The sequence below is a fragment of the Procambarus clarkii genome, chromosome 14 (assembly GCF_040958095.1).
Source record: "Procambarus clarkii isolate CNS0578487 chromosome 14, FALCON_Pclarkii_2.0, whole genome shotgun sequence".
Lineage (NCBI taxonomy): Eukaryota > Metazoa > Arthropoda > Malacostraca > Decapoda > Cambaridae > Procambarus > Procambarus clarkii.
Window position 1 is genome coordinate 39,358,673 of NC_091163.1, and position 122,500 is coordinate 39,481,172.

The 122,500-nt window shown below is 48.6% G+C and overlaps 2 protein-coding genes across 5 annotated transcripts in view; one reads left to right on the plus strand and one right to left on the minus strand.

The window, feature by feature from the left end:
• The window catches only part of LOC123772691 (uncharacterized), a 47,885-nt gene extending 44,893 nt beyond the window's left edge, over positions 1-2,992 (minus strand). The window contains exons 1-2 of the mRNA XM_069324770.1: positions 2,658-2,992; positions 2,287-2,370 (exon numbers count right to left, since the gene is read on the minus strand). Of these exons, the coding sequence (XP_069180871.1) occupies positions 2,287-2,370; positions 2,658-2,992 (419 nt within the window). The remainder of the gene's footprint in view (positions 1-2,286; positions 2,371-2,657) is intronic.
• A 68,726-nt stretch (positions 2,993-71,718) lies between these two features.
• Stt3A (catalytic subunit 3A of the oligosaccharyltransferase complex) lies at positions 71,719-113,320 on the plus strand. Of its 4 annotated transcripts, none has more exons than XM_045762892.2 (13): positions 71,719-71,851; positions 74,114-74,228; positions 87,741-87,908; positions 90,349-90,509; positions 93,897-93,987; positions 94,285-94,391; positions 96,296-96,487; positions 96,817-97,209; positions 103,037-103,198; positions 103,558-103,746; positions 103,887-104,106; positions 108,737-108,925; positions 111,377-113,320. In XM_045762892.2, the coding sequence occupies exons 2-13, from the start codon at positions 74,120-74,122 to the stop codon at positions 111,520-111,522; spliced, it is 2,127 nt and encodes a 708-aa protein (XP_045618848.1). In that variant the 5' UTR covers positions 71,719-71,851; positions 74,114-74,119; the 3' UTR covers positions 111,523-113,320. The 4 variants fall into 4 exon arrangements, with proteins under 4 accessions (XP_045618848.1, XP_069180619.1, XP_045618858.1 ...); XM_069324518.1 differs by having other exon boundaries at positions 71,810-71,874; XM_045762902.2 differs by lacking the exon at positions 71,719-71,851 and adding an exon at positions 72,007-72,158.
• Positions 113,321-122,500: the final 9,180 nt, after the last annotated feature.

Sequence of the window (122,500 nt, forward strand, 5' to 3'; positions counted from 1 at the left end):
GGGGGGCCAGATTCACGCAGCCCGTCCTCCAAACAAAGACCCAAAAGTGATTCCATCCACCCGCCAAACCCCAGCTGTTTATGAATGAAAAGCGGTTTACATACGACTCACAACTGCTGACGTTCGAACATATCCGGAACAAGTGCTTCACTGACGAATTTTGTTCGAACCACAACGCTATAAATGCTTCACCCACGTACTACAAATACAAATAATCGCCAACAGAACCTAAACACCTAACCTAACCAGTGCCTATTTATACACAATATGCTAATATGTTATAATATTAATTTATATTTGCGAAAATTCCCGTTTTGAATGAACAGCATGTTAAAATTTATGAATGCGTCTGTGGGGTCGACCGCTGAATGTAATGGACTTGAGTCGAGGACGGGTTGATTCACGAAGCAGTTACTCAAGCACTTACGAACCTGTCCATCTTTTCTCAATCTTTGGCGGCTTTGTTTACAATTATTAAACAGTTAATGAGCTCCGAAGCACCAGGAGGCTGTTTATAACAATAACAACAGTTGATTGGCAAGTTTTCATGCTTGTAAACTGTATAATAAATGTAACCAAAGCCGTCAAAGATTGAGGAAAGATGTACACGTTTGTAAGTACTTGCGTAACTGCTTCGTGAATCTTACCCTGGCTTGTAAAGTGTGTGGAATGAGTGATCAAACACTTCATAACACTAGTGTGACATTCGTGGACATTTAGTTCTTGACTTAATAATGTGTTATAGAGCCGTGTGCTCTATCACTCGCACGGATCCTCCGGTCCTCTAAGTTCAAGTGTTAAAGACTATTAAGTACAAACATCTAGAGGAGAACTGTCAGTAGCCAAACAATGCTTCTTGTTATCACTTATACAATGTTTGTATGTGATGTAACTATATAACCTGAGCTTGTAAAAGCACCTTAATCACCTTCAGTGATTAAGTGCTTAATTGCACACTAGTTTCTTTATCAGCTATCTCACCCTGTCAGAGTAAAAGAGACAAATGTATGTGAATGCATGTGTGTGTATATATGTATGTATATATGTATGTGTACGTATATGTGTGTGTATGTATATGTATGTATATAAAGTATATATGGAAGCTGATCAGAATTACATTTCACCTTTGTAAATGCACATTAATGACACTGTAAAAGACACATCGAACACTTTATGTAGGGCATATGTAAATCTGTGTATCTATGTATTTACGTATGTAGGTTAGCTTAGCATTTTAAAAGCACCGAATCACCTTCTGTGGTTGAGTGTTCAATAAACCCTTGAACTATATGTTTAACACTTCTCTCACCCTGTCCATGGTGGACAGAAGAAAATGTATATATGCTGGTTAGCATTGTAAATGTCTGGCCACGTCTGTGGTAGAAAATAATAATAATAATAATAAAAATGGTTCTTGCGTCATTACTTGATATAGCTAAGTTAGAGGCAAGATGGTGGCAGCAGTTAAATAATAAGTTCTCTCTGTAGCAGTTCCTTGGAGAGTTTCCCCTTGTTTCCGGTTGTAAACATCTGTGGTGCACCATATCTCAGTTAGATTTAGATTTAGAATTATTATTCAGGTAAAGGTACTTACATTGAGGTACATACACAATGTTAGATTTAAAGATAATACATTCAATACCTTAAGCCACTAGTTCATATTACATTACGTCTAAATTATCAGTGTTTCATTAACTAGTAGACTCGTTTTAACTCAATAAACCCAAGAGCAGCCAGTAGGAAGTGTTACTCGGTATTAATCACTATCTCCTAAGGGTTAAGATGATCACGTGGTACGACCACTCACAGTACCAATATTATCACCAAACATCAATTAAAGAACTTTAGGGAAAGAACGTACACCACACAATACTATATTTAAGGGGAACCAGAAATTTAACTAACGCCCTTACGAGGAGGGCGGTTCACCTTGGACAGTCCAAGAACTCCTGACTTGGTCCTGTGAGAGGACAAAGTGGCCGTCGTCGGTAGTAGCAGTGTGTTAGCTGCTGGTTTATGCAGTGTCGTATGGACCAACGTGCCCGGGATTGGTCAGGAAGAGTTACGCGACGACAGTTGTGCGTCTGTTGGGAAGTGTTGCTAGCGAGTGACTAGAGACTTCTGCCAGGGTGATAGCTACCCCCTGTATGTGAGTGTTTGAGACCCCTGTCAGCGTGTGGCTGAAGCCCTCTGCCAGTGTGTATCTAGAGAGCGGAGGTGGAGTATTGGCACATCATGATGATACAGTGTGTGCGGACTGGTCCATGTTGAGGAAGGTGAACTCACCGGTGTTTACCATTAAGTGTGGACGACGTGTACTTGGAAAGTGGATTCACCGGGATTTGACGAACACCGCCGATGTATTGTGTCCTGAATGAAAGCAACACTTTGTACATATGTGCAGTAATACTTTAATATAATATATATAGTGGTGAAGGTGTAATTGTGTATTGTTTACCCCCCCCCCTTTATTCTTTGCACCACTACTCGCCACAGCCAGTTCTCGATAACTTACCACCAACTTGGGGTTGGATAAAGACGAAGAGGTTATAAGATACATTAACAGCAAGAACCCGGCTACTGGCCCAAAGTGGCCGAGACAGTACTCACTGGGTAGCTTGGGTGGGTGGTATCGGGTACACTGTAGCCACTCGAACCTGGAACCCGGGTCCGCGGGGCCGTGACAACCGTCCGTCGTGTCTTCCTGAGGGGAGACTGTGTCCCTCTGGTCGTCGTAGAGACGAGGGGAGGGCCCCTGGCCTAGACCCGCACCGTCAAGGGCTCCGGTCAGGGGGCTACCCGCACCGTCAAGGGCTCCGGCCAAGGGGCTACCCGCATCCTCAAGGGCTCCAGCCAGGGGGCTACCCGCACCTTCCAGCTGGTCGTCTCCGGCCCCCAGCAGGTCAGCAATGGTGAAGCTCCGGCGCATGCGCGGATGGTGTGGGCGCTGGAGGGGCAGGTGCGGCGAGGTCTGGTCACGCCCCTGGGTCATCCCGGGCATAGAGTCCCCGGAGCTCTGTAGAGAGAACCGTCATTAGAGCTGTGAGGAAGAGTAGTGTGTAGAGCAACATACTCATATTAACTCAGAAGAAGAAGAAGCGGAATTAACACTAGATACCTAGTACACGAGTACATGTGGTGATGCCAGCAACACCGCGAGGAGTGTTCATCAGTGTTCATCAGTGTTCATCAGTGTTCGTACTGGTTGTCTAGGCCAGAATCAGCCATACAAGATAAGCTGTAGTTGTGGTAATTTGTATTACTAGTACGTATTCTAATACTGTAGTGAATGTCTACGTATCAATAATTTCGAGTGATAGACTATATATATAAACCGTAAATCCTCAGAATGTGCAATGAAGCGATTTGTGGGAATTTGTTTGTTTGAATCAAATCAAATATTCATTTGTTTGTTTGATAAATAGAATTTTCATAGATTTTGAATTATTTTCATTTTGATTTAATTATTTTGTGTGACATTGCGTTGGAATTGAGCTGTGTTGTTTACCGTTGTTTATTTTTTTCTTTTATTTTTTTTTATTTCGTTTTTGTAACTGTTCTTATTTTTCAGTGATGGGAACATCAGATAATTTGGGAATACATTGGACGAGGGAGTGGGTAATGGTGGGGAGGACTGGGGGGCAGGGGAAGGTTGACGTGGCTCACCAACGAACACGTGTTGCTGAGCCACAGCAACGCGTGGCCGGGTACAGCTAGTAGAGGAATAAAATTGGCAGATAATATTAAGTCTGATCACCTCACCGACTTCGGTCTCCTTGTAGGTACAGACCACTACCATCGATTCATCACTAGCCCTACTAAATATCAGGGTATAACCATGTTAAACTCTGCAGGAGGTAAATTACTCTCAGGCCCAGTATCAAGCCTGAGGAGACCTATGGCTGCAGATAAACAATACCAGTAGAAATCTAAATTTGTCAGCTGATTATATTTCTCCAGTAGCATTATACTAAGGAGATTACAGCTGACTATACCAACAGAGGTTGATGTTAGTATCATCATTCAAAACTGAAGATGAGTTCATGAGGCCTCAGTGGCAAATCAGTGAACAGGAGCCTAAACAGCTACAAGTCACTGCGACCAATGTCACTAAACCCACTGCAGTCTCAGAACCATACTTTACTTTAATGATGAGCTATTCAATAATCTGAATCAATTAACTAGATTAAACCCCCAATTTGTCAGCCAAATAAACGCCAGCAAATAAGCATAAGGGAGCTTGACTGACTATATAAATCCGACGACTGATTTTGATACATTTATTATTTAATTGTGATGTATTCCATGGGCCTCATTGTTTATATATCAGTGACCAGTTACCTGAACAAACTTCAAGTTATATCTAATGTCACTGATCTCACTGCAGTCCCTGAATCATACTTGACTGTAGTACTTGATCACATTCAGTCTTCTGGGTTAAATAATATGTAATTAAGCTTGAATTTTAGCCTCACAAGAGTTAACAGGGAAATGAAATCGCATTAGACTTCCACCCCCTGCAACTCTAGTACGGGACATCCGTCCTGTACGAACTGATGCAGAAATGTTTCATTACTAACATCAAATTAATCTAATCCTTCTGAGGAGGAGTATCGGTGTTCGTCTGCTCTAAATATTGGACCTCGAACCGTGTTCGGCCCCTTGGGAATTATGTCGGAAAACCCCCATCATTTTTCCAACTTTCAAATTAACTCATAGAAGAAGAAGCGGAATTACCAGTAGTTACCTAGTACACGAGTACATGTGTTAATGCCAGCATCACCACGAGGAGTGTTCATCAGTGTTCATCAGTGTTCGTACTGGTTGTCTAGGCCAAAATCAGCCATACAATGTAAGCTGTAGTTGTGGTAATTTGAATTATTAATACGTAGTCTAATACTGTAGTGAATGTCTACCAATAAATAATTTCAATTGATACTCTATATCGCATTCCTCGTGGCACAGTGGTAAGACACATACACGCCTGGCGTTTTGCGAGTGCTTTGGCTTGGGTTCGAATCCTGGCCGGGGAGGATTGACCGGGGCGCCAATCTTTAACTGTAGCCTCTGTTCACCCAGCAGTGAATGTGTACCTGGTTGTTAAACTATTCGGCGGGGGGGTGGGGGGGGGGGTCGTATTCTGGGAAAAATAATGATTAAGGACGTGCCCAAAATGCTACACTTGCTGGTAACTTTACAAGAATGTAGAACTCTCATATATATATCACCTATAACCCCGCAGAATGTGTAAGGAAGCGATGTGCGGGATTTTCCAAACCATACAGTTCACTTTAAACATATTACTTTGCTATCGAAAAAATATAAACATAAAATATAAATTAGTATATAAATAAATAATTAGTATATAAATAAATATAAATCCCAAGACTCATTTCCCCACAGCGGTGTCACGAGGAGATATTTTCATTTCCTAAATATATTTAGGTGAGGGCTGAGTAAAGCTTTAAGGTGAGTGACTCAGAGATGAGTCAAAGGTAAATTCAGGTGCACCATTGCACTTCTCTTGAACGTATTAAAGGTCCACGGTGAATGTCCTGTATTGTAGAGTAATTAAACAGTTGGAGAGGATAGTTACAGCGCCCCGGCTGCTGTAACCATCGTTACATTCACTGTCAACCCATTAACCATCACCATTAATCACTATTAATCACCATTTACCGGGCTGGTCTTGGAACCTGGGGGGGGGGGGCTAACAAGGGATTGTGGTGTTAATTCAAAGTTTAACTCATGTTAAGGGAGCCGGTCGGCCTAGCGGACAGCACGCTGGACTTGTAATCCTGTGGTCCCGGGTTCGATCACGGGCGCCGGCGAGAAACAATGGGCAGAGTTTGTTTCACCCTATGGCCCTGTTACCTAGCAGTAAAATAGATACCTGGGTGTTAGTCAGCTGTCACGGGCTGCTTCCCGGGGGTGGAGGCCTGGTCGAGGACCGGGCCGCGGGGACACTAAAGCCCCGAAATTATCTCAAGATAACCTCAAGATAACGAGATCAGTGTTTTTGTGATCATTGTTGCATATATTAGCACTATATAAGCTTCCCTTCCTCAACATTGTTCTTCCTTACTTCTTATATTATTCTCTAACTATTTATAGTGATTAAGAAATACAATTGTTAACGGTGAGTCTCTCGACAACCACGACTGACTCGCCCCTCTAACAACCACGACTGACTCGCCCCTCTAACAACCACGACTGACTCGCCCCTCTAACATCCACGACTGACTCGCCCCTCTAACAACCACGACTGACTCGCCCCTCTAACAACCACGACTGACTCGCCCTCTAACAACCACGACTGACTCGCCCCTCTAACAACCACGACTGACTCGCCCCTCTAACAACCACGACTGACTCGCCCCTCTAACAACCACGACTGACTCGCCCCTCTAACAACCACGACTGACTCGCCCCTCTAACAACCACGACTGACTCGCCCCTCTAACAACCACGACTGACTCGCCCCTCTAACAACCACGACTGACTCGCCCCTCTAACAACCACGACTGACTCGCCCCTCTAACAACCACGACTGACTCGCCCCTCTAACATCCACGACTGACTCGCCCCTCTAACAACCACGACTGACTCGCCCCTCTAACAACCACGACTGACTCGCCCCTCTAACACCACGACTGACTCGCCCCTCTAACAACCACGACTGACTCGCCCCTCTAACTACCACGACTGACTCGCCCCTCTAACAACCACGACTGACTCGCCCCTCTAACAACCACGACTGACTCGCCCCTCTAACAACCACGACTGACTCGCCCCTCTAACAACCACGACTGACTCGCCCCTCTAACAACCACGACTGACTCGCCCCTCTAACAACCACGACTGACTCGCCCCTCTAACAACCACGACTGACTCGCCCCTCTAACAACCACGACTGACTCGCCCCTCTAACTACCACGACTGACTCGCCCCTCTAACAACCACGACTGACTCGCCCCTCTAACAACCACGACTGACTCGCCCCTCTAACAACCACGACTGACTCGCCCCTCTAACAACCACGACTGACTCGCCCCTCTAACAACCACGACTGACTCGCCCCTCTAACAACCACGACTGACTCGCCCCTCTAACAACCACGACTGACTCGCCCCTCTAACAACCACGACTGACTCGCCCCTCTAACAACCACGACTGACTCGCCCCTCTAACAACCACGACTGACTCGCCCCTCTAACAACCACGACTGACTCGCCCCTCTAACAACCACGACTGACTCGCCCCTCTAACAACCACGACTGACTCGCCCCTCTAACAACCACGACTGACTCGCCCCTCTAACAACCACGACTGACTCGCCCCTCTAACAACCACGACTGACTCGCCCCTCTAACAACCACGACTGACTCGCCCCTCTAACAACCACGACTGACTCGCCCCTCTAACAACCACGACTGACTCGCCCCTCTAACAACCACGACTGACTCGCCCCTCTAACTACCACGACTGACTCGCCCCTCTAACAACCACGACTGACTCGCCCCTCTAACAACCACGACTGACTCGCCCCTCTAACAACCACGACTGACTCGCCCCTCTAACAACCACGACTGACTCGCCCCTCTAACAACCACGACTGACTCGCCCCTCTAACAACCACGACTGACTCGCCCCTCTAACAACCACGACTGACTCGCCCCTCTAACAACCACGACTGACTCGCCCCCTCTAACAACCACGACTGACTCGCCCCTCTAACAACCACGACTGACTCGCCCCTCTAACAACCACGACTGACTCGCCCCTCTAACAACCACGACTGACTCGCCCCTCTAACAACCACGACTGACTCGCCCCTCTAACAACCACGACTGACTCGCCCCTCTAACAACCACGACTGACTCGCCCCTCTAACAACCACGACTGACTCGCCCCTCTAACAACCACGACTGACTCGCCCCTCTAACAACCACGACTGACTCGCCCCTCTAACAACCACGACTGACTCGCCCCTCTAACAACCACGACTGACTCGCCCCTCTAACAACCACGACTGACTCGCCCCTCTAACAACCACGACTGACTCGCCCCTCTAACATCCACGACTGACTCGCCCCTCTAACAACCACGACTGACTCGCCCCTCTAACATCCACGACTGACTCGCCCCTCTAACAACCACGACTGACTCGCCCCTCTAACAACCACGACTGACTCGCCCCTCTAACAACCACGACTGACTCGCCCCTCTAACAACCACGACTGACTCGCCCCTCTAACAACCACGACTGACTCGCCCCTCTAACTACCACGACTGACTCGCCCCTCTAACAACCACGACTGACTCGCCCCTCTAACATCCACGACTGACTCGCCCCTCTAACTACCACGACTGACTCGCCCCTCTAACTACCACGACTGACTCGCCCCTCTAACTACCACGACTGACTCGCCCCTCTAACTACCACGACTGACTCGCCCCTCTAACAACCACGACTGACTCGCCCCTCTAACATCCACGACTGACTCGCCCCTCTAACTACCACGACTGACTCGCCCCTCTAACTACCACGACTGACTCGCCCCTCTAACTACCACGACTGATTCGCCCCTCTAACAACCACGACTGACTCGCCCCTCTAACAACCACGACTGACTCGCCCCTCTAACAACCACGACTGACTCGCCCCTCTAACAACCACGACTGACTCGCCCCTCTAACTACCACGACTGACTCGCCCCTCTAACAACCACGACTGACTCGCCCCTCTAACAACCACGACTGACTCGCCCCTCTAACAACCACGACTGACTCGCCCCTCTAACAACCACGACTGACTCGCCCCTCTAACAACCACGACTGACTCGCCCCTCTAACAACCACGACTGACTCGCCCCTCTAACAACCACGACTGACTCGCCCCTCTAACATCCACGACTGACTCGCCCCTCTAACAACCACGACTGACTCGCCCCTCTAACAACCACGACTGACTCGCCCCTCTAACAACCACGACTGACTCGCCCCTCTAACAACCACGACTGACTCGCCCCTCTAACATCCACGACTGACTCGCCCCTCTAACAACCACGACTGACTCGCCCCTCTAACAACCACGACTGACTCGCCCCTCTAACAACCACGACTGACTCGCCCCTCTAACTACCACGACTGACTCGCCCCTCTAACAACCACGACTGACTCGCCCCTCTAACAACCACGACTGACTCGCCCCTCTAACAACCACGACTGACTCGCCCCTCTAACAACCACGACTGACTCGCCCCTCTAACAACCACGACTGACTCGCCCCTCTAACATCCACGACTGACTCGCCCCTCTAACAACCACGACTGACTCGCCCCTCTAACAACCACGACTGACTCGCCCCTCTAACAACCACGACTGACTCGCCCCTCTAACATCCACGACTGACTCGCCCCTCTAACAACCACGACTGACTCGCCCCTCTAACAACCACGACTGACTCGCCCCTCTAACTACCACGACTGACTCGCCCCTCTAACAACCACGACTGACTCGCCCCTCTAACAACCACGACTGACTCGCCCCTCTAACAACCACGACTGACTCGCCCCTCTAACAACCACGACTGACTCGCCCCTCTAACAACCACGACTGACTCGCCCCTCTAACAACCACGACTGACTCGCCCCTCTAACAACCACGACTGACTCGCCCCTCTAACATCCACGACTGACTCGCCCCTCTAACAACCACGACTGACTCGCCCCTCTAACAACCACGACTGACTCGCCCCTCTAACAACCACGACTGACTCGCCCCTCTAACAACCACGACTGACTCGCCCCTCTAACATCCACGACTGACTCGCCCCTCTAACAACCACGACTGACTCGCCCCTCTAACAACCACGACTGACTCGCCCCTCTAACAACCACGACTGACTCGCCCCTCTAACTACCACGACTGACTCGCCCCTCTAACAACCACGACTGACTCGCCCCTCTAACAACCACGACTGACTCGCCCCTCTAACAACCACGACTGACTCGCCCCTCTAACAACCACGACTGACTCGCCCCTCTAACTACCACGACTGACTCGCCGCTCTAACAACCACGACTGACTCGCCGCTCTAACAACCACGACTGACTCGCCGCTCTAACTACGGCCTCAATTGGCTATAATATATATAAATAAAAATGGAAATGTTCGTTTGTACATAACCGATAATCTCAGAAAGTTCTTCACCGATTGATTTGAAATTTTGACACAACGTTCCATTCGCATCCGAGCGGGTTTATATATATATATATATATATATATATATATATATATATATATATATATATATATATATATAGATGTCACGTCTGTGACGGGAAAAAACATTCTTTTTTGAAAAGTTTTGTTTTTCGGTGTTTTTCATGTGAAGGAAATCTTCGAAACCTCTTTACTCATTGCTTTGAAATTTTGACACAACGTCCCATTCGAATAGGCGCGTGTTTTTACATACCTACTATATACATGCCTCACCTCTAACAAGAAAAAAACATCCTATTTTTTGAAAAACAGCGCCATCTGTAGGACGTAAGACCAACACACGTTGTAATCTCCGAAAGTTCTTTACTGATTGCCTTCAAATTTTGACACAACGTCCCATTCGAATAGGCGCGTGTTTTTATATACCTACTATTTAGATGCCACACCTGTGACAGGTAAAATCATGTTTTTTTTTTTTAAACAGTGCCATCTGTTGCACGTAAGAGCAACACACGATGTACAAAATATGTTACGATTCCATTTCAATGTTTCCGATGCATGTATATTTCCGATGTATACATGCATGTATAACACACCGAGTCCCCCCCTCCCCCATAGGACCCCACAACAAACTGACTACCTTCTGGGTACTACTCACTGCCGGGGTATACAGTTTACTCAGCGGCAAGTTTACTCCAGGAAGAACAAGATGTACTACCGGCACCCTATATGAATTATCCCGGGACAGAATTATCCCGGGACAGAATTATCCCGGGACAGAATTATCCCGGGACAGAATTATCCCGGGACAGAATTATCCCGGGACAGAATTATCCCGGGACAGAATTATCCCGGGACAGAATTATCCCGGGACAGAATTATCCCGGGACAGAATTATCCCTGGACAGAATTATCCCGGGACAGAATTATCCCGGGACAGAATTATCCCGGGACAGAATTATCCCGGGACAGAATTATCCTCGGGTATAACAATGGATATCAATTGAATAAGTTTAGATTTAGAAAAGACCTGGATAAATACTGGTTCGGTAACATGGTTGTAGATCTATCGACCCAGCTACCCAGCAACACAATAGACATAACATAAGACTCAAGGCAACTTCAAAAGGCCCAATGGTGCCTCTGCAGTGGTCCAGACTTACTTAGGATCCCTTCATTGTTTCAAGCGCAGGTTAGACACGTATACGAATGAGTTTGGGTGGATATAAACGGGAGCTGCCTCGTACATGCCAATAGGCCTTCTGCAGTTACCTATATCATTATATATTATAATCCTATTTACTAAATTGATATATGATGAGAGACATACCTGTGTGGTGATGGGAGACATACCTGTGTGGTGATGAGAGACATACCTGTGTGGTGATGGGAGACATACCTGTGTGGTGATGAGAGACATACCTGTGTGGTGATGAGAGACATACCTGTGTGGTGATGAGAGACATACCTGTGTGGTGATGGGAGACATACCTGTGTGGTGATGAGAGACATACCTGTGTGGTGATGAGAGACATACCTGTGTGGTGATGGGAGACATACCTGTGTGGTGATGAGAGACATACCTGTGTGGTGATGAGAGACATACCTGTGTGGTGATGGGAGACATACCTGTGTGGTGATGGGAGACATACCTGTGTGGTGATGGGAGACATACCTGTGTGGTGATGGGAGACATACCTGTGTGGTGATGGGAGACATACCTGTGTGGTGATGGGAGACATACCTGTGTGGTGATGGGAGACATACCTGTGTGGTGATGGGAGACATACCTGTGTGGTGATGGGAGACATACCTGTGTGGTGATGGGAGACATACCTGTGTGGTGATGAGAGACATACCTGTGTGGTGATGGGAGACATACCTGTGTGGTGATGGGAGACATACCTGTGTGGTGATGGGAGACATACCTGTGTGGTGATGGGAGACATACCTGTGTGGTGATGGGAGACATACCTGTGTGGTGATGGGAGACATACCTGTGTGGTGATGGGAGACATACCTGTGTGGTGATGGGAGACATACCTGTGTGGTGATGGGAGACATACCTGTGTGGTGATGGGAGACATACCTGTGTGGTGATGGGAGACATACCTGTGTGGTGATGGGAGACATACCTGTGTGGTGATGAGAGACATACCTGTGTGGTGATGGGAGTGCGGAGTGCCTGTGGGAGTCGTGGGAGGGCGGCCAGCTGGGAGGTGTGGATGGCTGTTAGCATGGGAGGGAGGGACAGGTAGCCACCTGAACCGCCCATTGACAAGCCTATAAGGAGAGAGAGAACACATTCGTTAGCACACAAATATTTTTGACTATAGGCCTATAGCTCCTGGAACTAGAGCCATGTTTTCAACATTGTTCTTTGTTAACATGTTAAAATGTTGCTGATTCTAGGTATTGTTTAAACTAGCAATTGTACAGGTAATACTATAGAAGCTAAAGTTGTATAAAAAAAGTTGCAATTGATATTATTCTAGATAAGATGTCGTCACATTAGCATTTCGACTCATAAGTATAATCACTTGGCCATATATCGTATACTTTAAGTGTGTGTGTATACTTAAAGTATGCGTACTTTAAGTAAACTTTACGTATACTGTGTGTATTGAGACGGGATTCATCTGAAGTTCTCAAGTGCTCTTATTGACCATGGCTCATGGGTCTTAGGGAGCCGGTCGGCCGAGTGGACAGCACGCTGGACTAGTGATCCTGTGGTCCCGGGTTCGATCCCGGGCGCCGGCGAGAAACAATGGGCAGTGTTTCTTTCACCCTATGCCCCTGTTACCTAGCAGTAAAATAGGTACCTGGGTGTTAGTCAGCTGTCACGGGCTGCTTCCTGGGGGTGGAGGCCAGGTCGAGGACCGGGCCGCGGGGACACTAAAGCCCCGAAATATTCTCAAGATAACCCTCAAGATAACCCCCTCCTACTCAGCGTGATATAGTCGGTCCACGAGGACTCTGCAGGGGGACGGGTGTGTGGTGGGGGCCTGTCACAGGCGGGTTGAGAGCCAGGTCCTTTGCACTGTTCTAAGTAAGGTTGGCTATCGTTGCTATCCCCAGTCACTACCATGAACAGGTGTTTGTACATCTTGTGCTGGTGATAGCACCTGGTTTTTTATCTTTGTTATCTATGATATAGATAAGCTTTAAACTAAGCTTTAAGCTTTAAGCTAAACTACTCTATCCGTTTGAGATGTATTTTGTTGTCTCAATAAACGTACTTGAACTCTGGCTACGATATCTTGTTACGATAATCTGGCTACGATATCTTGTTACGATAAGCTGGCTACGATATCTTGTGATGATAGTCTGGCTACGATATTTTGTTACGATAAGCTGGCTACGATATCTTGTGATGATAGTCTGGCTACGATATCTTGTTACGATATCTTGTTACGATACGCTGGCTACGATATCGTGTTACGATATCTTGTTACGATATCCAGTGACGATAATCTGGCTACGCTGGGGTTGTAAACCAAGTCTACAACACGCGGTAAACTCCGTCTGGGTGTCGGAGCTGAAATGTGTATAATCATTGGGAAGTTTTGGAGACTGAATAGATTACCTCGAGGACCACCTGGCCAGTGGTTTACCTCGCTTCTTGGTGAGTATACACTGAGGGTGTACCAGGGTATACACTGAGGGTGTACCAGGGTATACACTGAGGGTGTACCAGGGTATACACTGAGGGTGTACCAGGGTATACACTGAGGGTGTACCAGAGTATACACTGAGGGTGTACCAGGGTATACACTGAGGGTGTACCAGGGTATACACTGCGGGTGTACCAGGGTATACACTGAGGGTGTACCAGGGTATACACTGAGGGTGTACCAGGGTATACACTGAGGGTGTACCAGGGTATACACTGAGGGTGTACCAGAGTATACACTGAGGGTGTACCAGGGTATACACTGAGGGTGTACCAGGGTATACACTGAGGGTGTACCAGGGTATACACTGAGGGTGTACCAGGGTATACACTGAGGGTGTACCAGGGTATACACTGAGGGTGTACCAGGGTATACACTGAGGGTGTACCAGGGTATACACTGAGGGTGTACCAGGGTATACACTGAGGGTGTACCAGGGTATACACTGAGGGTGTACCACGGTATACACTGAGGGTGTACCAGGGTATACACTGAGGGTGTACCAGGGTATACACTGAGGGTGTACCAGGGTATACACTGCGGGTGTACCACGGTATACACTGAGGGTATACCAGGGTATACACTGAGGGTGTACCAGGGTATACACTGAGGGTGTACCAGGGTATACACTGAGGGTGTACCAGGGTATACACTGAGGGTGTACCAGGGTATACACTGAGGGTGTACTAGGGTATACACTGAGGGTGTACCAGGGTATACACTGAGGGTATACCAGGGTCAGTATAAAGGGTGCCAGTGTACAAGGGGGGGGGAGGTGACCCTGCAGGTGTAGAGAGAGACCGGGCCCCCCAGTATAAGTGTTCCGAAGCCAACCATCATAGATCATTAGATCATTACTGCATAAACACTAAACTTTAGACCAAAACACTCCGTTAAAACCCTCGTTCACCTCCAACCAATTATTCAAATTACTTCGCGAGGGAGAGCTGAACGAAACGCTTCCCACAACAGCTCGACTTTTGCATAAATGGTCCATCGCCCTGTGGCGCGGCCATGGCCGGTCCTGCCCATAATATATGGCCCCCCAGACCGCTTGACAGACAGGTATCCGGAGCTCATCTATATCACTCAAAAAGTTAACAAAACATAAAGTTATTTCTTGGATATAAAGCACTTGTCAGAGGCGAGTCTGGGACTTTTATAAGTAATCTTTGATGGTGGAGACGGCAACACTTTTTAGTGTGGATGACCACACTTTACAACTTGGAATGTCACGAGTCTCTTTACAAAGGTCAAACGCCACACTCTAAAAGGTCGTTTGCGACTTATTCAACACTGCAACTCCGCCCGATTGAAAGAACTAGCAACTTCACTGAGAATTTTCCTCGTTGGCTCACTTCATAGACAATGAGAAATAATTCACACCAAACCTCACCACAGTCACAAACAATTGATAACATTAAGAGATATGACGAGACGTTTTGTCTGGTTATGGCTTAGTGGCTTGATGGTGGTGGTGGTGGGGGCTTGGTGGTGGTGGTGGCTTGGTGGTGGTGGTGGTGGCTTGGTGGTGGTGGTGGCTGGGTGGTGGTGGTAGTAGCTTGGTGGTGGTGTGGGCTTGGTGGTGGTAGTGGTGGTGGCTTAGTGGCTTGGTGGTGGTGGTGGTGGTGGCTTGGTGGTGGTGGTGGCTTGGTGGTGGTGGTGGTGGCTGGGTGGTGGTGGTGGGGGCTTGGTGGTGGTGGTAGTAGCTTGGTGGTGGTGGCTTAGTGGCTTGGTGGTGGCTTGGTGGTGGTGGTGGCTTGGTGGTGGTGGTGGCGGTGGTGGTGGTGGCTTGGTGGTGGTAGTGGCTTGGTGGTGGTGGTGGTGGCTTGGTGGTGGTGGTGGTGGCTTGGTGGTGGTGGTGGTGGTGGTGGTGGCTTGGTGGTGGTGGTGGTAATGTTGGCGTGGTGGTGGTGGTGGCTTGGTGGTGGTGGTAATGGTGGCTTGGTGGTGGTGGTGGTGGTGGTGGTGGCTTGGTGGTGGTGGTGGTGGTAGTGGTGGCGGTGGTGGCTTGGTGGTGGTGGTGGTGGTGGTGGTGGCTTGGTGGTGGTGGTGGTAATGTTGGCGTGGTGGTGGTGGTGGCTTGGTGGTGGTGGTAATGGTGGCTTGGTGGTGGTGGTGGTGGTGGTGGTGGCTTGGTGGTGGTGGTGGTGGTAGTGGTGGCGGTGGTGGCTTGGTGGTGGTGGTGGTTGTGGCTTGTTGGTGGTGGTGGCTTGGTGGTGGTTGTGGCTTGGTGGTGGTGGTGGCTTGGTGGTGGTAGTGATGGCTTGGTGGTGGTGGTGGTGGCTTGGTGGTGGTGGTGGTTTGGTGGTGGTAGTGGCTTGGTGGTGGTGGTGGCTTGGTGGTGGTAGTGGCTTGGTGGTGGTAGTGGCTTGGTGGTGGTGGTGGTAGTGGCTTGGTGGTGGTGGTGGCTTGGTGGTGGTAGTGGCTTGGTGGTAGTTGTGGTTTGGTGGTGGAGGTGGCTTGGTGGTGGTGGTGGCTTGGTGGTAGTAGTGGCTTGGTGGTGGTGGTGGCTTAGTGGTGGTGGTGGCTTGGTGGTGGTGGTGGCTTGGTGGTAGTATTAGGGGCTTACAGCTGTGGTTGTTTGGTAGCGACGACTTGTAAATGCTATTGCACCTATTGGCTTACACTGGCTTACTACTAACACTGGCTTACTACTAACACTGGCTTACTACTAACACTGGCTTACTACTCACACTGACTTACTACTAACACTGGCTTACTACTAACACTGGCTTACTACTAACACTGGCTTACTACTAACACTGGCTTACTACTCACACTGACTTACTACTAACACTGGCTTACTACTAACACTGGCTTACTACTAACACTGGCTTACTACTCACACTGACTTACTACTAACACTGGCTTACTACTAACACTGGCTTACTACTAACACTGGCTTACTACTAACACTGGCTTACTATTCACACTGGCTTACTACTGATACTGGCTTACTACTCACACTGGCTTACTACTCACACTGGCTTACTACTCAGACTGGCTTACTACTCAGACTGGCTTACTACTCACACTGGCTTACTACTCACACTGGCTTACTACTCACACTGGCTTACTACTCAGACTGGCTTACTACTCACACTGGCTTACTACTCATATTGGCTTACTACTCACACTGGCTTACTACTCACACTGGCTTACTACTGATATTGGCTTACTACTCACACTGGCTTACTACTGACACTGGCTTACTACTGACACTGGCTTACTACTGACACTGGCTTACTACTAACACTGGCTTACTACTCACACTGGCTTACTACTCACACTGGCTTACTACTAACACTGGCTTACTACTGACACTGGCTTACTACTGACACTGTCTTACTACTCACACTGGCTTACTACTGACACTGGCTTACTACTGACACTGGCTTACTACTAACACTGACTTACTACTGACACTGGCTTACTACTCACACTGGCTTACTACTCACACTGGCTTGCTACTCACACTGACTTGCTACTCACACTGGCTTATTACTACTCACACTGGCTTACTACTCACACTGGCTTACTACTCACACTGGCTTACTACTCAGACTGACTTACTACTCACACTGGCTTACTACTCACACTGGCTTACTACTACTCAGACTGGCTTACTACTCACACTGGCTTACTACTACTCAGACTGGCTTACTACTCAGACTGGCTTACTACTACTCACACTGGCTTACTACTACTCACACTGGCTTACTACTCACACTGGCTTACTACTCACACTGGCTTACTACTACTCACACTGGCTTACTACTCACACTGGCTTACTACTCACACTGGCTTACTACTACTCACACTGGCTTATCACTCACACTGGCTTACTACTACTCACACTGGCTTACTACTACTAACACTGGCTTACTACTACTCACACTGGCTTACTACTACTCACACTGGCTTACTACTCACACCGGCTTACTACTCACACTGGCTTACTACTACTCACACTGGCTTACTACTACTCACACTGGCTTACTACTACTCACACTGGCTTATTACTACTCACACTGGCTTACTACTCACACTGGCTTACTACTCACACTGGCTTACTACTCAGACTGACTTACTACTCACACTGGCTTACTACTCACACTGGCTTACTACTACTCAGACTGGCTTACTACTCACACTGGCTTACTACTACTCAGACTGGCTTACTACTCAGACTGGCTTACTACTACTCACACTGGCTTACTACTACTCACACTGGCTTACTACTCACACTGGCTTACTACTACTCACACTGGCTTACTACTCACACTGGCTTACTACTCACACTGGCTTACTACTACTCACACTGGCTTATCACTCACACTGGCTTACTACTACTCACACTGGCTTACTACTACTAACACTGGCTTACTACTACTCACACTGGCTTACTACTACTCACACTGGCTTACTACTCACACCGGCTTACTACTCACACTGGCTTACTACTACTCACACTGGCTTACTACTACTCACACTGGCTTACTACTACTCACACTGGCTTACTACTACTCACACTGGCTTACTACTACTCACACTGGCTTACTACTACTCACACTGGCTTACTACTCACACTGGCTTACTACTACTCACACTGGCTTACTACTCACACTGGCTTACTACTACTCACACTGGCTTACTACTACTCACACTGGCTTACTACTCACACTGGCTTACTACTACTCACACTGGCTTATCACTCACACTGGCTTACTACTACTCACACTGGCTTACTACTACTAACACTGGCTTACTACTACTCACACTGGCTTACTACTACTCACACTGGCTTACTACTCACACCGGCTTACTACTCACACTGGCTTACTACTACTCACACTGGCTTACTACTACTCACACTGGCTTACTACTACTCACACTGGCTTACTACTACTCACACTGGCTTACTAACCAAACAAACTGTTGGTCACATCAACGAAAAATTTCATGCTGATAAATATACAGAAGTTTAATACAAGAGATTTGTATTATATGAAGTATATATATATATATATATATATATATATATATATATATATATATATATATATATACATTACCTAGACTGCTTCTACATATATTAAATCTAGAACAATAATGTCAAAATAGTTAGAAATGTTAAAAAAAAGATAAGGAAAGCAAAAAGAAACTATGAAGTTCGTACAGCAGGGCAAGCAAAGGTATATCCTAAAGGGTTTCTTCAGTCGAACTAAGATTAGGGAAAGGATAAATCCATTAAAATCTGAGACAGGTCAGATAACTGATAATGATGAAGAGATGAGTAGCATTTTTAACAAATATTTTATCTCTGTATTTACTAAAGAAGAACTTAACAATATGCCTTCAGCCGAACAAGTCTATGTGGGTGGGGACGAGGACAGGTTGACGAGTTTAGCAGTTACCAGGGAGGATGTTCTTAAACAATTAGTAAAACTCAAACCAAACCAATCCCCAGGGCCGGATGAAGTGTTTGCCAGGGTGCTTAAAGAATGTAAAGAGGAGCTTTCCGAGCCACTGTCTACCATATTTAATACTCAATATTATATTAAATTATATGATAATAGAAAATTATATTAAACGTTATTCAAAATTATTTAAAAAATCAATATATTAATATTTATTATTTAATATTTAAGCCATTAGAGTCATGGAGGGTTGCTAACGTGGGACCAGTCATGGAGGGTTGCTAACGTGGGACCAGTCATGGAGGGTTGCTAACGTGGCGCCAGTCATGGAGGGTTGCTAACGTGGCGCCAGTCATGGAGGGTTGCTAACGTGGCGCCAGTCATGGAGGGTTGCTAACGTGGGACCAGTCATGGAGGGTTGCTAACGTGGCGCCAGTCATGGAGGGTTGCTAACGTGGCGCCAGTCATGGAGGGCTGCTAACGTGGGGCCAGTCATGGAGGGTTGCTAACGTGGCGCCAGTCATGGAGGGTTGCTAACGTGGCGCCAGTCATGGAGGGTTGCTAACGTGGGACCAGTCATGGAGGGTTGCTAACGTGGCGCCAGTCATGGAGGGTTGCTAACGTGGCGCCAGTCATGGAGGGTTGCTAACGTGGCGCCAGTCATGGAGGGTTGCTAACGTGGGACCAGTCATGGAGGGTTGCTAACGTGGCGCCAGTCATGGAGGGCTGCTAACGTGGCGCCAGTCATGGAGGGTTGCTAACGTGGCGCCAGTCATGGAGGGTTGCTAACGTGGCGCCAGTCATGGAGGGTTGCTAACGTGGGACCAGTCATGGAGGGTTGCTAACGTGGCGCCAGTCATGGAGGGTTGCTAACGTGGCGCCAGTCATGGAGGGTTGCTAACGTGGCGCCAGTCATGGAGGGTTGCTAACGTGGGACCAGTCATGGAGGGTTGCTAACGTGGCGCCAGTCATGGAGGGTTGCTAACGTGGCGCCAGTCATGGAGGGCTGCTAACGTGGGGCCAGTCATGGAGGGTTGCTAACGTGGCGCCAGTCATGGAGGGTTGCTAACGTGGCGCCAGTCATGGAGGGTTGCTAACGTGGGACCAGTCATGGAGGGTTGCTAACGTGGCGCCAGTCATGGAGGGTTGCTAACGTGGCGCCAGTCATGGAGGGTTGCTAACGTGGCGCCAGTCATGGAGGGTTGCTAACGTGGGACCAGTCATGGAGGGTTGCTAACGTGGCGCCAGTCATGGAGGGTTGCTAACGTGGCGCCAGTCATGGAGGGTTGCTAACGTGGCGCCAGTCATGGAGGGTTGCTAACGTGGCGCCAGTCATGGAGGGTTGCTAACGTGGGACCAGTCATGGAGGGTTCCTAACGTGGCGCCAGTCATGGAGGGTTGCTAACGTGGCGCCAGTCATGGAGGGTTGCTAACGTGGGGCCAGTCATGGAGGGTTGCTAACGTGGCGCCAGTCATGGAGGGTTGCTAACGTGGGGCCAGTCATGGAGGGTTGCTAACGTGGCGCCAGTCATGGAGGGTTGCTAACGTGGCGCCAGTCATGGAGGGTTGCTAACGTGGCGCCAGTCATGGAGGGTTGCTAACGTGGCGCCAGTCATGGAGGGTTGCTAACGTGGCGCCAGTCATGGAGGGTTGCTAACGTGGCGCCAGTCATGGAGGGCTGCTAACGTGGCGCCAGTCATGGAGGGTTGCTAACGTGGCGCCAGTCATGGAGGGCTGCTAACGTGGCGCCAGTCATGGAGGGTTGCTAACGTGGCGCCAGTCATGGAGGGCTGCTAACGTGGGGCCAGTCATGGAGGGTTGCTAACGTGGGGCCAGTCATGGAGGGCTGCTAACGTGGGGCCAGTCATGGAGGGCTGCTAACGTGGCGCCAGTCATGGAGGGCTGCTAACGTGGGGCCAGTCATGGAGGGTTGCTAACGTGGGGCCAGTCATGGAGGGCTGCTAACGTGGGGCCAGTCATGGAGGGCTGCTAACGTGGCGCCAGTCATGGAGGGTTGCTAACGTGGGGCCAGTCATGGAGGGCTGCTAACGTGGCGCCAGTCATGGAGGGCTGCTAACGTGGCGCCAGTCATGGAGGGTTGCTAACGTGGCGCCAGTCATGGAGGGTTGCTAACGTGGGGCGAGTCATGGAGGGCTGCTAACGTGGCGCCAGTCATGGAGGGCTGCTAACGTGGCGCCAGTCATGGAGGGTTGCTAACGTGGCGCCAGTCATGGAGGGCTGCTAACGTGGCGCCAGTCATGGAGGGTTGCTAACGTGGCGCCAGTCATGGAGGGTTGCTAACGTGGCGCCAGTCATGGAGGGCTGCTAACGTGGCGCCAGTCATGGAGGGTTGCTAACGTGGGACCAGTCATGGAGGGTTGCTAACGTGGCGCCAGTCATGGAGGGCTGCTAACGTGGCGCCAGTCATGGAGGGTTGCTAACGTGGGACCAGTCATGGAGGGTTGCTAACGTGGCGCCAGTCATGGAGGGTTGCTAACGTGGGGTCAGTCATGGAGGGTTGCTAACGTGGCGCCAGTCATGGAGGGTTGCTAACGTGGCGCCAGTCATGGAGGGTTGCTAACGTGGCGCCAGTCATGGAGGGCTGCTAACGTGGGGTCAGTCATGGAGGGTTGCTAACGTGGGGCCAGTCATGGAGGGTTGCTAACGTGGGGCCAGTCATGGAGGGTTGCTAACGTGGCGCCAGTCATGGAGGGTTGCTAACGTGGGGTCAGTCATGGAGGGTTGCTAACGTGGCGCCAGTCATGGAGGGTTGCTAACGTGGCGCCAGTCATGGAGGGTTGCTAACGTGGGGCCAGTCATGGAGGGTTGCTAACGTGGCGCCAGTCATGGAGGGTTGCTAACGTGGGGCCAGTCATGGAGGGTTGCTAACGTGGGGCCAGTCATGGAGGGTTGCTAACGTGGGGCCAGTCATGGAGGGTTGCTAACGTGGCGCCAGTCATGGAGGGTTGCTAACGTGGGGCCAGTCATGGAGGGTTGCTAACGTGGGGTCAGTCATGGAGGGTTGCTAACGTGGCGCCAGTCATGGAGGGTTGCTAACGTGGGGCCAGTCATGGAGGGTTGCTAACGTGGGGCCAGTCATGGAGGGTTGCTAACGTGGCGCCAGTCATGGAGGGTTGCTAACGTGGGGTCAGTCATGGAGGGTTGCTAACGTGGCGCCAGTCATGGAGGGTTGCTAACGTGGCGCCAGTCATGGAGGGTTGCTAACGTGGGGCCAGTCATGGAGGGTTGCTAACGTGGCGCCAGTCATGGAGGGTTGCTAACGTGGGGCCAGTCATGGAGGGTTGCTAACGTGGGGCCAGTCATGGAGGGTTGCTAACGTGGGGCCAGTCATGGAGGGTTGCTAACGTGGCGCCAGTCATGGAGGGTTGCTAACGTGGGGTCAGTCATGGAGGGTTGCTAACGTGGCGCCAGTCATGGAGGGTTGCTAACGTGGGACCAGTCATGGAGGGTTGCTAACGTGGCGCCAGTCATGGAGGGTTGCTAACGTGGGGTCAGTCATGGAGGGTTGCTAACGTGGCGCCAGTCATGGAGGGTTGCTAACGTGGGACCAGTCATGGAGGGTTGCTAACGTGGGACCAGTCATGGAGGGTTGCTAACGTGGGGCCAGTCATGGAGGGCTGCTAACGTGGGGCCAGTCATGGAGGGCTGCTAACGTGGGACCAGTCATGGAGGGCTGCTAACGTGGGGTCAGTCATGGAGGGCTGCTAACGTGGGGCCAGTCATGGAGGGTTGCTAACGTGGGACCAGTCATGGAGGGTTGCTAACGTGGGGCCAGTCATGGAGGGCTGCTAACGTGGGACCAGTCATGGAGGGCTGCTAACGTGGGACCAGTCATGGAGGGCTGCTAACGTGGGGCCACTTTAACTTCCAACTAACAAATGTGATACTAACCAAGTGACAACGTTTTGGTCCATCCCGGACCATTATCAGAATATATATAATGACTTGACAGCGGTCCAAGACTGTCCAAGACGGTCCGAGACGGACCGAGACGGACCGAGACGGACCGAGACGGACCGAGACGGACCGAGACGGACCGAGACGGTCCAAGACGGACCGAGACGCCGCTAATGACATAATTTTCAGATTACTGGGTTGGGCGTCAAATTTTGAGCCCCGTTATTGCGACAAATTACCAGTACGTGGAGCCAATTTTCAAGAATTAGATACATCACCTTCACATTGTGTGGAGACAAAGCCTAGATACTGGGTTATCCCTGACATACTAAAAACAGCAGAGATAGCACCACTTCATAAAGGAGGAAATAAGGCAGAGGCAAAAAATTACAGACCGATAGCACTAACATCGCACATTATAAAAATTTTTGAGTGCTAAGAAGTAAGATCACAAAATACATGGAATCACAGCATCTCCATAACCCCGGACAACATGGGTTCAGAACAGGGCGCTCTTGCCTGTCGCAGTTGCTGGACCACTATGATATGGCATTAGATGCTATGGAAGACAAACAAAACGCTGATGTAATTTACACATTTCGCAAAAGCTTTTGATAAATGTGACCATGGTGTTATTGCACATAAAATGCGTTCAAAAGGAATTACCGGAAAATAGGGAGATGGATCTACAATTTCCTGACTAACAGAACCCAATGTGTAATAGTCAACAAAATAAAATCCAGCCCATCAACCGTGAAGAGCTCAGTCCCCCAGGGTACTGTGCTTGCTCCAGTACAGTCCCCCAGGGTATTGTGCTTGCTCCAGTACAGTCCCCCAGGGTACTGTGCTTGCTCCAGTACAGTCCCCCAGGGTACTGTGCTTGCTCCAGTACAGTCCCCCAGGGTACTGTGCTTGCTCCAGTACAGTCCCCCAGGGTACTGTGCTTGCTCCAGTACTTTTTCTCATCCTCATATCGGACATAGACAAGAACACAACCTATAGCACTGTATCTTCCTTTGCAGATGACACTAGAATCTTCATGAGAGTAGACAACATAGAGGACACGGCGAACCTCCAGTCAGATGTAGATCAGGTCTTTTTATGGGCTACAGAAAATAATATGGTGTTTAACAAAGATAAGTTCCAGCTCATGCGCTATGGAAAAAATTAAAATATAAAAACGGAAACCACGTACAAAACTCAGGCAAATCATAACATAGAACGAAAAGGCAATGTAAAGGATCTGGGTGTACTCATGTCGGAAGACCTTACCTTTAAAGAACACAATAAAGTAGCCGTCACAACTGCAAGAAAAATGACAGGTTGGATAACAAGAACTTTTCACACTAGAGATGCTATACCGATGATGATACTTTTCAAAACGCTTGTGCTCTCTAGAGTGGAGTACTGCTGCACAATGACAGCCCCTTTCAAAGCTGGAGAAATTGCTGACCTAGAGAGCGTGCAGAGATCCTTTACTGCTAGAATCCACTCAGTAAAACATCTAAACTATTGGGACCGACTAAAGAGCCTAAATCTGTATTCTCTTGAGCGCAGGCGGGAGAGATACATAATAATCTATACGTGGAAAATATTAGAGGGGCTGGTCCCAAACCTGCACACAGAAATAACACCACATGAGACCAGAAGGCATGGCAGGATGTGCAGAATACCCCCCGTTGAAAACCAGAGGTGCAACAGGTACTCTGAGAGAGAACTCTTATCAACATCAGAGGCCCGAGACTGTTCAACACGCTTCCACTACACATAAGGGACATAACTGGCAGACCCCTCACAGTGTTCAAGAGAGAACTATCAACATCAGAGGCCCAAGACTGTTCAACACGCTTCCACTACACATAAGGGACATAACTGGCAGACCCCTCACAGTGTTCAAGAGAGAACTATCAACATCAGAGGCCCGAGACTGTTCAACACGCTTCCACTACACATAAGGGACATAACTGGCCGACCCCTCACAGTGTTCAAGAGAGAACTATGAACATCAGAGGCCCGAGACTGTTCAACACGCTTCCACTACACATAAGGGGCATAACTGGCCGACCCCTCACAGTGTTCAAGAGAGAACTATGAACATCAGAGGCCCGAGACTGTTCAACACGCTTCCACTACACATATGGGGCATAACTGGCCGACCCCTCACAGTGTTCAAGAGAGAACTATCAACATCAGAGGTCCACATCGGTTCATCACCCTTCTTCAATCTTGAGGTTATCTTGAGATGATTTCGGGGCTTAGTGTCCCCGCGGCCCGGTCCTCGACCAGGCCTCCACCTCCAGGAAGCAGTCCGTGACAGCTGTCTAAATCCCAGGTACCCATTTACTGCTATGCAACAAGGGCATAAGGGTGAAAGAAACACTTCCCATTTGTCTCCGCCTCTACCGGGGATCGAACCCGGAATATCAGGACTACGAATCCGAAGCGGCGCCCACTCAGCTGTCAGGCGCCTATACAAACCCTCTAACAATCATTACAAACATTGCTGGAACACAGCATCTTCAAGAAACATTTAGACAAGTCCTTGCAAGGAGTGACGGACCAACCAGGCCTGTGGGCCTGCGGGCCGCTGCAAGCAACAGCCTGGTGGACCAAACTCTCACAAGGCGAGGCTGGCGTCGGGCCGGGCTTGGGGAGTAGAAGAACTCCCAGAACCTTCCCCAGGTATGTTCCAGGTATAGAAACAACAGGGGCAGCATGGTAACAACAGGGGCAGCATGGTAACAACAGGGGCAGCATGGTAACAACAGAGGCAGCATGGTAACAACAGGGGCAGAATGGAAACAACAGAGGCAGCATGGTAACAACAGGGGCAGCATGGTAACAACAGAGGCAGATTGGTAACAACAGAGGCAGCATGGTGGGTAACAACAGAGGCAGCATAGTAACAACAGGGGCAGCATGGTAACAACAGGGGCAGCATGGTAGCAACAGAGGCAGCATAGTAACAACAGGGGCAGCATGGTAACAACAGGGGCAGCATGGTAACAACAGAGGCAGCATGGTAACAACAGAGGCAGCATGGTGGGTAACAACAGAGGCAGCATGGTAACAACAGGGGCAGCATGGTAACAACAGAGGCATGATGGTAACAACAGAGGCAGCATGGTAACAACAGGGGGCAGCATGGTAACAACAGAGGCAGCATGGTAACAACAGAGGCAGCATGGTAACAACAGGGGGCAGCATGGTAACAACAGAGGCAGCATGGTAACAACAGAGGCAGCATGGTAACAACAGAGGCAGCATGGTAACAACAGGGGCAGCATGGTAACAACAGGGGGCAGCATGGTAGCAACAGAGGCAGCATGGTAACAACAGAGGCAGCATGGTAACAAAAGGAGGCAGCATTTTAACAACAGAGGCAGCATGGTAACAACAGAGGCAGCATGGTAACAACAGAGGCAGCATGGTAACAACAGAGGCAGCATGGTAACAACAGGGGCAGCATGGTAACAACAGAGGCAGCATGGTAACAACAGAGGCAGCATGGTAACAACAGGGGCAGCATGGTAACAACAGAGGCAGCATGGTAACAACAGAGGCAGCATGGTAACAACAGGGGCAGCATGGTAACAACAGGGGCAGCATGGTAACAACAGAGGCAGCATGGTGGGTAACAACAGAGGCAGCATGGTAACAACAGAGGCAGCATGGTGGGTAACAACAGAGGCAGCATGGTAACAACAGAGGCAGCATGGTGGGTAACAACAGAGGCAGTATGGTAACAACAGGGGCAGTATGGTAACAACAGAGGCAGCATGGTAACAACAGAGGCAGCATGGTAACAACAGAGGCAGCATGGTAACAACAGAGGCAGCATGGTAACAACAGGGGCAGCATGGTAACAACAGAGGCAGCATGGTGGGTAACAACAGGGGCAGCATGGTGGGTAACAACAGAGGCAGCATGGTAACAACAGGGGCAGCATGGTGGGTAACAACAGAGGCAGCATGGTATCAACAGGGGCAGCATGGTAACAACAGGGGCAGCATGGTGGGTAACAACAGGGGCAGCATGGTAACAACAGAGGCAGCATGGTGGGTAACAACAGAGGCAGCATGGTAACAACAGGGGCAGCATGGTAACAACAGAGGCAGCATGGTGGGTAACAACAGAGGCAGCATGGTAACAACAGGGGCAGCATGGTAACAACAGAGGCAGCATGGTGGGTAACAACAGAGGCAGCATGGTAACAACAGGGGCAGCATGGTAACAACAGAGGCAGCATGGTGGGTAACAACAGAGGCAGCATGGTAACAACAGGGGCAGCATGGTAACAACAGAGGCAGCATGGTGGGTAACAACAGGGGCAGCATGGTGGGTAACAACAGAGGCAGCATGGTGGGTAACAACAGAGGCAGCATGGTGGGTAACAACAGAGGCAGCATGGTAACAACAGGGGCAGCATGGTAACAACAGAGGCAGCATGGTGGGTAACAACAGAGGCAGCATGGTAACAACAGGGGCAGCATGGTAACAACAGAGGCAGCATGGTGGGTAACAACAGGGGCAGCATGGTGGGTAACAACAGAGGCAGCATGGTGGGTAACAACAGAGGCAGCATGGTGGGTAACAACAGAGGCAGCATGGTAACAACAGGGGCAGCATGGTAACAACAGAGGCAGCATGGTGGGTAACAACAGAGGCAGCATGGTGGGTAACAACAGAGGCAGCATGGTAACAACAGGGGCAGCATGGTGGGTAACAACAGGGGCAGCATGGTAACAACAGAGGCAGCATGGTGGGTAACAACAGAGGCAGCATGGTAACAACAGGGGCAGCATGGTAACAACAGAGGCAGCATGGTGGGTAACAACAGAGGCAGCATGGTAACAACAGGGGCAGCATGGTAACAACAGAGGCAGCATGGTGGGTAACAACAGGGGCAGCATGGTGGGTAACAACAGAGGCAGCATGGTAACAACAGGGGCAGCATGGTGGGTAACAACAGAGGCAGCATGGTAACAACAGGGGCAGCATGGTAACAACAGGGGCAGCATGGTAACAACAGAGGCAGCATGGTAACAACAGAGGCAGCATGGTGGGTAACAACAGGGGCAGCATGGTAACAACAGAGGCAGCAAGGTGGGTAACAACAGGGGCAGCATGGTAACAACAGAGGCAGCATGGTAACAACAGAGGCAGCGTGGTAACAACAGAGGCAGCATGGTAACAACAGGGGCAGCATGGTGGGTAACAACAGAGGCAGCATGGTGGGTAACAACAGAGGCAGCATGGTAACAACAGGGGCAGCATGGTAACAACAGAGGCAGCATGGTGGGTAACAACAGGGGCAGCATGGTAACAACAGAGGCAGCACGGTGGGTAACAACAGGGGCAGCATGGTAACAACAGAGGCAGCATGGTAACAACAGGGGCAGCATGGTAACAACAGAGGCAGCATGGTAACAACAGAGGCAGCGTGGTAACAACAGAGGCAGCATGGTAACAACAGGGGCAGCATGGTAACAACAGGGGCAGCATGGTGGGTAACAACAGAGGCAGCATGGTAACAACAGAGGCAGCATGGCAACAACAGAGGCAGCATGGTAACAACAGAGGCAGCATGGTGGGTAACAACAGGGGCAGCATGGTAACAACAGGGGCAGCATGGTAACAACAGAGGCAGCATGGTAACAACAGGGGCAGCATGGTGGGTAACAACAGAGGCAGCATGGTAACAACAGGGGCAGCATGGTAACAACAGAGGCAGCATGGTGGGTAACAACAGAGGCAGCATGGTAACAACAGGGGCAGCATGGTAACAACAGAGGCAGCATGGTAACAACAGAGGCAGCATGGTAACAACAGAGGCAGCATGGTGGGTAACAACAGAGGCAGCATGGTAACAACAGGGGCAGCATGGTGGGTAACAACAGAGGCAGCATGGTAACAACAGGGGCAGCATGGTGGGTAACAACAGAGGCAGCATGGTAACAACAGAGGCAGCATGGTAACAACAGAGGCAGCATGGTGGGTAACAACAGGGGCAGCATGGTAACAACAGAGGCAGCATGGTAACAACAGAGGCAGCATGGTGGGTAACAACAGAGGCAGCATGGTAACAACAGGGGCAGCATGGTAACAACAGAGGCAGCATGGTGGGTAACAACAGAGGCAGCATGGTAACAACAGAGGCAGCATGGTAACAACAGAGGCAGCATGGTAACAACAGAGGCAGCATGGTAACAACAGAGGCAGCATGGTAACAACAGAGGCAGCATGGTAACAACAGAGGCAGCATGGTAACAACAGGGGCAGCATGGTAACAACAGAGGCAGCATGGTAACAACAGAGGCAGCATGGTAACAACAGGGGCAGCATGGTAACAACAGGGGCAGCATGGTAACAACAGAGGCAGCATGGTGGGTAACAACAGGGGCAGCATGGTAACAACAGGGGCAGCATGGTAACAACAGGGGCAGCATGGTAACAACAGAGGCAGCATGGTAACAACAGAGGCAGCATGGTAACAACAGGGGCAGCATGATAACAACAGAGGCAGCATGGTAACAACAGGGGCAGCATGATAACAACAGAGGCAGCATGGTGGGTAACAACAGGGGCAGCATGGTAACAACAGAGGCAGCATGATGGGTAACAACAGGGGCAGCATGGTAACAACAGAGGCAGCATGGTAACAACAGAGGCAGCATGGTAACAACAGAGGCAGCATGATAACAACAGAGGCAGCATGGTGGGTAACAACAGGGGCAGCATGGTAACAACAGAGGCAGCATGGTAACAACAGAGGCAGCATGGTAACAACAGGGGCAGCATGATAACAACAGAGGCAGCATGGTAACAACAGAGGCAGCATGGTGGGTAACAACAGGGGCAGCATGGTAACAACAGAGGCAGCATGGTAACAACAGAGGCAGCATGGTAACAACAGAGGCAGCATGGTGGGTAACAACAGGGGCAGCATGGTAACAACAGGGGCAGCATGATAACAACAGAGGCAGCATGGTAACAACAGAGGCAGCATGGTGGGTAACAACAGGGGCAGCATGGTAACAACAGAGGCAGCATGGTAACAACAGAGGCAGCATGGTAACAACAGAGGCAGCATGGTAACAACAGGGGCAGCATGGTAACAACAGAGGCAGCATGGTAACAACAGAGACAGCATGGTAACAACAGAGGCAGCATGGTAACAACAGAGGCAGCATGGTAACAACAGAGACAGCATGGTAACAACAGAGACAGCATGGTAACAACAGGGGCAGCATGGTAACAACAGGGGCAGCATGGTAACAACAGAGACAGCATGGTAACAACAGAGGCAGCATGGTAACAACAGAGGCAGCATGGTAACAACAGAGACAGCATGGTAACAACAGAGGCAGCATGGTAACAACAGGGGCAGCATGGTAACAACAGGGGCAGCATGGTAACAACAGAGGCAGCATGGTAACAACAGAGGCAGCATGGTAACAACAGAGGCAGCATGGTAACAACAGAGACAGCATGGTAACAACAGAGGCAGCATGGTAACAACAGGGGCAGCATGGTAACAACAGGGGCAGCATGGTAACAACAGAGACAGCATGGTAACAACAGGGGCAGCATGGTAACAACAGGGGCAGCATGGTAACAACAGGGGCAGCATGGTAACAACAGAGGCAGCATGGTAACAACAGGGGCAGCATGGTAACAACAGAGACAGCATGGTAACAACAGAGGCAGCATGGTAACAACAGGGGCAGCATGGTAACAACAGAGGCAGCATGGTAACAACAGAGACAGCATGGTAACAACAGAGGCAGCATGGTAACAACAGAGACAGCATGGTAACAACAGAGACAGCATGGTAACAACAGAGGCAGCATGGTGGGTAACAACAGGGGCAGCATGGTAACAACAGAGGCAGCATGGTAACAACAGAGGCAGCATGGTAACAACAGAGACAGCATGGTAACAACAGAGGCAGCATGGTGGGTAACAACAGAGGCAGCACGGTAACAACAGAGACAGCATGGTAACAACAGAGGCAGCATGGTGGGTAACAACAGGGGCAGCATGGTAACAACAGGGGCAGCATGGTGGGTAACAACAGAGGCAGCATGGTAACAACAGAGGCAGCATGGTGGGTAACAACAGAGGCAGCATGGTAACAACAGGGGCAGCATGATAACAACAGAGGCAGCATGGTGGGTAACAACAGGGGCAGCATGGTAACAACAGAGGCAGCATGGTGGGTAACAACAGAGGCAGCATGGTAACAACAGAGACAGCATGGTAACAACAGAGACAGCATGGTAACAACAGGGGCAGCATGGTAACAACAGAGGCAGCATGGTGGGTAACAACAGGGGCAGCATGGTAACAACAGAGGCAGCATGGTGGGTAACAACAGGGGCAGCATGGTAACAACAGAGGCAGCATGGTAACAACAGAGACAGCATGGTAACAACAGAGACAGCATGGTAACAACAGGGGCAGCATGGTAACAACAGAGGCAGCATGGTGGGTAACAACAGGGGCAGCATGGTAACAACAGAGGCAGCATGGTAACAACAGAGACAGCATGGTAACAACAGAGGCAGCATGGTAACAACAGGGGCAGCATGGTAACAACAGGGGCAGCATGGTAACAACAGGGGCAGCATGGTAACAACAGGGGCAGCATGGTAACAACAGAGGCAGCATGGTGGGTAACAACAGGGGCAGCATGGTAACAACAGAGGCAGCATGGTGGGTAACAACAGAGGCAGCATGGTAACAACAGAGGCAGCATGGTAACAACAGAGGCAGCATGGTAACAACAGAGGCAGCATGGTAACAACAGAGGCAGCATGGTAACAACAGGGGCAGCATGGTAACAACAGAGGCAGCATGGTAACAACAGAGGCAGCATGGTAACAACAGGGGCAGCATGGTAACAACAGAGGCAGCATGGTAACAACAGGGGCAGCATGGTAACAACAGGGGCAGCATGGTAACAACAGAGGTAGCATGGTAACAACAGGGGCAGCATGGTAACAACAGGGGCAGCATGGTAACAACAGAGGCAGCATGGTAACAACAGGGGCAGCATGAGGACAAGGAGCTGGGATATGAGGACCAGGAGCTGGAATATGAGGACAAGGAGCTGGGATATGAGGACAAGGAGCTGGGATATGAGGACAAGGAGCTGGGATATGAGGACAAGGAGCTGGGATATGAGGACAAGGAGCTGGGATATTAGAACAAGGAGCTGGGATATGAGGACAAGGAGCTGGGATATGAGGACAAGGAGCTGGGATATGAGGACAAGGAGCTGGGATATGAGGACAAGGAGCTGGGATATGAGGACAAGGAGCTGGGGTATGAGGACAAGGAGCTGGGATATGAGGACAAGGAGCTGGGATATGATGACAAGGAGCTGGGATATGAGAACAAGGAGCTGGGATATGAGGACAAGCAGCTGGGATATGAGGACAAGGAGCTGGGATATGAGGACAAGGAGCTGGGATATTAGAACAAGGAGCTGGGATATGAGGACAAGGAGCTGGGATATGAGGAGAAGGAGCTTGGATATGAGGACAAGGAGTTGGGATATGAGGACAAGGAGCTGGGATATGAGGACATGGAGCTGGGTTATGAGGACAAGGAACTGGGATATGAGGACAAGGAGCTGGGATATGAGGACAAGGAGCTGGGATATGAGGACAAGGAGCTGGGATATGAGGACAAGGAGCTGGGATATGAGGACATGGAGCTGGGTTATGAGGACAAGGAACTGGGATATGAGGACAAGGAGCTGGGATATGAGGACAAGGAGCTGGGATATGAGGACAAGGAGCTGGGATATGAGGACAAGGAGCTGAGATATGTGAACAAGGAGCTGGGATATGAGGACAATGAGCTGGGATGTGAGGACAATGAGCTGGGATATGTGAACAAGGAGCTGGGATATGAGGACAAGGAGCTGGGATATGAGGACAAGGAGCTGGGATGTGAGGACAATGAGCTGGGATATGAGGACAAGGAGCTGGGATATGAGGACAAGGAGCTGGGATATGAGGACAAAGCGAAGGAACAGTGCCCAACCACTTTCGCTTAGGGGGTACAGAACCCCGACCCTACTAATAGCGAGTCCGTCGTGTTCCCACCTGTTCTCTACCGTAAGTGCTCAAGATGAACCACATCACGAAGAACAACTTTTGGAAATAAATAAAGTTATTATTTATTGAAATGAAATTATTTCATTATATATTGAAATAAATTTATTTCAATAAATAATGAAATAAGTAACAGCTACTTGTAAAGCCAGAACAGTTACTTATGTAGGAAGGGAAGTTACTTATGTAGGAAGGAGAGTTACTTATGTAGGAAGGAGAGTTACTTATGTAGGAAGGAGAGTTACTTATGTAGGAAGGAGAGTTACTTATGTAGCAAGGAGAGTTACTTATGTAGCAAGGAGAGTTACTTATGTAGGAAGGAGAGTTACTTATGTAGGAAGGAAAGTTACTTATGTAGCAAGGAGAGTTACTTATGTAGGAAGGAGAGTTACTTATGTAGGAAGGAGAGTTACTTATGTAGGAAGGAGAGTTACTTATGTAGGAAGGAGAGTTACTTATGTAGGAAGGAGAGTTACTTATGTAGCAAGGAGAGTTACTTATGTAGGAAGGAGAGTTACTTATGTAGGAAGGAAAGTTACTTATGTAGCAAGGAGAGTTACTTATGTAGGAAGGAGAGTTACTTATGTAGGAAGGAGAGTTACTTATGTAGGAAGGAGAGTTACTTATGTAGGAAGGAGAGTTACTTATGTAGCAAGGAGAGTTAATTATGAAGGAAGGAAAGTTACTTACGTAGGAAGGAAAGTTACTTATGTAGGAAGGAGAGTTACTTATGTAGCAATTAGAGTTACTTATGTAGCAAGGAGAGTTAATTATGTAGGAAGGAAAGTTACTTACGTAGGAAGGAAAGTTACTTACGTAGGAAGGAAAGTTACTTACGTAGCAAGGAAAGTTACTTATGTAGGAAGGAAAGTTACTTATGTAGGAAGGAAAGTTACTTACGTAGGAAGGAAAGTTACTTACGTAGGAAGGAAAGTTACTTATGTAGGAAGGAAAGTTACTTATGTAGGACGGAGAGTTACTTATGAAGCAAGGAGAGTTACTTATGCAGCAAGGAGAGTTACTTATGAAGGAAGGAGAGTTACTTATGAAGGAAGGAAAGTTACTTATGAAGCAAGGAGAGTTACTTATGTAGGAAGGAGAGTTACTTAGGTAGCAAGGAGAGTTACTTATGTAGGAAGGAGAGTTACTTATGTAGGAAGGAGAGTTACTTATGTAGGAAGGAGAGTTACTTATGTAGGAAGAAGAGTTACTTATGCAGCAAGGAGAGTTACTTATGTAACAAGGAGAGTTACTTATGAAGCAAGGAGAGTTACTTATGAAGCAAGGAGAGTTACTTATGAAGCAAGGAGAGTTACTTATGCAGCAAGTAGAGTGACTGACCTCGGGCCTGGAGGACAGCGTGGTGAGAGAGGAGTGCCAGGTGCCAGGGGGGCATGATGGGGCAGTAGAGGGGGGGGCAGGGCACCATGCCCACCCCACTGCGTGGCGGTAGCGCAGTGGGCTGCGTCTCCTCCCCGCCACCACCACACTTCCCAGAGGTGAGCAGCGCCATTGTCCTCACTTTCCAACTTATATTTTCACTTATAAGGTAATCCCGTAAGTGTGGGGCCCGGTTACTGTGGTGTGTGAGGGCGGGTGAAGGTAGACCACTCAGCCACGGAGGCCAGTGTGGCTGTGTACTGTGATCCAAGATGATCTCCAGCATCCGCGGGAGATGACGGCCCGGGATGCTGACCCCTCCCCCCCCCCCTCCTTGCCACCAGCCCTCACCTGTAATTACCTACGAATTACTCTAATATCTATTGTTTACGGTACTTATAACCGCCTAATTGCTTCTACGTAACGGTCTAGTTATGGTAACTATCATTCCTTCACCTCGTAACTATTATATCATTATATTTAACAAATTAATAACAAAATTGTTTGTGGCAATAAGCAATAACTGCGGTGTTTGATCTTATCAACCAATCAGGGCGGGGTAAACCCAGACGCTCCGCCCATAACAACCAATCAACGTGCCTCCACTCCGCCCCAGCCAATAGCAGCTCAGGACGCGCCTTCGGCTCGTATTCTCGTTACACCATTGGCGGCTTAATAGTACATTCATCATCTGAGTGTCATCACCCCGTCATTGGCTCTGTTGAGAGGAGAATGGTGGCCTGGGAGGTGGTGCTGGTGGGCTCTTGGAGGAGGAGGTGGGTGTTGGAGGGGGATGGTGGGCTCTTGGAGGGGGTGGTGGGCTCTTGGAGGAGGAGGTGGGTGTTGGAGGGGGAGGTGGGTGTTGGAGGGTGGTGGTGGGCTCTTGGGGGTAGGTGGGTGTTGGAGGGGGGTGGTGGGTGTTGGAGGGTAGTGGTGGGCTCTTGGAGGGAGGTAGTGGGCTCTTGGAGGGGGAGGTGGGTGTTGGAGGGGGGTGGTGGGCTCTTGGGGGGGAGGTGGGTGTTGGAGGGGGGGTGGTGGGTGTTGGAGGGAGGTGGTGGGCTCTTGGAGGAGGAGGTGGGTGTTGGAGGGGGGTGGTGGGTGTTGGATGGAGGTAGTGGGCTCTTGGAGGGGGAGAGGTGGGTGTTGGAGGGAGGTGGTGGGTGTTGGAGGGGGGTGGTGGGCTCTTGGAGGGGGAGGTGGGTCTTGGAGGGGGGTCGTGGGCTCTTGGGGGGGAGGTGGGTCTTGGAGGGTAGTGGTGGGCTCTTGGAGGGGGAGGTGGGTCTTGGAGGGTAGTGGTGGGCTCTTGGAGGGGGCAGGTGGGTCTTGGAGGGTAGTGGTGGGCTCTTGGAGGGGGAGGTGGGTGTTGGAGGGGGAGTGGGCTCTTGGAGGGGGAGGTGGGTGTTGGAGGGGGGTGGAGGGAGGTGGTGGGCTCTTGGAGGGGGAGGTGGGTGTTGGAGGCGGGGAGGTGGGTGTTGGAAAGAGGTGGTGGGCTCTTGGAGGGGGATGTGGGTGTTGGAGGGAGGTAGTGGGCTCTTGGAGGGAGGTAGTGGGCTCTTGGAGGGAGGTAGTGAGCTCTTGGAGGGGGTAGTGGGTGTTGGAGGGGGGAAGGTGGGTGTTGGAGGGGGGGTAGTGGGCTCTTGGAGGGGGAGGTGGGAGTTGGAGGGAGGTGGTGGGCTCTTGGAGGAGGAGGTGGGTGAGGACGGAGGTGGTGGGCTCTTGGAGGGGGGAGGAGGGTGTTGGAGGGGGGGTGGTGGGTGTTGGAGGGGGTGGTGGGCTCTTGGAGGGGGAGGTGGGTGTTGGAGGGAGGTGGTGGGCTCGTGGAGGAGGAGGTGGGTGTTGGAGGGGGGGTGGTGGGTGTTGGAGGGAGGTGGTGGGCTCTTGGAGGGGGAGGTGGGTGTTGGAGGGGGAGGTGGGTGTTGGAGGGAGGTGGTGGGCTCTTGGAGGGGGAGGTGGGTGTTGGAGGGGGAGGTGGGTGTTGGAGGGGGAGGTGGGTGTTGGAGGGAGGTGGTGGGCTCTTGGAGGGGGAGGTGGGTGTTGGAGGGAGGTGGTGGGCTCTTAGAGGGGGAGGTAGGTGTTGGAGGGAGGTGGTGGGCTCATGGAGGAGGAGGTGGGTGTTGGAGGGGGGGTTGTGGGTGTTAGTGGGAGGTGGTGGGCTCTTGGAGGGGGAGGTGGGTGTTGGAGGGAGGTGGTGGGCTCTTGGAGGAGGAGGTGGGTGTTGGAGGGAGGTGGTGGGCTCTTGGAGGAGGAGGTGGGTGTTGGAGGGAGGTGGTGGGCTCTTGGAGGAGGAGGTGGGTGTTGGAGGGAGGTGGTGGGCTCTTGGAGGAGGAGGTGGGTGTTGGAGGGAGGTGGTGGGCTCTTGGAGGGGGAGGTGGGTGTTGGAGGGAGGTGGTGGGCTCTTGGAGGAGGAGGTGGGTGTTGGAGGGAGGTGGTGGGCTCTTGGAGGGGGTGGTGGGTGTTGGAGGGAGGTGGTAGGCTCTTGGAGAGGGAGGTGGGTGAGAACGGAGGTGGTGTGCTCTTGGAGGGAGAGGTGAAGTGTTGGAGAGGGTGGTGTTGTGTTGTAGGGGGGGGAGGTGGGTATTGGAGGGAGGTAGTGGGCTCTTGGAGGGGGAGGTGGGGTGTTGGAGGGGGGTAGTAGGCTCTTGAAGTGGGAGGTGGGGTGTTGGAGGGTGTTGGGGGAAGGTAGTGGGCTCTTGGAGGGGGAGGTGGGTGTTGGAAGGGGGTGGGGGTGTTGGAGGGGGAGGTGGGGCGGCGGAGGGGGTGTTGGAGGGAGGTAGTGGGCTCTTGGATCGGGAGGTGGGTGTTGGAGGGGGAGGTGGGTGTTGGAGGGAGATGGTGGGTTCTTGGAGGGGTGGTGGGTGTAGGAGGGGGTGGTGGGCTCTTGGAGGGGGAGGTGGGTGTTGGAAGGAGTGGTGGGCTCTTGGAGGGGGAGGTGGGTGTTGGAGGGAGGTGGTGGGCTCATGGAGGGGGAGGTGGGTGTTGGAGGGGGGGTTGTGGGTGTTAGTGGAAGGTGGTGGGCTCTTGGAGGGGGAGGTGGGTGTTGGAGGGAGGTGGTGGGCTCATGGAGGAGGAGGTGGGTGTTGAAGGTGGGGTTGTGGGTGTTAGTGGGAGGTGGTGGGCTCTTGGAGGGGGAGGTGGGTGTTGGAGGGAGGTGCTGGGCTCTTGGAGGGGGTGGTGGGTGTTGCAGGGAGGTGGTGGGCTCATGGAGGGGGAGGTGGGTGTTGGAGGGGGGGTTGTGGGTGTTATTGGGAGGTGGTGGGCTCATGGAGGAGGAGGTGGGTGTTGGAGGGGGGGTTGTGGGTGTTAGTGGGAGTGTTACGGCCCTCTCGGGACGCAACGGGGTTCTTACTCTCATGTAGTTAGAGGAAGATATATATCCGGCCCCAAGCCAGTAGAGGCTATCAAGGGATGCGATCCGTGACGCAAGTAACTTAAAGGGAGTAGGGAAAGAAAGGTAAGAACTTAATATAATATAATATAACCATCACCATTTAAATATATAAAAGTAAAACGTACACAATGGGGAGGGGTATTAACACTTTACAAAGGGGATCAACACTGTAGTCTTCTGCTGGAGACTATGGATCCTCGAAGCTAGGTGCTGAGTCCGCGGTGCTTTCTTCGTGGCCTCAAGACGTGTCCTCTGAGAACGCCGAGTCTACCCTGGCCACAGGTCAGCCACAACACAGGTCCACTGGGGGCACCGCCGTGGAGGCCGTCAACCACACGTCCAGCAGGTCTGCTGGCAGGTACTGAGCCACCAAGGCTGGTACGGCCACTCCACGAACGATAAAAGGGGTACGCCCTAGACAGGAGTCTCGTGTGATATCACCAATCACCCTCCTGTCCTCAATACCCCAGTGGATTATCGTCTCCAACCGTCGGTCCCGGGTAAATCCTTCCACTGCCACTCCACTGGCAGGCTTAACACACCACAGTGTTCTTCCGGGGGGACGACGTCACGACAGCTGCAGCAAACTTCACAGTATGGAGACTGGCTGCCTCGGGTAGACTGACTACACCTTCAACACAGTGGTCCCAGGCCGGCTCTGTAAGCAGACACGTCATTAATAACCGGGACACTAATACACCACACTCACAGGCTCAGATACAAACGCCCGACATATCCACTCCATAGATGGCGCTGTCGTCGGAGCACCACCTCACCAGAGGTCAGGAGCGGCGGTGTTGAGCGCTGAACCAGACTAGAAACTGGTCCTCGAGGCCAGTACACGCTGTCCTCACTAGGTGTCGTCGTTCGCTTGGAGAGGGTTTCGGGAGCTGACCCACAGATGGCGTGTTTGTCACTGCTCCCGGCCTGGACGCTGGATCCGGGTTCGTAACAGGGAGGTAGTGGGCTCTTGTAGGGGGAGGTGGGTGTTGGAGGGAGGTGGTGGGCTCTTGGAGGGGGAGGTGGGTGAGGACGGAGGTGGTGGGCTCTTGGAGGAGGAGGTGGGTGTTGGACGGGGGTGGTGAGTGTTGGATGGAGGTGGTGGGCTCTTGGAGGGGGAGAGGTGGGTGTTGGAGGGAGGTGGTGGGCTCTTGGAAGGGGAGGTGGGTGTTGGAGGGAGGTGGGTGTTGGAGGGAGAGGTGGGTGAGGACGGAGGTGGTGGGCTCTTGGAGGGAGGTAGTGGGCTCTTGGAGGGGGAGGTGGGTGTTGGAGGGAAATGGTGGGCTCTTGGAGGGGGAGGTGGGTGTTGGAGGAAGGTGGTAGGCTCTTGGAGGGAGAGGTGGGTGAGGACGGAGGTGGTGTGCTCTTGGAGGGAGAGGGAGGGAGAGATTATTTTGGAGGAAGAACTCAACCTTCATATCTGAACTCAAAACTTTTACCAATACCTTTCGTCCTCTTGACATTAAACTCGCGTTTCGACAAACTAACACACTTCGTAGCAATCTAGTTCCCACTGCTCCTCCTGCTTCTAATGCTGCTGGTGTCTACTCTAGTTCCCACTGCTCCTCCTGCTTCTAATGCTGCTGGTGTCTACTCTATTTCCTGTTCATCTTGTCCTCTCCAATACTTTGGCGAAACTGGCTGTACACTGAATGACAGACTTAAAGAACACAAGAGAAGTGTTAAGTCTGCAGACACTAACAATGCTCTCTTCTGCCATGTGAGGGATTCTAATCATCCCATTGATTGGTCTTCCTCCAAAATAATCTTTCCTGCCTCTACTCTACACAGACGCCGTCTTGTAGAATCGGCTCTTATTAACAATGTACCCAACATGAACTTGAGTCCTGGCTTTGTTGCTGTGGACTCTTCCCTTTCACAGTATATACTCAAATGCTCTAATCTTTCTAACAAACGTGACTTAACATAAGCTTTCCCCCTTCCATTTCTTTCTTTCTCTTTCCCTTTCTTTCCCTCTTCTCCCTTTTTCTGTTCATTGTCTCCTACGCTCCCTTGCTATCCTCTTCTTATTCCTATTACCATCTCCTTCGGTGGTTATAATAGGAGCTGCCTCGTATGGGCCAATAGGAGCTGCCTCGTATGGGCCAATAGGCCTGCTGCAGTTCCCATTACTACTTTCCCCTACACCTGACTTTCCTCCTCAGCTCTCTCTTGCCTATTTAACGCCTGTCCCTACCTGTCCTCATCACTGTCCCTACCTGTCCTCATCACTGTCCCTACCTGTCCTCATCACTGTCCCTACCTGTCCTCATCACTGTCCCTACCTGTCCTCATCACTGTCCCTACCTGTCCTCATCACAATCGACTTGAGAATGGTCCAGGACGGACCGAAACGTCGTCGTCTCTTCAATTTCTAGTGTGTGGTCTGGTCAAGATTAGGTAACTATAGGCAGGAAGGTAAGGTAACAATAGGCAGGAAGGTAAGGTAACTATAGGCAGGAAGGTAAGGTAACTATAGGCAGGAAGGTAAGGTAACTATAGGCAGGAAGGTAAGGTAACTATAGGCAGGAAGGTAAGGTAACTATAGGCAGGAAGGTAAGGTAACTATAGGCAGGAAGGTAAGGTAACTATAGGCAGGAAGGTAAGGTAACTATAGGCAGGAAGGTAAGGTAACTATAGGCAGGAAGGTAAGGTAACTATAGGGAGGAAGATAAGGTAACTATAGGCAGGAAGGTAAGGTAACTATAGGGAGGAAGGTAAGGTAACAATAGGCAGGAAGGTAAGGTAACTATAGGCAGGAAGGTAAGGTAACTATAGGCAGGAAGATAAGGTAACTATAGGCAGGAAGGTAAGGTAACTATAGGCAGGAAGGTAAGGTAACTATAGGCAGGAAGGTAAGGTAACTATAGGCAGGAAGGTAAGGTAACAATAGGCAGGAAGGTAAGGTAACTATAGGCAGGAAGGTAAGGTAACTATAGGCAGGAAGATAAGGTAACTATAGGCAGGAAGGTAAGGTAACTATAGGCAGGAAGGTAAGGTAACTATAGGCAGGAAGGTAAGGTAACTATAGGGAGGAAGATAAGGTAACTATAGGCAGGAAGATAAGGTAACTATAGGGAGGAAGATAAGGTAACTATAGGGAGGTAGGTAAGGTAACTATAGGGAGGAAGATAAGGTAACTATAGGCAGGAAGGTAAGGTAACTATAGGCAGGAAGATAAGGTAACTATAGGCAGGAAGATAAGGTAACTATAGGTAGGAAGATAAGGTAACTATAGGCAGGAAGATAAGGTAACTATAGGTAGGAAGATAAGGTAACTATAGGCAGGAAGATAAGGTAACTATAGGGAGGAAGATAAGGTAACTATAGGTAGGAAGGTAAGGTAACTATAGGCAGGAAGATAAGGTAACTATAGGGAGGTAGGTAAGGTAACTATAGGGAGGAAGATAAGGTAACTATAGGTAGGAAGATAAGGTAACTATAAGGAGTAACTATGACTCTCATAGTGGTGTCCTGAATTGGAGAAATCTAAATGAATATGACATATTGAGAGTGCACAGTGCACAGTTTACGCACAGTGGCTGTGTCAAGTGCTCAGCACCTCCCCGTGGTGCTCCTGGTGTCGCTGACGTTGACGTCTCCCCCTTACTGCCGCCCTAGGGGCCTAGGGCGGCCTTCAGGTGACCCGCAGTAAGGGCCCGGCTGTCCTGGACTGTCCGGGAAGGGCGTTCCCGAAGGTCGTCAGCCCCTGTCAAGGGTTTTCGGCCTTGACATTCATCAACTCTGAAATAGCCGTTGTGGTGACGTGTTGACACAGCTTAACCTGTGTCAAAGCTTGTATCATAAGAACAGGGGCCAGATTCACGAAAGCACTTGCGCAAATACTTACGAACGTGTACATCTTTCCTCAATCTTTGACGGCTTTGGTTACATTTATTAAACAGTTTACAAGCATGAAAACTTGCCAATCAACTGTTGTTATTATTATAAACAGCCTCCTGGTGCTTCGGAGCTCATTAACTGTTTAATAATTGCAAACAAAGGCGCCAAAGATTGAGAAAAGATGTACAGATTCGTAAGTGTTTGCGTAAGTGCTTTCGTGAATCTGGCCCCAGATCTCTGGCGGCGGCGCATGTCCTCTCCGGAGACTGGAGGGTTACACCCTCCGAGGTGGAGCCTGGTCGCCTCTTTGAGTTCTGGGGGAACCTCTTTTCCAGGTCCTCGCCGCCGGACCATCGGCCTATTGAGCGCGGCTCTGGTCCTGCCGTTCAGCAACTATTAGAGCCCATATCACCTATGGAGGTCCAGAGTGCTCTACGGACAAGCCTCTGCACCCGGTCCTGACGGGATAACTACGCGTCTCCTCAGGTCCATACCACTCAGGGTGCTCACTATAATGTTCAATCTGTGGCTAGCTAGCCGCTCCTTGCCAGGTCCTTTCCGTGCGTGCAAAACGGTGCTGATACCTAAGATACCTAGGCCAGAAACCCCCTCACACTATCGCCCCATTACCATGTCTTCATCGATAGTGCGGCTGTTCCATAAGATGGTGAACAGCCGAGTTTCTCAAGCGATCAGGATCGACGGGAGGCAGAAGGCGTTCATCCCTGTGGATCGATGCGCTGAAAACCTGGCGATCCTAGATGCTCTTCTGGCTGAGGCCCGCGCGCTGAAACATCCGGCGCACCTTGCGCTCCTCGACATGGAGAAGGCCTTTGATAGCGTCTCTCATGGGGCCATGGAGCGCAAGGGAATCCTAAGCCTCTTAGGGATTATATTATGTCAGGCTATGATGGCGCCTCGACTGTCATAACCAGCCAGAAGGAGAAATCGAGGGTAATCCCTGTGACTAGGGGAGTTAAACAGACCACCGTCGACCTCCGATCGAGGACCGGAGGTCCGGTCCTCGACCAGGCCTCTACCCCCAGGAAGAGCAGCCCGTGACAGCTGACTAACACCCACGTACCTATTTTACTGCTAGGTAACAGGGGCATAGGGTGAAAGAAACTCTGCCCATTATTTCTCGCCGGCACCTGGGATCGAACTCAGGACCACAGGATCACAAATCCAGCGTGCTGTCCGCTCGGCCGACCTCCTCGTCACGAAGAGTACACATTGAGTTCGAACTGGTGACCTCGTGAACACCGGGTCCGACCTCCCAGTCTGACCACGACGCTTCCTCACGAATGTGAGTACGGATGCACGAATTTTCCTCGTCAATCCGGCTACATAAGAACAAGCGTTTCAGCAGTGTGTTGAAGTCGGCTGACCCAACGGTCTGGGCAGCGGCCTTTCTACCGGCCATCCAAGATAAGATGCGTCGGTGGATCGGCCCGGCCCTGATTGGGGGCGAGCAGGTAACCAACAGAGCTGAGTGCTCTCGGACATGGCGGGAGCGGCTCTACCTCACGGCCGATGGTGCTGGAGTGAGGTCCTCGTGCCTGGGATGGATGTCGTCCGGCACCCGCCTCTTGAGCGGTGGTGAGTTCGCTCACACAGTCCAGGTGAGAGTTAACGCTTTGGCCACGCCGTCCAGGTGAGAGTTAACGCTTTGGCCACGCCGTCCAGGGCCGCTAGGGGACGCCCAGGTGCCAGCGGCATGTGTGTTACATGCAGGAAACCTGGCACCCTTGGGCACATCTCAGAAGCATGCCCGAGGACGCACGGAGCACGGGTGGTGCGTCATGACGATATCACCCGGTTCGTAGCTGGTCGGTTGAGACAGCGAGGGTACGAGGTGGTGAGGGAGGTGCGGACACCCGATGGTGGGACCTTATGAAGGCTGGACGTCATTGCTTGCAACAGTAACGAGGCCGTAATGTTAGACACCCAGGTCTCGGCTGACGGCTTCCCACTCTCCCGGCCACACCAGAGCAAGTGTGACCGGTACGGCACCCCCGAGATCCTTCAGTGGGTCAGGGACTACACCGGTGCCAATGCAGTTTCTGCCTCCTCAATCACCTTGAATTGGAGAGGCGGGTTCTGCAGCGAGAGTGCCCGTGTTCTTAACAGGTTGGGCTTGACCAATGAGGACTTTGAGATCTGTTCCGTCAAAGCGATAACCTGGACGTACGCGATCTATCGCATGTGGTCCAAGAGCACGGCAAGGGGTTGATAATGATCACCTCTGGACATGGGCATGGGTGGTCTTACCCTTGTGCCCTGAACACCCACGAAGCACCCAGGGTGAGTGGACTCCGGCGAGGGTGCCGGAGGTCATCTTGGGGTACCACATCCCCAGTGGCTGTTCTGGAGGTGGTGGGTGGCTTGACCGAGCCCGTGAGAGGGTAAGCTACGGCCAGAGGGACACATGCGTGCATGTTCCTTGCCTCTCCCGGGACTGGACTAGTTCAAGCCAGCCATGCCTCCCCCGTGACTTATTTCCCATGCGCACATGACTAGTAAAGGCTGGTCGTCTCACCTTGAGACGTAATTCATTCTCTTTGATGGCATGCCCCTGTTTTATTTTTCCTTGTGTTATATTTTAATATATATATTGTTTTTATATCTCCATATGTATTTTTTTCATTACATCGTAGGCCACATATAAGAATTTTAGTTTGTTTTTAGGTGTAATAGGTTTTATAGGGTTACTGCTGGGGGGCCTATGTGGCTCCATGACCCTGTGTTTGGGTCCCTGACCTCCTTGACTAGGTCAACACCCTTACCCCCCCCCCCGAAGAGGAAGGGGGAGCGAAGGAGACATTAAGGAAAATATCAGGAGTAATGTAAGGTAATTATCACCTATGAGGAAAGGTAATTATCAGCTGTGAGGTAAGGAAAATGTAGTTTAAGGTTAGGTTAGTTAGGCGAGACAACAGTGTGGGGGAGACAACAGTGTAGGGGAGACAACAGTGTAGGGGAGACAACAGTGTGGGAGAGACAACAGTGTGGGGGAGACAACAGTGTAGGGGAGACAACAGTGTAGGGGAGACAACAGTGTGGGGGAGACAACAGCGTAGGGGAGACAACAGTGTGGGGGAGACAACAGTGTAGGGGAGACAACAGTGTAGGGGAGACAACAGTGTAGCGGAGACAACAGTGTGGGGGAGACAACAGCGTAGGGGAGACAACAGTGTGGGGGAGACAACAGTGTGGGGGAGACAACAGCGTAGGGGAGACAACAGTGTGGGGGAGACAACAGCGTAGGGGAGACAACAGTGTTGGGGAGACAACAGTGTGGGGGAGACAACAGTGTAGGGGAGACAACAGTGTAGGGGAGACAACAGTGTGGGGGAGACAACAGTGTAGGGGAGACAACAGTGTGGGGGAGACAACAGTGTAGGGGAGACAACAGTGTAGGGGAGACAACAGTGTGGGGGAGACAACAGTGTAGGGGAGACAACAGTGTAGGGGAGACAACAGCGTAGGGGAGACAACAGCGTGGGGGAGACAACAGTGTAGGGGAGACAACAGTGTAGGGGAGACAACAGTGTAGGGGAGACAACAGTGTAGGGGAGACAACAGTGTAGGGGAGACAACAGTGTAGGGGAGACAACAGTGTGGGGGAGACAACAGTGTGGGGGAGACAACAGTGTGGGGGAGACAACAGGAGGGGAGACAACAGAGTGGGGGAGACAACAGTGTGGGGGAGACAACAGTGTGGGGGAGACAACAGTGTGGGGGAGACAACAGTGTTGGGGAGACAACAGTGTGGGGGAGACAACAGTGTGGGGGAGACAACAGTGTGGGAGAGACAACAGTGTGGGGGAGACAACAGTGTGGGGGAGACAACAGTGTGGGGGAGACAACAGTGTGGGGGAGACAACAGTGTGGGAGAGACAACAGTGTGGGAGAGACAACAGTGTGGGAGAGACAACAGTGTGGGGGAGACAACAGGAGGTGAGACAACAGTGTGGGGGAGACAACAGTGTGGGGGAGACAACAGTAGGGGAGACAACAGTAGGGGAGACAACAGTGTGGGGGAGACAACAGGAGGTGAGACAACAGTGTGGGGGAGACAACAGTGTGGGGGAGACAACAGGAGGGGAGACAACAGGAGGGGAGACAACAGTGTGGGGGAGACAACAGTGTGGGGAGACAACAGTGTGGGGAGACAACAGTGTAGGGGAGACAACAGTGTAGGGGAGACATCAGTGTGGGGGAGACAACAGTGTGGGGGAGACAACAGGAGGGGAGACAACAGAGTGGGGGAGACAACAGTGTGGTGGAGACAACAGTGTGGTGGAGACAACAGTGTGGGGGAGACAACAGTGTGGGGGAGACAACAGTGTGGGGGAGACAACAGTGTGGGGGAGACAACAGTGTTGGGGAGACAACAGTGTGGGAGAGACAACAGTGTGGGAGAGACAACAGTGTGGGGGAGACAACAGTGTGGGGGAGACAACAGTGTGGGGGAGACAACAGTGTGGGGGAGACAACAGTGTGGGGGAGACAACAGTGTGGGAGAGACAACAGTGTGGGAGAGACAACAGTGTGGGGGAGACAACAGTGTGGGGGAGACAACAGTGTGGGAGAGACAACAGTGTGGGGGAGACAACAGTGTGGGAGAGACAACAGTGTGGGGGAGACAACAGTGTGGGGGAGACAACAGTGTGGGGGAGACAACAGTGTGGGAGAGACAACAGTGTGGGGGAGACAACAGTGTGGGGGAGACAACAGTGTGGGGGAGACAACAGTAGGGGAGACAACAGTGTGGGGGAGACAACAGTGTGGGGGAGACAACAGGAGGGGAGACAACAGTGTGGGGGAGACAACAGGAGGTGAGACAACAGTGTGGGGGAGACAACAGTGTGGGGGAGACAACAGTGTGGGGGAGACAACAGTGTGGGGGAGACAAGTGTGGGGGAGACAACAGGAGGGGAGACAACAGTGTGGGGGAGACAACAGTAGGGGAGACAACAGGAGGGGAGACAACAGGAGGGGAGACAACAGTAGGGGAGACAACAGGAGGGGAGACAACAGTAGGGGAGACAACAGGAGGGGAGACAACAGTAGGGGAGACAACAGTGTGGGGGAGACAACAGAGAGGGGAGACAACAGGAGGGGAGACAACAGTGTGGGGAAGACAACAGGAGGGGAGACAACAGTAGGGGAGACAACAGTAGGGGAGACAACAGTGTGGGGGAGACAACAGAGAGGGGAGACAACAGGAGGGGAGACAACAGAGAGAGGAGACAACAGAGAGGGGAGACAACAGGAGGGGAGACAACAGAGAGGGGAGACAACAGGAGGGGAGACAACAGAGAGGGGAGACAACAGGAGGGGAGACAACAGGAGGGGAGACAACAGAGAGGGGAGACAACAGAGAGGGGAGACAACAGGAGGTGAGACAACAGAGAGGGGAGACAACAGAGAGTGGAGACAACAGAGAGGGGAGACAACAGAGAGGGGAGACAACAGAGAGGGGAGACAACAGAGAGGGGAGACAACAGGAGGTGAGACAACAGAGAGGGGAGACAACAGAGAGGTGAGACAACAGAGAGGGGAGACAACAGAGAGGGGAGACAAAAGAGAGGGGAGACAACAGTGAGGGGAGACAACAGAGAGGGGAGACAACAGAGAGGGGAGACAACAGAGAGGGGAGACAACAGAGAGAGGAGACAACAGTAGGGGAGACAACAGGAGGTGAGACAACAGGAGGGGAGACAACAGAGAGGGGAGACAACAGAGAGGGGAGACAACAGGAGGGGAGACAACAGGAGGGGAGACAACAGGAGGGGAGACAACAGGAGGGGAGACAACAGGAGGGGAGATAACAGAGAGGGGAGACAAAAGAGAGGGGAGACAACAGAGAGGGGAGACAACAGTAGGGGAGACAACAGGAGGTGAGACAACAGGACGGGAGACAACAGAGAGGGGAGACAACAGAGAGGGGAGACAACAGAGAGGGGAGACAACAGAGAGGGGAGACAACAGAGAGGTGAGACAACAGAGAGGGGAGACAACAGAGAGGGGAGACAACAGTGAGGGGAGACAACAGAGAGGGGAGACAACAGAGAGGGGAGACAACAGAGAGGGGAGACAACAGAGAGGGGAGACAACAGTAGGGGAGACAACAGGAGGTGAGACAACAGGAGGGGAGACAACAGGTGGGGAGACAACAGGAGGGGAGACAACAGAGAGGGGAGACAGCCCACTAGCACCCGAGGCACTGGGATAATTAGCATAAAGTTTCACACACACAAACTTTACTACCATCATCTCGTGTATATAATTATCCTCACCTAACAGTGCTCCTCTACCTGTGCTTTCTGTCCCACACTTAGCTCTTGGGCTCCGGTCTTACCTAGATTACTGATGTAAACTGCTCTAGATTGTCATGGTTATGTTCAGCCACAAGTGTTGCCGGGTGTTGGTGTGTACAGCCACAAGTGTTGCTGGGTGTTGGTGTGTACAGCCACGAGTGTTGCCTGGTGTTGGTGAGTACAGCCACAAGTGTTGCTGGGTGTTGGTGTGTTCAGCCACGAGTGTTGCCTGGTGTTGGTGAGTACAGCCACGAGTGTGGCCTGGTGTTGGTGTGTACAGCCACAAGTGTTGCTGGGTGTTGGTGTATACAGCCACGAGTGTTGCTGGGTGTTGGTGTGTTCAGCCACAAGTGTTGCTGGGTGTTGGTGTGTACAGCCACAAGTGTTGCTGGGTGTTGGTGTATACAGCCACAAGTGTTGCTGGGTGTTGGTGAGTACAGCCACGAGTGTTGCTGGGTGTTGGTGAGTACAGCCACAAGTGTTGCCTGGTGTTGGTGTGTACAGCCACAAGTGTTGCCTGGTGTTGGTGTGTTCAGCCACGAGTGTTGCTGGGTGTTGGTGTGTACAGCCACAAGTGTTGCTGGGTGTTGGTGTATACAGCCACGAGTGTTGCCTGGTGTTGGTGTATACAGCCACGAGTGTTGCTGGGTGTTGGTGTGTACCGCCACAAGTGTTGCTGGGTGTTGGTGTGTACAGCCACGAGTGTTGCCTGGTGTTGGTGTATACAGCCACGAGTGTTGCTGGGTGTTGGTGTGTACCGCCACAAGTGTTGCCTGGTGTTGGTGTGTACAGCCACGAGTGTTGCCTGGTGTTGGTGTATACAGCCACGAGTGTTGCTGGGTGTTGGTGTGTTCAGCCACAAGTGTTGCTGGGTGTTGGTGTGTACAGCCACAAGTGTTGCCGGGTGTTGGTGTGTACAGCCACGAGTGTTGCTGGGTGTTGGTGTGTTCAGCCACAAGTGTTGCTGGGTGTTGGTGTGTACAGCCACACGTGTTGCTGGGTGTTGGTGTGTACAGCCACGAGTGTTGCCGGGTGTTGGTGTGTTCAGCCACAAGTGTTGCTGGGTGTTGGTGAGTACAGCCACGAGTGTTGCCTGGTGTTGGTGTGAACAGCCACGAGTGTTGCCTGGTGTTGGTGTGTTCAGCCACGAGTGTTGCTGGGTGTTGGTGTGTACAGCCACAAGTGTTGCTGGGTGTTGGTGTGTTCAGCCACAAGTGTTGCTGGGTGTTGGTGTGTACAGCCACGAGTGTTGCCTGGTGTTGGTGTGTACAGCCACGAGTGTTGCTGGGTGTTGGTGTGTTCAGCCACAAGTGTTGCTGGGTGTTGGTGTGTTCAGCCACAAGTGTTGCTGGGTGTTGGTGTGTACAGCCACGAGTGTTGCCTGGTGTTGGTGTGTACAGCCACGAGTGTTGCTGGGTGTTGGTGTGTACAGCCACGAGTGTTGCTGGGTGTTGGTGTGTACATCCACGAGTGTGGCCAGGTGTTGGTGTGTACAGCCACGAGTGTTGCTGGGTGTTGGTGTGTACATCCACGAGTGTAGCCGGGTGTTGGTGTGTACATCCACGAGTGTGGCCGGGTGTTGGTGTGTACAGCCACAAGTGTGGCCGGGAGTTGGTGTGTACAGCCACGAGTGTTGCCTGGTGTTGGTGTGTACAGCCACGAGTGTAGCCGGGTGTTGGTGTGTACAGCCACGAGTGTTGCCTGGTGTTGGTGTATACAACCACGAGTGTAGCCGGGTGTTGGTGTGTACAGCCACGAGTGTGGCCGGGTGTTGGTGTGTACAGCCACGAGTGTGGCCGGGTGTTGGTGTGTACAGCCACGAGTGTTGCCTGGTGTTGGTGTATACAGCCACGAGTGTAGCCTGGTGTTGGTGTGTACATCCACGAGTGTGGCCGGGTGTTGGTGTGTACAGCCACGAGTGTGGCCGGGTGTTATTGTGTACAGCCACGAGTGTTGCCTGGTGTTGGTGTGTACAGCCACGAGTGTAGCCGGGTGTTGGTGTGTACAGCCACGAGTGTTGCTGGGTGTTGGTGTGTACAGCCACGAGTGTTGCCGGGTGTTGGTGTGTACAGCCACGAGTGTTGCCTGGTGTTGGTGTGTACAGCCACGAGTGTTGCCTGGTGTTGGTGTGTACAGCCACGAGTGTTGCTGGGTGTTGGTGTGTACAGCCACGAGTGTTGCTGGGTGTTGGTGTGTACAGCCACGAGTGTTGCTGGGTGTTGGTGTGTACAGCCACGAGTGTTGCTGGGTGTTGGTGTGTACAGCCACGAGTGTTGCCGGGTGTTGGTGTGTACAGCCACGAGTGTTGCCTGGTGTTGGTGTGTACAGCCACGAGTGTTGCCTGGTGATGGTGTGTACAGCCACGAGTGTTGCTGGGTGTTGGTGTGTACAGCCACGAGTGTTGCTGGGTGTTGGTGTGTACAGCCACGAGTGTTGCCGGGTGTTGGTGTGTACAGCCACGAGTGTTGCTGGGTGTTGGTGTGTACAGCCACGAGTGTAGCTGGGTGTTGGTGTGTACAGCCACGAGTGTTGCCTGGTGTTGGTGTGTACAGCCACGAGTGTTGTCTGGTGTTGGTGTGTACAGCCACGAGTGTTGCTGGGTGTTGGTGTGTACAGCCACGAGTGTTGCCTGGTGTTGGTGTATACAGCCACGAGTGTTGCTGGGTGTTGGTGTATACAGCCACGAGTGTTGCCTGATGTTGGTGTGTACAGCCACGAGTGTAGCCGGGTGTTGGTGTGTACAGCCACGAGTGTTGCCTGGTGTTGGTGTATACAGCCACGAGTGTTGCCTGGTGTTGGTGTGTACAACCACGAGTGTTGCCTGGTGTTGGTGTGTACAGCCACGAGTGTTGCCTGGTGTTGGTGTATACAGCCACGAGTGTTGCCTGGTGTTGGTGTGTACAGCCACGAGTGTGGCCGGGTGTTGGTGTGTACAGCCACGAGTGTTGCCTGGTGCTGGTGTGTACAGCCACGAGTGTTGCCGGGTGTTGGTGTGTACAGCCACGAGTGTTGCCTGGTGTTGGTGTGTACAGCCACGAGTGTTGCCTGGTGTTGGTGTGTACAGCCACGAGTGTTGCTGGGTGATGGTGTGTACAGCCACGAGTGTTGCCTGGTGTTGCTGTGTACAGCCACGAGTGTGGCCGGGTGTTGGTGTGTACAGCCACGAGTGTTGCCTGGTGTTGGTGTGTACAGCCACGAGTGTAGCCTGGTGTTGGTGTGTACAGCCACGAGTGTAGCCTGGTGTTGGTGTGTACAGCCACGAGTGTGGCCGGGTGTTGGTGTGTACAGCCACGAGTGTTGCTGGGTGTTGGTGTGTACAGCCACGAGTGTGGCCGGGTGTTGGTGTGTACAGCCACGAGTGTTGCCTGGTGTTGGTGTGTACAGCCACGAGTGTAGCCGGGTGTTGGTGTGTACAGCCACGAGTGTAGCCTGGTGTTGGTGTGTACAGCCACGAGTGTGGCCGGGTGTTGGTGTGTACAGCCACGAGTGTGGCCGGGTGTTGGTGTGTACAGCCACGAGTGTTGCCTGGTGTTGGTGTGTACAGCCACGAGTGTTGCCTGGTGTTGGTGTGTACAGCCACGAGTGTAGCCGGGTGTTGGTGTGTACAGCCACGAGTGTTGCCTGGTGTTGGTGTGTACAGCCACGAGTGTGGCCGGGTGTTGGTGTGTACAGCCACGAGTGTTGCTGGGTGTTGGTGTATACAGCCACGAGTGTGGCCGGGTGTTGGTGTGTACAGCCACGAGTGTTGCCTGGTGTTGGTGTGTACAGCCACGAGTGTAGCCTGGTGTTGGTGTGTACAGCCACGAGTGTTGCCTGGTGTTGGTGTGTACAGCCACGAGTGTTGCCTGGTGATGGTGTGTACAGCCACGAGTGTTGCCTGGTGATGGTGTGTACAGCCACGAGTGTTGCCTGGTGTTGGTGTGTACAGCCACGAGTGTTGCCTGGTGTTGATGTGTACAGCCACGAGTGTTGCCTGGTGATGGTGTGTACAGCCACGAGTGTTGCCTGGTGATGGTGTGTATAGCCACGAGTGTTGCCTGGTGTTGGTGTGTACAGCCACGAGTGTGGCCGGGTGTTGGTGTGTACAGCCACGAGTGTTGCCTGGTGTTGGTGTGTACAGCCACGAGTGTAGCCTGGTGTTGGTGTGTACAGCCACGAGTGTAGCCTGGTGTTGGTGTGTACAGCCACGAGTGTGGCCGGGTATTGGTGTGTACAGCCACGAGTGTTGCCTGGTGTTGGTGTGTACAGCCACGAGTGTAGCCTGGTGTTGGTGTGTACAGCCACGAGTGTAGCCTGGTGTTGGTGTGTACAGCCACGAGTGTGGCCGGGTATTGGTGTGTACAGCCACGAGTGTTGCTGGGTGTTGGTGTGTACAGCCACGAGTGTGGCCGGGTGTTGGTGTGTACAGCCACGAGTGTGGCCGGGTGTTGGTGTGTACAGCCACGAGTGTTGCCTGGTGTTGGTGTGTACAGCCACGAGTGTAGCCGGGTGTTGGTGTGTACAGCCACGAGTGTAGCCGGGTGTTGGTGTGTACAGCCACGAGTGTTGCCTGGTGTTGGTGTGTACAGCCACGAGTGTAGCCGGGTGTTGGTGTGTACAGCCACGAGTGTAGCCGGGTGTTGGTGTGTATAGCCACGAGTGTGGCCGGGTGCTGGTGTGTACTATAGCCCCACTGCCTAGTACCTCCAGATCGACCCAAACACTCGTCCAGTGTGCCAGCGTCAGTGGCCACCATAGCCGGTCCCAGGCTGGTCGTCACCTGCCCGCCCGGGCCACCACAAGACGGGAAGCTGCCATTAATGGCGGGTCAACTGCTATAGTTCGGCAGCCGGCTCCTAGATGGCGCCCAGGTCCCTCACAGAAGGGTCATACTTACCTATGATTTACACAAGCCTACATGGTTCCTTCTCAAGTGACGAGACATTGATTGACTGATGAGGCTGAAGTCACCCAAGAGGTGGCATGGGAATGAATAGCCCGGAGATCCCGTAAACATGTTTAGCTACTGACAATGAAGTGTCCATGTAGCACGGGCTATAGAGAGCCCCGTAAGTGAGTTAGGTTATACGTGATAACCTTGTTACTCTGATAATTGGGCCAGAGTTTTAAATGAAGGTGGGGTTTTCTCCTTTTTCCCGGTTTCTAACCCTCTTCTGTTTTAGTCGTGTTATAATAACATTATCTTGGTGGCGGATGTAGGTACAGAATGCTCACTAGTGAGTCCCAGTCTTTAACAACTTTTCTAATCATTGTAGTGACTGTGGAATGTGCATGTAATGCAGCTGTTGTCGTTGGGTTAATGTTGAGTTTGATGGTCAGGGCTTCAGTAGCTTCACATTCCAGTAAGTAGTGCAATAGTGGCGCCTCTGCTTCTGTTCCTCAGATATGACACTCTTTAACTATTGGGTTCATTACCTCCCAGCAGCACTTGTAACCAAGTCTGTGTATGGCTACTGTAATGTCTCTGGATATCTTTTTGTCCCGCTTGTAAGAGAAGTTCCCAGTGGCTTGTTCGTACCATATCGCAGTGGATCTTCCTTCCGCTACTTTGGCTCTGTGGCGACTTTTGATAGTTGAGAATATTTTCTTCTTGATTTGCTCCTTAATCTGTGAGAAACTTGGAGGTATTTGAACCTGTACAACAGGTAGAGCAGCGGCAGTTTTTGCTAGTGAGTCTGCCTTGCCATTACCATCTATGCCAATGTAACTTTATCCAATTGATCCAATGGATCAATTGGATAAAGTGTATTGTTGACTGTGTATTGATTATTCTTTTGAACCAATTTAGGGTGATTGACAGCCCTAGATTATGGGCATCTTTTCCTATATGTTGGATTTCTGTGAGGAGTTGTATATTATCTCAGTGCTGACTGGATAACAATGCCTGGAGCGAAGATTTAGAGTCGGTATGAATGATGACATCATGTAAATTATTCTCAATTGTATAGTTATTGCCTCCTTCAGGGCATATAATTCTGTTTACAATGTTGAGCACCCGCTATTCATGCTCCAGTAAGCTTCATGGTTGGTAGTGTAAACTGCTGCCCCAGCAGAACCTCTTTCTTGATCAACTGATCTGTCTGTGAAGATGTGGGTCGTTGATCTTGAGATGGTTTCCATTTGTTGCTCTATGACTTCCTTGAGCCTCTGCGGGTCACATGCTGATATTTTAACTGGTAATCCTTCAATGATTATCTTTAGACTCGAGTCTTCCCATGGAGGAGGCTGTCGAAAGTGTTGATATGGTCTATCTTCCCCTTTGTTTTTAATGGTCCATTTTAGGTCCACTTTCTCTAGAATCCTGACCAGATTATCGGTCTACGCAAACACTTACGAACCTGTACATCTTTTCTCAATTTTTGGCGGCTTTGTTTACAATTATTAAACAGTTAATGAGCTCCGAAGCACCAGGAGGCTGTTTATAACAATAACAACAGTTGATTGGCAAGTTTTCATGATTGTAAACTGTTTAATAAATGTAACCAAAGCCGTCAAAGATTGAGGAAAGATGTACAGGTTCGTAAGTGTTAGCGTAACTGCTTCGTGAATCTGGCCCCAGGTCTTGCTCTCACTCTGGTGGTGGGTAGAGTGTTCTCACTCTGGTGGTGGTGGGTAGAGTGTTCTCACTCTGGTGGTGCAGGGTAGAGTGTTCTCACTCTGGTGGAGGGTAGAGTGTTCTCACTCTGGTGGAGGGTAGAGTGTTCTCACTCTGGTGGTGGGTAGAGTGTTCTCACTCTGGTGGTGGAGGGTAGAGTGTTCTCACTCTGGTGGTGGGTAGAGTGTTCTCACTCTGGTGGAGGGTAGAGTGTTCTCACTCTGGTGGAGGGTAGAGTGTTCTCACTCTGGTGGTGGGTAGAGTGTTCTCACTCTGGTGGAGGGTAGAGTGTTCTCACTCTGGTGGTGGGTAGTGTTCTCACTCTGGTGGAGGGTAGAGTGTTCTCACTCTGGTGGAGGGTAGAGTGTTCTCACTCTGGTGGAGGGTAGAGTGAGAACACTCTGGTGGTGGGTAGAGTGTTCTCACTCTGGTGGAGGGTAGAGTGTTCTCACTCTGGTGGAGGGTAGAGTGTTCTCACTCTGGTGGAGGGTAGAGTGTTCTCACTCTGGTGGTGGAGGGTAGAGTGTTCTCACTCTGGTGGAGGGTAGAGTGTTCTCACTCTGGTGGAGGGTAGAGTGTTCTCACTCTGGTGGAGGGTAGAGTGTTCTCACTCTGGTGGTGGAGGGTAGAGTGTTCTCACTCTGGTGGTGGGTAGAGTGTTCTCACTCTGGTGGAGGGTAGAGTGTTCTCACTCTGGTGGTGGAGGGTAGAGTGTTCTCACTCTGGTGGTGATTTATTTTCTCTACCACAAACGTGGCCAGACATTTACAATGCTAACCAGCATATACACATTTTCTTCTGTCCACCATGGACAGGGTTAGAGATGTGTTAAACATATAGTTCAGTGATGTATTGAACAATCAACCACAGAAGGTGATTGTAGTGGTTTTAAAATGCTTATCTAACCTACAGACATAAATACACATTGTATAACAGATGTATTACCTATTGTATAGGTACAACACATTGTATAACAGATGTATTACATATTGTATAGGTACAATACATTGTATAACAGATGTATAACATATTGTATAGGTACAATACATTGTATAACAGATGTATTACATATTGTATAGGTACAATACATTGTATAACAGATGTATTACATATTGTATAGGTACAACACATTGTATAACAGATGTATTACATATTGTATAGGTACAACACATTGTATAACAGATGTATTACATATTGTATAGGTACAACACATTGTATAACAGATGTATTACATATTGTATAGGCACAATACATTGTATAACAGATGTATAACATAGTAAGTCTTGGCTACAAGTCCAATATATCATCAAGTGTTCCAGTACTCATATAGTAATTACACAGTTCAGCATACCTTAGCCCAGGAGGGCGAAAGTCAGTCAATATGGGACATTATACAATATAATGTTCAAGAGAGTGCATGTTTTCTCTTTCACAAAGTTGACACATTGTGTACTGAACACTTTCACACAGTTGACACATTGTGTATTGAACACTTTCACACAGTTGACACATTGTGTATTGAACACTTTCACTCAGTTGACACATTGTGTACTGAACACTTTCACTCAGTTGACACATTGTGTATTGAACACTTTCACTCAGTTGACACATTGTGTACTGAACACTTTCACAAAGTTGACACATTGTGTACTGAACACTTTCACACAGTTGACACATTGTGTATTGAACACTTTCACTCAGTTGACACATTGTGTACTGAACACTTTCACTCAGTTGACACATTGTGTACTGAACACTTTCACTCAGTTGACACATTGTCTATTGAACACTTTCACTCAGTTGACACATTGTGTACTGAACACTTTCACAAAGTTGACACATTGTGTACTGAACACTTCACAAAGTTGACACATTGTGTACTCGACATTTGGGTTTTGAGAAAGCTGCCAGATACGTCTATATCCCAGGCGTATTCTGGCCACTATAACATCACATTGCCGGGTTCTTGTTCTATTAGTCCCATATGTGAATGTCTCCTCACGATATCTATCATAATATTTAATGCTACAACTTTCAGGTCTTTGAGAATTTGTTAGGTCGGTGAGATCTTCATTAGATATTTGTTTAAGTATTCTCTTTGTCACTGCTAATGAAACACCCATATCAATTTCTACCACTGGTTTTCTGCAGGCTGACTTAGCAAGCATATCAACAGTGTCATGCCTTGAGATGCCAACATGTGATGGTATCCATAGGAATTTAATTTTAAATCTGTTTTCTTTAGGAGCTAAAACATTCATTCGAATATCACTGACTATTTTCTGGGTGTCACTACTATGTGCGTTCAGTGCCAGGAGTGCACTCTGCGAGTCACAGTATATAAGTCCACTGCCTTTGTCTTTTAGAAATTCAGTGGCAAGGTATATGCCTGCAAGTTCGGTTTGAGTTGTACTTGCCCAGTCATTGACGCGCTTCATTGCTGTATGTACGAGAGAAGATTGTTCAAATATATTACATGCACATCCGGTACATCGTCCACCTTCTTCTACAGAGCCGTCGGTATAGCACTGATACACATCGTTACCCATACCCTGAGTACTTTCAGTGATGCTTTTCAGTGTTAACTGTTGTAATAATGTAGAGTGCACACTAACTTTCTTGGGCGCATTTACAAAATCAACTGATAGATCCCAGTTATCCCATGGAGTAATTGGCTGATTAATCATTAGTTGAGTTGGGTACATATTTAATATTTTGATGGAGTTGGCTACCTTGTAGAACCAATATACATAATCAGATTTCGTTCTTCTTCTATAGACCTCAGGTGAGTGCAGCATATTAGAAAATTTAGCTTGAAACTTCATGTGTTGTCTAGATCTACTCAATGCCTTCACGCCGAAAACTGTGCTAATAGACAAAATTCTCTCACTTATGGTAGGTAATTTTAACTCTGCTCTCATGTTAACTATTCTCGTGGACTTTGGAGCCCCAAGGGTGAGACGCATAGCTTCATTTTGCAAGGTTTCAAGAGATTTCAGCTCTTTGTCAGTATACAGTGTGAGATGTAGAGCATTGTAGTCAATCACAGAGCGTATAAATGATACATAAAACATTCTAGCAAGTCTCACGTTAAGTCCATGATTGACACCAACAAGGACCCGCAAGGGCTTTAATCTCTCCCACAGTCTCCTCTTGAGAGAAGAAAGGTACCCAGGGTCGTTAATGGGGACACCAAGGTACCCAGGGTCGTTAATGGGGACACCAAGGTATCTGTAAGACTCGCAGTTCTCAAGTGCTCGCCCATCTATATGATAATTGGGTGGTGGAATACCACATGGAATGAGGGCACGAGTTTTCTGTACAGAGATAAGGAGGCCACATTCCTCAGCTCTAGTAGCAAAAGCGTCGAGCAGAACTGACATTCTAGGCTCGGTGGCAGCCTGTAAACATATATCATCAGCATAACAAATGACAGTGTCTTCATTATTAGTTGGAAGATCTTTAATAAGTTTATGCATCAGAACGTTGAACAACAAGGGGCTGAGGACCCCTCCTTGTGGAGTTCCCAGTTCAAAGTGCAACTTTGTGAAAGAGAAAACATGCACTCTCTTGAACATTATATTGTAGAATGTCCCATATTGACTGACTTTCGCCCTCCTGGGCTAAGGTATGCTGAACTGTGTAATTACTATATGAGTACTGGAACACTTGATGATATATTGGACTTATACCCAAGATTAACCATGTAATATATCTCTTATATAATGTATGTATGTGATGTAACTATATAACCTGAGCTTGTAAAAGCACCTTAATCACCTTCAGTGATTAAGTGCTTAATTGCACACTAGTTTCTTTATCAGCTATCTCACCCTGTCAGAGTAAATGAGACAAATGTATGTGAATGCATGTGTGTGTATATATGTATGTATATATGTATATATATATATATATATATATATATATATATATATATATATATATATATATATATATATATATATATATATATATATATATGTACATATATATATATATATATATATATATATATATATATATATATGTACATATATATATATATATATATATATATATATATATATATATATATATATATATATATATATATATATATATATATATATGTGTGTGTACTCACCTATTTGTACTCACCTATATGTGCTTGCAGGATCGAGCATTGACTCTTGGATCCCGCCTTTCTAGCTATCGGTTGTTAACAGCAATGACTCCTGTCCCATTTCCCTATCATACCTAGTTTTAAAAGTATGAATAGTATTTGCTTCCACAACCTGTTCCCCAAGTGCATTCCATTTTTCTACTACTCTCACGCTAAAAGAAAACTTCCTAACATCTCTGTGACTCATCTGAGTTTCCAGTTTCCACCCATGTCCCCTCGTTCTGTTATTATTACGTGTGAACATTTCATCTATTTCCACTTTGTCAATTCCCCTGAGTATTTTATATGTCCCTATCATATCTCCTCTCTCCCTTCTTTTCTCTAGTGTCGTAAGGTTCAGTTCCTTCAGCCGCTCTTCATATCCCATCCCTCGTAACTCTGGGACAAGCCTCGTCGCAAACCTCTGAACCTTCTCCAGTTTCTTTATGTGTTTCTTCAGGTGGGGGCTCCATGATGGCGCGGCATACTCTAAGACGGGTCTCACGTAGGCAGTGTAAAGCACCCTAAAAGCCCTGTGTGTGTGTGTGTGTGTGTGTGTGTGTGTGTGTGTGTGTGTGTGTGTGTGTGTGTGTGTGTGTGTGTGTGTGTGTGTGTGTGTGTGTGTGTGTGTGTGTGTGTGTGTGTGTGTGTGTGTGTGTGTGTGTGTGTGTGTGTGTGTGTGTGTGTGTGTGTGTGTGTGTGTGTGTGTGTGTGTGTGTGTGTGTGTGTGTGTGTGTGTGTGTGTGTGTGTGTGTGTGTGTGTGTGTACGTATATGTGTGTGTGTGTGTATATGTATGTGTGTAAAGTATATATGGAAGCTGATCAGAATTACATTTCACCTTTGTAAATGCACATTAATGACACTGTAAAAGACACATCTAACACTTTATGTAGGGCAGACGTAAATCTGTGTATCTATGTATTTACGTATGTAGGTTAGCTTAGCATTTTAAAAGCACCGAATCACCTTCTGTGGTTGAGTGTTCAATAAACCCTTGAACTATATGTTTAACACTTCTCTAACCCTGTCCATGGGGGACAGAAGAAAATGTATATATGCTGGTTAGCATTGTAAATGTCTGGCCACGTCTGTGGTAGAAAATACTAATAATAAAAAACATCACATTGTCCAATTCTTGTTCTACTAGTTCTTGTTCTACTAGTTCTTGTTCTACTAGTTCTTGCTCTACTAGTTCTTGTTCTACTATAGTTCTTGTTCTACTAGTTCTTGTTCTACTAGTTCTTGTTCTACTAGTTCTTGTTCTACTAGTTCTTGTTCTACTAGTTCTTGTTCTACTAGTTCTTGTTCTACTAGTTCTTGTTCTACTAGTTCTTGTTCTACTAGTTCTTGTTCTACTATAGTTCTTGTTCTACTAGTTCTTGTTCTACTAGTTTTTGTTCTACTAGTTCTTGTTCTACTAGTTCTTGTTCTACTAGTTCTTGTTCTACTAGTTCTTGTTCTACTAGTTCTTGTTCTACTAGTTCTTGTTCTACTAGTTCTTGTTCTACTAGTTCTTGTTCTACTAGTTCTTGCTCTACTAGTTCTTGTTCTACTAGTTCCTGTTCTACTAGTTCTTGTTCTACTATAGTTCTTGTTCTACTAGTTCTTGTTCTACTATAGTTCTTGTTCTACTAGTTCTTGTTCTACTAGTTCTTGTTCTACTATAGTTCTTGTTCTACTAGTTCTTGTTCTACTATAGTTCTTGTTCTACTAGTTCTTGTTCTACTATAGTTCTTGTTCTACTAGTTCTTGTTCTACTAGTTCTTGTTCTACTAGTTCTTGCTCTACTAGTTCCTGCTCTACTAGTTCTTGCTCTACTAGTTCCTGCTCTACTAGTTCCTGTCTTAGAGTCTTAGACAGGAAGGTCGTCGCCACCTTCCTCTTGGACAAGAAAATGGTCTTAATCTGGTAGTATTTATATATTTTTTTAAACTGGTAGATTCTCTCGACCAGTTTCTTAGACTGGTAGATTAATTATCTTCTCTAATGGCGTAGACTAGTAGATTATCTCTACCAACGTCGTAGACAGTTATTTCCTGTCTACTAGTGCCTTAGACTGGTAGATTATCTAGGCCAGTTTCTACCTGGTAGATCCTCTTAACAAATGTCTTAATCTAGTCTCTCAGACTGGTCGATTATCTTCACTAGTATCTCAGACTGGTAGATTATCTTCACTAGTATCTCAGACTGGTAGATTATCTTCACTAGTATCTCAGACTGGTAGATTATCTTCACTAGTATCTCACACTGGTAGATTATCTTAACCATCAGAGACTGGGTCTATGTTTTCTTCGTTAACTTCTTTGTACTTTGACTAACGGCGAAACTTTCATTAATAACGGTAGAACATAAATTAATAACGATGGAATTTAAATTGGTAACAGTAAAATTTATATTTCCAACGGTAAAATTTAATATGTTAACGGTAAAATTTAATATGTTAACGGTAAAATTTAAACTGCTCGTAATATTTCTGGACTCTGACATAATTCTGCGTCTCCTCCAATCGGGCTGTCAGCTCGTGTATGTTATTAGTGTATTTGTGAACGCCGCCATTACTGAGTTTCAACCAATAAAAAACAATCATTTTCCCGCCAACAAAGAGCCTGTCACCGCGCGTCAGGGCTGCCACTCTACCACCCGCCAGGCTTGCCATTTTATGCTCTATAATTATATATATTCCACAGCATAACAACAAAATTTTATATATAATACAATCATATATGGGTTAATTAGAGATATCTATATGAAATGGTATAGCGGTGATACGTAATAAGGAGAGGGATTAGAATGTTGATAGTGGGAGGGTTGGTACGTGAGGACGCTGCCTCCGGCCCTGTGTAACAAGGTGAAAAAACTTGTAGTTTCGGTTTACCTGGTAAAGAATACATATTTCACCTCTAAGTGGGCTGGATCCCATCATTAGGAGGAAGCTATTGTGCGGTCTACAGGCCATATAATGCTACACCAACACAGATCCATTTTTCTACCCTTTTTCTCGTTATCAACGATTTTCTTCGTCCCGGTTTAAAATTATTTATAACGAGGATCTGTGTTGTGGCCATTGTTAGTTCGGTAATTAGACAGTAATTGTTCCAAAGTGATACAAGATCATTAACGACTGCAAGAACTTGGACTTGTTTCTAAGATCGTAAACATCTCTCAATTCTCAACTTTGTCAGCGGGAAATATTTCTTAACCCACAAAGGTTGCAGCGGTAATCACCTCCCGGGAGTTAATTAGTTGATTAAAAGACTGCTAATGACTTGATGTTTGTTTGTGTGATTCGTCTTTGTTTTTAGCGTAGTCTGAGTGTTGATTGGTTTTCCCTCGTCCAATGAGGAGCGGTCATCTGGTGCACTCTGAGGGTCACCCACTTCTCTCACTGGATTTTACCTGAGGGGCTACCTGAGGAGGACAGAAAGCCGGCGGCTTGGCAAAGGCCCCCAATTAGTAATGATAATTTTTTCAACCAGGCTTATAAAGTTAACAGAGTTTTTGGCATCAACAACTTGGGCGGGTAGGCGGTTCCATGGGTTTATAACCCCTGTGGGTGAAGAAACCTCTCTTGTTCTCAGTCCAACATTGTGGCTTGTTGAGCTTGTCACTGGTGTTCCTTGTTTGTACTCACCTAGTTGTGCTTGCGGGGGTTGAGCTCTGGCTCTTTGGTCCCGCCTCTCAACTGTCAATCAACTGGTGTACAGGTTCCTGAGCCTACTGGGCTCTATCATATCTACATTATAAACTGTGTATGGAGTCAGCCTCCACCACATCACTGCCTAATGCATTCCACCTGTTAACTACTCCCACACTGAAAAAGTTCTTTCTAACGTCTCTGTGGCTCATGTGGGTACTCAGTCTCCACCTGTGTCCCCTTGTTCGCGTAACCCCCCCCCCCCATGTTAACCACTTTTTCTTTATCTACCCTGTCAATTCCTCTTAGAATTTTGTAGGTAGTAATCATGTCTCCCCGAGCTCTCGTGTCTTCCAGTGTCGTAAGGTGCATTTCTCGCAGCCTTTCCTCGTAACTCATGCCTCTTAGTTCTGGGACTAGTCTAGTGGCATACCTCTGAACTTTTTCCAGCTTCGTCTTGTGCTTGACAAGGTACGGGCTCCATGCTGGCGCCGCATACTCCAGGATTGGTCTTACAAATGTGGTATACAAGGTTTTGAATGATTCCTTACACAGGTTCCTGGACGCAGTTCTGATGTTAGCCAGCCTCGCATACGCCGCAGATGTTATTCTCTTTATGTGGGCTTCAAGAGACAGGTTTGGTGTGATATCAACTCCTAGATCTTTCTCTCTGTCCGTTTCATGACGGATTTCATCTTCCATTCGGTATCCTGTGTCTGGCCTCCTGTTTCTACTGCCTAGTTTCATTACATTACATTTACTCGGGTTGGACTTTAGTAGCCATTTGATGGACCATTCACTCAGTCTGTCTAGGTCATCTTGTAGCCTCCTACTATCGTCCTCAGTTTCAATCCTCCTCATAATTTTTGCATCATCGGCAAACATTGAGAGAAACGATTCTATACCCTCTGGGAGATCATTTACATATATCAGAAACAGTATAGGTCCAAGGACTGACCCCTGCGGGACTCCACTCGTAACGTCTCGCCAATCTGAGACCTCACCCCTCACACTGACTCGTTGTCTCCTGTTACTTAGGTACTCCTGTATCCACCGGAGTACCTTCCCTTTCACTCCAGCCTGCATCTCCAGCTTTTTCACTAGCCTCTTGTGTGGCACTGTATCAAAGGCTTTCTGACAATCCAAAAATATGCAGTCTGCCCACCCTTCTCTTTCTTGCCTTATTTTTGTTGCCTGGTCGTAGAATTCAAGTAACCCTGTGAGGCAGGACTTGCCATCCCTGAACCCATGTTGATGCTGTGTTACAAAGTTCCTTCGCTCCAGATGTTCCACTAGCTTTCTTCGCACAATCTTCTCCATCAGCTTGCATGGTATGCAGGTTAGGGACACTGGCCTGTAGTTCAGTGCCTCCTGTCTATCCCCCTTATTTATTTATTTATTTATTATTTATTTATTTATTTATTTATTTATTTATTTATTTATTTATTTATTTATTTATTTATTTATTTATTTATTTATTTATTTATTTATAAATATACATGAAGGTACATTGGGTTAGAGAGAATACATAGCATAGTATTTACAATCTTGTAAAGCCACTAGTACGCGCAGCGTTTCGGGCAGGTCCTTAATCTAACAGATAATTTTAAGTAGGTAAATTCTATCAGAATTAATAAAATGATAACAAATACATTGCAAGAAAAAAAATGAGATGAGAGAGATTAGTAAGTTTTTTAAGCACATTGGTATATTAGAGCTCTGATTGATTACATTGACAACTTGATTGGTAATTTAAACAAGATTAACAGACACCATACAGCAGATTGACAGCACATATAAGAAGACAGCAATGATCACGATGGTAAAGATGTTCAGATTGGGTACATAAAGATTGGGAGATTGGGTAGCAATAGATACAGTGCAATTTTAAAGCAAAAGGTTAAACTACTAGGAAGATGAAATTAGGTACTTTTTAGTATTGTCTTTGAATGACGCAAAAGTTGGACAGCTTTTCAATTCATTAGGGAGTGAGTTCCATAAACTGGGTCCCTTTACTTGCATAGAGTGTTTACACAAATTAAGTTTGACTCTGGGGATATCAAAGAGATATTTATTTCTGGTGTGGTGATAATGGGTCCTATTGCATCTGTCCAGGGAGAGTTTCAGAGCAGGATTTGCATTTAAGAACAGGGTTTTGTAAATGTAGTTGACACAAGAGAATTTGTGGAGTGAGATTATGTTTAGCATGTTAAGGGAGTTAAACAAGGGGGCTGAGTATTGTCTGAAAGCAGAATTTGTTATTATTCTGATAGCAGATTTTTGCTGGGTGATGATGGACTTGAGGTGGTTTGCAGTGGTTGAACCCCATGCACAGATACCATAATTAAGATAGGGATAGATTAGTGCATAATATAGAGAGATGAGAGCAGAGTTAGGTACATAATATCTGATTTTGGAGAGTATACCAACTGTTTTAGAGACTTTCTTAGTTATGTGTTGTATGTGGGTACTGAAGTTGAGTCTCTTGTCTAGGAATAGGCCAAGAAACTTACCATCATTTTTATTGCTAATGTTTACATTGTCTATCTGAAGCTGAATTGCATTTGTAGATTTGCTTCCAAATAGGATGTAGTAGGTCTTTTCTATGTTAAGTGTTAGTTTGTTGGTTGACATCCATAAGTGGACTTTTTTTAGTTCATTATTAACAACATTATTTAGTGTGTGTGGATTGAGGTTAGAGTAGATGAGGGTAGTATCATCAGCAAACAAAATAGGTTTCAGAATGTTAGAGACATTAGGCAGATCATTGATGTATATAAGAAATAGGAGAGGTCCGAAAATGCTGCCCTGTGGCACTCCAACGGTTATTGGTAGAGTGGGAGAGATTATATTATTGATGGCTACACATTGGTGTCTATCACTAAGACAGGATTGGATATAGTCCAGTGCATGACCTCGGATTCCATAATGATGGAGTTTACATAAGAGGTAATTGTGATTAACAGTGTCAAAGGCCTTTCTCAGGCCCTTCTTGTATATCGGGACTACGTTAGCAGTCTTCCAAATTTCTGGCAGTTCCCCTGTTACCAGTGATTTGTTATACACTATGGAGAGTGGCAGGCACAGTGCTTCTGCTCCTTCCTTTAGTATCCAAGGGGACATTCCATCTGGGCCTATAGCCTTTGTCACATCCAACTCTAGTAAACACTTCCTTACTTCCCCACTGGTAATCTCAAACTCTTCCAGTGGTTCCTGGTTAGCTATTCCCTCTCTTATCTCTGGAACTTCCCCTTGCTCTAATGTGAAGACATCCTGGAATTTCTTATTGAGTTCCTCGCACACTTCCTTGTCGTTTGTAGTGAATCTGTTACATTGTTGTTGTTGTAAATTTGTTAATATTGTGTTACATTGTGGCTTGTTGAGCTTGTCACTGTTGTTCCTTGTTTGTGTTACATTGTGGCTTGTTGAGCTTGTCACTGTTGTTCCTTGTTTGTGTTACATTGTGGCTTGTTGAGCTTGTCACTGTTGTTCCTTGTTTGTGTTACATTGTGGCTTGTTGAGCTTGTCACTGTTGTTCCTTGTTTGTGTTACATTGTGGCTTGTTGAGCTTGTCACTGTTGTTCCTTGTTTGTGTTACATTGTGGCTTGTTGAGCTTGTCACTGTTGTTCCTTGTTTGTGTTACATTGTGGCTTGTTGAGCTTGTCACTGTTGTTCCTTGTTTGTGTTACATTGTGGCTTGTTGAGCTTGTCACTGTTGTTCCTTGTTTGTGTTACATTGTGGCTTGTTGAGCTTGTCACTGTTGTTCCTTGTTTGTGTTACATTGTGGCTTGTTGAGCTTGTCACTGTTGTTCCTTGTTTGTGTTACATTGTGGCTTGTTGAGCTTGTCACTGTTGTTCCTTGTTTGTGTTACTTTGTGGCTTGTTGAGCTTGACACTGTTGTTCCTTGTTTGTGTTACATTGTGGCTTGTTGAGCTTGTCACTGTTGTTCCTTGTTTGTGTTACATTGTGGCTTGTTGAGCTTGTCACTGTTGTTCCTTGTTTGTGTTACATCTGACCTTCAGAAGTGGACCGGATCAACATCCTCCAAACTGTTCAGTATATAAGAAGTTACAATGAGGTCGGCCGTGTCATGCCTGGTGGGTAGTGTTGTCAGCCCTGTGGCCCTCAACCCGTCCTGGTGGGTAGTGTTGTCAGCCCTGCGGCCCTCAACCCGTCCTGGTGGGTAGTGTTGTCAGCCCTGTGGCCCTCAACCCGTCCTGGTGGGTAGTGTTGTCAGCCCTGCGGCCCTCAACCCGTCCTGGTGGGTAGTGTTGTCAGCCCTGCGGCCCTCAACCCGTCCTGGTGGGTAGTGTTGTTAGCCCTGCGGCCCTCAACCCGTCCTGGTGGGTAGTGTTGTCAGCCCTGCGGCCCTCAACCCGTCCTGGTGGGTAGTGTTGTCAGCCCTGCGGCCCTCAACCCGTCCTGGTGGGTAATGTTGTCAGCCCTGCGGCCCTCAACCCGTCCTGGTGGGTAGTGTTGTTAGCCCTGCGGCCCTCAACCCGTCCTGGTGGGTAGTATTGTTAGCCCTGCGGCCCTCAACCCGTCCTGGTGGGTAGTGTTGTCAGCCCTGCGGCCCTCAACCCGTCCTGGTGGGTAGTGTTGTCAGCCCTGCGGCCCTCAACCCGTCCTGGTGGGTAGTGTTGTCAGCCCTGCGGCCCTCAACCCGTCCTGGTGGGTAGTGTTGTCAGCCCTGCGGCCCTCAACCCGTCCTGGTGGGTAGTGTTGTCAGCCCTGCGGCCCTCAACCCGTCCTGGTGGGTAGTGTTGTCAGCCCTGCGGCCCTCAACCCGTCCTGGTGGGTAGTGTTGTCAGCCCTGCGGCCCTCAACCCGTCCTGGTGGGTAGTGTTGTTAGCCCTGCGGCCCTCAACCCGTCCTGGTGGGTAGTGTTGTCAGCCCTGCGGCCCTCAACCCGTCCTGGTGGGTAATGTTGTCAGCCCTGCGGCCCTCAACCCGTCCTGGTGGGTAGTGTTGTCAGCCCTGCGGCCCTCAACCCGTCCTGGTGGGTAGTGTTGTTAGCCCTGCGGCCCTCAACCCGTCCTGGTGGGTAGTGTTGTTAGCCCTGCGGCCCTCAACCCGTCCTGGTGGGTAATGTTGTCAGCCGTGCGGCCCTCAACCCGTCCTGGTGGGTAGTGTTGTCAGCCCTGCGGCCCTCAACCCGTCCTGGTGGGTAGTGTTGTTAGCCCTGCGGCCCTCAACCCGTCCTGGTGGGTAGTGTTGTTAGCCCTGCGGCCCTCAACCCGTCCTGGTGGGTAGTGTTGTTAGCCCTGCGGCCCTCAACCCGTCCTGGTGGGTAGTGTTGTTAGCCCTGCGGCCCTCAACCCGTCCTGGTGGGTAATGTTGTCAGCCCTGCGGCCCTCAACCCGTCCTGGTGGGTAGTGTTGTCAGCCCTGCGGCCCTCAACCCGTCCTGGTGGGTAGTGTTGTTAGCCCTGCGGCCCTCAACCCGTCCTGGTGGGTAGTGTTGTTAGCCCTGCGGCCCTCAACCCGTCCTGGTGGGTAGTGTTGTTAGCCCTGCGGCCCTCAACCCGTCCTGGTGGGTAGTGTTGTTAGCCCTGCGGCCCTCAACCCGTCCTGGTGGGTAGTGTTGTCAGCCCTGCGGCCCTCAACCCGTCCTGGTGGGTAGTATTGTCAGCCCTGCGGCCCTCAACCCGTCCTGGTGGGTAGTGTTGTCAGCCCTGCGGCCCTCAACCCGTCCTGGTGGGTAGTATTGTCAGCCCTGCGGCCCTCAACCCGTCCTGGTGGGTAGTGTTGTTAGCCCTGCGGCCCTCAACCCGTCCTGGTGGGTAGTGTTGTCAGCCCTGCGGCCCTCAACCCGTCCTGGTGTGAGAGGTGACTTAGCTCTGGAATTATTTTGTTGCCCGGTGTTGCACTTTCTCCAGAGCAACAATGTCCTCCTGAAGACGAAGTCTCTGTGATTGGATACAGTACTCCAAATGGGGAGCACCAGAGATTTATACAATTGAATGACTACCTTCTTTTCCTTGAAGTCAAATGCACGATTGATTATTGCAAGAGTTTGGTTAGCATTTTTTGTATTGCAGATGACAATTGTTGAGCAATTGTTGTACAAGTGACTTGAGAATGGTCCAGGACGGACCGAAACGTCGTCGTCCCTTCACCTTCTAGTGTGTGGTCTGGTAAACAAAAAATTGTTGAGCAAATTTCAGTGAATGATGGATGCTCACTGCAAGGTCCCCTTGCTTGTCAGTCAAGGAAGGTAGTGTTATTAATGTGGTAGTTGTGGCGTGGGTGGTTACGCCCCACATGCAGCGTCTCGCGTCTCTCTATATCACAACAACCTGCCAGTCTTGTGGCCGTGTGTTGGTCGCTTAGAGACAGGTTCCGCAGAACTAAGAGACTGCTGTCTCAGTATCCTCACCTCAGTTAATGGAGGTTTGGAGCAAGTATATGATATCTTGATATAGTTGCTACAGTTAGTATTATTAAAGGGCATTTGTCACTTATCTGACCATTCATATATGGACTTTATGTAGATTTTAGTTCAGTATTCAACTACTAGAGGGTGTAGCGAGTAGATTATCCCAATAATATACACGCTCCAAATGCTTTGTTAATATTCCTGTCAATCTTTGGAGATGAATGAGGTGAGGCGTTGCCCGGGCATATAAGCAGCAATAGCAAACATTAACCAGAGTCTACTTTCAAGTGTGGTCTAGAGCAGACACTTGCGAGATACTGTACCGACGCTCAGTGCGCTCAACTCACACCAACGTATCACCTGTGTACTTCTGTATATTCGACCAAATATATGTATAGTATCTTAGTGTCTGTGTTTATTTGTCACCATACTTTACGTAACAATAGAACCGTTACATTGGTGACCCAGTGAGTGAAAAAGAACACCTAGTCACAAACTAGATCTTCGTCATGGATTTATCTACCAGGTTTCCAGCATACAACGCAGATGATTCAGAATTTTGGTTCATGCAGATGGAGGCTATTTTCGACCTTCACGAAGTTTCGACGATACCCAGCCACGATGGACTACAACATGGACTCTCACTGGACCTCTACTGCTACTGTTTGCTGTGATGGAATACTGCCATTACCCTAGCCACAGCTATGATTTTCATCGTGTCCATCTCTGCATTTTCATCTACTACGGCTTGCTGCTCCACGATCGTTACTCACTCATCTGACAGCCTCATCAATGATTACATCATGTTGGATCTTCAGCTTGTCCTGCCGACTCTCCGTCGCTGCCAGGACACTGCTTGTCCTACGCCCACGAAAGCTGCTCTTTCGTCAGATTCATCTACACGTTCACTGCATTTTGATACTCGGCGACTCAAGCACTTTGCGCAGTACAGGACTTACAGCTTGCGTTTCCGACACTTCGTCGCCTTCAGGACAATTCAGCTCTAGATGTGATTACCTCGTTGTCCTAACTACGTGCCTACATTACCTCCTAATGTCCTGGTGCCCGAGCCCATCCGCCCCGGATCTAAATGCTCCACCAGCGACCCAAGGACGCAACAATTATGCACATTCTTCTCTCCTGCTACACCGAGCTTGTCCACACACTGCCTACATCTTTTAGTACCAGACTACAATTTCCACAGTCAACAATGTAGTACTCGGCGTGTACAGTCCTAATCAACCCAAGACGCTACAGCTTCGACACAGAGCAGACAGCAGACTACGACCGCATCGAGCCGCCACGCTCTCGCTCCCCGAGTTTAGACACTCACAATTCTCAATCGAGCCGCCACGCTCTCCCACATAGAGCTCCACGACTCCGGCCTCACTCAGCTCTCTGCTCTGCTCCAGGCTTCGTCTCAACGTCTGCGACACTGCTAAATCCAGAGACACATCCGCCGACTACGCAGTTCACTTTTCGACCACAGTTACCAGCAGCACCGCCTCCTACGACGACGGACGATCCTGTGCGACCTCCCACCCTACGACCCCAGTTAGATGACATCAGCGAAGAGGAGGAAGTTAACTTTGATGGTTATGTAACGCGAGCAGGGCGTACAATTCACCGACCAGCTAAGTTCCTTGATCAAGTATTTTTCCTTTCATCCCCTGGGAGGGGGAGTTCTGTAGCGAGTAGATTATCCCAATAATATACTCGCTCCAAATGCTTTGTTAATATTCCTGTCAATCTTTGGAGATGAATGAGGTGAGGCGTTGCCCGGGCATATAAGCAGCAATAGCAAACATTATCCAGAGTCTACTTTCAAGTGTGGTCTAGAGCAGACACTTGCGAGATACTGTACCGACGCTCAGTGCGCTCAACTCACACCAACGTATCACCTGTGTACTTCTGTATATTCGACCAAATATATGTATAGTATCTTAGTGTCTGTGTTTATTTGTCACCATACTTTACGTAACAATAGAACCGTTACAAGGGCGATCGAAGCCAGCCACTACCTTACTGACCAATCAGCAAATACACTTTATAGTTAGGTATATACTCTCAGTGTATATACACAGAGGAATGTGTATAGAGGGCCCAGTGAATATATATATAAACATGAAACAGCATATAAACCCATGGAATTATACATAAACCAATGGAACCGCCTACCCACCGAATCCGTAAATGCCAAACTGTTAAATTTTAAAATTTATCTGGAAAAGATCATCAAGACAAATGGAGGGGACCTTCGACAATCTGGCGGCTTCCTGTCCTCGTTGAGGTTCCTAGTGTTAGTGGCCCTCAGGTAAATTCAGGTAAATATCAGGCAGGAACCGCCTACCCGCCGAAGCCGTAAATGCCAAAATTGTGTTAACTTTTAAAGTACAGCTGGAAAAGTTTATGAGAACCAATGGGGGGGGGGACCTTCGACAAGCCACCGGCTTCCTGTTCTCGTCGAGGCCACTAGTATTAGTGGCCCTCGGGTAAATTGAAGTAAATATTAGGTGGGAACTGCCTACCCGCCAAAAGCGAAAATGCCAAAACTTTGTTAACTTTTAAAGTACAGGTGGCAAAAATCCTCAGGGCAAATAGGGGGAGCTTCGACAAGCCGTGGGCTTGCTGTCGTGGTGGAGGGCAGTGGTATTAGTGGCCTGAGGTAGTGTATAGTGAAGGTTGCGGGTGTCGGGCGTCACGTGTCAGGGCGGCCGGCCACGCACCGCTGTGTTGTCCCGCGTCAGCTGTCACCTCCCAGCTGACCCGCGCGCCGCCTACACCCACGCCAGGTCTTATTTACTGACTTTTCTATGTGTGTCCCCTAGTGATAACTGGCCCCAGTGCCACCTGGTGCCCTGTGAAGGTGCCAGGAGGCCGCCCAGGGCGGGTTAAGGGTGGTTTAGGGGCTGTAAAGGGTGTTGAGGGAGTTTGTTTACCAGGGAGAGGGAGGACGCCGGCCCTCGACCAATGGGCGCCCGACACCTGCACCCGGCTGGCTAATATTACACCAGCCACCTGTAGGAGGCTCCTGTAGCAGTGAGCCGCCTCGCCCTAGGCCAACGGAACTGGGAATTCAGCAGTTTAGGTCAGCTTGAGGTAGGACGGGGTTGGGATAAGTCGCCCCGGTGGCAAGTCCCTCCTATCCCAGTTACGGGGCAGGGGCGCCTAGTTAGGCTCGTTGACGGCCCTCCCATTCGTAACTACGTGACATCCTACAGGATGCTAGCCACAATAGTGTCCTAACTCCCTGCTGCTACATATTGCTAGGTGAACAGAGGTACCAGGTGAAAAGGAAAAAATAGTGGTCAAATGTGTGTCCTGCTGTAGGACCGGAACCAGGAACTGTCATCGCCCAGAACCCAACACCATTGTGTATTATGTTCATATCCTTTTCACTGTTATAATGGCATGCCAGGTAAACCCCAGGCGTCAATTGAAACATGTTACTGAAACATTCGTGTTAGGTGATTCATCAAGTTACGAACACCCACACACACACAGGCGAGTGGTGGCTGAGTGGACAGCGCTCTAGACTCGTAGGGATCGGGGTTCGATCCTCCGGCACCGCCGGAAAAACAAATGGGGAGTTTCCTTCACCCTGATGCACCTGTTACCTAGCAGTAAATGGGTACCTGGGAGTTAGACAACTGCTACGGGCTGCTTCCTGGGGGGAGGGGGAGTAGTAGTAGTTGGTAACAGTTTAGAGGTAGGCCAAAAGAGCAGAGCTCAACCCCCGCAAGAACAACTAGGTGAACACAAACACACACACATACTGTACCATTATTTATACCACCGTGATCTTCACCTGGGAGCCGGTCGGCCGAGCGGACAGCACGCTGGACTTGTGATCCTGTGGTCCCGGGTTCGCTCCCAGGCGCCGGCGAGAAACATTGGGCAGAGTTTCTTTCACCCTATGCCCCTGTTACCTAGCAGTAAAATAGGTACCTGGGTGTTAGTCAGCTGTCACGGGCTGCTTCCTGGGGGTGGAGGCCTGGTCGAAGACCGGGCCGCGGGGACACTAAAAAGCCCCGAAATCATCTCGAGATAACCTCTCCGACCTACCCTCGCCTTCATCTCGCTGACTGTACCCTAACCTTCAACTTTGTGAAATCTTTGGGTATAGTCACTAAGTGAATTTTTTTTTCAATTTATTATTATGGGCAACTTTTCCCTGGGTCTGTCAACTCTGGCTATGATTGCTAAGCAAATAGTAATAATAATACTCTGCACATCCCTTGTCTCACCAAATCTCTGAACACTTGTTCAGTGAAGCACCAGGGAGTAAATCCCGCCTGGAAAGTGTGCATTGCAACTGTAGACTCTAAATTGAAGTTGCACTTTCTGTATATATATTAATTATAAGTAAAGTAAAGAATTGAGAGAACTCTGTCAATGATATACTAAGAATGTCCAAGAATTTAGCCAAGGATGACATGCTAAGTATCCCAGTGTAATATTTTTGGATTGCAAACGGAGGTGGCACTGGGGATGTAAGTGGCAGTGAATGCTAAGAATGTTTGTATTTAAAGCTAATGAGCTCGTCCAACCACTTGCGGTGGACAGTAGTGACGGTCTCACTTTATACAGGTCGGTGTTCAATCCCTGACCGTCAAAGTGGTTGGACACCATTCCTTTCACCCCGTCCCATCCCAAATGCTTATCATGACCCGTTCCAAGTGCTATACAGTCGTAATGACTTCGCGCTTTCTCTTCTTCCCTCCACTTGAACAATTTTCTGGGATACGAGTAGTCATGAGCTTAGACAACCACTTGGACTGGTTGGTAGGGCGACAACCATGATGGTTGCAGTGTTGGCGCTAGATGGTCCAAGGGGTTGTGCCCCCCCCCCCCACCATTCCTTCACTCCGTCCTCATATCCCAGGTCCCTTGCCCACAAATCCCAGGTCCTCATATCCCAGGTCCTTGCCCACAAATGCCCATCCCTTGCATGTGCTATATACTTACACTAGCTTACTGCTTTCTTCTCATAATTACCTTATCTTAAAGAAGTCCTTATTACACTTGTGCTAATGTCTTGTGTTTATTTCCAGTGCAAGATGTCTGTTCCAATATTAAATTATCGGACGCGAGGATGGATGCGCATGTCAGTTGAGAAGCAAGACACACTGCTCAAGATGGCAGTTCTCTCTCTGGCTGCAATTCTGTGTATGTATTGTTTTGAATACTGGGACTTGTGTCTTGGTTTTAGAGTTACTCATTTTATAATTTGTCACAAATTCTGCTTTGGATATTTAGTGATGTTTTGCAATATCGATTGTTTTATTTTTAATGATGGGTTATGTTATGCACAGCACTGTGTAGTGTAACATAATTCTTTTTTTTCCATTTAACTTTTTGCAAAGAATTGTATGGGGATATGTGTTGTATTCAAGACCAAGATTTTTTTTTTTTTATTCTCGTATGAAGTTGAACCTGGTCTTTGTCTGTTGATTGGGATCCATTGGGGTCCACAGGCCACTTCAAGCAACAGCACTGTACAGTGCTTGTATTCTTTGTCGAACTTCCTGTATAACCACCATTTTCTAGGTTCAGCAGATGGTTTAGTCAGTCTTGGCTTATTTGTGTGTGTCTGCAAAATGCTTACTGGCATGTTCTGATCCCTCCCCCCCCCACAGTTCAGGGATTGACTGGGTTCAAAGTGGTTCAAAGACACATCTGTTATTTTTGGGCTCTTCCATTTAAGCTGAATTTAGCACCTAAAATCTTATATTGAACGCAATATTGAACTCAAAATAGTGACACGAATATAACTGTACCTCTATTCTACACATTCTGTGATAACAAATAACTGATACTCTTCTTTTGGGCTGCCATTTTTGGGCCCCATATAAACTTAATTTTGCCCCTTGAATCTTACAATGAATGCAATATTGAACTCATTAATGACATGAATATAGCCATGTGTACCTCTATTCTACATGTTCGCTGATATCGGTAACATTTGTTTCGTGAGAAGGTTATTACAGCTTTTACCCAGCAGGTGTTGATCTTCACGCGTGCATTGAACACACGAATATACTGCATTTGGGCTTTGCATTGTGAAAAGTGGGCAGGTATTAAAGTATACTCGGGCAAGAAATATAACAAATTTACTTCCCAAAAAAGAATTGAACATAATTTACATCAAAGCTTGACTTACAAATGTTGGCTGTTACATAATAGCAAATAATGAAAAGAACACATGAAAGGTAAAGTTAAATTAAACAATTTTAGTAATGCAAACAAACAAACAAACAAAAAAGTGGCTTATGAATATGTCCACAAACCATCACAAACTGGGCATGCAATGGCTTGCAGGCAGAATATTGGCAGCAAGCAGTGATGACCCGAGAGCACCTGGAGACACTGGCTTAAGGTAGCCGGCTCGGATACTTTTGATATCGTTCGCCTTGCGCGTTTTTGTTCTCGTATTGGCATCCTTGGTGATATTTAGCGCCCTCTGATTATTCCGCACATTTGATGGTGCCACATAGCCTTCCCGGTTTGGTGCCTTCTTTTGATAATTACTTACTTAACCCTCAAACCGCTAGGGGCCCAAATGGAATTCACACCCACAGGCGCAACAAAAAAAAAAATTCCAAAAAATTCTTTCGGCTTATAGAAGTGTTCATTTTTGTTCCCTGATCACGGAAAAAATAACAAAAAAATCGTAGGTGGTATATTTTAGTCGCAATAGGGTAGGGAAGTGTGGCAAAAAAAGGGCGTTGGCAGAGCCTTCGCCAGATGAGTTCTACTCCGCCCGAGCTGTCAGACGGCAGTTGCCGCAAATATATTATTACCTAATTATTTCAATGTCTCTAATTTTTTCTTAGTTTTTTTTGCAGTAATATTATTCCATACAGTGAATTGTGGTATATTTATATTATAAAATGTGTGAACCATCGCTGTACTCAAAATTATGGTGTGCATATTAGTGATTCAATTATTATGTTCATAAAACAATAAACAAATAGTTTTGCTGTTGTTACACTATATACACAGGTTATATATAAATATTTGCATGTTTTGTACACCATAACGAACTACTTAGTTGGTCTTGCGAGTCAAAAAGCAACGAGGAGTGACAGCCAAACACCAGCGAGCCACTCACTGCCACTCCATCCCTCAACACCACCTCACTCACCCTCATTCACCTCCCACAATACTCTTTTGTATTTATTCACTATACACAGACGTTATATATACGTATTTACATGTTTTGTTCACCATAACTGTACATCTAAGTTTGTATGGCGAGTGAAGGCCATAAGACGTAGCTACTCACACAGTCAGCTGATCGGCGGCCGCCCTCAAGGCCAGACGCACTAATATTTGTCATCCAACAATATTGTTTGTGGTGTTATTACGCTATATACACACATTATATATAAGTATCTACCTGTTTTATTCACTATACCTGAACAAATAAGCTGGTATGGTGCCCAAAGACCATAGTGGCCATCAGTAAACACCATGCCAAGTCGTGCAGACGACGCTCCTCCCTCACCAAAATGGCGGCTCCCAACCTACTCCTCTCGCTGTTATCTCACACTATACACACGTTATATATAAGTATCTACATTTGTGTTCACCATGGCGAACCACTAAGCTGGTATGGTGAGTGCAGTCAATAAATGGTGGCCACACACAGTCAGAAGACGACGCCACAACCCTCCCTCCCACAGCCTTACTCCTCCCTCCATGAAGCACAGCGCTAAATATCACCACAATCCTGCTATTATCAGAATCCTGGTCAGTTTTATCACAGTCAGGGGGCTTCAGTAATACTATCACTGCTAAATAATAGCAGTATCATTTATATTATGGTATTTGTAAGTCACAAGCTGAACAGCGGTGCTGTGAGCTCGTGCTGCGTGCGCCAGCCTTGGTGGCTTGCTCAATACTGACGCTGTAACACCCAAGAATGTTGGCCTGGATTTTTTTTCTAGGTGGCATCTGGCAACTATCGGTCGTGGCTGTACTATAGCTGCCCCTATCACAGGCGGGGAGTTTAAATTATAGCGCTAGACACGAAATCATATATAAATGATGTGCGCGGTTTCGGTTTTGTCACTGATATCATTTATATATGATATGCGTGGTTTGAGGGGTTAAGGTAGCCGGTCGGGCCCTATACTATATATGCCTATACCGGTGACTTCACATCCTGTGTCAGCTTTTCTAAATGAGGAGCGGCGAGACAACTACTGTCTGGAGTCTCTGTGGTGGTGGTGGTGGTGGTGGTGGGGGGAAGGGGATGCCTTGTGGCTGGAGCATCTAGCATGTCTGCATGTCTGGGACGCCACCACATACGTAGATATTGAAACGTTATACTTGCTGCTGATGAATTTTTGTCGTGATGAAGATGTCGTCGTGATGAAGATGTCGACGTGATGAAGATGTCGACGTGATGAAGATGTCGACGTGATGAAGATGTCGACGTGATGAAGATGTCGTCGTGATGAAGATGTCGTCGTGATGAAGATGTCGTCGTGATGAAGATGTCGTCGTGATGAAGATGTCGTCGTGATGAAGATGTCGTCGTGATGAAGATGTCGTCGTGATGAATTGTCGTCGTGATGAAGATGTTGTCGTGATGAAGATGTCGACGACGAAGGCGAGAGGGAAGAGGCAGTTTACCCTGCTTTGCAAGGGAATTGTGCGACACATTATTGAAAGCCTAATGCATCATTCCACTTGTATAAAACCCTTGATAAAAACATTAAAAAATAAAGAGAATACTGTATTATGTATACAGTGCATGCAGCTACAGATTTGTGTTAAATATGCACTTGCCAAAACTGCTTAGTTGTTCAAATGGTCCCTAAAAATTTAATTATAACAAAATATATTATTATAACATTCAATTATAAATAAAAATTTAATTTATAACATTATGTAAAGTAGTGTATAATAGAATAACAGCAACAACAGTTTTATTGTTCATAGAATATAGTATTGTCCTTATATTAGTGACAAATGTGTACATTTCTATGTTCAACATGTTCTTTGATACAAATAGCATTATTGACCTCCCAATTCATTATTCCACATGAAAACAGAAGATAAAAGCATTTAGACACACAAAGAAAATATAATATAGTGAGTGCATGCAGTTCCAACATTGTGCAAAACACGCGGTAGGCTGAACTCTACGTAACTGGTTACAAGATTGCTACACCCCACCAGAACCACTCAATGGTTCATAATGGTGCGTGCAATGTAGGTAGTTACATGTAAAATATATATGCAGTGTAATAACAGCAAGAACGGTGTTTTATTATTCTGAGAATATAATACAGTGGTACCTCGGTTTAAGAGTTTAATCCGTTCCTGGAGACGGCTCGTATTCCGAAAACTTGTAATCCGAAGCTAATTTCCCCATAAGAAATAATGGGAAATGAAATAATCCGTTCCTGACTACCCAAAAACCTCACTTCAAACTAAATTTTATACCTAATTCCCCCCTCCCCGCTCAGCTCGTTGTCGCCGTGTGGGGGCTTCGTGGGCGGCTGCTGGAGTGTGATGCTCCTTAGGACAGTCCTCTGTCCTTTTCTAGCCTTGTGCTCCTGCTGCCGTCCTCTCCAATTCTGCTGGGCACCTTTTCCTTTTCCTTCTGTTTCGTTTTTCTCCCCCCTCTTCTCCTATCTGCTTGCCGTTTCCTGCCGACCTTTTGCTCGTTCTGGTTCTTCCATGGACTTCTTCTATTTTGACGCCCGGGTGCTTGAGGAGGCATACTCATGCACCCGTAGAACTGCAGTACCCGACGTCGAGAGCGAGGGGACCCTTTTATTGTCAATCCCCACTTCGTCACTGAACCCGATCTCGACGGACTGTCGGTTTCTTAAGGTGGCGTTTGTGGGGCGTATACTCACGACGCACCCCTAGGAGGCCCCGACAAGATCGGCGATAGCTTCTTGTTGGGTGTCCTGCCTCTAATTGTGGCTCCATGGTGGGTGTGGGGGCTCATTCGTGAGTGAATTCTTAATTTCGTCAAGATGATGATCCCTGTTTCGGCTGCTTCTGGCTTACCTTTTCAGGCTCGTGGGGTGGGCGACCAAGCCCCCGAGTCGGTCCGTATTGGAAGACCGGGCTCTGTAGCCTCCGCTGCATTGGGCCCCGACCTTGCTCCTCCTTTGGCCTCTCTGACTCCTTCCCCTGGCTCCCCTCCCTCCTCTGTGGTTGGGTCGAGCCCCAAGCCCCCAGTGGTGACTACCTCGTCCCCTGGCGCGGCTCCTTCTCTAGTTGTAACTACTGCGCCTTTTAACCCCTCTCTCTCTGGGGGTTCTCACCGCCGTTCTCGTCACGGCCGCCCTCGCTCGATTCCTTCCAGTTCTGCTACCTATCAAGCCTTGTTTGGTCCCGCTTCGTGGGCCAAATATTTTGATCTCCTCCCTCTTGATTCTGCGCCTCCTGACGATTTCTCCCTTCATCGACATCTCATTGATTCCGTGGATGCCTCCATTACTTTCAACCCCACTCGTCTCGGTACACGTGTCGTTGCTGCTCCTTCTCAGGATGCTGCTTCCCGCTTGGCTGCCTTATCCTGCCTTGGCGAGACCCCCGTTCGGGTCTCGAAGAACGCTCAATTGAATGCCAGTGTTGGCACTATTTTGCTCCCGCCCCATGTTGCAACTGGTGTTCGGGACCTGCGCGACTGCCACGACGATATTCGCCATATCCTCGCTGCCCAGGGCCATTCTATTCTCCAGGTGGACACGTTTACTCGTCCCCCTCGTGGTAGTCGCCGTCAACCCCTCCGGGTTGTGAAGATTACCTTTGATGGTAGGACCCTTCCACCCTCTGTCATTCTTGCTGGTGCTAGGTGCTCTGTCCAGGAGTACATTCCTTCTCCTCGGCTCTGCAACAAGTGCTGGAGGTTTGGGCATGGTGCCCTCCGCTGCTCCGGGACTGTCTCTCTCTGTCCTTTGTGTGGTGGCGAAGGTCACTCTAAGTCGGAGTGCACTTCTCCCCAGGCTCGTTGCCTCAACTGCGGTGAGGCCCATCCTACCTTCTCCCGTGCGTGTGTCCATTACAAGCTTGAGGCAGCCGTCCTCAACCTGAAGCACCGGGAGCGTTTATCTTTTCCTGAGGCGAGGCGCCAGGTTCGCCGGCTCCCGCCTTATGCTAATATCTCTTATGCTCGCGTGTTGCGCTCTTCCTCTCCTCGTCCTTCCCGCCTTCCTCAGACTCACAACCGTTTCCGGGCCTTGGACCCTGATGCGCCCACTGCCCCCTCCTCTGTTCCTTTGGGTTCTCTCCCGAAGAATCCTCCTCCTGGTCCTCTGTCTGGGGTTCCCCTTCCTTCTACCCGGTCTGTCGTGTCTTCTGTGTCTTCTTCCTCGTCCCCCTCCGATCCTCCTTCCCATCCTCTTCCTCCATCTATTGGCTCTCCCCACCGCCTGTCGGTGCGGGCGGATGTCCATCGCTCTCCTAACGGCCGTCGTGTGTGCTCTCGTTCGGCTTCTCCTGTTGAGACACTGGAATCCGTTGCCCGGTACGTAGTTGCTGGGACACCGGTCTCTTTAAGTCAGAAGCGTAAGCCTGGCTCCTCTCCTTCCTCTTCCCCGGCGGGTAAGAAGGCTTCGCTTTCTTCCTCAGCTCCTCCTTCTGGCTCTGTTGCTCCTTCCCCTCCCGTTTCAGTGCTTGCGCCCCCTGTTCCTGCTATGGAGGTTTCTTTGGCCCCTGCTTCCCTTTCGGTTGCTGCTCTTGCTGGGGTGCGCTCCCCTCTTTCTACTCCCCCTCCTCCTGCTGCTGTCCTTGACGGCTCCTCTCCGTTGCCGCCTCCTCTTCCTCCTCCTCCTCCAGACCCTGCCCGCCCACCTCTGCTCTGTTCTCCCGTTTCCTTCCCTCCGTCTTTGCTCAGTTTACCCATGCCCCCTAACCCTGACTTTGCTGACCCTGATCCCGACCCTGATATTCTTTAACGTGCTCTGTTGGTCTTTCGCCTTTGTTTCTTCCTTGTTCTCTGTTTTTGTCCTTTCTCTTCTCGTCGTTGTCCATTCTTCAATGGAACGTTCGAGGTTATTACGCCAATTTCCTCGAACTCCAACTTCTGATTTCGCGGTTTTCGCCCCTTTGTGTCTGTCTCCAGGAGCCCATGCTTGGTGCTCGTCCTGGTCGTTTTCGTGGCTATTCCTTTCTCTCCCCCCCCCCAGCCATTGCTGGGGCTTCTAATTCTTCTGCTCTTTTGATTCGGGCTGATGTTCCCTTTGTTCCTTTACTTTTTCCTTCGCCTCTCCATTGTTCTGCTGCTCGTATCTTTGTGGGGAAATGGTACACAGTTTGTTCCATTTATCTCCCCCCGAGTGTCCCGCTCTCTCTTCCTGATTTGAAACACCTCCTGGACTCCTTGCCGGAGCCTGTGCTCCTGCTGGGTGACTTCAATTGTCGTCATTCTCTTTGGGGTGACGTTCTGACGAATACCCGGGGTCGCCTCCTTGAGCCGTTTCTCCTCTCTTCTTCCCTGTCTCTTCTGAATTCTGGTGAGCCCACTCATTTGGACTCTCGGACTCGCACCCTTTCTTGTCTTGATCTTTCTCTCTGCTCTTCTTCTCTTTACTTAGATTTCACGTGGCAGGTTCTTGATGACCTCCATGGAAGTGATCATTTCCCCATCCTTGTTTCCTTTTTCTCTTTTCGCCCTTCCCTCTCTTTCCCTAGGTGGCAGTTTGCTAAGGCAGACTGGACCCTATTTACCCTCAGTGCTGCTCTCCCTGACCTCTCCCTTCTGCCTCTCTCTCGCGCTCTCCTCCTTTTTCATGACACTGTCTTCAACGCTGCCCTCCGCTCTATTCCTCGCTCTTCCTCTCGGGGTCCACGGAAGTGCGTTCCCTGGTGGAATGCGGACTGTGCTCGGGCTGTCCGCTGTAAGCGTGCAGCCTGGAAGAGGCACCGCCGTAGGCAGACGACCGATTCTTTTCTTTTCTTTCGGAAAGCGAGTGCGGTGGCCCGTAGGGCCATCCGTACGGCTAAACGTGAATGTTGGGCATCTTATGTCTCATCAATTACGTCCGAGACCCCTCTGGCCCAGATCTGGAAGCGTATCCGCAAGATAGCAGGTAAGTTCGTTCCCGATGTTTCACCGGTCCTTCACCTCCATGATACTCTTGTGGCGGACCCGTTGCAGGTCGCTTCCGAACTGGGTTCCCATTTTTCTTCTGTTAGCTCTGGTCTTCATCTTCCCCAATCTTTCCTTCTTCGTAAACCTGTCCTTGAGTCTCGTCCTTTAGATTTCTGCACTCATCTTCAGCTTCCCTATAATGATCCCTTCTCTCTCTCTGAACTTCGTTCTGCCCTGGCCCTCTGCGGTTCTACGGCGGCGGGCTCCGATGGTATTCATTATGAGATGCTTCGCCATCTCCCTCCGGGCACGTCTCAGTATTTACTGAGTCTGTATAATCGGATCTGGGAGTCGTCCTCAGTCCCTGAGGACTGGCTCGATGCCGTTGTCCTCCCTGTTCGCAAACCGGGGTCTCTGGGTACTTCCCCTAAGGACTTTCGCCCTATTGCTCTCACAAGTTGTGTCTGCAAACTCTTTGAACGTATGGTTAACGTTCGTCTGATGTGGTTCCTGGAACACCATCACCTCCTCTCCCCTTCTCAATTTGGTTTCCGCAAGTGCCGCAGCACGACAGATGTCCTGGTGAACTTGGAGGTCTATATTCGTACTGCTTTTGCTGCGAAGACCTCCGTTGTTGCCGTCCTTTTTGACCTAGAAAAGGCTTACGACACCACTTGGCGTTATCATATCCTCTCTCAACTTCATTCTTTTGGCCTTCGTGGTCATCTCCCTCTCTTTCTCCGCAGCTTCCTCTCTCGTCGTTCCTTTCGGGTGCGCCTTGGTACCGCTCTCTCTCCCTCTTTTCAGCAATACGAAGGTGTGCCCCAGGGTAGTGTTCTGAGCACTACTCTTTTTCTTGTTGCCCTCAATGGTCTTCTTTCCTCTCTTCCTTCTGGTGTCTTCTCCGCTCTCTATGTCGATGATCTTACCCTTTGTTGTCAGGGTGATGATTCGCCTCTCCTTCAACGCCGGCTTCAACTTGCAATTGATGCCGTGTCGTCTTGGGCCACAGGTCATGGCTTCAAGTTCTCTACTTCTAAGACTTGTGCCATGACTTTTACGCGGAAACGGGTTGTTCTTCGTCCCTCTTTGTCGCTTTATGGTCATCCCCTTGAATACAAAGATTCCGCGAAGCTTTTGGGGTTATTCCTTGACACTCGTTTGTCTTGGTCTCCCCATATCTCTTACCTCCGTGTTGAGTGCTCTAAGGCCCTTACCCTCCTTCGGGTCTTGTCCCATACTTCTTGGGGGGCAGATAGGCGCACTCTCCTTGCTTTACATTCCTCTCTCGTCCTGTCTAAGCTCGATTATGGTTGCCCTGCTTACTCGTCTGCTTCTCCTTCTACTCTTCGCCGTCTTGATGCTTTGCACCATACTGGGTTGCGCCTCAGTTCTGGTGCCTTTCGTTCGACTCCCATCCTTAGCTTGTATGTTGACACTGGCTTCCTGTCTCTCCAGGACCGCCGTGATCGCTACTGTCTTCGCTATCTTGCGCGGTCCTTGCAACATCCTTCCTCTCGCCTCTGTCGTGCTTTAACTTTTACCCCTCCTGCGGTTCCTGTTCCTCTTCACCACCTCCCTCTTTCTGTCCGGTTATCTCGCCTACAGGATTCTCTCTCCGTTCATATTTCTGATGTTTCTCCTCGTGTTGTTCCTTCTTTGCCCCCGTGGAGGGTCCCTCTTCCGCGGTTTTGTACTTCCTTGACCCGTTTCACTAAAGCTTTTACCCCTCCTGCGGTTCTAAAACGCCTTTTCCTCGAGCACTTTTCTTCTCACTCCCGCTCCGTTTCTGTCTTCACCGATGGGTCTAAGTCAGCGGACGGTGTTGGCTACTCTGTTGTTTTTCCTGATCGCACTTATATGTGTCGCTTGCCTCCGGAGACTAGCATCTTTACAGCAGAACTTTATGCTATTCTCTATGCTCTTCGTCTCCTGCTTTCTCGTTGTCAGTCCTCCTTTGTGGTTGTTGTTGACTCTCGTAGTGCCCTCATGGCTCTCGGGTCCTTTAATCCGGTTCATCCAGTAGTTGTCGAGATCCAGCATTGGCTGTTTCTCGTTCACAGTAAATTTAAGTCGGTTGAGTTTTGTTGGGTTCCCAGCCATATTGGTGTGTCTTTAAATGAGCGTGCGGATGCTGCCGCTAAGGAAGCTGTCCGCTCTTGTCCCATCTCTCGTAAAGGCATTCCGTATTCCGACTTTTACCCAGTTATCCATTCCTCAGTTCTTACCCGTTGGCAGGCTTCTTGGTTGTCTGTTACTGGTAACAAGCTACGTACTCTTAAATGTTGTGTTTCCTCGTGGCCGTCCTCCTTCCACCGTAACCGGTGGTGGGAAACAGCTCTGGCGAGGTTGCGTATTGGCCATACTCGCTTAACCCATGGTCACTTGATGGAGCGCCGCCCTGCTCCTTATTGTCCTAGTTGCATTGTCCCTCTTACGGTCGTGCATGTCCTTCTTGAATGTCCTGACTTCCAGGACGAGCGTGTGTCTTGCTTTCCGACCGCCCCTCGCGGTCACCTGTCCCTCGATAGAATTCTTGGTGACTCGGATACTTTTGATATCGTTCGCCTTATGCGTTTTTGTTCTCGTATCGGCATCCTTGGTGATATTTAGCGCCCTCTGATTATTTTGCGTATTTGATGGTGCTACATAGCCTTCCCGGTTTGGTGCCTTCTTTTGATAATTACTTACTTACTTATACCTAATTCATCTAAATAAACCTACAAAACTATGTTCCAGTTATTACTTACCTTGCTGTTGAATGCTGTAGGTGTATGGAAGATGGTGAGGAGGGGGGAGGAGAGGAGGAGTTACTGTTTGGAAGGGGAGTCCCCTTCCATTATAACATCAGGCAGTGAGGACCTTTCTGGTGTGCACTCCCTGGCACGTTTTATCTGAGTGCCACCAGGTCCTGGTTGTGGCTCACTGCTCGATTTTCTCAACAAATCTGTCCATGGAAGCTTGTTTTTCCTTCTTCGCAAGCTGTGTCTGTAGTAAGGCATCACATTGTCATTGAAAAGATTAAAGTAACGGCCTACTACAGCTTTCTCTGGGTGAGTCTTTTCAATCAAAGTTTACATCTCTTCCCACATCTGACACGCCTTATTTCTGCAGAAGGGACATTCGCTGCTGCCTCATCCTCCTCCACTGGAGAAACATCCTCAGCTGTGTCTTCTTGCTGTTCCTTTTGAAGGGCTTGGAGTTCTTCAGTGGTCAGTTCTTCGTTGTGTTCTTCCACCAACTCCTCCGCATCATCACCATCCAATTCCAAGCCCATTTGCCGGCCCAGAGTAACAATTTCCTTAACAATAGGCACATCATTTACAGGCTCAAACCCCTCAAAGTCTAGTTTTGTCACACATTCAGGCCTCAATTTTCTCCAGCCAGAGATCAGGGTTCTCTGAGTCACTTCTTGCCAGGCTTTGTCAATGAGTTTTAAAGCACTACAAATGTTAAAATGGTGTTTCCACAACTCTTTGAGGGTGAGGTTTGTGGCTTCAATCACTTCAAAACATTTCCGGAAAAGTGCCCTTTCATACAGTTTCTTAAAATTTGCTATGATTTTCTGGTCCATAGGCTGAATTAGAGGATTAGTGTTAGGAGGAAGAAACTTTATTGTGAAAAATATACTGTATCTGTGCATCAATTCATCTTCCAATCCTGGAGGGTGAGCAGGAGCATTGTCGAGGAGAAGCAGGGCCTTGAGTGGCAAATGTTTCTCCTGCGGATATTTTTCTATGGCAGGGCGCACCACTTCATTCACCCACTCTGAAAAAAAAGTCCTAGTCACCCATGCCCTTTTATTAACATTCCACATCACACACATTTGGTTTTTCTGCACTTTATACTGTTTGAAAACTCTTGGATTTTCAGAATGATACACTAGCAAAGGTTTAATTTTCAAATCGCCACTCGCATTTAAACACAGCACAAGCGTAAACCTATCTTTCATTGGCTTGTGTCCGGGCAAGGATTTTTCCTCCTTGGTAATGTATGTCCTCTTAGGCAGTCTTTTCCAAAACAGTCCTGTTTCGTCACAATTAAACACTTGTTGCGGTAGGTATCCCTCAGCCTCTGCAAACTCTTTAAATTCTTCAATAAGTCGTTCAGCGGCTGGTTTGTCTGAGCTGGCTGCCTCCCCATGCCTTGTAACACTATGGATACCACTTCTTCTAAATTTTTCAAACCATCCCCTTCTTGCCTTAAACACTCTCGTATTTGCATCACTCGTTCCAGGGGTTTTCTTTACAAGGTCTTCGTGCAATACCCTGGCTTTCTCTCAAATAATGGCCTCCGAAACACTATCACCCTTTAACTCTTTGTCGTGTATCCAAATTAATAACAACTTTTCTACTTCAAGTATTTGTGGTGTTTGTTTCGGGAATGTTCTTATGCCTTTTGCCACGTTAGCACTCATAATGTCATTTTTCTTGCTAAGTATAGTGCATATTGTTAACGTGGCTTTGTTGTACTGTCTACAAAGTTCAACAACACGTGTACCATTTTCATGCTTCCGAATGATCTCTTGTTTTTCCTCTATTGTCATCCTCACGTGAGCTTTCTTGCCTTGATCCTTACCACTGGCTTTCTTGGAACCCATGGTGAGATATATAATAACAACTTTTATGGTCAAATGACCAAAAATCCAACAAAACACTGAAAATCTGGGAGAAGAATTGACGTGGGATAGTCACTGGGCGCGAGGCACTAGTAAACTGAGGGGTGAGGGGCGACGATCACCGTACCACCACGCGCTATGTCGGCTTGTACACGTATCGACAAACTCGCGTTTCGAGGAAACCCTTGCCTTCCGAGGCACATTTTCCGAGCAAGTCCTCGTATTCTGAAAAACTCGTATTCAGGGACACTCGTATTCCAAGGTACCACTGTATTATATAGTGCATGTACTAGTGACAGATATATTTGAGGATTTTCATGTTATACACATTTTATTATATAAATTTCTCAAATGACACATGAATAGTACTGTAATGTAAAAATCTGAAAAACAAATTAGAGACATTTGGAATAAATACTGTATATGCAAATATGTTGGCGGCAACTCCTGCCCCATGACAGAGCCAGGGTGACTGCCTCGGGGTGATTGCACCGTGAATGTTAGTGAATTGTGATGTCAGTGTGAGATCTCCATACTTCACCATGACTGAAGTATACTTCATGCACATAATTTTATAAGCATCACACATATAATTTATTTTTGTATTTTTTCCATGATAGGTTAATGCATTATTTCCAATGCAGTATTAGAAAGAGAAAATTATTTGAATTCATTTTGTTGCACACTTGGGGTTGTGAGCTATCAACAGATGTAGTACAGGGGTTAAACATTTTACCAGCTTTAAAAATTTGCAAGCCTGTGCTATTGCTTATAAAAAAAACAGGTGATTGGGAATTGGTGAAACCTGTAAGAGTGTTTAATAAATAAAACCCACCTTGCCATGATTAGGGAAAGATGTACAAGCTTGGCAAGTGGTTACTTGGGTACTTGGCACATACTGGCCGAGGTCGGTGGGGAGCTTGGGGACAGTAGGTTAGGATAGGAGGCTCGGACGAGTAATGTCAAATGCTTGCATTAATAATTTGTTTCTTTTCAGCATTTTCGTGCAGGTTGTTTTCTGTTCTTCGGTTTGAGTCGGTTATCCATGAGTTTGATCCGTACTTCAATTACCGCACCACCAAGTTTTTGGCCGAGGAAGGCTTCTACAATTTCCACAACTGGTTTGATGATCGAGCATGGTATCCACTGGGCAGAATTATTGGAGGCAAGTAATTCTTAGCTTTTGCATGGCATTGTTTAAACGCACATTCCCTGTAATTCTTTAAGATGCAAGTATATAACACATTTTTTTTTGCTTAAATATGTCAAAGCTCTTTGTTCTTAAGAGAAAAACAACTTGTAAATGCACATTCCAGTCTTAAGAAAGTGATTACTGTATTAATGAGTAAATATTGTCATATAACGATGAGATTGAACTTGCATCCTTGGACTCCCAAAACACACACATGCTCTACCGACTGAAACATTAGGAGCTCAGTCGGCAGCCCAGGAATGTAGGTTCGGTATCATCATACTGGATATATATTTTCTCAACCTGTCGGTTTTTTGTTTTATTTCATTTCGGGAGAGGCTAAATAGTGGCTCCCATTAGCTAGCACCAAGTCGGTAGCTTCACACATGCGTCACATCAGCCTTAGGAGTCTTTAATAGCTTATTGGAGACCAGAGCCAGAACCTCTCCACCCTTAAAGAGGTGCAGGGAGCAGGAAATTATGATCCTTCTTAGAAAGGAATCAATCCAGAGAGTAAGTGTAGTAAAACAGACAACTGTGTGGTTCACAGAGAAACAAGAAGTAAAGCGGCAAATGACTTTACAAACGAGCCACTCGGTGGTCAGTTCAAACTCCTCTGGTGTCAGCTGACCACTTGCACCTTGTTGGAGCCTGGCCTCAGGCTGGGCTTGGGCAGTAGGAGAACTCTGAGAATGAAGAACTCCCACATTGCTCTAGGAATGCTATTATGGCAGTCCCACAGAGGAGCTGCCGGCTCCCACGATGACATACTCGAGTCCTTTCATTGAGGTTGACCTGTGTGGACCAGTCCTCGAGTCGCTGACTTTAGCGGGCCCAAGCTTTTTATAGATAAACATCAACCATTGTTTGAAGCCTGTCCTGTTGGGGCCATTTGCTTGCGTATTGTTTCCAAGTGTAGTGTTTGCTTCTTGTGCGCTTGTTTACAAACCTTGCTTGTTGTGTGGACTTTGGTAACTGTTAATTTTGAACTGCTTATAATTAGGGCAGTCGTACTGTAAGCACTCATCTAATGCCTCTGCCCTAACAAAAGTGACTTCTTCGGGAGTTTGTTCCCTAGAGGCCAGACTACCTTGTAGAGTGCCTTGCCCTGAGTAGTGCAAGGGGTCATTAACTCCTCTGTGGGGCATTTTGGCTTTATTGTTGAAGGGTACACTAGGGTTCACATTTTTTTATATACAGATTGCCGATGATCATCTTGGCAAATGTGTTTATGCTCGGGTTTGAGTTCGGTGTCGGTTCTTTTTGTGAGTATTCCTAGTGCCTGGGTGGCCTCTTGGTCCTTACCTCAAGTTCTGGCAAGTTCTGTGAGCTTTTGGCGTGACTCGTTATGATCAAGCCTGCAATTGTTACTTAGGAGCTTAAGGGATGTTCGTCAACTTTGCGACATGTCGATGATCATTCTTTTGTTGCTATGCTGCCTCAGGGCTCAGGACCTCGCTTCCTTGATGGACCTGGCTTCATCCCAGTTTTGTTTGATTTCGCCCTTTTGTTTGCAGTATGGGGTCCCTGACCATTCTTCATGGCATGATGATAACTGTTTATCTTTGAGGATTAACATGGCTTTTGCTATGCATGAACACTTATGTGATGGTAGGCAAGTTCTGTCTTTCACGTGTTGTTGGTTGCCCAAGGACATGGGCTTGTGGCAGCTGCCTATACTCGCTGGAACTCAGACTGCGGGGGACCACAGGCCCCATACTCACTTGGTGGCTGGTTTGCACATCTGGGCTGTGGTTGAGCTCATCTTTGACCAGCTCTGGGTCGGCCGGGATTTTTTTTTACTGCGCTGCCCGGTGTTGTTTCGTTATTTGTGGTTCTGACTTGGGCACTCTTGCTTGTAACTGATTGGGGTATGCCTCCGGACTGAGCCCGAGTTTATTTATTTATTTATATACAAGGTACATTGGGTTTGTGAGAATACATAGCATAGTACAGTAATTGCACTATTGTAAAGCCACTAGTACGCGCAGCATTTCGGGCAGAATGGCTGAGTTCGGGCAGAATGAATGAGTTGCTGGCTCATGATGCACACGTTGCAGTAGTAAGCTGGAACTAGGGATTTACACTGACTACTGAGTGGATCTTTTGTGGAGTCATTTGCTGCTTCACCACTTCTTGTTTTCCTGTGAACCATACAGTTGTCTGTTTTGCTTTGCTTATTTTCTGGATGTTCCCTTGACGAGGGTGATCGTATCGATCTCCTGCTCCCTGTACCTCTTTAAATGGATCCGGTTCTGGCTCTACTCTCGAGTAGGCTCTTGTAAGGACTCCTGGGACTGATGTGACTTGGGCGTGTAGAGCTCTCTCAGTGCTGGGCCTCGGGGTTCCACCGAGGCCCAACCAGAAAGCGAGGTTTCATCACATTCTATGTTTTATTTTTTTTATTTTTTAGGTACTATCTATCCAGGATTAATGGTGACATCAGCTGCCATCTATCATGTCTTGAATTGGCTCAACATAACCATAGATGTTCGCAATGTATGCGTATTTCTGGCGCCGCTCTTCTCCTCCCTTACAACTCTTGTCACGTATCATCTAGCCAAGGAATTGAAGGTAGGCTTTTAGCTGGTGTTTTTGTAAGCTTTTTTTGTTATTACAAGTAAAGTCATTTTCATTGAATATTTATATTTTTGTGCCTTTTATCTTCTGTCATGTTTGTTGTTCAATAAGGCTTAACAGATGTTTTTGTGCTGTAGTGTAGAGGCAATGGAAATGTGTGTGAAGAAGTGAATGTGTAATTATTTATGAGAAGTCAACAATGTATCACTGGACAAGGCATTACAAATGTGGTATATTTAAAAAGTTTAAATATATTATTGCTGAGATTGTATTATATATGTCCATAATGAAGGGATGGATTACCTTCAGGTACCTTACTGGTGCTGAGATTGTATTATATATGTCCATAATGAAGGGATGGATTACCTTCAGGTACCTTACTGGTGCTGAGATTGTATTATATATGTCCATAATGAAGGGATGGATTACCTTGAGATACCTTACTGGTGCTCCAGGAAAGGTTGAAAGTCAGTTGGGCGTCAGTTAGGTAGTTTTCAGATCCTTCCATATTGTGAGCATCCATGGCCTCATGACCAAACCACACACCAGAAGATGGAGAAACGACGTCGTTTCGGACTATCCTGGACTCGCATATGACTTGATAACACTCCAGGACGGTCCAAAATGTCGCCGTTTCTCCATCTTCTGATGTGTGGTTTGGTCGTCATATTTTCAGCCACGTTATTATGACTCGTCTGCATCCACAGTCTGGTTGCTAGGACAACAGTCTCATATTTTTCAGCCCCGAGCTCAAATGCCTGATTATCCAATGTAACATTATTCGTCATTCTTAAGATAGAGTAGCTGAATGAGAAAAAAATTGTATTTGAAATGTTAGTTCAGTGGAGTCTCCATTGCCTGGATCCATATTTTAGGGATTCTCCGATTAATTGAACATAGACATTTTTGGTTCTTCACCCACATTAACCATAGCCTGTCTGATTAATGGGGGTTAAATACCCATTATCTCCAAAGTTTTGGCACCATTTACCAGCAGGGAACACATACTTATGCAAGCTAATAAAAACATTTCATTGGTGTATTAAATATTGGTGCATTACTTTTAAAATACCATTACAGATATTTTGTGCATGCTTGATTATGAAAATAAATACCATTATAACAAAAATTGACAAAATTGGCTTGTGATCTTTTATGTGAATATTCAGATTGAAATTGGCTCAGGCATCCAGAAATGCCAATTAGTCTGGGTAATTGAGGATGGAGTACAGAAACCTCTTTTTTTTTCCGACACATGGCTAGATCTATCATGAGGTTATCTTGAGATGATTTTGGGGCTTGGTGTCCCCGCGGCCCGGTCCTCGACCAGGCCTCCTGTTTGTTACTGGCCTGCTATACTATCTTAAATAACATGAAAAATGATAGAAATACTTATTAGTTAGAATCAAGCAAAACATTTAAGTGCGACACGTTTTGACCCAATGTCATCTTATAATTTCCGTTGTCGGGGATAGGAATTCTGTACTTTGGCTTAGCATGGTTTCTCTAGGGGAACCACTGACCTTCTTCAGGATCCAGCCCCCACAACAGTTGCCTAACTCCCAGGTACTTATTTACTGCTAGGTGAACAGTGGCACCAGGTGAATGGGCACATGCCCAAATGCTTTTGTTGTACTGTTTGAATTGAAGAGTTTTGGTTGTGACCTGATTGCACTTACCACTGTAAGGGCAGTCAGGTCATAGGTCACATTGCCTTTGCCTTCCTCTCTCCCATCACAATCGACTTGATGATGGGTCAGGATGGACCGAAACGTCATCGTCGTCTTCATCTTGCGGTGTGTGGTTTGGTCATCGCACCACTGTGTTATCTTTATGTAGGGCATATGTAAATCTGTGTATCTATGTATTTACTTATGTAGGTTAGCTTAGCATTTTAATAGCACCGAATTACCTTCTGTGGTTGAGTGTTCAATAAACCCTTGAACTATATGTTTAACACTTCTCTAACCCTGTCCATGGAGGACAGAAGAAAATGTACATATACTGGTTAGCATTGTAAATGTGTGGCCACGTCTGTGGTAGAAAATAATAAAAAAAAAAAAAAAAAAAAAAAGTTATGTCAGCCAGCTCCGCAAGTAGAGCTGCTGTTAACTAGGCTTCTCGGCCAGTTGTGCCTCTGTTTCATAGAGCCGTCCAAACTATCTTCGTGTAAAGAATGGGTTGTAATACCTACATGCTTCTTTTTATGCCTGGGGCAATAAATAGAAGCAAATTTGCATCTTAATAAACGAGACAATGTTTTCTTCATGCTGTACAGTCGACCACAGAATGTTGGCTAGGTAATGTTTTCAGAATTGTTTTGCCAAATAAATCTGTCCATTCCATTCACCTGGGCTGTATGGGTCTGAGACCGTGGACCCCACGTGTGAGAGGCTGACGCTCTTATCAACTAGTCTGAGTTGATTCTCATAGACTAGTTGATAGTCTCTAGACTAGGAAAGTCTCCAGAAGCGATATCTTGTTGCCAAACTGGAATTGTCGACTTTCCCCCCGACTACTACTGAAGCCCAGAGGAATTTCTGACCCCATGTACACGCCATATAATTTGTCATCCACACTTCCGTGGAATTAAACACCTGGAGGGAGCCAGTCGGCCGAGCGGACAGCACCCTGGACTTGTGATCCTGTGGTCCCGGGTTCGATCCCGGGTGCCGGCGAGAAACAATGGGCAAAGTTTCTTTCACCCTATGCCCCTGTTACCTAGCAGTAAAATAGGTACCTGGGTGTTAGTCAGCTGTCACGGGCTGCTTCCTGGGGGTGGAGGCCTGGTCGAGGACCAACCGCGGATGGACTAAAGCCCCGAAATCATCTCAAGAACACCTGGATGCCAATTTATATGACGTGGGTCAGTAACTCGTCTGGGCTTCAGTAGTGGTCAGGGAAAGTAGAAAATTTCAGTTTGGCAGCCCGATGCTGCTTCTGGAAACTTTCCTTATTAAGACAGCTCATAGCCCAGTCAATAGAGTGTCGGCGTCACGCATGAGGGGTCCACGGTTGAGACCTATACAGCCCCGGTGAATGGAATGTTTATTTCCAGGGAAGTGTAGGATGACAGTTTAAATTTGTCCATGCTCTCTGGCCATAAATCAAGTTTAATTTATGAGAAATAGAATGTTTATTTCCAAGAATAAAAAATAACATGTAAATCTTGTGTATAATATATATATATGTGTGTTGGTGTGTATAAAAAAAATATATATATATATATATATAATATATATAATTTATTATATACTTTATATGTATATATACAGTATATACATATATATACAGTATGTAGATATAGTTGGTGTGTTGTAGAAGCCAATAAGCCGTGGGAAGCTTGCATTATTGTGATGTATGATGTGTACAACTTTGCAGGGTCCCGGTGCAGGGCTGGTTGCTGCCGTCATGATAGCCATCGTGCCGGGCTATATATCCCGTTCCGTAGCCGGCTCCTACGATAATGAAGGTTGGCATGTGTGATGTTCCTCCTTCGTTTATTTTCATTGGAAAAGTGAATATTGTTGAAATATTTTATGTATTGTATATCTGAATGTTGTTTGGAGTATTTGCAAAATGAATTTAAGTGTTGCTGGTTGTCGATTCTTCTTGCCACTCCGACCAGTTTTTCGTAATGGCTCATGAAAATAGGTCATAAATATTTTTTATGTTGATGCAGATTTTATGAATTTTGAATTTTTTTTCCTTTTTGGCATATCAATCATGGTGCATCAATTACTTTTTTATTAAAAGTGAGTTGTTACAGGTATTGCAATTTTCTGCATGCTGTTGACGTACTACATGTGGATCAAGGCTGTGAAGACCGGCACACTCTTCTGGTCGACGATGGCGTCTCTCGCTTACTTCTACATGGTGAGTCACGGAAATGTCGTCCTCGTTGGCAAATAATTAATTTTGTAGTTGTATAGATGTGCTGTGTTGACGTAAGTGATTTAACCCCTGTACTGCGCACCTGTGTTTGGCAAAAACTTCATAGTACAATTGTTAAGGACATATTTTGATTGGTTTTTATAAATGTTCAGGTAAAGTTAATGTGAAAATGTTTCCAAACTAAACTGTTTTCATTTCAAAACACAAAGAGATGAGAACATTATAAACATTAAAAAATAGTCAATGACATTTTTTGGCCCCTCAATAAGGAAATACTGTATCTTGAAGAGAAGCAGTTACCACTCAAGGCCTTGCTTGTGCTCGATAATGCTCCTGCACATCCTCCACAGATGCAAGATGATTTGTTTCCAGAAAATCAGTTCATCTCTAAGTTTCTTCCGCCCAACCCCACTCCATTCCTCCAACCTATGGACCAGAAAGTCATTGCCAACTTTAAGAAGCTCTACATGAAGGCCTTGTTGGAGAGGTGTGTTGATAGACAATACAGAGCTGACCCTCAAAAAATTCTGGAAGAACCACCTCAATATCCTGGGTGCCTTACGTTTGATCGATAAGGTCTGGGAAGGAGTGACACGGAGGACCCTAAACTCTGCATGGCCTAACTTGTGGCCTGCGGGGTGTCCCTGAGCGAGACTTCGAAGGTTTCGGTCCTGCATCTGCATCTGTGGATGACCCAGAAGTGCATCTAGTGGATGATATTGTTGCTCTGGGGCAACAATATCATCCACTAGATGATATTGTTGTTCGGTTGCAGGTATTCATTGCCTCCTGCACATACTCGGGCTGCTTCGAGAGGGAAATGTTTTGTTGATCTGGTCTCCTTGATCCTCCATTCCAGGCTTGTCTGTCTCAGGTCCTCAGCATTGTCTTTAAATGTAGCCAGCTTCCGGTCTACTCTTGGGCCCATGATGTTTGGAAGTGTGGGCCTTTGCTGTTATTTCTAGCATGTCTAGGGCTGGTTTCCAGGCTCGGGTTTATAAGGTGTTACTCCTGGCGACTCGTTGACTGGTCCCTGTCATGCTTGTGTTGTTCTGGGTAGGGCTTCCATCCTGGTCTGTCCCCTACAGGGTTTAATTCTTTGCACACCTTTCCTCTTCACCTGTTCAGTTCTGTTGTTCTTTTCTCTGTGGTTAGTTAGAGGGAGCCACAGTTTGGCCCCTCCAGAAAATCAGCATGGGATGTAATGAAACCTTTTCTAAGGAAACCTCGATGGCTGCCAGGACCCTCCCCTTCCTACCAGGAGGCTCGGTTGGGGACTGAGCTGCGGGGACGTTGAGCCCTGATATCATCGCAAGGTAACCGCCAGGTAACCAGGTGGCCCAGTTAGTTTCTTGGGCTCCGAAATGATGGTTGTTGGCACTGTGAACTGGCAACTCTTGTGATGCTGCCAACTGGATGCAGCCAGCTGGAACTCAGCAGTGATGGGGAAGTGTGGTGGGAGTTGTGGCACAAGTACTAGTTGGATTGTTTGCAAAAGTCATTTGCTGCATTGTTTGTTAACTGTATGAACCTTGAAGCTGTCCATTTTGCTTCACCTTCTTTCTGGGGGATTTGTTTCGTCAGTGAGGGTGATCTAGAATTCATTGTTCTTTTCTTCTCTGTGAGAGAGCCGGGTTTCGGTCTGTGGCCTCTGGAACGTTTGACACTCTTACCTCGCAAGGGCTGATGTGAGTGACAGGCGTGGAGCTGTCTCAGTGTGGCTCGCTACAAGGAGCCACTGTGTTCCTCACCCTCATCCCCCAGGAAGATGTATTTAATTATATTCCCCTGGCTGCTTTATTTTTTTATTTCAGATTTGAATGACTTCACTTCCCTTTCTCTCTTTATTAACTAGTCTTTTTTTTTTTTTTTTTTTTTAATTGCAGGTATCATCTTGGGGTGGGTACGTGTTCCTGATAAACATCATACCTCTGCATGTACTGACCCTGATGATCACTGGCCGCTTCTCACACAGGGTGTACGTGGCATATTCCACCCTCTACGTCATTGGTACCATCCTCTCCATGCAGATATCATTTGTTGGGTTCCAGCCGGTCTCTACATCTGAGCACATGGGGGTAAGAATTTTGATGCACAGTAGTGTAGTCATTTGAAGATTAAACATTTTGAATATGTATTGAGGTTGTTTTGAAGCTGCATCCCTGAGCCTCTTATGGAAGCAGGTTTGATATAACGCTTAGAAGTGGTAAATTGTGTTGGTGTAAACAAAGAGTAATTTACTGACAGATGGGCTGGATGGGGTCAGGTATACGTTAGTCCATCTGAGCTCGAGTGCAGTGTGTTTACCTACTATTTTTATAAATTGTATACAGTACTGTATTTATACTGTGATATATATCAAGTAGATTTTAAATTGAGAAATGATTCGTGTGTTTATTACTTTCAGGCATTTGGTGTGTTTGGACTATGCCAGATACATTCTTTTGTCGACTACGTGCGTTCCCGCTTGAATAAGGTGCAGTTTGAGGTACTGTTTCGTGCGGTTATCTCGACTGTTGCTGTGGCAGGTGTCTTGGTGTTGGTGGTGCTGACAGCTATGGGCAAGATTGCACCGTGGACGGGAAGATTTTACTCGCTGTTGGATCCATCGTACGCCAAGAACAATATTCCCATAATTGCGTCTGTGTCAGAACATCAGCCCACGGCCTGGTCTTCCTTCTACTTCGACTTGCAGATGTTAACATTCATGTTCCCTGTGGGTCTATATTTCTGCTTCTCCAAACTTACAGATGAGAACATCTTCATCATTCTTTATGGAGTTCTCAGCATTTATTTTGCAGTAAGTACAATATACAGGCTCTGACTTGTATACATATTATATAAGTAATAATATGTATATAATACTATACATATTATTACTTATATAATTATTATATAAGTATATAATATACATATAATACAACTATTTTTACATAATATTGGCTAATGAGTCGGTCCCTGGATTGGCTAATGAGTCGGTCCCTGGATTGGCTAATGAGTCGGTCCCTGGATTGGCTAATGAGTCGGTCCCTGGATTGGCTAATGAGTCGGTCCCTGGATTGGCTAATGAGTCGGTCCCTGGATTGGCTAATGAGTCGGTCTCTGGATTGGCTAATGAGTCGGTATTGATATATGATAAAATAATAACAATTTGCACAACTTTACATTTTATCACAAACGGATTCAGTGAGCTCACCTGGAGCAAGCTCACTGGGACCACCACCTCACACAGCAGGGATCTAATATAAACACGCTTTAAATTGGTTGTAAGGGATGACTAGAAGTGCTGTGGTAATTGGCAGCTGGTTCACCTGGCTGTTACACCCAGTTGCCACCAGGTGACCCCAGTGTTCATCTTGCACTTTGTCTAACTAGATTCCTTGTAAACCATAGGGACAAAAGAAAGGCAGCCAGCAACTACAGTATGTTCAGGAAAGGGCTTGTTCATTTTTTCTCAAAGCAAGAATGGTTTAAATTAAATATGAGAAGGATAAATAAATTACAATGTATGCATGGCAGAGCAGGCAAATGCAAATCCTGAAGGGTTCTTTCGGATACAGTGGGACTTAAATCAGCAAATCTCGATTCAACAAATCTCCAGTTGGAATGCACACTTCCAGGCTGGATTTCCTCGCCTGTTTCCACAAACAAGAGTTTGCTGAAGCGAGGGATGGGCGCATTTGCTCAGGACACCTTGTGACCTTGCGATAATTTTAGGGTTCAATGTCCTGCTGCCTAGTCCCTGACCAGCCCTCCTGGTCAACCAGGACTGTTGGGACAGTCCACACAGACTGGTGGAAATGTTGCCAATCATATCATGGGTTAAAATTTAAGATTCCCTTTGTGTTATCAGCCCATAGAGCATGGGAAATGTAAGGATATGAATGGTAACACTAAGGAACACTCCCTAATTTGTAACACTTACAAATTACATAACCTCTTAATTTGGCTCCATTTGTGGGGGAAATCTAGCGGTGATTGATTTGATTATTAATTCAAGAGATTGTATTTAATTGTACTGTAGTTATTATTTATTATTTGCGAGAGGACTGTATTTTTATAATTTATCACCAGTAAACTTCATTTCACACATTTTAGGGGGTTCATAATTCAGTTTTATCACACCATAATGAAATGGTTGATATAAATTTCTGTACTAAACTGTAATTAAATACTGTCTCCACTCGATCATCAGGACTATATGGGAAGGACCCCCAGCCGGATTATCACATTTTTTGGATAATGGTACTTTTTCACCTACGAGTCCAAAAGTGACAATTTCCAACTACTTTTATACTACAAACAACATAATTTGAATTGCTTTGCCACATACAATTATTAAATATTCAACTAGAAACCTCAACTTACCTTGTTGGTGTTCGTCTTCTTGATTGATGCCACACATCTTGAAGTTAAGAATTCTTAACAATTTACGTAACTTATACTAACACAACACTAAAATTAGCACTTAAAATTACTGTACAGTTCATTAAGGAAAGTTAGTTTTGACTGCCAGCTGCTGAAGCCTCACTGGTTGAAGGCACTTGGCTTGCCTGTGAGGCTTCACTTGTTGAAGGCGCTTGCATGTGCCTCACTTGTTGAAGGCGCTCCCGCCAAACACACACCGAAACTACGACGTTGGTACAATGTTCGAACAAGTTTTAACACCTCCTAACCAGTTATAACAACTTATATAGCAAGTTGTAACAACGTTCTAATACGTCATAAACACGTTAAGCCAAGATGTAACAACTTTATTACAAGTTGTAACAAGCGGAAAATAGAGACAGTTTCGGTTTGTGTTTCCCGGGCTTGGCTTGCCTGTGAAGCCTCACTTGTTGAAGGCGCTTGCATGCCCTCACTTGTTAAAGGCACTTGGCTTGCCTGTGAGGCCTCACTTGTTGAAGGCGTTTGCATGTGCCTCACTTGTTGAAGGCGCTTGGCTTGCCTGTGAAGCCTCACTTGTTGAAGGCGCTTGCATGCCCTCACTTGTTAAAGGCACTTGGCTTGCCTGTGAGGCCTCACTTGTTGAAGGCGCTTGCATGTGCCTCACTTGTTGAAGCGCTTGCATGCCCTCACTTGTTGAAGGCGCTTGGCTTGCCTGTGACGCCTCACTTGTTGAAGGTGCTTGGCTTGCCTGTGACGCCTCACTTGTTGAAGGCGCTTGGCTTGCCTGTGAGGCCTCACTGGTTGAGCAACACGTAACTTGTCTTTAATTGTTAGGACAACCTTCCTCCTCTTAACACCTCCAGAATGGGATTGATGCTGCTACCAGACATAGTCTTGGCCAAAAATGTTCAAAGTTACTATGAAAATAAAAAAGTTATTTAAAAAAATATTTCACTAATGGCGCAGCACTGTGTATAACACGAGGGACGGGAGCACATGGGTTGACCAGTGTTGGACGGGTCCACTTGGGGTGGGGCAGCTATAGCACGTTACGTAGGCCGCCAGGAGGAAACACTCACAATATTTTTGAAGGAAACTTCAGCCTGTGCACATTGTTTTTTGTAAACTTATACTGTATATTTGTTATTACATAATTACTAGTACTTATTTCATTTGGTTTTGGCTATGATGAATTGTTCTAAAATTAATGGTAATTCCTGTACCCAGGTGGTCCCTCCCGACGCTTCCTTCCCACCCTCCCGACACCACCCACCCACCCCACCCCCTCCTCCACCATGCGTCTAGAGCTACAGGCAGACGGGATTAATATGGTACGACCCGCCCCATGGCTTTCATATCCAGACAATTCAATAAATATCCGGCTAAACCAGCCTTTATCCGGCTCCCATGGCTATTTTGGCCGGATATTGATAACTTTATCCTGTCACGATTTTGGCCGTATAAGGGCGTTTTCCGGATGTTCGAATCCCAGATAATCACGTGGTTACAGTAATTGTTAATGTGTTAGACTACAGTGGTTAGTATTAACACTTTCGCTCGGCGACGACTCAATGCTTCATTTATACAAATACAGCTTACTTGTATTGTAGAATGTGGCCTGGTCAAGCAGATATGAACACGAAAGATCACGCGAACTGATACTCTGATAAGAACTGATACTCTGATAAGAAGTGATGGTGGGTTAGGCTAGCATCGTCACACGTCACGTGTTGTACCAGGTAGCTGCTGCTAATGTCTTCTTCCCCTTCAATTTTACCCATCAGAAAGGCACATGGTAATAATGGTAACCAATATATAACGGCTATATCAAGGAAAATGATTAGTCTATTTACTTAGTGATTTTACCCTTTTGGTTGCTGACTTCGTGTCCTCGCCGGTCTTCCCTAATCTATATTACTGGCCAGAAATAACTAGATTAAACGGGTTATCGGGTACAGAACACTTCCCTTATTGGCTAGCAAAAATGTGTTGATGATGGGAGATTTGGACGTCCCACAACACTGCATCTAGCGGGTAACATTTGCGGAGGTTTCCGATGTGCTCCTAGACGAGACTTTTGTTAATGGTATAATTATGGCGTCTTCTCTCTCCCTCCAGCAGTGGAAAGTGGAAAGAGGATTTATATATTTAATTTGTTTTAGTACTGATAACAGTTTCCTGGAATAAATTTAATTATGATGTTTGCAGTCCAGAGACTGATGATGTTTTATGAAGACTTCTCAATAATATTAACTAGTGAATTTAATTTGGTGACGTGGCAATTATATCCTCGTTTTCTTCAGGGGAAAATTCCACACTTCTAATTTTCTTTGAATACTTAAATAAAATACTTTTGGTTAATTTGTTAGTACAAAAGATTTGAAAACAGACATTCGAAAACCAAGATTCCACTGTTCAGTACTTTAACCCTTAAGTTGCGCAACACATCATATGATGGGTTGAGTGACTTGCTATAAAATGTGCATCCCATCATATGATGTATTGGAGTACTACGCAAGATTTAAACGGCCCGCGGATACACGGGGTTCATCTCACCTTCATCAGGGCTCTTGTAAACAGACGCCATTTAAAAAAAAATCGTGGACCAAATTCTCGGGTGTGAGGGGCTCAGTATTGAGTGAGCCACCAAGCCTGATGCACGCAGCATGAGCTCACAGCACTGCTGTTCAGCTTGTGACCACAGCATCGCCTAAAAATGCCATAATATACATGTTCATGTTATTATTTAGCGATGATATTATTACAGAAAACCCCTGACTGTGATAAAAATGACCAGGATTTTGATAATAGCAGGATTGTTGTGATAATTAGTGCTGTAGTGGGAGGAGTAATGTTGGTGGGGAGGGAGGTAGCGTTGTCTGCTGACTCTGTGTGACAACCTTTTACTGTCTGGAATCACTATACCAGCTTAGTTGTTTGCTATGGTAAACAAAACATGCAGATACTTGTATATAACGTCTGTATATAAAAGCAAAAACAGTATGGTGGGAGGAGAATGGTGGCGAGTCAGGTGAGGTGAGGGAGGGAGGGAGTGGCAGCCAGTGGCGGGCTGCCACTGCCACTCAGCATACCAACTTAGTGGTTCGTTATGGTGAACACAAATATAGATACTTAGATATAACGTGTATATACAGTGTAATAACAGCAAAAGGAGTGTGTGGGGGAGAAGCCATTTTGGTGATGGGTGTGGCAACATCTGCATGATTTGTCATGTTGGTAGGGGTGGCCACTATGCTCTTTGGGCACTATACCGGCTTAGTTGAACAGTTATGGTGAACAAAACATGTAGATACTTATATATAACGTCTGTATATAGGGCAATAACACCACAAACAGGGGTGAAATTTTAGTGCGTCTGACCTTGAATGTGTGAGGGAAGCAGCCGCCAGCTGACTGTGTGTAGCGACGTCTCTTAGTGCCTGAGCTAACTATATCAACTTAGTTGTACAGTTGTGGTGAACAAAACATGTAGATACTTATATATAACATCTGTATATAGTGAATAAAAGCAAAAACAGTATGGTGGGAGGAGAATGTGGGAGAGTGAGGTGTTGAGGGAGTGAGTGGCAGCGAGTGGCTGGCTGGTGTGTGGCGGTCACTCCTCATTGTTTTTTGACTCATAATACGAACTTAGTGGTTCGTTATGGTGAACAAAACATGCAGATACTTATATATAACCTGTGTATATAGTGTAATAACCGACAAAGTATTTGTTCACTGTTTGATGAACATAATAATTGAATCAACAATATGCTCACCATATTTTTGAGTACAGCGATGATTCACTCATTTTATTATATAAATATATCACACTACACACTATTGAATAATATTACAGCAAAAAACTACAAAAAATCAATCGGACATTGAAATAATTAGGTAATTATTTCTTTGTGGCCACTCCTGCCTGACAGCTGGGGAGCAACAGGCCATCTGGGACGCACGCTGAGTCAGTGCCTGTTTTTTGTCAGACTTCACCGCCCTATAGCGGGCAATATATGCCACTTATGATTTTATTTTTCCCATGATCAGAGAACACACATTAACATGTTTAGAAGGTTTTTTTTTTTTTATGCGCTTGTGGGTGACATGCTAATTAGCCCTGAGCAGCACAAGGGTTAAAAGCCTAATTCAGTAAAATAACACATCTATTCTGGTCACAAAATGTAGTTTGTCTTTATTTTATTAGTACAGCTAAAGTTAGTGTAAAATTGCAGGGTGTGATGGTGCGTCTGATGCTGGTGTTGGCTCCAGTGATGTGTATCTTGTCGGGTATTGCCGTGTCTTCGATGCTTTCCACATACATGAAGCAAATTGATGAGGTCAAGACGGAGAAAAAGAAAGCCAAGTTTGAAGGCAATTATTTTATGAGAAGCGAGGTGAGTTTGATTGTTAAAATACAATTTATATGGAGAGCCCCGTCGGCTCCCTGAAGTCGGGGAGCCTCCGGGGCTCACCCAGAAACTGGCGTTTCATTACATTCAATACTGGTTTTTTGTTCAAAAATTAAATAATTTAAATTAGAAGTTTTGTATTTGCATTATTGATGTATTGTTATTGTATATTATACAGTATATGAAATTATGCATTAATATTGATTTTAATAAACAGTTTGAAATACGTTTTACATATTACATTTACATATTATGTCTAAAGCATATTACATATGGCATATTGCATCTAAACATTGCACGACAACTAGATGGAAATTTATGTCTTTCTTGTTTTTTCCTTACAGATCGCCACATTTTTTGTGTGTGTAATGTCGGTATTTTTGGTGATGTACACACTGCATTGCACCTGGGTAACTTCAGAAGCGTACAGCTCCCCATCAATTGTTCTTTCTGCACGTGGTCATGATGGCTCCAGAATCATATTTGACGACTTCAGGGAGGCCTATTACTGGCTGCGTCACAATACCCCCGAAGTTTGTAGCCGTTGGAGTTGTGTTGCCTTGTCTACGTCTAGTTGAAAATTTATCGGATATTGACACCCTTGAATTTCTTTGCTATACAGTTTCATTAAGTAATTATGCTAAGCTCTTGTCATTTTTTTCTTGTTTTGCAGGATGCTAAAGTGATGTCTTGGTGGGATTATGGATATCAGATAACAGCCATGGCCAACCGAACTATCCTGGTGGACAATAATACTTGGAACAATACACACATATCCCGTGTTGGTCAAGCCATGGCCAGCACGGAAGACAAAGCTTACGAGATAATGAGAGAACTTGATGTAGATTACGTCTTGGTCATCTTTGGAGGACTGACGGGCTATTCTTCCGATGGTAAATATATATATAATAGCGGTTCTTGAGTATTTTTTTTTAATTCAATACTGTATAGTATTTAAGCTTCAGCTTAAAAAAAAGCAAAAAGCAAAATTCTTACCTACTAATCAAAAGCTTTTTGAGCCTTTGTGTAATAAACTCCTATTACCCGCCATCATGCTGTTTGACCTCCGTATTTATGATAAGTCCAACTGTATGATCTCGGTTCCGGCTGCAGAGCATATTATAGCGTTACCTACATGCTTCCCTCTGACTCGGCCTGTTATTTTTTAAGCATTCCTAGCCATACAAATGAATTCTCTCCCATAATGTTTTATCGTACTTAAAATATTATACATCTTGCCATCTTGGCTTAAAAAATGCAGGGAACGTGTTGACATTGGCTTCCACTTGCAGCAAAGCCAAGAGAAAAAATACGATATACAGTATTAGTTGATACAATGGGATATGTTAGTGAGCTAATAAGGAGTTTCTGTGGGGAGTCCCTATGGCTCCCTGGAGCTTACCGGGCTCATATAAATGTATTAGACCGTGGCATCAGTCAATGGAGTTCTTGCCTACCGGGGACCACAAGCCAGAACCTGGCCCCTCAGAGAGGCATGAGGAGCAATGGCCTATGGAAACCCCGATGTGTTTGGAAGCATTCTATGTCTGTCATCGACTGGGGGTTTGGCACCCAGAAAGATAGGCATAACAAAACAAACCCCACATGGTAAAAATTACTACCTAAAACCGAACAGGGAGGCAGAACTGTCAAACTAAAACAAGCAAATGTCACTAACCCTGTTGCCCTGATTGTCTGTGCAGCCTCGGACCCCCCGCACCGGCCGCTCCAGCGCCTGATGTGGACTGTGGTGGTCATCAACTGTGGCCTCTTGACTCCTTGCAGTTTTGTGCCTTTTGGTGTATTTCTGCAGTGTGTGGTGCACAGGCCATGAGTAACTGATCAGTAATGGGGCTACATGCACTTAAGGCCATCTTCCCTAGGTGCCCCTGTAAGTACTGCCCTTGCGCCTTGGGGCAAGGCGTAAGGGCAGTATTTTCGTAGGGGTGTTTTGCTGCTCAACAATTGCCCGCCCTTGGGGCCAGCTGGGGTGTTTTGTAGCCGCTGTTTGGCCTTGGATGGGGAATGGTATCATTGCTGGTAGGGGCACAAGGTATTGTCCAGCTTGTCTCCCATTGTACACAGGGCCAGTTCTGTTCTTCCTGGGGATGTTGTGCTTTTGCGGGATATTATTTGTCTTTATTTTGCTTGGTGGTGGCCTGCCCCTTGGTTTATCCACCTTCTGTTATATTGGTGGTCCTCTGCTAGGCCCCCGTGCTTGTACACATCACAGGGATTCAGGTTTTTAGAAGTTTTCTTGGTAGTGTGGGCCCAACCGGTTAGTAATACCTTGCCTGGGCTTCCCCCTTAGCAGTCAGTCTCAGGGCCCTGGAAAACCCCATTGGGGCTCTTTGGATCTATGGATGCATCCTCTGTGTTTCAACTCGCTGAGTGTGAGTTTGACGGTTGCTCTGTCTCCTTATCTCAGGGTGACACCAGTTTTGTCTACCATGCAGCCAGCTGGATCAATAACACCTTTGACCCGGAGTCTTGCGAGTCCTGTTCCTTGCTTGTACTCCAGTTTACCCATTCTAGTGATATTGATGTTTGGGTATAGGTGACTTCGGTGTTGCATGCTAGATATCCGTTGCTGCAGCACGCTAGGTTGGTTACTTGTCCGGATGCCCCGAGGCTGCCTTGCTTGGGTTATAGGGACCCAGACTTGGGGGCATTTGTCGCTTCAACTTTGGTTTCGTCTGCGCTTCCTAATCTTCCCTGTTTGGTGGTGTTCGTTCAGTGTGACCCCTTCCCCTTGCTCACATCTTCCAAACGTCTGAGAGTTTCAGAATCGGGGCAGGGTTTAAATGGTAGTGAGACTCGGGCGGCTTCGGGGACTGATCCACCCGGGTTGGTGATTGAGGCATTCGAGCCTACTCTTCCCACCGAGGCGTCTGGGTCTTATCAGCGAACCTCATTTTTCTCAGCGTTTTTCCAGGACTCTGCGTTTTCTTTAGGGGCAGAGTGTGTGGAGGATGACTCTGCCCCTGGTCCTGGCATGGAGGATCTCAGGGCTGGGAAGGAGTCGACTTGGCAGGGCCTGGGCCCTGTTTGAACCCGCTTAAGTGTTGGTGCCCTCGTAGTGGGTTATGCCCCCTTCCCGGGGTGGCTGCATGGTCGATCTGCGCTACAATGTTAGTAACGTTTGCTTGTTTTAGTTTGGGAGTTCTGCCTCCCTGTTCGGTTTTTAGGTAACAATTTCTACCATGTGGGGTTTGTTTTGTTGCGCCTACCTTTCTGGGTACCAAACTCTGGTCGATGGCAGACATAGAATGCTTCCAAATACATGGAGGTTTCCATAGGCCATTGCTCCTCGTGCCTCTCTGAGGGTGACCAGATTCTGGCTCATGGTTCCCGGTAGGCAAGAACTCCATTGACTGATGCCACGGTTTAATACATACATATCAGCCCGGTAAGCTCAGGGAAGCCTCTGGGGTTCACCCAGAAAATGACATTTTATTACATTCAATGTTAGTTTTTTAAAGGTAGATGACTTGAGTGATGGCCATCTGTGTCACTCAAGGTTGTTCTCTCAATTTCTCCTCATTAACAAAAATTCAGTGGTTTAGCCTTACCAAATGTGACAATGTATGCTGCCCACGTGACCTTCTGCAGCAGATGCTCATTATTCCCATGAATTGTCAATATTTCAGCTGTTTGTTATTTCTCTAAACCACTGCAATTTTTCCGTTGGGGTCGGTCAATTGCGAAAAATATGTTGTGCGTTCAGCAAGGGGGACAGGTTACTCTCCGAGAATGACCCTTCCATCCCCCCTCTCATTTATTTATCATCATCAACCCATCCACACTATTATCTTTTGATTAATCAAGTATGATAAATATAAAAGTATTCAAGTGTGTTGTGCAGTAAATAGCAGCAAACTTGAATCATACTTAAAAGTGGTCATACGTTGGTCAGTGATTGCAAAATGTTGTCTGCCGTCACAACGGTCTGTATCATCATGCTCACAACCGGGTGACCCAAGTTTAATCCCAGGCAGAACAGAAACATTTGAGCATGTTGCTGTTCACCTGATGCTTCTGTTTAACTAGTAGTAAAGTAGGTTATCTTGAAGATTTTTCGGGGTTTAAGTGTCCCCGCGGCCCGGTCCTCGACCAGGCCTCCACCCCCAGGAAGCAGCCCGTGACAGCTGACTAACACCCAGGTACCTATTTTACTGCTAGGTAACAGGGGCATAGGGTGAAAGAAACTCTGCCCATTGTTTCTCGCCGGCGCCCGGGACCACAGGATCACAAGTCCAGTGTGCTGTCCGCTCGACCGACCGGCTCCCTGACAGGTGACCAGGGGTTTGGCACGCTTTAGGCTGTGTCCTGAGGAAGGTCGGTAGTTGGCCTTGGGTGGGACCTTACACTTAGTGGTTCTGTTTACTTAGCAGTAAATAGGTACACAGGAGCTAGTCTAAACTGTTGTGGGTTCCATCTTGGAGAAGGTCAGTAGGTCACTGGGGGATATACTTGCACCGTGTACATATCCATGACATAGCACCTTAAATAAAGTGTAAGATTTAAGAAATGATACTCTTATTAGTGCAAGAATTGATTAAGAAAACCTGGACAAATTTACAAGTTAAAAAGTGTCGAGGTCAAGAGATATCCAACTTTGCCCTAATGACGTGCTCTTTTCTTTAGTAACCCAGATTTTGTTATCCAGATACAGTACTGTATTTTATCCAGATTTTTGGTTATATAGATTTTCAGTTGTCCAGATTTTTTTTATGAGGTGTATAAGGAAGCTAGGTGGCTGAGTCACTGTGTCTGTCGGCGCCAGATGCCTGTGTGCCGAGACGGTTGTGCGGGAGCGAAGACTCAAATGTTCAACTTGGAGGATTTTTATGTTCATTGCTGAACTTAACAATTATTTGCAGAGTGTTGAATAATGCAATTTATGTACACTTTATTGACCAACAGTGAATGACTAGTGTAAGGAGACCTACAGTACACTGTATAGGTACACCTAGATATTGCATTCTCAACACAGCTCAGTGTTACAAGCCACGCCTCTGCTGCGCTTGTCTGGGAATGTCATCCTGTCATAGCTTCAAACACTGATGGTAAAGTGCAAGTCACTATTTGATGATGACTGCACGTCACTACAATAAACCCCATCACATGGTAACCAATTATTAAATGATACCCGTAGTGGCATTTTTGGGCTGATCTTTTTGAACTCCGTTACTTCCACGTTTATGTATTATAACCTTGTTTACGTCATTGTTAAAAAAACGACAATAATGATGAAAATTTGAAATGACAATGGCAGCGTGTTGAGGCTAATGTACAATGTTTAGTATAAAATTACTGGCCTACCTGCAGCTTAATGCATATAACGGTGCATCTTGTCATTTGTCATTGTATAAGATATCCTTACAAGCAATAATGTATCGGAAGTTCTTATATTTTGTGAACAGTAATCAATTGATAGACTAGAAAAGTACCTTCATATTTGCTCAAAGGTACAATAATGTATACAGTATTACATATTTACATGTCATTTTCAATCGTCAGATATCAACAAATTCTTGTGGATGGTACGTATTGGAGGAAGCACCGAGAAGGGCGGTCACATAAAGGAACACGACTATTACACTCCTGCTGGGGAGTTCCGTGTGGATAAAGAGGGCTCGCCCACACTGTTGAACTGCCTCATGTACAAGATGTGCTACTATAGGTTTGGCCAAGTCTACACCGAAGGAGGTAAGGATTGCTTTTGTATTCGTAGCTTGAGAATAAGTTGCAGTAATGGAAGTGAAATATATAACCCAGCCCTCTCAAACGAAACGAAAGTGACCGTTTCGGGTCGTCTTCGCCCCGTAATAAGTCGTCGCTGTCATTTCCTGAATGAGCGTTGGGTTATTTGTATCTATGTTATTGCATTTTAAACTTAGCATGCTTATGATGCTTTTTATTGTATTTATTTATTTACATACTGTATATACAGTATACAAAATTACAATAGGATATGTTGTGTAGATTTTAGCGTTTTGTTGATAAATTCTCATAAAACCATTAACACACTATTTTGGGCATGTTTCATAGCTAATTAGTAACCAATTAGTAAAGTAACATAGCATAATTAATAACTCAAAGCTAATAACTTTCATACCACCTCTTCAATACTTGCACCTGCTTCTGATCCCTTCACTATTTAGTATGTCTTTAAACTGACCTTTCACATTTCATGCACCTGGGCTCTAGGAGACTCGAACTGTGAACCCCACTCGTGAGAGGCCGGAGCTCTATTATTTACTTTACCTTTCACATTTCTATTCTGGGGAAGCCCCAATGGCTCCCTGAAGCTCTCTCGAGATTTGTCCGTGCAGGTGGGTCACATGAGGTGCAGGAGTTGTGCTTGGCCTACTGGCTACCAGAGCCAAGACCTGGCCACCCCTAGCACAGGTGCAGAGCGAGTGACAATTTGCCACCACACCAGAAAGCATCGGGAAAGCACCCGGAAAGTCATTGAAGCTTTATAGCCTGGTTGATACCTGTTTGATGGGGTTTTGGGAGTTGTTCTACTGCCCAAGCCCGGCCCGAGGCCAGGCTTGGCTTGTGAGAGTTTGGTCCACCAGGCTGTTGCTTGGAGCGGCCCACAGGCCCACGTACCCACCACAGCCCGGTTGGTCCGGCACTCCTTGGAGGAAACAATCTAGTTTCCTCTTGAAGATGTCCACGGTTGTTCCGGCAATATTTCTTATGCTCGCTGGGAGGACGTTGAACAACCGCGGACCTCTGATGTTTATACAGTGTTCTCTGATTGTGCCTATGGCACCTCTGCTCTTCACTGGTTCTATTCTTCATTTTCTTCCATGTCGTTCGCTCCAGTACGTTGTTATTTTACTGTTATTTTGACATAACTGGAGACAACTGGAGGGATGACAAAGACAACAGCCTCAAAACAAAGACAACAGCCTCAAAACAAAGACAACAGCCTCAAAACAAAGACAACAGCCTCAAAACAAAGACAACAGCCTCAAAACAAAGACATTAGCCTCAAAATAACTCTACAAATGATTGGCACGAAACAAGAGAAACATTCAAAATCGGTGTCAAACCTCGTAGTAACGAATGCCACCACCAGGTGGGCCAGCATCCACATGCAGCCATGATCCCTGTTCAGTTCACTTGCTGATGTCCAGCTGGACAACAGTGTTCTGGGTCTTTCAGACATGGCCTGCCATTCTGCTTCAAGGCAAGTGCTGGCCATCCTTGGGCGTTTCCTTGCAGGGGACAGTTTCTTTCACACCGATGCCCCTGTTACCTAGCAGAAAATAGGTACCTGGGAGTTAGACAGCTGTTACGGGTTACTTCCCGGGGGGGTGTAACAAAAAGGAGGCCGACCGGGCCGTGGGGATGCTAAGTCCCGAAATCATCTCAAGATAACCTACTAGAGCTTTGTTGGAACAGTAGTGGATTTTATGGATACGAACTGCATCTTGTCACGATGCAGCCAAGTTTAAGTGCCACACTGCTATCCAAGAGGAGCAAAAATGAAAATTTAATTACAAAAAATTGATTAACTGTAAAGACAGGATTGTAGCAACATTTGGCTCCATCTTGGACCGTTATCAAATAGTGACAGCAAGAGTGGGATTGATGATGATTGATGAAGATTAAGCCACCCCATAGGTGGCACCCCATAGGTGGCACGGGCAATCCTGTTACCGAACCCGTAAAGCAAGAATGGGAGTGTGTGTCAATATAAGGTCCATTTACCCCTCAATAACAAAACGGTCAGAGATCACACTTTACCTTAACCTCTGTCTCCCTCCGGTGGATTCACTCCGTCTCTCCCGGGCTGTGCGATGTTCTCAACAGCCCTAATACCTTTCACCTCATACCCTCTTGCCTTATATTGACTACCTCTCCCAGTCTTGCGATGTCACGACATAAGGGTGCAGGTCAAACTGAAACGTCGTCATATTCCTTTCTTTTCGAGTGTGGGGGTTAGGTTATTTGTTTCAGCCACGTTGTGAATTATTCTTCTCACATTATGTATACGTTTCCTGCAAACCAAAATTTAGGTGGACCTTTCACTAGTCTCATAGAGTACTCTATACTGTGCTTACTGTCTCTTGATTTCTTTTCTATTTGCTAAATGTATTAATTAATTTTTGTGAAGGTTAATATATTCATTTTTCTTTACAGGTAAACCACCTGGATATGATAGGGTGCGCAATGTAGAAATAGGAAACAAAGATTTTGAATTGGATGTTTTGGAAGAAGCGTACACGACAGAACATTGGATTGTTCGTATTTACAAAGTGAAGGATTTGCCAAACAGAGGAGCCTAGAGCTAAACTTTGAATTAGTCAATTAACCAATAGTAAACATTAAGTAGTGTAATTTTGATACAGGTTCCCGTGCAGTATTTGGATTGACCTTCGATCCCTATTTTTGTGATCCAATAGGTCTTTGTTGATGGTGCTTGCTGATGACTCAAGTTGTGGAATATTTTCCCAGTCTGGTTATGTAAATATACTCAGAATAATTATGGAGTTGTGAATTATTCTATGAGAAAACATTGACCAGTATGATTGGGATTCCACCTGCCTTCCTGAGCTCCTCGGGCACGTGCACTACCAACTGGACCACGATGGGCTTGTCATTAGTGGTGTGAGAGTGGCTGAGGGGTTCAAGGGTGTGTGTGTGTTCAGTCCCACTCAACGACTTCAGTGTTTTCACGTAGATATATCGTGTAATTGTGATTGCATCATGTATGGTGTAATGACATTCATACGTTCTTGAAATATGGAAATATTTCCGCTGTGAATATTCTCATAAAGAAGAAATTATTAATTCATAATAAATTTTTGTTGTTTTTGCTCTCTGTTAAAGGGTGTTATGATGGCCTTGAAATGCTTAATTGGGCTTGTATATAAACTTTATTGCACAATTTTTTCTTCAAAATTGCCATACTAAAAATTAGTGCATTTTTTTCACCATGAAAAAATTAAACTAAAAATGCTTGTTAAACTCTTGTTCTAAGGTATGTGATGTTGAGGACATTAGCTATAATGTTCAGAAGCACAAGATAACTATGTTTAAAAGATAAGATTTGTTGTATTTGGAGGCACATGGCTTACGACGAGGCTGTGTGATGGGATCGTACCCACGTCCCTGGACTCCTCGGGCACACGCACTGCCCACTTGACTCTGAGGAACTGGACCCCATCGTACGGCTCTAATATTTCCTTATGGGTATAACACGTACTAGTGATTCCAGTGTGCATATGGTTTTAAAATGGTTTAATTTTGTTTACTTAATGTATCTCCTCCTCTATGCATACAGTGAAGCACTATATGACTGTGGTGGTTTTAACCTGTCCTCCAAAATTGATGGTTATTAAAGCAACTATTGGTCAAGTGTACACAGTTGGACTGTTGCACCCAAAAAGAGGCAACTTTTGTATTATCGATTTTGTGGAAGATACAAGAAAGAAGCGAAGCTAAACATGTGTAGGCTGGAGATGGTATATATTTGAGGTAAGATTGCATATTTCGGACAAGACGAGGTTACGTTGATGACCAAACTACCCGTCGGAAGATGAGGGGGAAACAACGTTTCAGTCCATCCTGGACCATTATCAAGAGGATTGTGACGGGTGCGAGGGAGGTGCGGGAATTTAGTAAGGCAAGAAAGAGAAAGGCGAGGAGCGGGTAAGGGGAGGAAATTCCCAGAAGACTATCTTGAGCCACGTTATTGTGACTCGTTGCCCAACAGGTTAGGTTGTATAGCTACAGTTACACTACTTGGCCATGCCATTTACAGTATTTAAAAAATAAAAAACTTAAATTTTTTTGTACTACAAAACGAAAGTTATTATTTTGTGTACAATAGTCGATTTTTGTGTGTTCGAGGAATGGTTACTAAAAGTACCATAATTTTTGGAAGATGGGGTTTTTTTTTTTTGACAGCAGGATATTGCTGTTTGTTAAGTTCAAAGTTGGGCACAAAATATTTAGGTTGCTTTTCCATGATTGAAATGTCCTCAGTCCTGGTGTAATAGGGGAAGACAGTTTTTGTAAGGTGTGTGTGAGAGCATTCCAGAAGTGCACTAATTGGTGCATTTAATAAAAGAGTTTTACATATGTTGCATGTTATTTATATTCTCTGATGTAATGCTGGAGAGAGAAGTGTTCTAGTTTGCCTTTGTGTTGCTAACATTAAGTTTTGAGAGTGGAATCCTGCCAGGAGAGGTTTTCCCCCAGGAAATGTATAATTATCAAAAGAAGGCACCAAGCCAGGGAGACTTATGTAGCATCATCAGTGTCGCAGGAGTATCAGAAGGTGCTAAATATCCTTAAGGATGCCAATACGAAAACAAAAGTGCTCAAGGGAAGCGATATCGAAGGTATCTGATTCACCAAGGATTCTATCCAGGGACAAATGATCGTCAGGGACAGTCGGGAAGCAAGACTCCCAGGGATGCTACACCTGCAGTCCCCTAGGGTCTCACCACCAGCAGTCCCTCTACCCCTGGGGGGGTCTCACTACCAGCAGCACCTCTACCCCTGGGGGTCTCACTACCAGTAGCCCCTCTACCCCTGGGGTCTCTCACCACCACCAGCAGTCCCTCTACCCCTGGGGTCTCACTACCAGCAGTCCCTCTACCCCTGGGGGTCTCACTACCAGCAGTCCCTCTACCCCTGGGGGTCTCACCACCAGCAGTCCCTCTACCCCTGGGGTCTCGCTACCAGCAGTCCCTCTACCCCTGGGGTGTCTCACTACCAGCAGTCCCTCTACCCCTGGGGTCTCTCACCACCAGCAGTCCCTCTACCCCTGGGGTCTCTCACTACCAGTAGCCCCTCTACCCCTGGGGTCTCACCGCCACCAGCCCCTCTACCCCTGGGGTCTCTCACCACCAGCAATCCCTCTACCCCTGGGGTCTCTCACCACCAGCAGCCCCTCTACCCCTGGGGTCTCTCACCACCAGCAGTCCCTCTACCCCTGGGGTCTCTCACCACCAGCAGTCCCTCTACCCCTGGGGTCTCTCACCACCAGCAGTCCCTCTACCCCTGGGGTCTCTCACCACCAGCAGTCCCTCTACCCCTGGGGTCTCTCACCACCAGCAGTCCCTCTACCCCTGGGGTCTCTCACCACCAGCAGCCCCTACCCCTGGGGTCTCTCACTACCAGCAGTCTCTCTACCCCTGGGGTCTCTCACCACCAGCAGTCCCTCTACCCCTGGGGTCTCACTACCAGCAGTCCCTCTACCCCTGGGGTCTCACCACCAGCAGTCCCTCTACCCCTGGGGTCTCTCACTACCAGCAGTCCCTCTACCCCTGGGGTCTCACTACCAGCAGTGCCTCTACCCCTGGGGTCTCTCACTACCAGCAGTCCCTCTACCCCTGGGGTCTCTCACCACCAGCAGCCCCTACCCCTGGGGTCTCTCACTACCAGCAGTCCCTCTACCCCTGGGGTCTCTCACTACCAGCAGTCCCTCTACCCCTGGGGTCTCTCACCACCAACAGTCCCTCTACCCCTGGGGTCTCTCACTACCACCAGTCCCTCTACCCCTGGGGTCTCTCACCACCAGCAGCCCCTCTTAACCCTGGGGTCTCTCACTACCAGCAGTCCCTCTACCCCTGGGGTCTCTCACCACCACCAGCAGTCCCTCTACCCCTCGGGTCTCACCACCACCAGCAGTCCCTCTACCCCTGGGGTCTCTCACTACCACCAGCAGTCCCTCTACCCCTGGGGTCTCTCACTACCAGCATTCCCTCTACCCCTGGGGTATCTCACCATCAGCAATCCCTCTACCCCTGGGGTCTCTCACTACCACCAGCAGTCCCTCTACCCCTGGGGTCTCTCACCACCAGCAGTCCCTCTACCCCTGGGGTCTCTCACCACCAGCAGTCCCTCTACCCCTGGGGTCTCTCACCACCAGCAGTCCCTCTACCCCTGGGGTCTCTCACCACCACCAGCAGTCCCTCTACCCCTGGGGTCTCTCACTACCACCAGCAGTCCCTCTACCCCTGGGGTCTCTCACCACCAGCAGTCCCTCTACCCCTGGGGTCTCTCACTACCAGCAGTCCCTCTACCCCTGGGGTCTCTCACCACCAGCAGTCCCTCTACCCCTGGGGTCTCTCACTACCACCAGCAGTCCCTCTACCCCAGGGGTCTCTCACCACCAGCAGTCCCTCTACCCCTGGGGTCTCACTACCAGCAGTCCCTCTACCCCTGGGGTCTCTCACCACCAGCAGTCCCTCTACCCCTGGGGTCTCTCACTACCACCAGCAGTCCCTCTACCCCTGGGGTCTCTCACCACCAGCAGTCCCTCTACCCCTGGGGTCTCTCACTACCAGCAGTCCCTCTACCCATGGGGTCTCACCACCACCAGCAGTCGCTCTACCCCTGGGGTCTCTCACTACCAGCAGTCCCTCTACCCCTGGGGTCTCTCACCACCAGCAGTCCCTCTACCCCTGGGGTCTCTCACCACCAGCAGTCCCTCTACCCCTGGGGTCTCTCACTACCACCAGCAGTCCCTCTACCCCTTGGGTCTCTCACCACCACCAGCAGTCCCTCTACCCCTGGGGTCTCTCACCACCAGCAGTCCCTCTACCCCTTGGGTCTCTCACCACCACCAGCAGTCCCTCTACCACTGGGGTCTCTCACCACCACCAGCCCCTCTACCCCTGGGGTCTCTCACTACCACCAGCAGTCCCTCTACCACTGGGGTCTCTCACCACCACCAGCCCCTCTACCCCTGGGGTCTCTCACTACCAGCAGTCCCTCTACCCCTGGGGTCTCTCACCACCAGCAGTCCCTCTACCCCTGGGGTCTCTCACTACCAGCAGTCCCTCTACCCCTGGGGTCTCTCACTACCAGCAGTCCCTCTACCCCTGGGGTCTCTCACCACCACCAGCCCCTCTACCCCTGAGGTCTCTCTCTACCACCAGCCCCTCTACCCCTGGGGTCTCTCACTACCACCAGCCCCTCTACCCCTGGGGTCTCTCACCACCACCAGCCCCTCTACCCCTGGGGTCTCTCACTACCAGCAGTCCCTCTACCCCTGGGGTCTCTCACCACCAGCAGTCCCTCTACCCCTGGGGTCTCTCACTACCAGCAGTCCCTCTACCCCTGGGGTCTCTCACTACCAGCAGTCCCTCTACCCCTGGGGTCTCTCACTACCACCAGCCCCTCTACCACTGGGGTCTCTCACCACCACCAGCCCCTCTACCCCTGGGGTCTCTCACTACCAGCAGTCCCTCTACCCCTGGGGTCTCTCACCACCAGCAGTCCCTCTACCCCTGGGGTCTCTCACTACCAGCAGTCCCTCTACCCCTGGGGTCTCTCACCACCAGCAGTCCCTCTACCCCTGGGGTCTCTCACTACCAGCAGTCCCTCTACCCCTGGGGTCTCTCACCACCAGCAGTCCCTCTACCCCTGGGGTCTCTCACTACCACCAGCCCCTCTACCCCTGGGGTCTCTCACCACCACCAGCCCGTCTACCCCTGGGGTCTCTCACTACCACCAGCAGTCCCTCTACCCCTGGGGTCTCTCACCACCACCAGCAGTCCCTCTACCCCTGGGGTCTCTCACTACCACCAGCCCCTCTACCCCTGGGGTCTCTCACTACCACCAGCCCCTCTACCCCTGGGGTCTCTCACTACCACCAGCCCCTCTACCCCTGGGGTCTCTCACTACCACCAGCAGTCCCTCTACCCCTGGGGTCTCTCACTACCACCAGCAGTCCCTCTACCCCTGGGGTCTCTCACCACCATCAGCAGTCCCTCTACCCCTGGGGTCTCTCACTACCAGCAGTCCCTCTACCCCTGGGGTCTCTCACTACCAGCAGTCCCTCTACCCCTGGGGTCTCTCACTACCACCAGCAGTCCCTCTACCCCTGGGGTCTCTCACTACCACCAGCAGTCCCTCTACCCCTGGGGTCTCTCACTACCACCAGCAGTCCCTCTACCCCTGGGGTCTCTCACTACCACCAGCAGTCCCTCTACCCCTGGGGTCTCTCACCACCACCAGCAGTCCCTCTACCCCTGGGGTCTCTCACCACCACCAGCAGTCCCTCTACCCCTGGGGTCTCTCACTACCACCAGCAGTCCCTCTACCCCTGGGGTCTCTCACTACCACCAGCAGTCCCTCTACCCCTGGGGTCTCTCACTACCAGCAGTCCCTCTACCCATGGGGTCTCACCACCACCAGCAGTCGCTCTACCCCTGGGGTCTCTCACTACCAGCAGTCCCTCTACCCCTGGGGTCTCTCACCACCAGCAGTCCCTCTACCCCTGAGGTCTCTCACCACCAGCAGTCCCTCTACCCCTGGGGTCTCTCACTACCACCAGCAGTCCCTCTACCCCTTGGGTCTCTCACCACCACCAGCAGTCCCTCTACCCCTGGGGTCTCTCACCACCAGCAGTCCCTCTACCCCTTGGGTCTCTCACCACCACCAGCAGTCCCTCTACCACTGGGGTCTCTCACCACCACCAGCCCCTCTACCCCTGGGGTCTCTCACTACCACCAGCAGTCCCTCTACCACTGGGGTCTCTCACCACCACCAGCCCCTCTACCCCTGGGGTCTCTCACTACCAGCAGTCCCTCTACCCCTGGGGTCTCTCACCACCAGCAGTCCCTCTACCCCTGGGGTCTCTCACTACCAGCAGTCCCTCTACCCCTGGGGTCTCTCACTACCAGCAGTCCCTCTACCCCTGGGGTCTCTCACCACCACCAGCCCCTCTACCCCTGAGGTCTCTCTCTACCACCAGCCCCTCTACCCCTGGGGTCTCTCACTACCACCAGCCCCTCTACCCCTGGGGTCTCTCACCACCACCAGCCCCTCTACCCCTGGGGTCTCTCACTACCAGCAGTCCCTCTACCCCTGGGGTCTCTCACCACCAGCAGTCCCTCTACCCCTGGGGTCTCTCACTACCAGCAGTCCCTCTACCCCTGGGGTCTCTCACTACCAGCAGTCCCTCTACCCCTGGGGTCTCTCACTACCACCAGCCCCTCTACCACTGGGGTCTCTCACCACCACCAGCCCCTCTACCCCTGGGGTCTCTCACTACCAGCAGTCCCTCTACCCCTGGGGTCTCTCACCACCAGCAGTCCCTCTACCCCTGGGGTCTCTCACTACCAGCAGTCCCTCTACCCCTGGGGTCTCTCACCACCAGCAGTCCCTCTACCCCTGGGGTCTCTCACTACCAGCAGTCCCTCTACCCCTGGGGTCTCTCACCACCAGCAGTCCCTCTACCCCTGGGGTCTCTCACTACCACCAGCCCCTCTACCCCTGGGGTCTCTCACCACCACCAGCCCGTCTACCCCTGGGGTCTCTCACTACCACCAGCAGTCCCTCTACCCCTGGGGTCTCTCACCACCACCAGCAGTCCCTCTACCCCTGGGGTCTCTCACTACCACCAGCCCCTCTACCCCTGGGGTCTCTCACTACCACCAGCCCCTCTACCCCTGGGGTCTCTCACTACCACCAGCCCCTCTACCCCTGGGGTCTCTCACTACCACCAGCAGTCCCTCTACCCCTGGGGTCTCTCACTACCACCAGCAGTCCCTCTACCCCTGGGGTCTCTCACCACCATCAGCAGTCCCTCTACCCCTGGGGTCTCTCACTACCAGCAGTCCCTCTACCCCTGGGGTCTCTCACTACCAGCAGTCCCTCTACCCCTGGGGTCTCTCACTACCACCAGCAGTCCCTCTACCACTGGGGTCTCTCACCACCACCAGCCCCTCTACCCCTGGGGTCTCTCACTACCAGCAGTCCCTCTACCCCTGGGGTCTCTCACCACCAGCAGTCCCTCTACCCCTGGGGTCTCTCACTACCAGCAGTCCCTCTACCCCTGGGGTCTCTCACTACCAGCAGTCCCTCTACCCCTGGGGTCTCTCACCACCACCAGCCCCTCTACCCCTGAGGTCTCTCTCTACCACCAGCCCCTCTACCCCTGGGGTCTCTCACTACCACCAGCCCCTCTACCCCTGGGGTCTCTCACCACCACCAGCCCCTCTACCCCTGGGGTCTCTCACTACCAGCAGTCCCTCTACCCCTGGGGTCTCTCACCACCAGCAGTCCCTCTACCCCTGGGGTCTCTCACTACCAGCAGTCCCTCTACCCCTGGGGTCTCTCACTACCAGCAGTCCCTCTACCCCTGGGGTCTCTCACTACCACCAGCCCCTCTACCACTGGGGTCTCTCACCACCACCAGCCCCTCTACCCCTGGGGTCTCTCACTACCAGCAGTCCCTCTACCCCTGGGGTCTCTCACCACCAGCAGTCCCTCTACCCCTGGGGTCTCTCACTACCAGCAGTCCCTCTACCCCTGGGGTCTCTCACCACCAGCAGTCCCTCTACCCCTGGGGTCTCTCACTACCAGCAGTCCCTCTACCCCTGGGGTCTCTCACCACCAGCAGTCCCTCTACCCCTGGGGTCTCTCACTACCACCAGCCCCTCTACCCCTGGGGTCTCTCACCACCACCAGCCCGTCTACCCCTGGGGTCTCTCACTACCACCAGCAGTCCCTCTACCCCTGGGGTCTCTCACCACCACCAGCAGTCCCTCTACCCCTGGGGTCTCTCACTACCACCAGCCCCTCTACCCCTGGGGTCTCTCACTACCACCAGCCCCTCTACCCCTGGGGTCTCTCACTACCACCAGCCCCTCTACCCCTGGGGTCTCTCACTACCACCAGCAGTCCCTCTACCCCTGGGGTCTCTCACTACCACCAGCAGTCCCTCTACCCCTGGGGTCTCTCACCACCATCAGCAGTCCCTCTACCCCTGGGGTCTCTCACTACCAGCAGTCCCTCTACCCCTGGGGTCTCTCACTACCAGCAGTCCCTCTACCCCTGGGGTCTCTCACTACCACCAGCAGTCCCTCTACCCCTGGGGTCTCTCACTACCACCAGCAGTCCCTCTACCCCTGGGGTCTCTCACTACCACCAGCAGTCCCTCTACCCCTGGGGTCTCTCACTACCACCAGCAGTCCCTCTACCCCTGGGGTCTCTCACCACCACCAGCAGTCCCTCTACCCCTGGGGTCTCTCACCACCACCAGCAGTCCCTCTACCCCTGGGGTCTCTCACCACCACCAGCAGTCCCTCTACCCCTGGGGTCTCTCACTACCACCAGCAGTCCCTCTACCCCTGGGGTCTCTCACTACCACCAGCAGTCCCTCTACCCCTGGGGTCTCTCACTACCAGCAGTCCCTCTACCCATGGGGTCTCACCACCACCAGCAGTCGCTCTACCCCTGGGGTCTCTCACTACCAGCAGTCCCTCTACCCCTGGGGTCTCTCACCACCAGCAGTCCCTCTACCCCTGGGGTCTCTCACCACCAGCAGTCCCTCTACCCCTGGGGTCTCTCACTACCACCAGCAGTCCCTCTACCCCTTGGGTCTCTCACCACCACCAGCAGTCCCTCTACCCCTGGGGTCTCTCACCACCAGCAGTCCCTCTACCCCTTGGGTCTCTCACCACCACCAGCAGTCCCTCTACCACTGGGGTCTCTCACCACCACCAGCCCCTCTACCCCTGGGGTCTCTCACTACCACCAGCAGTCCCTCTACCACTGGGGTCTCTCACCACCACCAGCCCCTCTACCCCTGGGGTCTCTCACTACCAGCAGTCCCTCTACCCCTGGGGTCTCTCACCACCAGCAGTCCCTCTACCCCTGGGGTCTCTCACTACCAGCAGTCCCTCTACCCCTGGGGTCTCTCACTACCAGCAGTCCCTCTACCCCTGGGGTCTCTCACCACCACCAGCCCCTCTACCCCTGAGGTCTCTCTCTACCACCAGCCCCTCTACCCCTGGGGTCTCTCACTACCACCAGCCCCTCTACCCCTGGGGTCTCTCACCACCACCAGCCCCTCTACCCCTGGGGTCTCTCACTACCAGCAGTCCCTCTACCCCTGGGGTCTCTCACCACCAGCAGTCCCTCTACCCCTGGGGTCTCTCACTACCAGCAGTCCCTCTACCCCTGGGGTCTCTCACTACCAGCAGTCCCTCTACCCCTGGGGTCTCTCACTACCACCAGCCCCTCTACCACTGGGGTCTCTCACCACCACCAGCCCCTCTACCCCTGGGGTCTCTCACTACCAGCAATCCCTCTACCCCTGGGGTCTCTCACCACCAGCAGTCCCTCTACCCCTGGGGTCTCTCACTACCAGCAGTCCCTCTACCCCTGGGGTCTCTCACCACCAGCAGTCCCTCTACCCCTGGGGTCTCTCACTACCAGCAGTCCCTCTACCCCTGGGGTCTCTCACCACCAGCAGTCCCTCTACCCCTGGGGTCTCTCACTACCACCAGCCCCTCTACCCCTGGGGTCTCTCACCACCACCAGCCCGTCTACCCCTGGGGTCTCTCACTACCACCAGCAGTCCCTCTACCCCTGGGGTCTCTCACCACCACCAGCAGTCCCTCTACCCCTGGGGTCTCTCACTACCACCAGCCCCTCTACCCCTGGGGTCTCTCACTACCACCAGCCCCTCTACCCCTGGGGTCTCTCACTACCACCAGCCCCTCTACCCCTGGGGTCTCTCACTACCACCAGCAGTCCCTCTACCCCTGGGGTCTCTCACTACCACCAGCAGTCCCTCTACCCCTGGGGTCTCTCACCACCATCAGCAGTCCCTCTACCCCTGGGGTCTCTCACTACCAGCAGTCCCTCTACCCCTGGGGTCTCTCACTACCAGCAGTCCCTTTACCCCTGGGGTCTCTCACTACCACCAGCAGTCCCTCTACCCCTGGGGTCTCTCACTACCACCAGCAGTCCCTCTACCCCTGGGGTCTCTCACTACCACCAGCAGTCCCTCTACCCCTGGGGTCTCTCACTACCACCAGCAGTCCCTCTACCCCTGGGGTCTCTCACCACCACCAGCAGTCCCTCTACCCCTGGGGTCTCTCACCACCACCAGCAGTCCCTCTACCCCTGGGGTCTCTCACCACCACCAGCAGTCCCGCTACCCCTGGGGTCTCTCACTACCACCAGCAGTCCCTCTACCCCTGGGGTCTCTCACTACCACCAGCAGTCCCTCTACCCCTGGGGTCTCTCACTACCAGCATTCCCTCTACCCCTGGGGTCTCTCACTACCACCAGCCCCTCTACCACTGGGGTCTCTCACCACCACCAGCCCCTCTACCCCTGGGGTCTCTCACTACCAGCAGTCCCTCTACCCCTGGGGTCTCTCACCACCAGCAGTCCCTCTACCCCTGGGGTCTCTCACTACCAGCAGTCCCTCTACCCCTGGGGTCTCTCACCACCAGCAGTCCCTCTACCCCTGGGGTCTCTCACTACCAGCAGTCCCTCTACCCCTGG

Excerpts from the sequence above, each read along its gene's own strand:
- Stt3A (XM_045762892.2), top strand. The coding sequence starts at position 74,120 with ATGTCTGTTCCAATATTAAATTATCGGACGCGAGGATGGATGCGCATG. Across the intron at positions 90,510-93,896 it reads ATCTAGCCAAGGAATTGAAG|GGTCCCGGTGCAGGGCTGGT; the intron begins GTAGGCTTTTAG and ends ACAACTTTGCAG. Across the intron at positions 94,392-96,295 it reads CTCTCGCTTACTTCTACATG|GTATCATCTTGGGGTGGGTA; the intron begins GTGAGTCACGGA and ends TTTTAATTGCAG.